The sequence below is a fragment of the Panulirus ornatus genome, chromosome 34 (assembly GCF_036320965.1).
Source record: "Panulirus ornatus isolate Po-2019 chromosome 34, ASM3632096v1, whole genome shotgun sequence".
Lineage (NCBI taxonomy): Eukaryota > Metazoa > Arthropoda > Malacostraca > Decapoda > Palinuridae > Panulirus > Panulirus ornatus.
In genome coordinates this window covers 15,202,711-15,337,912 of record NC_092257.1, presented here as the reverse complement: position 1 = coordinate 15,337,912, position 135,202 = coordinate 15,202,711, and the positions used below count along the sequence as shown (strand labels likewise).

The 135,202-nt window shown below is 40.9% G+C and overlaps 1 protein-coding gene across 10 annotated transcripts; it reads right to left on the bottom strand.

Annotated features, from left to right (window-relative positions):
* Positions 1 to 16,858: 16,858 nt before the first annotated feature.
* On the bottom strand, positions 16,859 to 95,386 carry sgg (glycogen synthase kinase 3 beta homolog shaggy). 10 transcript variants are annotated; one of them, XM_071682543.1, is made up of 10 exons: positions 94,805 to 95,152; positions 84,100 to 84,111; positions 46,036 to 46,226; positions 39,162 to 39,245; positions 38,537 to 38,647; positions 36,648 to 36,885; positions 34,683 to 34,876; positions 33,764 to 33,823; positions 27,021 to 27,207; positions 16,859 to 21,363 (listed from the first exon to the last, which is right to left on the bottom strand). In XM_071682543.1, exons 1-10 carry the CDS (start codon positions 94,887 to 94,889, stop codon positions 21,221 to 21,223), a joined length of 1,305 nt encoding a protein of 434 aa, XP_071538644.1. In that variant the 5' UTR covers positions 94,890 to 95,152; the 3' UTR covers positions 16,859 to 21,220. The 10 variants fall into 10 exon arrangements, with proteins under 10 accessions (XP_071538644.1, XP_071538645.1, XP_071538648.1 ...); XM_071682552.1 differs by having other exon boundaries at positions 21,237 to 21,363; positions 26,973 to 27,207; XM_071682544.1 differs by lacking the exon at positions 84,100 to 84,111 and having other exon boundaries at positions 94,805 to 95,175.
* Positions 95,387 to 135,202: the final 39,816 nt, after the last annotated feature.

The window sequence follows — 135,202 nt, the reverse complement described above, 5'->3', positions numbered from 1 at the left end:
TGTTGTCGCCATCACGTCCTCGTTCGAGGTAACGGCTTGTCGACCTGCGTACCATCTCTGTCGCGACAGACAGGCAGACAGACAGACAGAGCGGGTAACAGAACTACAGGTTATGTCATGCCGTTGCGTGCCTGCGAGTGTGGTATGAAATGCTGTAATGTAATGAAAGTTAAGGAGAGCTTGAGATACAGCAGTGTGGTGTAGTTACGTAATTGATGTAACCGTACTGTATGTCAATATGATAAGGTGATTGTTTAAATTAAATTGTTAAATTAATTGTTAAAGTGATTCTGTGTTACCCCACCGTGAGGGGCGCTGGATTCCTCTTGTGTAAGAAAGGGTAGGGTTTCGAAAGAGGGCGGTGGGATATATGGGGGTTCTCTCTGGGGGTCAGTGTTGGGGGTATAAAAAAAAGAGAAAGTCTCTGGGGTTGTTTTAGTAGAGCAAACCCCTCCTTCCCCCCTTTCCTCCCCCTTGTGTGACGGATGGCGTCACAATTGGGTCCGGGCGGGGGATTGTGGGTGCCTGTAAGAGCTGTGTATCAGGGCAACATAGTGGAGCAGCAGCAACATACTCTGTCCGCTCTGTGTGTTCATGTTGTATATGGTGACCTGGGTGTGTATTTATAGCCGAGCGGGGACAATGTGGGGAGGAGGAGGGTTGGGGAAGAGGGGGAGGAGAAGGAGAATATGATTTTAAACCCCCTCTCCCCCATGGAAATCATGCCTAGGTTAGGGGTGCCTACGTGTGGACACCTGCCTATGTTGAATCAGGTTTATATATATACACACGTGATTGAAAAATGAACAGATGTGAGAATCGACCTTGTCTTGTGACACTATGGACAGCTGAGAGGCCATCCCTTGCGCTCGTGGGTCGTTCTGTCGTGCTCAGGGGCCGTACCTTCGTGTTCAAGGCCTCGTACCTTCGTGTTCAAGGCCTCGTAACTTTCGTGTTCAAGGCCTCGTACCTTCGTGCTCAAGGCCTCGTACCTTCCGTGTTCAAGGCCTCGTACCTTCGTGCCCAAGGCCTCGTACCTTCGTGCCCAGAGGTGTGACGAGGGTGATGATGATCATCAAGACGTAACATTCGGTGAACGCTACTGCCACAACCATATGTGCAGCCGCCATCACGGCCCTGCGGGCCAACGACGCCGTGTGGCTGGCGAGGTGAATACTAATTAGGCAGCGAGGAAAGATGCGAGCACGGCCCCGTGTGGGTGGTGGTGGTGGGAGAGAGAGAGAGAGAGAGAGAGAGAGAGAGAGAGAGAGAGAGGAAGGAGGGCTTGAGGGCTTCTACAGCGTCAGGAAGTGGTTTGCATATTGATTATGTGAATGATTAATTCGTTGATTTGGTAAGAGATAGATAGATAGATGGAGAGAGAGAGAGAGAGAGAGAGAGAGAGAGAGAGAGAGAGAGAGAGAGAAAAGAGAGAGAGAGAGAGAGAGAGAGAGAGAGAGAGAGAGAGAGAGAGAGAGAGAGGGTACCTGCTGTCTACGATTGTCTGACTGGAGTGCCCTTGTCGAGGGATTTTTTGATACGAGGCAGATGTAGCGCGTAGCGCTCACCGCGGGAAAATAAGGGCTGTGAGCAAGACGGTGGAGTTGACCCGAAGTGTAGGATGGAAAGAACGTGTGTATTTGTGGACCGAGTGCCACAGCGGCTCACAGTTGCCCGGGGGCGTGGATGGGAGGGGAACTTGACAGCCACTGTTAGTCCCGCTTCGCCACTGACCCTCCCAATACCTAGGTTGGTAGTACAGGTAAATCTACCTCCCTGGTCGGTGGCTGTCTGCCACAGAATGAGTGAAGTGGTGAAATGGTCAGTAATATATAAATATTATTTCTTTTTCCGTGTTTTTATGGCATTTTGACCCACACGTTTCCCCACTCTAACACTTTGCCAGTGTTCAGTGTACCTTACTGTGGCCTGCTGGTGTGATAAATGCGGTTTTGAGAGAATATCATACATCCGACAGCGAGGTCATGGCAGCCTGAGAGTGTATGTCATACGGCTGGCAGCATAGTCATGGCAGCAAAGGGGGAGTGTATCTTACTGCTGGCAGCGAGGTCACGGTAGCCTTGGAATGTATCGTGCTACTGGCAGCAAATTCATTGTAGCCTAGGGGGGCAGTGTATCATACAGCTGGTAACAAGGTCATGGCAGCCTGGGGAGAGGGGTAGTGTATCATACAACTGGCAGCAAGGTCATGGCAGCCTTGGAGTGTATCGTCCTGCTGGCTGTAAGGTCATTATACCCTGGGAGAGTTTTTATCATACAGCTGGCAGCGAGGTTACAGCAGCCTTGAGAGTGTATCGTACTGCTGACAGCGAGGTCACGGCAGCGATAAACAAACACAGAACAACCCGAATGTATGACCATGACCTTTAGTTAGCCGCTTCACAGTATTGTATTCAGTGAGGAACGCTATTGGTGGTACCGATCAATACATACGTTGGTTTGAGATTATCCGGACAAGAGATGTTATCCGAACACGACGGTACACGACCCCGGAGCACGACGTTACACGACCCTTGAGTATGATGGCCTAGCCTTTGACCTGATCAGCTTCAGCAGCGATCAGTTGTAAGAACGATCAACTTGAGCAGCGATCAGTCATAGCAACGATCAACTTCAGCAACGATCATTTATAACAACGGCCAACTTCAGCAGCGATCAACTTCAGCAACGATCATTTATAGCAACGATCAACTTCAGCAGCGATCCACAGTCGCCAGGTTTACCCAGCGTATCTTTAGCTAATTGCTGCCGAAGTTTGCTCATGGGGAGTCAATACTGGGAAAAGAAATCTGGATTCCTTGAGCACGACGGGGAAACGACCCTTGGCAGGACGACCCCTGAGAGCGACGGGAAACGACCCTTGGCAAAACGACCCTTGAGCACGATGTTCGACCCTTGAGCACGATGCTTGACCCTTTGAGCGCAACAGTTCGACTCTTCAGCACGGGGTTACGACCCTTGAGCACGCGCGACGGTGCGACTGTTGGGGGCATGATGCTCTCTGACCTTTGACCTGACCGTTTAGGGAGGGCTGAGGGGCTGTGGCCAAGGGCAGAGGCCGTATCACCCAAAAAAAAAAAAAAGGTACGATCGTGCTGAGAGAGAGAGAGAGAGAGAGAGAGTCTCTCAAACCCCGGAAGTTGAGATTTCAGATATTTTTGATGAGGTTTCATATATCTTGACCAATACATTTAATCTCGGATGTATTTCTATGATGGAGACGATTATCCTCAGTTCAGAAGGTTGGCTTTAAGGTTAGGTTAGGTGTCTGGCTTCGAAGCGAGAGTCTTTGATAAAAAGTTTATGGTACACTGTGTCAGGAGATGGCAAACCACAAGGCTATATGAAGCGGTTGAGGAGAAACTATATGGAAAACAAGGTCTGTGGTGAATTCCTGGAGAGCTGGATTGATTATAAGCGAACCTTTTGAAAGAAATGTGCCAATACGTAATGAAAAGGTCAGACTGCATCACTCACAGAGAGAATTGTGTCCTTTAAAAAGGTGAGAGAGAAAGAGACACCTAAGTCCTCGAATAGGAATAACAGCGTTTAGATAAATGGTAAGACACCAGCGTTTAAATTCTCAGTAGGACACCAGCGTTTAAATTCTCAGTAGGTCACCAGCGTTTAAACTGTCAGAAGGACACCAGCGTTTAAATCCTGAATCCGATACCAGCTGCCGTTTAAATGCTCACTAAGACACGTACGTTTAAATTATCTATTAAGACACCGGCGTTTGGATTCTTAATGAGACACCGGCGCCTAAACACTCAATACGACACCAGCATTTAAATGCCTCAGTAGACACGAGCATTTAAACGCTTAATAAGACACTAGCGTTTAAATGCTTGATAAGACACGATCGAGTTAGCGTTCAGTTGAATCATCAAGGGAAGACAGACGACACACATGAATCATGATGGCCTGTGTTTCTCCTCGGGTAGATATAACACGACTGGCTGTGGCCCAGGGGGGCGGCCGTGGCCACACACACACACGGGAGCTCAGTATGAGGGGTGGGGGAGCAACACGGGAGATAACATTAATTCAGGTGGTTATCTTGAAACAATGGTGTGCTGCCACTGATGTTCACGACCGAAATAACGAGAGGATCTGTGTGTGTGTGTGTGTGTGTGTGTGTGTGTGTGTGCCTCATTGTTGGCGTGTGGGGGTGTGTGTGTGTCGGGAGGCGGGGGAGAGAGAGAGAGAGAGTTTTACACTTGTGTTGCCCCGTCTAACTGAATCTCGTTGTATATGTTTCATTTACCATGTCTTTACTCCTGTGGTATGTGGACACACACACACACACACACACACACACGAACCTAAGCCAGGTACCCATTTATCGACCAGCCACCACCCCACCCCCTTGAGGGAAGGAGGAATAATACCTGGGTTGGGTGTGGGCCGACTGCCAGGATTCGAACCCATGCCGGCCCGACTCGCCGGGTGGGTCTCTTGCGGCGGGTAAGGTCAACCCGCCCTTAAAGATCACTTCCTCATCATTCATGTGTGGGTCGGGGGTCCTTATTGATAGTGGAGTGTAACTTAGCTAGCTCTGTCTTTTCCCCATCCTTTTGGTGTTGTTTCCCCCTCTGGGAAGGGTTCGAGATTCTAGTAATGACGCATGTTTGCCAAGGGGGCGTCCTACCTTCGCCTCTTCGATGTATATCAACTGACTTGTGTTTCTCTCTTGTGTCGCCCCTGATGATGTGATTATTACACGAAAGTGCACTTGGGAACTAATCGTGTTTCATTTTCCCCGTGGACTCATAGGAGTATATATATGTATATATATATATATATATATATATATATATATATATATATATATATATGACCCCGCGGTGGAAATCGGTGCGAGGTTAGGAAGGCATCTTTATTTATTTTATTTACTGGTTGACGATAATAAACCATGGCTTCCGGAGACAAGAGAGCCATTAAAAACTTTTTGACTCTAAGATATGAGATGGGATTTAGAAAAAAAAAAAATACAAAAAGAAAGATAAAAAGATATTCGTATATGATTCCCGGGTTCCGGATGACTCCCCTGAAGATGTGATTATGAACACGAAAGTGCACTTGGGAACGGGTGAGGCTTGGAAGGTATATAGCTTGTGTCGCAAGACCAGACACCTTCCCCCACCCTTCCCAAGGGGGGTCATCGTCGAGTTAGGGGGAGGGAGGAGTGCGGGGAAGCCGCTAATTATTATCCATTACGAGTAACCGGATGAGGGGAAGAAGGTACACGGCACGTCCGAGTGCACTGCCGTGTTCCATTTCCTCCTCGTGGTCGTCGGCAGGAGGTTCTGGATGACGTGTGTCACCGTGTCCTACTGCGACAGCACCCCAGGATTCGAACCCAGGACCTTTTGCGTGGTAGACGGGAACCCTATGTCTGTATTCTTTCAGTTGACTCATATGACACTTGCCAGGGTTCCAGTTAGTGGCCCTGGGACCACAACTAGTAGAACTAAGGTCCAGCTAGTGGCCCTAGGATCATAACTAGTAGCCCTGAGATCCGGCTAGCAGCACTAGGGTCCAATTAGTGACTCTGAGACCCATCGGGTGGCCCTAGGACATGGGCAACGTGGCACTCCACCATAGACATTGGCCAAGAAATAATGTACATTATTGACATGTTTTGATGGCATGGCACCATGTTTTACCTCCCCACTGACCCACCTACCCCCAAAACAATGTTTACCTCCTGTCTTTCGTTATCTAATTTTTTTCCCCCCTATGTTACCAGTTGAGCCAGAGGGAGAGGTGGGTTAGGGAGGTGCCTACCACTCCAATATCCTCATTCCACCACGAGTTTCAGTTGGCCTTGGAACGTACTCTCCCTCGTAAGGCCGTTCGTGTGGCACCGTCAGAGAAAAAAAAAAGAGAGAAAAGAAACCGAAAATATTGAGGGGGAAAAAAAAATTTTTTTGACCCACACAACGCACGATGGGTTCGGCGACTGCCGCTCAGATAGCGCCATATCTCTCATATTATCCGGCCGTTGGTGAATGTTGTTCGCTCATCCGGACGCGAGCCACGACCGGCCGCCAACCGACTGCGACCCCACGGAATCTGATAACTTTGTTATATATCCGAACGGAATATTTCTACCGTGGAATATATATATATATATATATATATATATATATATATATATATATATAGAGAGAGAGAGAGAGAGAGAGAGAGAGAGAGAGAGAGAGAGAGCATTGTCTTCCCCCCCAGTTGTCAAGCGATATGCATTCAGAGGTCAGGCCCACAGTGAGTGAGTCAGGAGGTCATGACCTCCTCCCCCCCCCCCCCCCCCCCCCCTCCATCAGGAAATGAAGGAGATGAACGTAAATATATAGCAGGGTCAATACACAGTTAGGATGGATTGTACCATGGGGTCAATACATTGTTAGGATGGATTGTACCATGGGGTCAATACGTTTTTAAGATGGATTGTATCATCGGGTCAGTACATGAGGTCAGGACTTCCTATACTCTTGGCTTTACCTTAGGTCAATACACTGCTGAGACTGGTATTGTAATAGACCTTTATGGTCAACATTATTGATGCTGTTATCTTGTTATTTGATAACTACCACTTGGGAGGACTTTAACAGAGGGGATGCTGGTGACTGATATTGATAAATGATTACATCATGATATACAGTGATAAATGTTACATATGCATTTTAATAACTGGTGTTGTAACGTATCGACAACACTAAATCGGTCACAGGGCAAAATTGGTGACGGTAATTATCAGAAGAGGGACTCAGATCCATTCTCACACGTCTCTCACTCACCTCTCCCAAAATCAAGTCTTTATCTGAGGTTTCGAACCCACGAGGCGGAGGACGTGGTCCTTTCGAACCCTCCTTCTTCGCCAGTAGTCCATAGACCTACGACCGCTGGCTGAGAGTGAATTAATATTTACGTCTCGAGTCGATTATCTGTGTATGTGTGTGTGTGTGTGTGTGTGTGTGTGTGTGTGTGTGTGTGTGTGTGTGTGTTTTCCTCATTGAAGACAATTGTTGGCTATCGTCGTTGTCATGCCCCTCCTCCTCCTCCTCCCGTTCTCCTCTCTCTCTCTCTCTCTCTCTCTCTCTCTCTCTCTCTCTCTCTCTCTCTCTCTCTCTCTCTCTCTCACATCCCACCAACTTTACGACACCCAGAGCTCAGGGATGAGTCTCTGGGTCTTATTTTATCGCGCCTGATTCATCGCGAGGGCATAACTCGGGCAGGAAGCACCCCCGGGGCCCACCATAACTTTACAGAGAGCTACTCCAACACATAAACATACATATGTATATATATTTCCCCCATCCCCCCATCCTTCCTGCCCCCCCCTCTCTCTCTCTCTCTCTCATACTTGATCGCCATTTCCCAGCGTTAGCGAGTTAGCGTCGTGAACAGACGAAGGAAGGCCGCATCCGCTCCCATCCATTCTCTAGCTGTCATGTGTGTAAATGCACCGAGACCACAGCTCCCCTGTCCACAACCAGGCTCCACAGACCTTTAAAATCATGGTTGACCAACCCTCCCCCTCCCTCCCCAGCCGAACGCTTCACATGCCCTAGTTCAGTCCATTGACAGCAACGTCGACCCCAGTATACCAATAGTCCCAATTTACTCTATCCCTTGCCACTACCTCTCATTTCAGTGCTTCTAAAATATCGCACATAGCTCTCTCTCTCTCTCTCTCTCTCTCTCTCTCTCTCTCTCTCTCTCTCTCTCTCTCTCTCTCTCTCTCGGTGTTTGTGTCGTCCTCTCCGCTCCCTCTCCTCCGTCCCCCTCTCTGTCACCTGCGATGTCCCACCCCGCCCCACCCCTCTGTCCCCCGCGGGAGACGGGGCTTCACGAGCGTGACACTCGACCCAGTCATCACGGATCCGTGTGGTCAGAGGTGGTCTGCACGATGGAGATCAAGTAGTGAAAATCAGGACTCAGACGAGTTGATGATAGGTAGACAGTAGTGATGATAGGTAGACAGAGTAGTGATGATAGGTAGACAGAGCAGTGATGATAGGTAGACAGAGCAGTGATGATAGGTAGACAGGATGATGATAGGTAGACAGAGTAGTGATGATAGGTAGACAGAGTAGTGATGATAGGTAGACAGAGTAGTGATGATAGGTAGACAGAGTAGTGATGATAGGTAGACAAGAGTAGTGATGACGGCCATTCAGAAGACAGTTCTTGTGAGGGAGGGAGGAGAGAGAGAGAACCCCAGACCTCACTCAGAAGCCAATGGTTTTTGGTCGGGTGTTCCGAGCTGTGCATTACGGTATGTCCTTGGTGAAGTCCAGGATGGGGCGGTGTATCTCTGGCCTCACCCACCCTGGGAAAACCCGTGTGCGTAGATGTAATATCATCTCCCTCCTTCCACCCTCCGGCGGGCGCCATTATCTTCGGCTGCCGTAGTCATCCTCTTCGCGTCGTTGTGTTGTTGTAAGGCTATTCGCGAGCGTTCTGAATGATGGCCTGTGTGGGTTAGGGTGGGGAGGGGGCGCGGCCTGGTTGCTTCGTGTGGCGCAGCGGTTCGACGGTGGCGTCAAGCAAAGAGTTCTCGAAGCGATTTGACAGCGTCGATCAGTCGTTTCCGTGGGCAGTGCGTGAGTCAGAAGACACACACACACACACACACACACACAGAAGACTGAAAGCGCCTATCGTACAACTTCTAGAATTTCTGTACGGTGGTGAGTGCATTCGCCATGACAGATTCTGTTCTGTTCTCACACCTCTCTCATACCTCAGAAGTACGTCTTTACATTTTTTTCTTTCAACATTTCTTGCTTGATTTCGCGTTGTGTCCTCTAGTTTGCTCTACCCCACAATCTCTTCCCTGCTCTTGATTGGAGCACAACAGGAAACCGAGTGAAAGTGGCCCCCGAGGTAGTATGACAATAACGATAACACGTATCTACGTAATTCTGTCCTCCACCCTCTCCCTCACCGCCTACACCACTCTATCTTCAGGTTACTTTAGTATCAAGATTAGTAACGAATTTATTCCACGGTCGGAGTCAGAAAGACGAACTCAACACTCTTGATATAATAGATTTATGTGAATCACCAGATATTACTTCTGTTCATCGTATTGTTGACTGATACGTGAAAATAATCATATGAAAAACTCACCTACAGAGCGTCAGTCGTCTTCCATACCCGTCATACCCTTTACCTTTTTTTTCACTCCTTATTTACATCGGCCCTTGTACACCTTCTCTTTGGTCTAACATTCCTCGAAGTGTTCATATCGGCCCTTGTACACCTCCTCTTTGGTCTGCCAATCGTTGACCCGTTTTTTTATTATGCTGCTGAGCTCACTTTCCGACGTCTCTTCACCCTACTTTGTGTCGCTTCTAGCGAATGGGATGGACGTCTCTTTCTGTCCCTGACGCATCTCGCCCTCGAGTCCCCTTCATCGGTCACTGGCCTATTTTCAGCGACCGCCTTACTTTATCTAGTCTTGTTGCGCTTATTTCTAACACTCCTGACGGAGGAGGTTGGTGAAGTCGACGTGTACCTACAACACTCAGTGGAGGAGCAAGGGTACAGGACGACGTAAGGTTCCGGTGACGGTAATGGTGGGCGAGTCTTCTCTTGATACCTCTAACCCAACCAGTCAGTCATGAGACTGATCCCCGAGGAGAGAGTTGGCCGCCTGTCCGGATCCTCCCTCCTGGATCGTGAGATCCACGTCGAGAGCCAAGGAACTTTTTTCTTCTCATCGCCGACCATCTCCTTCACCATTCTGCCCAAAGACCAGACGTCGTTTGCCGGGGAGCAGCGGAGCTTGCCCTCTGATGGCGGATATTCATGATATTCCACGTCTGTCCACCACTCTATGTCCAGGAACGTTTTCGGCTTCCTAAACTTCACTTTCTTCCCGATCAAGTTCGCCTCAGAAAAGTTGATGATATGCATTGTCAGCCTTCGTTTGTCCAGGCAGATGTGAAAGGGGTTCAGCTGGTTATGAACCAAGCCAAGGGAGTGAACTTTTTCGACCACCTCAAAGACCTTCAGTAATAGCACTATTTTTGAACGAAGGGAAAGTTCTGCCGTGGGGAATGAATCCAGGCTTATGCCTTCGTAATATGTTATCATCTGAAGTCGATCCAAGCACACAGCGAAGAGGTGCTATGTGCCGCTAATTTTCTACACCTAACTCAGCATGAGGGATTCCCTCTTCAACCTCTTGATTTCCCTCTTTCTGCGGGCATATGTCTTCACCACAAGGTCTGCTGAATCCTTAAACCTGTACAGGTAACACTTCCCTCGCAGTTTCTTAATCTCTACAGGATCTCCAAGGACCAAATCGACTACATCAGGTTCAAGATTGAGAACCTGGTTTTTAACTCTTTCGTTAGATTGTATTTCTTTGGTAGCATAATTGGTTGTTTATATCAGAACGGTATGAATACTATACCTGAACACTAAGGTTTACTTGAACTTTATATTAGTTGGATTATACAGTAAAGTGGGCAATTCATGAGATATCTGGTAAGTAGGTGATAGGCATGATAATTGTAAGTTCATAAGGTTGATGATAAAAGTATTACTATTATTATTATTATCATTATTGTTATTATTATTATTATTATTATTATTATTATTATTATTATTATTATTATTATACTTTGTCGCTGTCTCCTGCGTTAGCGAGGTAGCTCAAGGAAACAGACGAAAGAATGGCCCAACCCACCCACATACACATACATACATACACATCCACACACGCACATATACATACCTATACATTTCAACGTATACATATATATATATACATACACAGACATATACATATATACACTCCACCACACATGAAATGACAACCCCCTACCCCCACATGTGCGCAAGGTAATGCTAGGAAAAACAACAAAGGCCACATTCGCTCACACTCATTCTCTAGCTGTCATGTATAAAGCACCAAAACCACAGCTCCCTTTCCACATGCAGGCCCAAAAAAATTTTCCATGGTTTACCCCAGACGCTTCACATGCCCTGTTTCAATCCATTGACAGCACGTCGACCCCGGTATACCACATCGTTCCAATTCACTCTATTCCTTGCACGCCTTTCACCCTCCTGTATGTTCAGGCCCCGATTGCTCAAAATCTTTTTCGCACCATCCTTCCACGTCTAATTTGGTCTCCCACTTCTCGTTCCCTCCACCTTTGACAATATCCTCTTTGTCAGTCTTTCCTCGCTCATTTGCCCCATGCGACCAAACCATTTTAAAACACCCTCTTCTGCTCTCCCAACCACACTCTGTTACCACACATCTCTCTTACCCTTTCATTATTCAGTCAAACCACCTTGCACCACATATTGTCCTCAAACACTCATTTCCAACACATCCACCCTCCTCTACACAACCCTATCTATAGCCCACACTTTGAAACCATATAATATTGTTGGAACCACTATTCCTTCAAACATACCCATTTTTGCTTTCCGAGATAATGTTCTCGCCTTCCACACATTTTTCAACGCTCCCAGAACTTTTGCTCTCTCCCCCACCCTGTGACTCACTTCCACTTCCATGGTTCCATCCGCTGCTAAATCCACTCCCAGATATCTAAAACACTTCACTTCCTCCAGTTTTTCTCCATTCAAACTTACCTCCCAGTTGACGTCCCTCAACCCTACTGTACCTACTAATCTTGCTCTTATTCACATTTACTCCCAGCTTTCTTCTTTCACACACTTTACCAAACTCAGTCACCAGCTTCTGCAGTTTCTCACCCAAATCAGCCAGCAGCGCTGTATCATCAGCGAGTAACAACTGACTCACTTCCCAAGCCCTCTCATCCACAACAGACTGCATACTTGCCCCTCTCTCCAAAACTCTTGCATTCACCTCCCTAACAACCCCATCCATAAATAAATTAAACAACCTTGGAGACATCACGCACCCCTGCCGCAAACCGACATTCACTGAGAACCAATCACTTTCCTTTCTTCCTACACATACACATGCCTTACTTCCTCGAAAAAACTTTTCACTGCTTTTAGCAACTTGCCTCCCACACCATACATTCTTAATACCTTCCACAGAGCATCTCTATCATCTTTATCATATGCTTTCTCCAGATCCATAAATGCTACATACAGATCCATTTGTTTTTCTATTTCTCACATACATTCTTCAAAGCAAACACCTGATCCACACACCCTTTACCACTTCTGAAACCACACTGCTCTTCCCTAATCTGATGCTCTGTACATGCCTTCACCCTCTTAATCAATACCCTCCCATATAATTTCTCATGAATACTCAACAAACTTATAACTCTGTAATTTGAGCACTCACCTTTATCCCCTTTGCCTTTTTACAGTGGCACCAAGCATGCATTCCGGCAATCCTCAGGCACTTCACCATGAGCCATACATACATTAAATATCCTCACCAACCAGTCAACAACACAGGCACCCCCTTTTTTAATAAATTCCACTGCAGTACCATCCAAACCCGCCACCTTGCCAGCTTTCATCTTCCGCAAAGCTTTTACTGCCTCTGTTTACTATATCATTCTCCCTGACCCTCTCACTTCGCCCATCACATCGACCAAAACACCCTATATCTGCCACTCTTATCATCTAACGCATTCAAAATACCTTCAAAATACTCAAAATACTTCAAAATAAAGTGTGGTGTAAAATTATCATAGTTGCATGATAGGGGTAAGTTGGTAAGGTTGGTGATAAAAGAGTGGTGCAAAATTATCATAGTTATATCGATGAGACTTACAGTAGTTGGGATGGAGCTCTTCTTAAAGCTGCTTTAAGTTTTTAGATAAATTTTCAAGGAACTCAAAATATTCTTTGTAAATAGTTTTAAGTATTTAGATATCTTTCCATGTTAGAGAGCAGCTACATAACCATTAGGATCTTGGGCTTAACAAATTCTACAAAATTAATCAAATCTGGGAAGTCATAGATAATGCATCTTCTTATGCTTTAGGGTCAGGTCAGAGGCCAGTGGTGTTGAGGTTGTAGTGATACGGATGTAGTGAAGATGGCCTTTAAACTGACCCCTTGAGGTATAGTGAAGAGTATAATGACAATATGGGTGCAGGAAAGATTGCCACTGACTTGACCCATGAGTGTAGTGAAGATAAGGGTGTAGTGGGAAGACAAATGCACTGGATGAGTGTAGTGGGAATGGGGGTAAAGTAAAGTTAGCCATTGACTTCACGTGTTAAGGGTGCAGTGATGGTGGCCTTTGAAACTGAATCCAGGTTTATCAAAAACTGTAACTAGATGTGTTTGGTTGTGTTTCCCTCTTTACTGATACAAGAAGATAAAAGTTTGGAAAAGATATTAGAAGTGGTGAAATGCAGCTGAAAGAATTCATGAAGTCATTAATGCCATGGCAACTTCAGACAAGGACAGAAAATATCCAAGCTAACAAAACTTGCACGATTGCAAGTATTGTGATTATAAAAATGCTTCTCATGAGAAAAGGTGTCCTGCCTTAAACAAGAGAGAAAGAAATTTTTACAAACCAATTTAGCGAAAATGATTTAAGCATCAAAAAAAGAAAAAGGGCAGTTTCATGGATTATATGAATAAGAAAATGAAAAAAGAATCTTAAATTCCTCAGAAATAAATTAGCAGTTAAAGAACAGCTAATCAGGCTAAGGGATTCAGAAGAGTTGCTAAGGAAGATGGAATGGTATATCAGATGATTTATATTTTCAAAAGTTTCTTTACAGTGAAAAGACATCATGATATAGCCATTAGCAACGTCAGTGGCGTGGATAGGGAAGAGGTCTAGAAAAGACACATACACAAATAAAATTTCTTGATCCATATAAATCCCGTAGGCCTGATTAGCTAAGCACCTTAGGACTGTGTCATGGGAAAATAGAAACAGAGCAGATACAGTCATTTTTTCCTGGAAGTCTGTACAAATATGAAACTGTCCAGAGATCCACGACAACAATTCAAAGATGACAGTTTTACAGTCCAAAATGTGGGATTTCTGTTTAATTTGTGCTCCATGAATCCCGAAAATCATGTTTCAGTTAACAACATGAAGCCTATAACAGGAAACAATTACATCAAATTGTTGCAGTGTGTGGAATCATTGAAATCTCTAGTTCCATGGTTCTTTTGACATCACTAAAATTATGATTATTGGATCCTTGTTCATTTTGCAAGAATTTGAGCAGCAAGGCCATGCTCTCGTTGCCAGTACTACCAACTGATTCTCAGTCCGACCTGTCAATCAGCTTTTCTTAATCTATATAAATGACTTGCCAAATGGACTGGCCTTGTATCTGAATATGCTTCTAGGTAATGGGAATGAAAGATAACAGGAGACCTAATGGTTCTTGATAAGTTTATCTGCTGGAGGATTGGATTAGATTCAAGGGGTCGTAATTTTATTTATGTTAGAAACTGGGTAGGAAAGCAGAGGGCAGCTCCCCACCCACCAAGAATCAAGGGGTCATAATTTTATTTATGTTAGAAACTGGGTAGGAAAGCAGAGGTCAGCTCCCCATCCACCACTCCCTCTGGCACTACTGGCTACTTTCACTTAAGGCCTTTTACATTACTATCATTCCTTTTATTCTCTCCCCAAAATCATGTGCCTCATATTAGTTTTTACAAATCTAATCAGCTGCACATTCTGGTTTTCTCCAAAAAATATTCTTTATCTCTTCTTAGTCATTACAGAAGACAATCATTTCCATAACTGTTACTATTCTTTACAAGTATCACACCTCAGTTTTGTGGCTCATATGCTTGAACTCAAGTCAAACGATTCATCTTTCATAAAAAGTTCCACGACTTCCCTCCTCTAAAACCTGTCTTTATTTCATTAAAATCCTAAACTTCTTGCATAAACTTACTGTATCATATGAGTTGCCTTTCATAAAAGCATGAACAGCTTTCATTCTAAACAAACTTCCAGGTCTTGTTCAAAGAGGTGACACCTTGCTTTGGATATATTGTATCTTGAGAATATTTATTTTATACACAGATGCACTCTAGCTGTTATGTAAAATTTTCTTAAACCTCTTGAATCTACACACCTATTTATTCATCTATATATCAATATGTGGTGCAAGGTAGTTTGATTATGTAATGAAAGAGTAAGAGAGATGTTTGATAATAAAAAAGAGTGTGGTTGAGAAAGCAGAAGAGGGTGTATTGATATGGTTTGGTCACATGGAGAGAGAGAATGAGTGAGGAAAAATTGACAGTGAGGATATATCTGTCAGAGGTGGAGGGAACAAGAAGTGGGAGACCAAATTATAGGTGGAAGGATGGAGTGAAAAAGATTTTGAGCAATCGGGGCCTGAACATACAGGAGGGTGATAGGTGTGCAAGGAATAGAGTGAATTTGAACGATGTGGTATACCAGGGTCAACGTATTGTCAGTGGATTGAAACAGGGTATGTGAATCGTCTGGGGTAAACCATGGAAAGTTTTGTGGGGCAAGGATGTGAAAAGGGAGCTGTGGTTTTAGTGCTTCCAGAACCTTTGCCACCTCCTCCCCCCTGTGACTCACATCCGCTTCCATGGTTCCATCCACTGCTAAGTTCACTCCCAGATATTTAAAACACTTCACTTTCACCAATTTTTCTCCATTCAAACTTACATCCCAATTAACTTGTCCCTCAACCCTATTGAACCTAATAACCTTGCTCTTATTTGCATTTACTCTCAACTCTCTCCTTTTACACAATTTTCCAAACTTGGTCATCAACTTCTGCTGTTTCTTAAATGAATTAGCCGCTAGAGCTGCATCAGCAAACAACTGACTCACTTCCCAGGCCCTCTCATCCCTGCATACTCGATCCTATCTTCAAAACTCTTGCATTTACCTCCCTAATCACCCCGTCTATAAACAAATTAAACAACCATGGGGACATCACACTCCCCTGCTGCAAACCGACATGCACTGGGAACCAATCACTCTCCTCTCTTCCTACTTGTGCACATGCCCTACATCCTTGGTAAAAACTTTTCAATACTTCTAGCAACTTACTTCCCACAACATATAGTTAAAGCCTTCCACGAAGCATCTCTATCAACCCTATCATATGCCTTCTCCAGATCCAAAAATGCTACATACAAATCCATGTTTTTCTAAGTATTTTTCATGTTGTTCAAAGCAGACACCTGATCCACACATCCCAGATGCCTGTTCTCTTTGGGAACTCCTTCAAGTGGGGGTGGCCACAGTAAAAGAGTCTCTGTAACTGTTGACCTTCAGTGCTACTTCTTAGCCTTTACTGCCTCATTCTTAACAGGCCACTGACAAAGGGCAAACTCTCTCACAGTGTTAACAAAAGCTCCTTCCTAATGATCCTACTGGCTACTTATACCTAATGTGTCTACCTAATATTACCACCTACTACTGCCTAATGTTTCTACCCAAAGCAACTGTCTGGCCATCCTGAGTACTATTTCTATCTATTGCTCCTACCATTTGGCTAAAAGGCAGGGCCAGCACCTTGTGCTCACCACAGGAAAATCTGCAAGTTGTGAAGTACAAGTTGCGTGAATTAAGTATTAAGTGTTTTATTGTGACATGGAGAGATTGTATGTTTGTGGACAGAATACTAGCAGAGTGTAGGTGAGGCAGAAAAAAGATAGCTACAGCTACCTGGGTCAAAAGGAATACAATTTGACAACCAACCAAGTGCTGGCTCACCATACAGCCATTACTAACACTCCCAAAACCCAGGCGGTAGTACCAATAATATATCTCCCTAGACCATGGGTATCTACCAACTACTACCTAGATCTCTTAACTGAGTAGGCGTCCTTTTGGTTAGTGGGATAACCTTTGAAGGGTACTAAAAAATCATCCAGATGACAGTAATACAACTGCTCTTTATTAAAACAATTATACTATAAACTTAGTACATGTACTACATGTTGTCATTTAAAAGTACATCCATTAAGAAAAACATAAGAACAAGAACAGTTGCATCTACATTAATTTAAAAGCACACTTTAAGCATTAGAGTACATTTTTACATTAGGGTAATTACAAATATTATTGGCTAAGGTGTTGTGAACTCAGGATAGGATTCCCTCATCAAGAGTGGGCCGCGACACTGCTCAGCGAAGGGGCTCATGCTTATCCACATATTTCTTGATTTGGGTGAAAGCTAGAAGATGCATATGATTCCCACATGTGTGGACATTAACCTTTGATGATGCCCCATCCCCACCCCCCTCTACTTCCACTGTATAAGAGGATCCAGGTCAATTTTGCATCTGACCCTGGTCATCCCATTTAAGAGAAATTTCTTATTCCTTGCTACATTAAAACTGGCTGAGAGCTATGTTTTCTCTAACCTGGAATTACTTGATTAAAAGCTTAATATTATCTATTGGTACTAACATTCTCCAAGGATACAATTATGAGCTATCAAAACCAAAGTAAAACAGATGTTTATCCCAACCTCCTATCCTTTCCATAACAGAACAATAAATACAAGAACAATAGAAACTTGAGCAATGTTAATTCATACCATAAAGGATATCTTCAAGGCCCCCCCCAACTACAGAAGATAGTTTTACATATAATTTCCACCGTATTCCATTTTGCTCTGTGTTCCTTAGAGAAGTGTCGCGGCCATTTGTCACACCATTGACAGACAGTTGAGCACTCCACCTCAAATCTCAGGTCAATTGCTACGCCTATCACGTAAACAATAATAATTAACCATTAAGCCCTCTATTGTGGCAAAACTCATCTGTCAACTGGTAACAGCTCCTTATTGTAGTGCCTGGGTTGTCAGATCTGTTCTGCATTAAAAACAATAGCTCTTAATACACCAATTATCATGATCAAAATCCATCTTACTGCTCTTTGCTTTTTCTGTACATGAGGTATTATATGCTAAACTTACCCTGGTATCCTCATATTTTACAAAAGGGGAACTTGGGGTTATTAACAATTTCGTACTTTTATACATCCTTAGCACAACAAATTTAGACACCCAATAGAGTAAAACTTCAGTTTCATTCAGTAATCATGCCTTTTACGACAACCCACTGCACAGATACGCACACACACCTGATCTTTACATGTCCCCTCCCGGCAAAAGTTTCTATCTCTATCACTACATGTTGCAGTCTATATATATATATATTACTTCTGCACAAATTGTGTTTCATTCTATTGAGTGAACAAGCCACAAATCAAGGATGACAGAGATTTTCTTGCAGCAATACCCACAAACGCCCAGCACTGCATTTTTGTATACCGACTTATTCAGCAAAATGTCCTTCTGATGTGGGAACTTCAATAATGGCTCATTATTTTGCACTGTGAAATGGAATATGAAACCTAATTGAAAGTCCCATCTAAAACTCGCCAACACTGAACTTGTCCATTTTACTACAATATTTGAAAAGGAAATTATTTCGTGCCCTGGATGAGTAGCAGAATATACTTGGTGATGAGACATTCACCAACACCCCAATTACCGAGAACTTGTTTACCCAGATCATAGGATTTTTGTCATTATGTACAATTTATGCTTATTTTCATGAAATGAGAGTAAACAATATATAAATCTCAAAATCCTATGTTCTGCATGAACAAGAATGTAAAGAAGAATATTGGCATATGAATATTTATATTAGCCCATCCTGCTTCACTTCACTTGCCCTAGGCCCTAAATGATCTGTGTGAGTCTGGTGCACAACACCAATGCCTCAAGTGTTCACAAGCCTCAATTAATCTATTTTTCAACAATATGTGATTTTGATGTGAATCCTTTTTCTGTGAAATGTACAGATACCAAACATGAACACACAGTTCAAAACCCATATCATGATAAAAAATATGATTAAGCAGACCCAGGACAATCGAGGAACTGGTGGGCTTGATGCCCTTAAAACATGGATGTGAAGAGGTTTTCACAGAGTTATATGACTTAAAACAATTGAATCTATGATGAAGTAAACCTGATTGGGAGATGGACAGTCTCACTGGAGGAAGAGTAAAGCTTATAATCAAGCTTTAACTTTTGATTTGATTAAAATAAGGCTTTACTTCCTACTCTGCAATGTATAGAAATGATCCTCATTAAATATTTAAAGCTCAAACTGCTGATGCAGTCCATGTATTCAGTATGTCTTTTAAGACAAGAAGGATAATACCATTTTTAGGACTTGTCACAGCAGTACCAATCAATGAATTATAGTTATAAAACTATGATATCATCCATGCTATGAAAAAAATAGCAACCAGGCTGTTTACTTATTTTGTCTCCCACTACATCATATTAAAGGATAAACATGACATGAGCAAATGCTTTAAAAGAGTAATTACAAGCCTTGGACAGTAGTTCAATGAGGTTCAAGTAGTTCTTCCTAGGAGTGGATATCAAAAATGAACCTTATTGTAGTACGACCTTCTAAAGCTCCTAATCACTGATGGTATTGCTAGGCTTCTATGCAAGTGTCACTGGTTGGATGGTGTCGGACAAAACCATCAGGGGATGGGGGGGAGGTGGAGGGGGATGTTTACTGCAGTTCCATCACTTACACAACAGGGTTAATGAGAAAGAAAGAAAAAAGGACAATCATTATGATACACCTGACACCTCTCCACCAGCAATCGAACAATACAGAGGATCACACAAGAGTCACTGAACAGAAACATCCATTCAAATGCTCTGTGATGAACTACAAGGTGGCCAAGGGCCCTGGTCATCTGTAGAGACTACCTGAAGGACTGTCTATGTATAAATTGTACTTGTGATGGCAAAGTGAAAATGAACACTATATACAGAAGAGGAATTCCAACATTAAAATGCTGGACAAGCAGATGACTGCTTGTCCTTCCCACAAGTTCATGAGCCTATCAGCCTATTCAGAGGGACTGTACCATAATCCTCAATGTGGTGATTTCCATGCAAGCAACACAAGCATGTTGTCCAATCCTATTGCTCATCCTGCCATGACCTGTATGACCTAAACCACAATAATATTGGATCATGAGGAAGGATCCATACTATGATGGCTACAATCACAAAATCCATGCAAGCAATACAAGCATGTTGTCCAATCCTTTGCTTATCTTGCCATGACCTGTATGACCTAAACCATAATAATGCTGGATCATGAGGAAGGATCCACATCATGAAGGTTACAATCACATAATCCACGCAAGCAACACGAGCATGTTGTCCAATCCATATCCTGCCATGACCTGTATGACCTAAACCATAATAATGCTGGATCATGAGGAAGGATCCACACTATGATGGTTACAATCACAAAATATGGTGACGAGCACTAACTCGTCCTCTACTGGTGATGGGATAATGTGATGGTGTATGTGCTGTCTAGGGACCAGTGAAGCCCAGGCTGGCCTCCTAATATCAAATTTTTTTCTTGCAATTCCAGGGACACTGATGCTAAATGGGAAGCTGGTGTCCCCAGCAGAAGAGCAGGAACAAAGTGAGCCCAGGGCGGGCAAACAGATGTGATACTACAAGTAACATTGGCACTAACTCAGTGTGACACACCAACAACTCACAACTCATCACTAGCACTGGCTTGGGGTGAACTAGCTGCTGCAGGTGAGAAGGTAAGGGGACAGCAGGGGAGGTGGGAGGCAGCAGAATACCAAGAGGGAGCACATTGCTGTTGGTCAAACTATACACCTCGTCAGAGCATACAGACTCCCATGCAACAGTGGCCTACAAAACTTGGTGCAGACATGGACCTAACTATGATAGTCCAAGACAAATACAATGCATCCGAGGCTGGTTCCACTGCTGGGCGAGAGGTTGAGTGCTTGCACGACCCCGTGAGCGGTAGCTACCACGCATGCAGTGGGCTGGGCACCCAAGGGCTAGCCGTCAGCACCAAGCTGCTGCCTCAAGGTCGAGAACACCTGGGCCTGGCCACACTGGCACAACAGTGTATGCAATAACAAGCAAACGGTGTGGCTGCTGGGTGCCTCAAGCCTGGGGAGTCATTCACTAGTAATGTTCAATATATTTACACTTTACACATCATGAGGGCTGCATAATAAACAGCCAGGCTGCAGCTTGAGGTACAGCTATCCGCCCAAGAAGTCAGGCCTCCACAGCCCCTTCAGCCAGACCTCCTTCTGCACTGGAGCAGTCAACATCAAGGCACAAAGGGGCTGGGAGGCACATGGGGAGGCTGCAGGGGTGGCTGGAAGAGCAGACCACCTCCAAACTCAGTTATCATTGATGGCAGCAGCTGCAGCACCCTCTGAAGAGTCTACAGCAGATGAACCACCACCAGCACTGCTGTTGGCCACTTCACCACGGTAATGTGGAGGAATCAATTTGCTGTTCAACTCCGGCTGGATCTTGATTTCTGAAATATTCATATTTCCATTAATACAAAAGAAAAAAATAATTTAACAATGATTATGAATATTTCTGTAACAGATTTATCTTTGCAATCAACAAAGAAGTTAATTGAAACCCTCAATCTTTTCACAAATTTCTTCATAAAATGCAAGCTGTTTGTACAGTATGCTTCATAATGTCTTAAATCACATCATCAGAAATATATCAAACCTTTCAGCCACTGTTACTCATTCATTAACACATGCTAATACAAAACATATGAAGACAAATATGTGCTACTTTGCTTTGGTTCATTATAATCAGTTTTGAACTAAACTGTCAACACGAAACACTGTCACAAATGGAGAAAACTAAAACACAATGCAATCCATGAAATATGTAATTGGTGTTTCTTGCTACATAGCAAGATCACTTCTTACATATCAGCAGTTTGTTATACACTAAACATATAAAAAACATCCTAAATCAACAGTTTGTTGTACACTAAACAGGAAAAAGAAATCCTTTAAAAGAAAAAATTCTGTAAAACAGTACTTTCCCGAGCACCTTGAAAGAACCCTTTAAAAGAAGAATAAGTGGCAAGTATGCATGTCCCAAGTGAAAATGTCAATGATGAAAAGATGCATGAAGTATAAGAATCAGCAGGTAAAACAGCTTCTAAAGCAGGGAGGAAAAGGCAAGTGGTAAATATAAATACTATCAGCAGGCATCTACATATACACAATTGATATACAGAAGATCTGGAGGAAGAGGAGTACCTGGGAGTGTACAATGGATGCAGATGGAACCCTGGGGGTTGGGGAGAGAGTTGTGGGGTGGGTCAGGGGGCTGTGGGTCTTAGATGCATTGAAGGTTGCATGGAAGGAAGGCCCTCAGTGCTTTAGAACAGATGAAGGTACGTGTTGAAAAAAGAATGACTGAGGGCAGACAATATGGGTAGTGAAGCATGTCAATCATGTAAGGAATGACATGTAAGAAAGATTTACGGTAAGAAGTGCATTCTGACTGAGAGACCTGACGAGGGCATGCTAAACAGATTCAGACAGTAGAATTGTGCAAAGAAAGACTGAGTAGAACATGTCAGAAATGAAGGGAGGTAGGGGAAACCAAGACAAAGATGGAGGGCTGGAATAAAAACAACTGGGATATTGGAGCCCAAATATTCACAGAGCAAGAGGTGTGCTAGGGACAAATTTCTGAAGTGATGAGGTATATCGAGGATGACATGCTGTAAATGGGATGAATAAGAGAATACATAATGGTCAAGGTAACTCAGGGGGTATTATTTAAGTTTATGAAGGGGATTTATCAAATGATAGTAATATGAAAGTATAAAGAAGAATAACTAGCTATTTTGGAGAAGTTAAATAGGTGCAGAAGATAGGTTTTTGAGAAAGTTTAAAAGGCTGTTTGCAGCAACAAATGAAGCTTGTAAGTGGTGAAGAATACCTTCAAGAAATTATGGTATGAGATATAAGCAATGATGCTACAGTACCTTATGTCAGGAGAGTGCAGAACAGGTATACAGGAGAGGAAGACATTAAAATGGAGGCTGTGAGATGAACAGAAATGCAAAATAATACATAGAAAAGCAGAGAAAATATATTAAATGGTGAGCACGAAGAGAGGCAAAGCTGCTGCTGATTGAATCTGGAAAGTGTGTTCAACAGTCTTTGGCTGCATACCTGACCACTGGATGAAGATTGAGTTTGTTCCACAGATTACAACTAAAGGGAGTAAATATCATTTTAAGAATTAAACGGGAATGTCCTGTTGGTATAAGTGACAGTTCTTGGAAGGATTGATTAAGCTAAAAGGAAATGTTAGCCCTTTGCACATAAAAAAGATGAAGATTCAGAAAGGAAAATATGAGTGCAGACATGATTTTCAAACTAAGCATGTAGTAGAGAACATTCTAAAAAGAGATGAAAGTTTATGAAGCATATACATCTAAATTAGCATATGGTAAAATCAGAAAGAAAGGCCTATGGGCAGTTCTGACTCTACTAACCTTTAAGAATTACATATTTCTTTTAATTCTTAGTAACAGATGTTCTTTTGCAAGGGTTCTTATAGGTAATCTTGGGAGACAGAGAATATATACTTCCATTTTGCACTGGAAACATGTTAAGAATATGTATATCTGATAGAAGTGAGAAGATACAAGCACTTGAGCCACATCATGTAAACAGAAGTACTGAAACCTTTCAATTTATGCATCTTTAATTTACACCATTTTTGGAACAATGCACAAAGTCCATTTACACCGTTTTCTTTCATTTACGTGGGCTTCAGTTTGGAATAACGCAATCACTCTCTATATTTCCTGAGGATGACCCAAACACAGAACAGAGTTCAAAGATGACTCAAAACATCCTAGCCGACATGAGGTACTATTAAAGAAATCTACCAAGAAAAGACAATGAAGGCCAAACAGACAACTCCAGATTCTGCTGAAGGAAAAGGAAACATGTAAAGAAGACCAGCCTTTAACATGGTAAGACATTTCAATGAAGAAAAAATCTCCAAGGAAAGTTAGAAGTGTAATTACAGAAATAGAAAATCATATCACGGATAACTTATACTTTTTCTGAATACCTATCATTTTACATTCTCTATTAAAGTGTAAATGACATTTTTATGTATGAAGGGGTAAGCATACCTGGTTGCCCAAGGTAAATGAGGAATGTACAGATAGCAGTCAGCCTATAATAAATATTCATAATAATCAATCTGTGATGCTGTATTTGTTCTTATATTATTTTTCATGCTGTTCTTATATGACTCCTCTGTAATTTTTCTATAAACCAAATATGAAATCTTGTTCCAACATCACCATTACAAACTGGTATGTACTACCACTAGAATGTAATTTTTGTTTCATATATGCTCACCATTTCCCACTTCACATTATTCCTTTTTACAATTTTCTTTATAGATTATTACAACACAAATAATCGCCTCATATTGTTTCTCTTCTACACTTCAATACTCTCATACACCACAGTATATCATATCATAAACCACTAATTAGTTACTGATGTTAATTATATATTTTTCATACATGCCCATCATTTCCAGCATGAGTGAGGTAGCATAAAAAACAGATGACACAGCCTTGGAGGGAAAACCTCAGTCTATCTAATTATTACCTATAATTCCTTTCTCATTAAAATGAGTTGAATCAAGTGCATCCAAGCACTATTTGTGTGAATCAGATTCCTAAACCGGAGCCTCTAAACCCTGCCTTGCAAGATGGCCAAGGGCCAGAATGCCAAAGTCCCTGAGTGTAACTTGCTACCCTGAGACCTTCCTCCTTCTTGATACAAAGTTTGACACCTGTGCCACATATTATATTAAGTTTATGAATGTGGTTTCCCTCCTCCTGGCTGAAGCCCAGCAGTTGAACCAATCTTGTCTGTTTTGTGAATGTGCATCCCTTATTCATTACTGGAATCTACCAAGCTTAAAAGAATTTCATAAATTTAAGAATGTATCTACTCTGATTTAGCCTGCTCTGTTTATTTCACATTTTCAATTTTATATGTTTGCCATTTCCCACATAGTAAGGTAGAAAAAGCAACAGATGAAGAATGGCCTCACGTGCTCCATTGTTGTCAAGTACAATGCAGTGAAAACATGATCTCCTACCTACAGCCAAGCCCTACCGACCTTTCCAAGGTTTCCCCAGACTGCTTCACATTTTTTTTTTTTTTTTTTTTTTTGTCACTGTCTCCCACGTTTGCGAGGTAGCGCAAGGAAACAGACGAAAGACATGGCCCAACCCACCCCTATACACATGTATATACATACGTCCACACACGCAAATATACATACCTACACAGCTTTCCATGGTGCACCCCAGACGCCTCACATGCCCCGATCCAATCCTCTGACAGCACGTCAACCCCGGTATACCACATCGATCCAATTCACTCTATTCCTTGCCCTCCTTTCACCCTCCTGCATGTTCAGGCCCCGATCACACAAAATCTTTTTCACTCCATCTTTCCACCTCCAATTAGGTCTCCCACTTCTCCTCGTTCCCTCAACCTCCGACACATATATCCTCTTGGTCAATCTTTCCTCACTCATTCTCTCCATGTGCCCAAACCATTTCAAAACATCCTCTTCTGCTCTCAACCATGCTCTTTTTATTTCCATACATCTCTCTTACCCTTACGTTACTTACTCGATCAAACCACCTCACATCACACATTGTCCTCAAACATCTCATTTCCAGCACATCCATCCTCCTACGCACAACTCTATCCACAGCCCACGCCTCGCAACCATACAACATTGTTGGAACCACTATTCCTTCAAACATACCCATTTTTGCTTTCCGAGATAATGTTCTCGACTTCCACACATTCTTCAAGGCTCCCAGGATTTTCGCCCCCTCCCCCACCCTATGATCCACTTCCGCTTCCATGGTTCCATCTGCTGCCAGATCCACTCCCAGATATCTAAAACACTTTACTTCCTCCAGTTTTGCTCCATTCAAACTTACCTCCCAATTGACTTGACCCTCAACCCTACTGTACCTAATAACCTTGCTCTTATTCACATTTACTCTTAACTTTCTTCTTTCATACACTTTACCAAACTCAGTCACCAGCTTCTGCAGTTTCTCACATGAATCAGCCACCAGCGCTGTATCATCAGCGAACAACAACTGACTCACTTCCCAAGCTCTCTCATCTTCAACAGACTTCATACTTGCCCCTCTTTCCAAAACTCTTGCATTTACCTCCCTAACAACCCCATCCATAAACAAATTAAACAACCATGGAGACATCACACACCCCTGCCGCAAACCTAAATTCACTGCTTCACATAGCCTAGCTTAACCCAGTAACAGATGAAAGTGTATAATTTCGAAAGTAATTTTCTCAAACCACTCAGGATGTATGCTCTTAATATACCCCATGTAAATGCGACTGGATTTTGAGATATGAGCAACAGAAATAATAATTTCAGAAGTATGCATCTTTCAGTCCTTAATAGAGCCCTTATTTATAAAACCCACAGTACATCATACTATTGATAATAATTAATTACTCTAATCTGCCTGCTGTCAGCAGCAGCAAAATCAAATTAGTCTTCACACACCGCTTTATCCACATATCTACTTATATATCCATACACAATGATTGTATATGTCAATGCAATTTTTTACAATAGATCTGTTTATTCCTGAGCAGGAATCTTCTCTCATCCACCAAGTACTTCACACTATGCCTTACTGTCTTCTGACAATGATGGGACTTGAGTTACTGCATGGAAATTAGAATAATGGACAGATGGATTAACTGCAAAATAGGTAAGTACAAAATGTTATCCATAATACAATTGCAATGGCATAATAAACTACTAAATTCAATATATTATATTCTACTGTTAATAACAGAGTAGAATTAAACGTACTTACTACAAAAAGTCAGTCAATCTAACCATTACCATTACAATAAATACCTTTTATACCCATCACCAAATGCTGAAATGCACTTACTATCACCCACTTCATCTGCAGGGCAGTCTATTTTACATAAACAGACACCTTCTGTATCGCCACAAAATCATGCTACAATCACAAAATAAACTTAGTACCATATATGGGAGGTAGCATAAGCAGTTAAGTGGGTTTGTGTTGGTTACCCTGTTCAGTGAAGTTGTAGAGGGGTGGCAGTTCCCGATTGTTTGGTAGTCTGGTGTTGGGGTCCCTGAGTTCGTCAAAGAACTTGTGTGCACAGGCTTGAAGTGGCGTGATACGTGCTGAGGGTGTGTACTCTAAGAGCCGGGACACAAGGTTAATAGCATCCTCAGGCGTGCGCTGACGGAACACCTTAAAAAAGAAAAAGGAATGTTATAAATCTGCACAAAACAACAATGCAATCGATAAACAAAAACAAAAGAATGACTGCATATATAATGCCCTAAATATGAGATATGATAGAAAAGACAACCAAATATTTGATTTAAAAATTATATAATCAATCAAAAACTTAAATAATAAAATGTAATATCTTGGAGGGACAAGTGGAAGTGGGTAAGCTGGAGGAAACTAGATATATATAAGGGTAAAAGTATGCAAAGAAATGGAGAAAGAAGAGGGAATCTAGGATGACAAAAACAGTAAATGAATAAGAATGGGTAAAAATGGATAATTATTTATTAATAGTACAAGGAAGCAAGTCTACTAGGGAACTAAGTGCCCTAAAAACTTGCTAATCTGAAAAATTAAGGTAGAATACCCAGTTATGCAAAATTAATTCCCACACTAGGTGCATGGCTGCATGGCATTAATCCATCCCACTGAAATACAACTGGAGTTAAAGATAATAGACTGCTTGGAATAATGACTGTCGGAAGATACATACGAGAAGGGACATGATGCATACATCACAGGTAAAAGACTTTAAGAAAGAAAGGATGGGAGACAGGAAAACATGTGAAAGCAAGGAAAAAAATACACTACATGAAGCAGATAAGAGTACCTCCCTACAAACAAATATCTACTACAAGATTTTGTCATGACTGAAGGCAAGCACGTAGCACTCACAAAATAGAGAGGGAGAGAAAGAGAATCTGCCTTCTGCAAGTATCTATAACATTATTTTGACCCGTGCAAAATGCTTGCCATCTAACTTGCTCAGGTCAAAATACTAATGGTTTCTGTAGAGATCCACATCATGTAGTTGTTACTCCTACATTCATTTAGAACTTTAATTTGGCATGTCTTATTTTCTTTCAAAGGTTACAGTGCTCTACTTATATCTCTATTCTTATTGGCAGAAAGTTAAAGTCTCTCCACCTTGGCAAGCTCACAAATATTTTTGTGCACTGCCTTCCTGGTATGTTCCCTGAAGTACTATCAGAAGTGATTTAATCAGCCTGTTTCTTCCAGAAAGTGTTGTTTTTTAACTCCAGTATATTTATTTCCTTTGAACTCCATGCATGGTGTGTTTTTTAAGTCCAGTACGTTTTCCTTGAACTCCAAGCATAAATTATGTATCAATCTCTTCTCTCAGGAATCCAATTCTTCCTATCTTCGTGATAATTTACATGGTATTTTCCCTTAATTTTACAAGTAAAGCACTTCTAAATGCTATTCAGCCTATCTGTCATCCATAAACAGGCATGTTACTAAACATGTACCTCACCACCACACTCCATTACTGCATCCCATTTCCTTAGTTTTGCTTTTGCTTATTAGCATGCAACATACAGCTTCTTAACTGTAGATATTCTTCCTTAGTCGTTTTCACCAAAAAATTCTGATCTACACACCCTGTACCTTTCCTAAACTCCTTGTTCCTTACTTATTTTGCATACTGTCACTTTCATCACTCTAATAGTCAACCCTTGCATACACTTTTCCTGGTATACTTAACTATTACCCTGAAATTGTTATACATATCCTTAGAGCCTTTTCCTTTGAATGAAATTAAAATAATACCTTTCACCCATGTTCAGTCTTCCACATCTATTCACCATCCTCCCACACCAATATACACACCAATATAAAGAAAAGTATACTAAATTTTGGGACACTTCCACTGATACAGAATAACATACACATATTTTGTAAGGAAAAAGGATTTCATTTTCAAAAACAGAGATCAACCTGGTAGGGACTGCAACTGTTTATGATTAACAGTCTTTACAAAAAGTGAAATGGCTAAATTTACACTGGAGGTAGTAATACTGGGGGACACGTGTACTGTATACAAATCGTGGCATCCTTCTCGTTTCCAAGCTGACTACCAGCAGGTAAAATATGAAGTGAAACATATTTTGCCAGTTGGTATGACACAAACCAAATAGAATTTTGACATCATTATAAATGCATGAGTACAAAATTACCTTAAAACATCCTAACATACTCTATCATTAACAGAAAAGATTTAGATTAAAGGTATAAAACAAATGAATATCCTCTTCTCCCATCTGTCACTATTACGAGTCCTTATTTGATCCAGTACCTTACTTCTCAACTGCTGCAAGCACCATAAGCTGCAAATCAAATCACCATAAAGTGGGACAATTGTAAGAGCACAGGAGATTTGATCAAACATTTAACATGAAAATGATGAATGACAAAAAGTTTGAAAAAGTGTGTAGGCTTAATGGACCTAGAAAATAGGAATATTATCAAAATGGACTGTAAAAGGCATTAAAAGCAGGATTAGGAATGATTGTATGACCTAAACAGTGATTATGAGTGTAAGCTTATTATGACTGCAGTTACAGAATACCATGTAGCAGATTTAGTATGATTACTTTTATAGAGTACTAAATTACTGTATGATTACCCTTCACCGAAAAAGACAACCCGTATTCCTGCATAATGTCATTTCTACTTTTTACAATTTAGACAAGACTTAAAACAAAAGATGGAAAATTTAGCACAGCACCAAATGCTCATAAGTTTCTGAAAGGTATAGTATCCTCTATTTGGTTGAAGCAACTCAAAATCAAAAGTCCAAAACAGCAAATACAACCTATGCTCATAGGCAGGTACTCAAAAGCCAGGGTGACTAACATAGGCAGCTATGAATGCTGCTTCTTCCAAAAGTGAAAGGGATCACATGCAAAGTAAATGTTTACATTTTCTGTTCCTTATAAAAAATAAGCATTCTTACTATGGTTCAATAAAAAAATCAATTCTCCTCAAAGGTTTTTGAATAGGTAGCAATTTCAAAATCAATCCGAGATAAATCATTAAATAGTTATGATTTCCTCCATACCCTCAAAATAATTGCTTAAAATAAAATTCAATGTCAGGACAGAAGGATGGAGGGGAAAAATGCTTTGGGTGACTGGGTCCTGAACATGCAGCAGAGTTCAAGGCATGCATGAGACAAGAGCAAATTGGAGTGATATGGTATACAGGGGGTAATTTGCTGCCAATGTGCTCAACCAAGGCATGTGAAGCAATCCCAGGGAATCATGAAAAGGTCTGTGAGGGCTATATGTGGATGGGGACTCTGATTTTGGTGCATAATGTATATGACAACTAAAGAGTGAATATCAGCAAATGAGGCAGTTCTTCATCTGCTGGTACTGCCTAATTACAGCAAGAAATGGCAAACAAGTATAAAAAAAGAAGAAACTTAAATATATGAATGCTGATAATGTCCTACAATACCAAAATGAAATCAATTATAGATGACTACAACTTCCCCAACTCTGGTTGAAAATATATAGATATATAAAAAGATGATGTGAGAAGGGAAGTATTCCTAATGAAAAGTTACCTAACAGAGGAGCCAGTGAATGGTTAGAGGGTTAACATGAAGCAAGACCTGGGTTTGCTGTATCCCTATGACTTTAATATTTGCTGGCATTCTGTCCACAAACACACAATCTCTCCTCATCATACATAACACTTGACAACACTGAAGTTACAAAACTCATTCTTTGTAAATCCAGATTTTCCTGCAGTGAGCGCTATGTGCTAGCCCTGCCTTTTAGCAAAATGGTTGGAGCAACTGATAGAAGCAGTAGGTAGGAACATTAGACAGCATGAGGTAGAAACATGTTGAGTCAGTGGGTAGGAACAGTAGGTGGAAGAAATAAGCTGAAGAAATAGGTTTGAACATCAGGCAGCAACATTATGAAGGCACATCTGGTAAAAGTAGTCAGAAGGAACATAAGGTACAAGCCTCTGAAAACAATGCCCTAGAGGTGTTGACTGCCAGTAGCCTATTAAGGATGAACTAAAGGCCAAGAAACAGGAGTGGAGTATACCAGTTACTGAGACACTTTAATCATGGCCATCCCCTTGAAGGAGTTCCCAAAGGGAACAAGCATTAGAGATAAAAAAAACAATGAGAAAGATATCCATTAGTACGTTGCATGAATAGTGATATACGTTTCACTTGAACGACTGACTTAACTGTAAAAAAAAGTAAGATGCACTTTATTTAAGTACATTCTTCACTTTAACACACTGGGCAAAGGTTGATGGCATGTGTATGTTATATCTGTCTCTAATCTTAACTCCATTCCATTAAAGAGACAGATTACCTATGAAACCCTACAACTAGATTTTACTTCAAGCAGGGCTAACACACTGCAGTCACTACATATCTTTTTTTTTTCGTTGAACTGACACTTTTAGTCTTTTGTCAATTCTTTTTCTGAATAATATTGATTTTTTGGGTTTACATGGTACTCTTTGTAACTGGTGTGAATATTCTTTGGAACATTTTGGTGCTAACACTAGATGTGTGTTGAATTCACCAAGTAGAAGGGTGAAGGTTCCCTCCAACTTTCTCGCTAGGTATTAATATATTTTCTTTTAGCATCATTTCAACATACTTCTACATATAGTTTTGGATTTAATTACTCTATATCTTCCAATATGTGAGACATTTACATTATTGTATTTCAATTCTGTTCTATCTGATGCCCTGCATACCATATCATCCTCTTCTTTTGAGGTTGTTTAGTTGTAGTTCTTTAAACATTTCATTATAGTTCAAGCTGTTCAACAGTTAAGAGCAATGCAACATTAAAAAGTAAAATGGCAAAAGAACTGCTGGATATTATTCAAATATAAGGAATAGTAAGAAGAGAAAATTCATAGGGAATGATATAATCAAAATTGTAATAACTGAGAAGAGAAAGTCAAAGTAAGACATGATCATATAGTGAGAGGATGATGGTTTATGACAAATCATCTGGTTTGTTTTTAAAAATGTTGAAGTATTGCTGCTAACATACTAAAGATAATACTGAAAAGTGTGCAATGTGGCTGGAGTTCTGACAAGTTACAAATGGTAAAATTGCAAGTCTATTTATGGCAAAGCTTGTCAGGGGTAATAGTTCAGCCTAATCATGAATAGTTGTAAAAGGTGGATATCACATGACATAATGACTGGAAAAGAGTAAGCACTGAGGATTATGATGATACAAGAGGAACAATAATTTTTAAAAAAATGTAATATGGTAGAAACATAAGGAAAAGATGAACACAAAAACTAAGAAAAAGTATATGAATACAATAGAAGGTTATGGAAGCACTGAGAGACCAAGAAAAAGGATAGAAAAAGAGAGTGATGAAATATGTGACTGAGAATGTTTGGAGTTATGAAAAAATACAATGCATGGGACAATCTTCCAGATGGGGGAAATGGCATTCTAGTGTCTGTTTATACACATAAATAAACAAACGACAATAAACTAAACAACCTTCAAAGCACAGTGCATGATTAGAGCACAACTGATGAGGATCACCTGGTTCCACCAAATTACAACACAGACTAAGCAGAAACTTGCATCTCCCCCCAAAAATTACATAAAGATCAAGAAGTGGAGAATTTCGGAGTAATTACTGTGCAACAGAACATGGACACTATATCTCTAACACCAGGAGCTGGTTGTTTGGGTGATCTCCTTGTGCACACACACTGTGCATTTCTGGATATGTGCAGTAAATCCACTTCCAATGCAAGTAAGTGCCAAGCAAGTCTGCGTTTAGATATACAGGCAACAGTCAATGTTTAACCAGTGATTGTGTCAATAAAATATAAATGTGTAATGAAAAGAACTATTTGAGATCATCGTATTACTTTACAAGAATAAAAATTATCCATGCTAAATAGATATCAAGAGTCAAACTAAAGAGGAAAATCTGTGTTCATCGAATAACACTTTAATCCAACCATGAATGAATTTTGTGGTCCTCCACAGGAGTTTACTGTCAAAGAACTACATTACATAAACAGTTTTATTTATTATAATGTAAGTAACTGTGAAGCAAAATGTGAGCAAAATTAACTACGATTGAAAGTAAAGTAACCCCATCAACAGCAAGAAAGAACTAATTTAAAATTTAACCAAGAGAAACATGGACACAAAACTAATATTCCATGACAGTGTCCTCTTTGACCTTGGGCTGTTGAGATAGTCAGCAGGTGTTAATGAGGATGAACCTCTTATCATAACTTTTGAGGTTAAACATTGAGAAAGTTTTGCATCAATTTCACACAAAAATTAATGCTGGAATTACTGAAATTAATTACAAGTCAAATCTTTCATATCGCAAAATTATATTAACAGCTTGTATATAGTTTGTATAACATGAGAAGTGTGATAAATACATCAAACAACTTCATGTCATTGGTAAAGCAACTACAAGTGTTTCCTATGTTAAAACACTAAGTGTTATATCCTTAATGTTAAGATAATCTATCATTTGTTATACTGAGACTTAAGGAATTACAATAAACTTGAACAAAACTGACAGGACATAACTGACAGCCTACATTCAAAAACGCGATTGCCATCACAATGTACTCGCCCACATGAACTAAGGATTTTAGGTGGTAAATGAGGAGTGAAGGGTCTAATGCATCCAGCATACCAAGCCACCACGCCCAGCACTTACTTACTCTAAGCTTCTGATGCTTTTTATCATTGTTAGAAGAATCAGCCATGCGAGTCAGCAATGCCTGTAAAATAACATCACCGCCTCCAGTTAGCACTTGGCCTCATCCACTGGTTCCAAGACAGAAATTACCACTGGGTCAGCTGTTCCTTTCTTTGTAATATGGGACAGCCAACCATGTTTCGCTTTTAACATAAACAATATTATCTATCCTAAACAATTAAGCACTTGACAGAAATTTATCCAACTAATGATATAGCCAATATGCTTTCTAAGTGAAAACATCTTAAGAGGCAATTATATAATTAAATCATAAACACAGAACAAATCAAAGTGCTGGTTCTAAATATTCAGGATATAAACAAGCGCTGGTGACACTTCTAAGGTATAGTGCTTTAGAATGCTGGATGCAAAACTATTTTCCTTTTGAAACACAAGAACATGCTTCACCTTCCTTAAGCAAAGATGTTCAAAAATCAGTCATTATGGCCAAATACTCTTCTTAACAAAATAATCTGTAATTTCAGATGCATGGTTATACTATAGTAATTCCAACAGCTATAGTCTAAATTATGTAGGGATTCCTGGCACAGCTTAAAAGACAACTGGTAACACATGTAATTAATAATTTCACCTTAACAGATAACGACTGGATGCATTCAGAGCTGCTAAATAACTATATTCTACCTAACAGCCAATCAAATAATCCTTCAAGCAAACATCTAACAGTCTCACACATTCTCTACAAGCATAAACAAGAAAATACCATCTAAAACCAACTAATTTAGACAGTAAATGCTGTATGTCTTGCAAAACTGCACATATTATCATAAAAAATATACACAAACTATTACCTCATACAGGTCATACAACATACTGATAAAAGGAAGGAAGTGTAGGCTTTACACTCCTCCCCATCCTACCTTTTGCCAAGGATGAGACTTGATTTGAGGAAACTTAAATTCAGTATAGTTTGGGTTCATCTCCCTGATCTGCTCGCGAGTGGGTGTGCCAAGAACCTTAATGATTTCCACTAACTGGTCAACACCTGAGTCACCTGGGAAGATGGGCTGTCCTAATAGCAGCTCCGCTAATACACATCCCGCACTCCATACATCTGTAGGTAAATATTGCATTTTAAAAAAGCCTGGCATTGTTAGGGTAATATCTAAAGCATGAGAAATCTTACACCAACTTATATATATATATACATGTATATATATATATTTTTTTCATACTATTCGCCATTTCCCGCATTAGCGAGGTAGCGTAAGAACTGAGGACTGAGCCTCTGAGGGAATATCCTCACTTGGCCCCCTCCTCTGTTCCTTCTTTAGGAAAACTAAAAATGAGGGGGAGGATTTCCAGTCCCGCTCCCTCCTCTTTTGGTCACCTTCTACGACAAGCAGGGAATATGTGGGAAGTATTCTTTCTCCCCTATCCCCAGGGATATATATATATATATATATATATATATATATATATATATTCTTTTCTTTCAAACTATTCGCCATTTCCTGCATTAGCAAGGTAGTGTTCAGAACAAAGGACTGAGCCTTTGAGGGAATATTCTCACTTGGTCCCCTTCTCTGCTCCCCTTTTGGAAAATTAAAAAAAAACAAGAGGGAAGGATTTCCAGCCCACCGCTCCCTTCCCTTTTAGTCGCTTTCTACAACACGCAGGGAAAACGTGGCAAGTATTCTTTCTCCCCTATCCCCAGGGATATATATATATATATATATATATATATATATATATATATATATATATATATATATATATATATATATATATATATATGTGTCTGTGTGTGTATATATATGTGTACATTGAAATGTATAGGTATGTATACTTGCATGTGTGGACGTGTATGTATATACATGTGTAAGGGGGTGGGTTGGGCCATTTCTTTCGTCTGTTTCCTTGTGCTACCTCACAAACGCGGGAGACAGCGACAAAGCAAAATAAAAAAATAAAATATGTATTATACTTGACTGATGTTTCCTGCATTAGCGAGGTAGCACCAGGAAACAGATTAAGAATGACCCATCCACTCATGTACAGATATATGCATACATGCACAAACATATACATACATACACATGTACATATTCATACATGTCACCTTTATCCATTCCTGGCGCCGCCCCACCCCACAAGAAATAGCATCACTACCACGTGCCAGTGAGGTAGCACCTGGAAACAGACAGAAAAGGCAACATTCTTTCGCACTCATTCCCAATCTATCATGTGTAATGCATCGAAACTAAAGCTCCCTATTCACAGCCAGGCCCTACTGACCTTTCCAGAGTTTACCCCAGACATTTCATATGCCCTGGTTCAGTCCACTGACAACACATCAACCCCAGTATACCACATCATTCCAATTCACTCTATTCCATGCACGCCTTTCACCATCCTGCATGTTCAGGTCACAATCGCTCAAAACCTTTTTCACTCCATCCTTCCACCTCCAATTTAATTTCTCGCTTCTCTGTGCTCCCTCCACCTCTGACACATATATCCCGTCAACCTTTCCTTACTCATCCTCTCCATATGTCCAAACCATTTCAACACACCCTCTTCTGCTCTCTCACCCACTCTTTTTATTTCCAGACATCTCTCCTACCCTTTCATTACTTACTCGATCAAACCACCTCACACCACATACTGTCCTTAAACATTTCATTTCCAACACATCCACCCTCCTCCGTATAACCCTATCTATAGTACATGCCTCGCAACCATACAATATTGTTGGAACTATAATTCCTTCAAACATACCCAATTTTGCTCTCTGAGATAATGTTCTCTCCTTCCACACATTCTTCATCACTCCCAGCTTATTTTCATAGAAAAATGTTGAGCCATCCCATTAAAGTACTTACCAATATTGGTAGTGTAGTCAGTTGCCCCAAATATGAGTTCTGGAGCCCGGTAGTAACGGGAGCATATGTAAGAGACATTGGGCTCCCCGCGTACCAAATGTTTGGCACTCCCAAAGTCGCAAAGCTTAAGAACCCCCGTCTCAGGGTCCAAAAGAAGGTTTTGGGGCTTGATGTCACGATGACACACACCCAAAGAATGAATGTAGGCAAGGCTTCGGAACAATTGGTACATGTACAACTGTAAACACACATTTCTAAATTAGAAACCTGAAATTCAAAAGCAGTGGGCATACACAATACCCAACTGATGTAGCAATTACTAATGAAAATAGTGAAAAGATATTTTGGCAAATATTGAAGCTTGCTATGTCTTTACTCAATTGCTGTAAATCCAATAAATATTCTTCTAAAAACTTTTCACATTCAAAACAAGGACTGAATCACTTTTCCATTTAGTAGGATCTAAAAACTCATAGAAATAACTAGTAAACTCCAGCTAATAATATGGTGTGCAACCTTAAATGTTCCTCAATGTATGCCAAAACTGAACCTATACCAATTGCCTTCACTTTCCAATATGGTCATTTGTAGCACTGAAAAGCAATCCAAGGTCCACCTGTGCATGCTTTTTATCACAAATTTAGAAATTCTTTACTCAATATTAATTCTTCTGTAACTATGTTTCACTAATCTAACTAAAAATTTCAAAAAACTATGGATATGACACATCTTATATATTTTCTATTGATAATCCTACGACCAATTTACTATGCAAGTCTAGCTATTAACCAGGACCTTGCTACAGGTTCCTGCAGCCAATGTTGTGCTACTCCTAGCAGAGAAACTTAGACTAATTTGGAGTGAAAAGTTCTTTGACAAGAATGTACTAGTTCACCCAATGATACAGTCTCAAACAAAAGTAAAATATATTACTATCATTATCATTATTTTCATCACATTATCATTTTTATTATTATCATTATTATTAGTATTACTATTATAGAACCCCTTCTAATAAGGCTCCTGCAACTTTTAAGGCAGAAACAGGGTAGGATAGGCTACTTTGGGAGAGAAAGTCCTTCATGAGACTGTTCTTTCCATTAACGGATAATGATACAACCTCACCAAAGGTCAATTCTTGCTCAGTGTAACCAATTTCAGGTGGAGTCTAACAATACTTGAATAGTGTTAGAATTACAGAGGTGTAAGTTTGCAGGATGAGCATTCTTTAAGATCTTACTGGTCTTTTTGATGACATTATGTTGGTAACTGAGGGGTATTAATACATAAAACTTCAGTAAGATATCACTGACTGCCAGCTACTGGTGTAAACACTATATGGTCACAGTGTGAGGGCAAGCCAAAACAACAGAGGCAGCAAGACTCAAATTATATTTTTCATTTCTTTAAATATTAATGAAAATGGAGAGAGAAAATGACAGAAAACTTTTCCTGGAGAGGTAAATTTCTGGATTTACATTAAAAACCTAACCTGGATTCCTAGAAAAGAAAATAGTGATGCTGACTGACCAAGAATTATTCTGGTTTTCATGAAATTTATGGATTTTTCAGTAATAAATATTTTCAATGAATAAACATCCAATTTTCAGGTGAATCCAGTTTTCAGGGATCTGGTTTTCTGAGTTATTTGTACCATAATTATTGAAATATTATCATTATTATTATTATTATTATCAATATTAACCTAACATAAACCTATATTACTGGACAAAACTTTTATTCTAATGTTAAATTAAAAAGAATCTGGTTACTCAAAATCTTCTACTAGAATTTATGTTACACTGCTGAACAAAATGTCAAAGTTAAACAACTGAATAGTAATGTAGTAAGAAAACAAATGAAATACATCAGTGACTAGTATCACTTACCTTAATATAACTGATTGGTATAGTCTGTTTTTGTTTGCTGTGATGCCTTGCTACTTTATAAACTGTCTCTGGGATAAATTCTAACACTAGGTTCAAGAATACTTCTTCTTTCTGAAACAAAATAAAAATCATTAGCTTTTTTTTTCTTTTTGTAAAGACAGAGTTAATCACAAAGGCTTCACCTCCAAAATCCTCAAGCCTTACAAATGAGTCCCAAAGGAAGCAGTACTTTTCCAAGCCTCTTAATTCTCTTCCTGGACAACCTCCAGTTCACCCCATCCCCTGCAAACATTCAACCCCAGCAAAACAAATCAAAAATGCTATCAATAAAATTGTGAAGCACTTTTTTTATCTCTTCCTATAATATTCTATATATATTCGGAAACACATCTGATCTGATATACTCAACACAAGGTATTTGGGTTAATGAGTTTATGCAACATTTCTTTCAAGCATCATGGTATCCAGCAGCACCTATACAAATAATGGAAAACTTTACTTGTAGCTGAATTATCAGTGATATCCTATGTAAGCAAAGTACAACATAGTGTTTCCCCTAAGTTTCCTTTGTCTACTTTGTATCTTACAGCTTGCAAATGATTCAATTATTCAGAATGATACTCACCTTGTCTCCACTAGAGTAGAAGAAATACATCAGTTTGACTATATTACAGTGTTCTAGTCTTCTCATTATCTGAAGTTCTCGGTTCTGCAAATAAAAGTAAACCTTAGCAAATATTTAACTATCATAGTAAAAACTTCATCAATATATGAAATTATCTTTCCAAAATGTAAAAACTAAACTGAGGCATATCTCAGTAAAGAACTCCATCACATATGGCTCTGAATATAAATCAAAATTAGCTCAGCATTTGATCACATGATATTCTTCAATGGTGCCCAAGTATCCATATCAATAAATCTATGCCTTAGCTCTATTGAACAGTTAAAACATAACTTCTACTCATAATGGTGTGTATGTCCAGGATACTTGAGGATTTCAGCAGATTTTGAGAAGCAGACTTTTTGAAGAAAATTGGGAGCACCAAGTATGAAGCACACAGCACATATAAACAGTGTGGAAAGGGGTCTTCTAAAATCAATTTGCTCTGAGGTTCAACCAGAGCACTCTGCACAAATTAATTTGGTCAAAAAGATAAACTCTCCTTTGTAATGACACATAAAGCCCATACAGCTGCAGCCAACTTGAAAAAGTCTCATTATTAATATACTGCATAAATTATTCTTTTCTGTTAATAACAAAATACCTTGAGATATTTTAAGGTGTTTTTAGTCATCACACTATGGTAACATTATAATGCCATAGCAAAATAATTTTAGAATTATGTCCCACCTCCCAGCAAAATATGTTTTGATTCAATCACACCCTACAGCAGTCAGCTTATAAATGACACATTGCAGCAAGTGGTAGCCAACATCTTGGCTTCTTATGGTTTGTCATATCTCCAAAGTAATGAGAGCCATTTTGGTATGTCTGTAAAAGTGTTAAAGGTACAGTAATTTGGGGAGGACCTAGCATAAGGCTATGACTCTGCTGGATGTGTAATTTGAGGTGCTTTGAAGAGTCGAAGGTATTTAGGAACACTTGGCTATTGTTAAGTCCATGGGTCTTATTCCTTCTGCTGTGAATGCTATATATGGAAAAGATAAAATAAAATCTACTTCTTTGTCTACCAAGAGCTAAACAAGTGAGCATAGAAAGGAGCTATGTGACAGAGATAAAAGAAAATTTAAAGGGTTATTTGGCTGAATCCAGGCTATGGAAATGAGATATGTGAGAGCAGCATGTAATACGACTAGATGGGATGAAGAAAGAAATGAAAGGGAGTAAGAGATGAGGTATGAAAGGGAATGCAAAGGGAATGAATTGTGGAGTGATAGAATGGATGAAACATAACATTCTGAGGTGGTTTGGGCATGTGGTAAGAATAGAAGATGGGAATTTACAAGGAGAGTGTATGAGAGTATAATTAAAAGGGTTATGTGAGAGGAATACCAACTATGACACAGGGAATCAGAGTGGAAAAGTACTGGAGGGAGAGAAATGGTGGAAGAATGGAATGGTGTATGTGAGAGAGGCACGTTAGGACAGGGATAAGCTGAGGCTCTTTTGCTGTGGACATCCCCTTGATGGGTGTTCCCAAAGGGAATGGGTATCAAAGAGATAGAGACATATAAAGCTGTACTGAAGATATGAATCAAAGGAACATGCCCAAGACAGCACTAATTACTAGGGGAAAGACCATGTTATTATATATCGACCTTAATAATAATATGGGCGAGACAAATAAAGGGTGTTTTAAGTGGGCTGAAAAAGCATCATGGTTTCCATAAGATCCACATGACTTGGGAAGCTGTCACTGCTGATACTGGGCACAAAAGTTACCCAAGTTCTGAGTATTTATAGGAAATCATCACAGATGTAGGTTACACAACTCAAAGCGAGTTTAATATGGTTATTCTAGAAAAGCATGCCAGCCAATACATTCATATCCAAGCATGAAAGGCATGCTCCTGGGTACAGGGCAGCCAAAGATTGCTTGAAACTTCTGATACGATGGAATTCTAAAGAGATTCAGGGTTGAAGCCCTTACTAGTATTTTATTCAGAAAATCCAAAAGCAATTAAAGAACATGTAAACACACCATCACCTATGACTTTGCATTCTACCCATAAGTAATTCTGAAGAGTAGATTATTGGCTCTTTCTGTCCAGACATAGAACAGAGCAATGCCATAAAAAGAGAACTAATAAAACACTGCTTATTTATTCCTGGCAACGCATCTAGAAATCCTGAACACCTTAGAGAGAGAAATTCAAATGTAAGGAGAGGGTAACTCCCTAAAAACAAAATTCCTTGCCATCCTGAAGGTGCACTACCTGAAGAGAGTATTCTGCCATCTCCTCAATGGTAAATATAGGAAAGATAAGCCCTTGTTCAGTGAGTGGTGGAAACATGAAAAAAAAGGAATGCAGTGGAAACTATACTATGCTATGGGAGGAAGTCAAACCCACAACAATGAACAGTGTTTGGGGTACACTGTGGCCTCAGTGTGTGCATGGCTTCTCATGTTTCAGGCAAGAAGAAACAATGCCCAAGATCCATTAACAGTTCATCAATAACAAGTGTGTGCTTGGAAAACATGTGAATCTCTGACACCACTTCGGCATGGACAACAATAGGTGAATCTCCACCAACATTCCTGCATAGACAAAACTTTTGACTAACACCAAAAATTGGAAGCATACTTTCTGTTTTGCCAGGCCACTGTTCATGCTGATATTTTGCCATAAGATCCTGTATAATTTGCATAAGTTCACAGAGCTGTTCAGGACTGCCAGAAAACACTACACTATAAAAGCTGGAATGTCATGCAGAAATAAGGGGAGATTACTTCTACAGACAGATTATCTTCTTTGAAGAAAACAGAAGACGTATGTCAGGGCAGCCTTCTCGAAAGGGGCTGAAGGCTACTATTGAAGTGCCGCAGGAATTTGTCCTGGGACCATCGCTCTCCTTCATGTAAGTGAATAACTTGAAATGACTTGCCAGAAAGATTGAACTCCTACTTGAGTATGTTTGTGGCTGATGCCAAGGTCATGAAGAGAATAAGAGGTGAGAGGGATTGCATCAACTTACAAGGGGACCTAGAGAACCCCCAAAGCTGGTATTATACATGATTGAAATTCACCATGAATAAATGCAAAGTAAAGTTGATGAGACACAGTAAAAGGAGAATTCAATATGATATGAAATAAGCTTCAGGAATATGTATAAGAGAGAAGCTTGGGAGGTGACATCATTCCCATGCTGTCCACAAAGTCCCACATTAGAGGAATGGTAAGGGAGATAAACTGTCAATGACTTTTATATTTATGGGCAGTAAATTCTGCAACCCTGCCTAAACAGCTATTGCCTTTCTTAAAACTCTAAAACTACTAAGTACTACATATATCATCTGATGGTTTTGGATCATTTGCAATATACATCATAAGAAAGATTTCTATGCCACTGTTTTAAATAGAAAACCAAGCTTTGCACTTATGAATAGCATCCTATGTCCCAGCAGGTCTCCTCACACCATCTACAAATCACTTTGTCCCCCAGAAGCATTTCTGTCAGTATGACCTAACTGTGACATACATCATATGATAATAGTACATGATCATCTGTAACAAAAATCACCTGAGACAAAACTTCCATCCACTGATTTGCAAACTGTGTGCAAACTTCAATACTCCTCTCACTCCTTGTTCATTCCTTATCCCATGCAATGAATGGCTACCTCCTCTATTCTTGCTTTACCCTCATCCCCTACAATGTACTAAGGCACCAGCTGGGTGGCTCATATACAGACTTCCTTACTCCACCATACAAAAGCAAAATAGGTAGATTTTTTTATATATATATTTCTGCATGCAGATATTCAATTATATAAGAATCATTTTTCTCAATACTTGCTCGTCATTTCCCATATTAGCAAGTTAGCATCTGGAACAAAAGAAGAAAAGGCCTCATTTGCTCACATCTATTCTCTAGCTTTCAAGTGTAATTCAGTTGTGCAGAATAAGCAATGCTTTTAAGATTTTTTCATACATATTTTCAGCATAATGGGTTACCAGGTTTTTTATGTACCCATGGTTCAAAGGATTAAGCAAGTCCAGGGATTTTTTGAAGTGCTGAAATTTACATTTTGCCCAGTATTATACACCAGTCTTGCCAAAATGCAAATTCCCTTTGCATAGTACCTACAGACTCATGACATCAAATAACTTACTTTTATTTTTACTGTGACAGTGATGAGACATGTATAGATATGCTCCATTGTCCTATTCCAATTAATTCACTATAATGCCATAGGCAATATGCTACAGTCAAAACCCATGAGAGTTGGATACAGGAGGTGCTAAATCTAACAACTATTTATCACAGATTCATATTGGTTAATTCAGGCAATATCTAATGAAGGACAGTCTACTGGAGAAAATTTCAGCTACGCCATGCATACCTTCAACTTAATTTTCCATTGTGTCTTTCTCCTGGCCCAGACTTACTCTTCCAGGTGTCCATGACTTGGTGAGGGAGTGTTCCATGCTCTTGTACAATATTTATTAAAGCACAAGTATAATATTTTCTAGTGTTCTTATGAAATCCTAATATCTTCTAAAGTACCCAACACTTCCCGACAAGGAATGCATCTCCCCATCTCCCCCTTAACCTATTTTCCTTTCAAACCCTCAAAATCATGTTTTTCAGGCTATCTAAATTCTATTCAACTTTACAATTTCAAGAACATTCTTTTACAATATAAAAAAAATACTTTTGAAGCAATTTCATGCAATACTTACATTACAGTAACATGTAGAAGTTTGGGAGACATTTCTGCGCAAAACACTAAAAAGTGCAAGAGTAAGGACTGAGTGTCAAGTACGTTGTTGATGAACAAGTGTTATCATTTATTTTACTTACACCAAAAAACTGTGTATACTTTATCATTAACTTTTAGCCTCACAGATAAAACTTTTCCTACAGCCACTACAAATATTCACCACCACCTCCAACCATGTAATGATAGATATCCTACCAGCTGCCCCTCTCATCACATTCACACCCATGAGTCCCTCTATTGTACAACAATTGATTAGTATGTAATCCAATAATGCCTGCTTTCCATCTTTCCTACTGAGTCACCCAAGAATACATATTTTTTTTTTTTTTTTTTTTTTTTGCTTTGTCGCTGTCTCCCGCGTTTGCGAGGTAGCGCATGGAAACAAACGAAAGAAATGGCCCAACCTACCCCCATACACATGTATATAACGTCCACACACGCAAATATACATACCTACACAGCTTTCCATGGTTTACCCCAGACGCTTCACATGCCCTGATTCAATCCACTGACAGCACGTCAACCCCGGTATACCACTTCAATCCAATTCACTCTATTCCTTGCCCTCCTTTCACCCTCCTGCATGTTCAGGCCCAAATCACACAAAATCTTTTTCACTCCATCTTTCCACCTCCAATTTGCTCTCCCACTTCTCCTCGTTCCCTCCACCTCTGACACATATATCCTCTTGGTCAATCTTTCCTCACTCATTCTCTCCATGTGCCCAAACCATTTCAAAACACCCTCTTCTGCTCTCTCAACCACGCTCTTTTTATTTCCACACATCTCTCTTACCCTTACGTTACTTACTCGATCAAACCACCTCACACCACACATTGTCCTCAAACATCTCATTTCCAGCACATCCATCCTCCTGCGCACAACTCTATCCATAGCCCACGCCTCGCAACCATACAACATTTTTGGAACCACTATTCCTTCAAACATACCCATTTTTGCTTTCCGAGATAATGTTCTCGACTTCCACACATTCTTCAAGGCTCCCAGGATTTTCGCCCCCTTCCCCACCCTATGATCCACTTCCGCTTCCATGGTTCCATCCGCTGCCAGATCCACTCCCAGATATCTAAAACACTTTACTTCCTCCAGTTTTTCTCCATTCAAACTTACCTCCCAATTGACTTGACCCTCAACCCTACTGTACCTAATAACCTTGCTCTTATTCACATTTACTCTTAACTTTCTTCTTTCACACACTTTACCAAACTCAGTCACCAGCTTCTGCAGTTTCTCACATGAATCAGCCACCAGCGCTGTATCATCAGCGAACAACAACTGACTCACTTCCCAAGCTCTCACATCCACAACAGACTTCATACTTGCCCCTCTTTCCAAAACTCTTGCATTCACCTCCCTAACAACCCCATCCATAAACAAATTAAACAACCATGGAGACGTCACACACCCCTGCCGCAAACCTACATTATATATATATATATATATTTTTTTTTTCATACTATTCGCCATTTCCCGCGTTAGCAAGGTAGCGTTGGTATTTTCATTCACCAATCTTTTTTCAGCATACAACTTCAAAAGCTGTTTACCATTTCCACTCACATCACTGAATACCCCATGCCCCCAATTATACATTACTTGCCACATTACCTACTATCACATTCAAATTAACAATTACTAAGAAACTATCTCTCACATTAAAACTTTTGACACCCTTATTCAGTTTCTCCCAAAACACTCATCTCTCTTACTCTGTCTTCTCGTGGCCAGGTACACTGCACTTGTACTCACCCACCTCTCGTAATCTACTTTCATTTTTACCAACATCAGTCTTGGGCTCAAATTTCCACAACTCCTTCAGCAAAAGAGCTACCCCTTCCTTAGGTCTTACCATCACACTAACCTCTGACTTGACCTCTACGAAATTCCCAAACCATTTAACTACTGTATTTCTATTTACTTGGGGTGGATCATGTGCAAGGGAGTTTACATTTTTTGTGGAAACATTATCTGCAGAAATGGGGTCGCCTACCAAAACCCTTCAGGCTTGCAAAGGCCAAGTGAACAAAATTCCAAAGAAAGACTAAACTGTTTATTTCAAGATCAACTGACCTTAAAGCGTTTGTCTTGCAGCACCTTCTTAATGGCGACGAGTTCCCCAGTCTCACATAGTTTGGCTTGGAACACCACGCCAAAACTGCCATTGCCAATGACTTTTGTGTCCATGTACGATACCTCCTGCGGTCTATCTGAGCCCTGACCCGGGGTGGCAATGACTGTTGTGATCTTGTTGCCATCTTTACCTGAAATAAATAAATAACAGTATAGACGGCATATGAACTCAAAACTCAAACTACTACATTGAAATGTAAAATGTGTTTACAAAGATATCTGCATAAGCATACCTACTTTAACTCTGATATAATTTTCTAAACAAGCAGAGAAGGAGAAATCCACATCAAAAGACCACTTCTGCTAACTTTAAAAAATATAAAAAATAAAAAATACTTAAATTACTTTTAAGGGGCAAATTATAAAAAATGCAAGTTCCCAAAAATACTGTCATAATCCGACACAATTTTTTTTAATGTTGGCTGAGATGGCATGGGCAGCTGAGGTCCTAATCAAGGATATGTACCCTAGCACAGTAGCACTTAAAACATTTTCATAATGCATTAATCAACGCATTGTATATGTTCAACAGCATCTAACTCAACCACAATGCTTACATCACATACCCAGCCTCCAGACAGTTACAACTGTACTCTTAAAAAAAATTCTAGCTGCTGAGACAGCCTTTCAAATGGTTTTATATGCTTAAAAATGAGAAGGGGGCCTTCAATTATTATAGCCTTCAATTACTAAAACACACTTTATACAGTGATGATTACCAATACAAAATTCTACCATTCCTTGAATTTCAAAGTAAACACAAGCCACAGTTTCACATCATCCTTTGTAGATGATAAAAGAATAAGTATGAAACTCACAATCCTTTGTAGATGATAAAATAAATATGAAAATCACAACAGTAGAAGATGCTGAATGGCTAAAAAGTACACAAAGTCTTTAACTGGGCAACAGAAAACACCATGCTTTTCAATGGAGATAAATATCAACTACAGTGTGGAGACGATGAAGATATCAAAAATAATGCAGAATATCAGACAGACACAGACGCAATCACAAACCAGATGAATAATGTGAAAGACCATGGAGTAATAATGTCTGATGACCTTACCCTTCAAGGAACTTTACCAAACCAATGGTTGCCTCATGCTGAAGGCAGGCAGGCTGGATCCTATGGACCTTCAAGACAAGGGAAAAAACACCAATGGTATTATTCACGGCACTAATTCCTTCATGTATAGAGCATTGCTGCATTATAATATCACCCTACAAGGTAGGAAAAACTGCAGATTTAGAAGTGTCGAGAGACCTTTCCCAGCTCTTATTAATGATTTAGTTCCTGTATCACTACAGGAACTAAATCATTGGGAATTACTAAAAATACAGAGCTTATACTCCCTGGAACACAGACAGAAAATCCTAGAAGGTATGGTTCCCAACCTACATTCAGAAATAACATCATACTGGCATGACAGGCAAGGAAGATTTTGTGAAATACGACCTCTGCAATCTAAAGGTACCATATGCACGAAAAGAAAGAACACTTTAAAATCCAGTGCCCAAGACTCTTCAACATCTTGTCATCTACCATAAGAAACAGCAGTGTACCAGACAAGTACCTACAAAGTGTACAGGGTGTGGGGGTTAAGTCGACCTGAGGGCAGAGGCCTCCAACAGCTTGGCTGACCAATGACCCAATCCAGAGGCCTAGGCCCAACCCAGGCTGTGCACGTGAAGACCACCAAGGACTCAATGAAGTAACCACAAGGTATCTACTGTGCCAGCTGTAGTAACTTTCTGCGAGGTTCTACCAGTTTCAGTAAAATGTTATGGCAGCACACTAATAGTCCCTGATTCTCATGTAAAGACTCACCAATGACCTGACTGCTATGACAATATTGTACAATATTGCAATGCCCAACTAAACCCTAACACTCATCATGGGCCTAACTTGAAAAAGCACTTCACATCCCTGAATGCTGTTGAAAAGTTGGTTCTTTAGGTCTTGTATTCTATAACAAGCTCTACAAGGTGCTAAGGGATGCCAGAGCTCTCCAAGAGACAGTAAGTGCTTCTTCAACAAGATACAAGATCATGATGTCCTGATTATTACAGCAATGCTATGCATGGTTCTGATTCCTTAACTAACAACTTACAAAGCACTCATCATTAAGAGTAAAGCTCCTTTAATTTCTAGCTGCCAGACTAATCATCTACAAGGATATAACTGTTACATCAAAAACCGACATCTTGAATGCTACAAACCTTTACAAAATTCTGACTAAGACAACTACACTTCCCACAAAGTGCTCAACAAACATTCCACAAGATCCTGAAGAATACAGGATCAAAAGAAATGAAAACTGCATGGTAAGTTGAGAAAAGCATGAAGATTTTGAAAAGGGTATGATGAACAAAGCAAAAACAATCTAAAACTTTTCCATAAAATCACTTAAGTGGTTATCAAGATGCACTCCTCAGATCCAAGAAGCTGTCTATTCTTTCTGCCCCACTAACATGTGGACTTCTGGCATTCTGTCCACAAATATACAAGCTCTACTTATCATACGTAACATATGACAGCACTTAACACATGCAGCTCATTCTTCATAACTAGATTTTCAAGTAGTGAGCACTATATGCTAGCCTTGTCTTTTTGCAAAATGGTAAGCGCATTAAATAGTAGTAGTAGGTAGGAACATTTAGGCAGGAACATGAAGTATATACATTAGGTAGATGTAGTAGGTAGGAGCATTAGATAGTAGTCATTTGGAACATTAGGTAGGAGCTTCTGCAAACACTGCGCTAAACTTGGCCTCTGCCAATGGCCTCTTAAGGGCGAGGCACAAAAGGCTAAGAAGCAGCAGTGAAGTTCTTTAATCATGGAGACTCTGCTGCTGTGGCCACCCCTTTGATGGAGTTCCATCTGTAAAAGGTGTCAGATATAGATAGATAGATAGAGCTTATCAGAAGAAAACCGTTGGTTAAAGAGCAGCTCATCAGGCTGAGGGACTCGGTGGAAAGACTTCTTGAGAATGATGAGGAAATACATGAGGAGCTGCATGATAAATGAGAAGAAAATGAAATGGTATGGGAGACAATAATGCACTGCACCAGAATTAACATGATGGGAAGGGAGTGAAGTTGTAAAAGGTAAAGAAACTGATAGAAATAATAAAATTGGGCTATTAAAACAAATCAACACAAAAAAAGGCCCATGGTCCTGGTGAAGTCTCCCTATATGTGCTCAAAGCAAGTGAGGACACTTCCTGGATCACTCAAAAAGATGAAGAAGAGAGCAAATGTTGAGTCAAACTATAAAATGATTGGAAAATCAAGTTGAAATACCAGCAAGCCTCCCTGGTAAGTATGGTTTATGAAACATTTATAATCAGAAAGCAAATGAATGACTACCTGCAAAATAGAAACTTTCTAATTGGGAGGCTACAGTTTCAAGTAAAGGAGACCAGGCATAACTTATCATCTAGATTTGTATGAAAAGATGAGCTCCATATTAGATCAAAGTGAGGAATGGGAAAACAGTGTGTTCCTAGAGTGCTAGAAAGATTTGACACTGTATCCCATTAAGGCTGATAAAGAAGTTAGAGCAACAGGTAGGAATAGGGGGCAGACTCTTTCACTGGACAGAAGAATATCTGAGTAGCAAGGAGGACCTCTTATACAGGATAGATTAGCTTAGAGGAAAAGAGCAAAGGGAACAGGTATGAGGCACTATGTCAAGGATAGCTGGGGTCACAATCACAAGTGTCATGCCCCTCTGCTATGTTTGTTGTATGTAAATGACTTGCTTGACAACTTATACCTAAAACATTTGATGACAATGCTAAGGTCATGATTGAAACAGAAATGACAATGGTTGTATCAGCTTACAGGGGGGACCTGAACAAACTCCAAAATTAGATGAATGGATGATGAAATTAAAAGTAAGGGAAAGGTGATGAGGACGGGAGAGTCAAAGATGGCCTGGTGCAAATATTACAAAGCAAGGAATAAATTACAGGAATTAGTTTGGGAATATAGGAATTAGCAAGGGGATGTAAAGAATCAAAGTTTTGGGAATCATACATTTACCATGTTTTCTCCTACAATATTCACAACATCTTTTGACTTTAGAGGTAAGATTTTACAAAGATTTCCATGCCTGTCATGCCAACAGGAAAATATCTTCAGGTGCAGATTAATAAGCAAACTTTCTACAATTTCCCAATCATAAATCACAATGTTTCTCCTATTTCTTTAGTTTAAATTTTCAACAGGATCAATTATGGCTATGAGATATCTTTACACATTTTCAAACTGCAATTTTGCTGGTTTTCAAAACGTTTTTTTCAGGAAACAGCATTCTAGCGAGTTAGTATAAGTGCCTTGAAGAGCATCAGCATCAGAATCACCTCTTTTACCATAGTTCTTAATAGATAAAAGTATTCTAAACAGTACCTACTATCTCCTTTCCCATAAAGGAGTAACTGAAACTTATCTCCATTGAACAGGAGCCTTGACTTATTTCCATCTGTAGCTTTTCAAAGTCTGCAGCGGATGAGACTTCCATACTTTCTCTGGAATCTTCTGCAAAGCATGATGTGATAAAGGAATTTGTGTCTGCATCAGCATCAGATTAGAAAATGAGACACAGCAGAATTGCAAATATAGTAACCTGGAGACCAAATTACCATAAGTAATATGGGAGCCCTGAATCAATACAGCTCTACCACATTACTGCATACATCAGTACAAGCCATACCTGAACTCCATTTTATGACACTTTGGCCACTTGATATTATGTGAGTCGAGGGTAAGGTCTGTTCCACAACAAATGTTACTACTGTGCCCCACATGTTGGAATCTTCCATATTAGTTTACAGCCATGAAAATATTTCCATGAAGATCAACAGCATAAGGCAAGATGACAATGACAAGCCACAGGTTCCCACTTGGGTTAAGACACTGATAAAGTAAAGGCAGACAGCCTAAAACAGTGTGAAAAAAAATAGATGGTAAACTCCATGTAGCTCTCAAACAACAAAAACACAACAAATCACTGTACAAGCTAAATCTCTAAGTTTACAAAGTACTAAGTGAACATGCACTGTGTATAACATTTTCTTGACTGATAATGTTGTGCCAAAGGCAAAAGAAGCGATTCCTATAGAAAGTGTGCATAGGATGCCAGACTTGGGATCCACTACTATGGGTTTTGAGCAGGTGTAGATATATTGAAGCAGAAAGGTTTTACATGATAAGCAGATATAACATGAGTCATTTTGTTCTGTATTTTGTATTCAATCTTGTATTCAAAACCACATTACCAGTTTTTTTTTTTTTTTTTTTTTTGCCGCTGTCTCCTGCGTTTGCGAGGTAGCGCAAGGAAACAGACGAAAGAAATGGCCCAACCCACCCCCATACACATGTATATACATACGTCCACACACGCAAATATACATACCTACACAGCTTTCCATGGTTTACCCCAGACACTTCACATGCCCTGATTCAATCCACTGACAGCACGTCAACCCCGGTATACCACATCGATCCAATTCACTCTATTCCTTGCCCCCCTTTCACCCTCCTGCATGTTCAGGCCCCGATCACACAAAATCTTTTTCACTCCATCCTTCCACCTCCAATTTGGTCTCCCACCTCTCCTCGTTCCCTCCACCCACCACATTACAAGTATGTCCCAATTTTCTTTGAAGTGCTTGAATTGTAAGTGCTTCACTTCAACTTCTTAAAGTAGCCCTTGTTAGCCAACAATCTCTTCTACAGATATCCATATGCATTTTTGCTTATCATTGTTCATATGACATCACAATCATTCAATGATGAACAACTGTGATAAGGAAATCTTCGTATCTCTATTCTTCATTTGGGTAATAGCTCAAAAATGCCAACTAGTACTGTATTAGCTGTCACAAGCTTTACTCAAAACTTTTAAAAAAGGCACGGCTCATCTAAAGTCGAATTTAATCTAGTCCCTTCAAACATCAGATTCTTGCATGCAATATAACAAAAGTTGCCAACAACTTGATGAATCCAACCACCACCACATTTCTGACAATGAATATAAATAAATATAACAAATTATCCCTGCGGATAAGGGAGAAAGAGTACTCCCTACGTGTTCCCTGCATGTCGTAGAAGGCGACTAAAAGGGGAACTCCTCCTCCACTCTCATTTTTGATTTTCCAAAAGAAGGAACAGAGAAGGGGGCCAAGTGACGATATTCCCTCTAAGGCTCAGTTCTCTGTTCTTAACGCTACCTAAATAACGCGGGAAATGCGAATATGTATGAAGGGCGTAAATGGGGAGGTGATAACAAGTAGCGGTGATGTGAGAAGGAGATGGAATGAGTATTTTGAAGGTTTGTTGAATGTGTCTGATGACAGAGTGGCAGATATAGGGTGTTTTGGTCGAGGTGGTGTGCAAAGTGAGAGGGTTAGGGAAAATGATTTGGTAAACAGAGAAGAGGTAGTAAAAGCTTTGCGGAAGATGAAAGCCGGCAAGGCAGCAGGTTTGGATGGTATTGCAGTGGAATTTATTAAGAAAGGGGGTGACTGTATTGTTGACTGGTTGGTAAGGTTATTTAATGTATGTATGACTCATGGTGAGGTGCCTGAGGATTGGCGGAATGCGTGCATAGTGCCATTGTACAAAGGCAAAGGGGATAAGAGTGAGTGCTCAAATTACAGAGGTATAAGTTTGTTGAGTATTCCTGGTAAATTATATGGGAGGGTATTGATTGAGAGGGTGAAGGCATGTACAGAGCATCAGATTGGGGAAGAGCAGTGTGGTTTCAGAAGTGGTAGAGGATGTGTGGATCAGGTGTTTGCTTTGAAGAATGTATGTGAGAAATACTTAGAAAAGCAAATGGATTTGTATGTAGCATTTATGGATCTGGAGAAGGCATATGATAGAGTTGATAGAGATGCTCTGTGGAAGGTATTAAGAATATATGGTGTGGGAGGCAAGTTGTTAGAAGCAGTGAAAAGTTTTTATCGAGGATGTAAGGCATGTGTACGTGTAGGAAGAGAGGAAAGTGATTGGTTCTCAGTGAATGTAGGTTTGCGGCAGGGGTGTGTGATGTCTCCATGGTTGTTTAATTTGTTTATGGATGGGGTTGTAAGGGAGGTAAATGCAAGAGTCCTGGAAAGAGGGGCAAGTATGAAGTCTGTTGGGGATGAGAGAGCTTGGGAAGTGAGTCAGTTGTTGTTCGCTGATGATACAGCGCTAGTGGCTGATTCATGTGAGAAACTGCAGAAGCTGGTGACTGAGTTTGGTAAAGTGTGTGGAAGAAGAAAGTTGAGAGTAAATGTGAATAAGAGCAAGGTTATTAGGTACAGTAGGGGTGAGGGTCAAGTCAATTGGGAGGTGAGTTTGAATGGAGAAAAACTGGAGGAAGTGAAGTGTTTTAGATATCTGGGAGTGGATCTGTCAGCGGATGGAACCATGGAAGCGGAAGTGGATCATAGGGTGGGGGAGGGGGCGAAAATTTTGGGAGCCTTGAAAAATGTGTGGAAGTCGAGAACATTATCTCGGAAAGCAAAAATGGGTATGTTTGAGGGAATAGCGGTTCCAACAATGTTGTATGGTTGCGAGGCGTGGGCTATGGATAGAGATGTGCGCAGGAGGATGGATGTGCTGGAAATGAGATGTTTGAGGACAATGTGTGGTGTGAGGTGGTTTGATCGAGTAAGTAACGTAAGGGTAAGAGAGATGTGTGGAAATAAAAAGAGCGTGGTTGAGAGAGCAGAAGAGGGTGTTTTGAAATGGTTTGGGCACATGGAGAGAATGAGTGAGGAGAGATTGACCAAGAGGATATATGTGTCGGAGGTGGAGGGAACGAGGAGAAGAGGGAGACCAAATTAGAGGTGGAAAGATGGAGTGAAAAAGATTTTGTGTGATCGGGGCCTGAACATGCAGGAGGGTGAAAGGAGGGCAAGAAATAGAGTGAATTGGAGTCATGTGGTATACAGGGGTTGACGTGCTGTCAGTGGATTGAATCAGGGCATGTGAAGCGTCTGGGGTAAATCATGGAAAGCTGTGTAGGTATGTATATTTGCGTGTGTGGACGTGTGTATGTACATGTGTATGGGGGGGGGGGTGGGGCCATTTCTTTTGTCTGTTTCCTTGCGCTACCTCGCAAACGCGGGAGACAGCGACAAAGTATAAAAAAAAAAAAAAAAAAAAATATATATATATATATATATATATATATATATATATATTATACAATATTCTGGAACGTAATATATATATATATATATATATATATATATATATATATATATATATATATATATATATATAGGTTATTAGGTATAGTAGGGTTGAGGGTCAAGTCAATTGGGAGGTAAGTTTGAATGGAGAAAAACTGGAGGAAGTAAAGTGTTTTAGATATCTGGGATTGGATCTGGCAGCGGATGGAACCATGGAAGCAGAAGTGAATCATAGGGTGGGGAGGGGACGAAAATCCTGGGAGCCTTGAAGAATGTGTGTAAAGTCGAGAACATTATCTCGGAAAGCAAAAATGGGTATGTTTGAAGGAATAGTGGTTCCAACAATGCTGTATGGTTGCGAGGCGTGGGCTATGGATAGAGTTGTGCGCAGGAGGGTGGATGTGCTGGAAATGAGATGTTTGAGGACAATGTGTGGTGTGAGGTGGTTTGATCGAGTAAGTAATGTAAGGGTAAGAGAGATGTGTGGAAATAAAAAGAGCGTGGTTGAGAGAGCAGAAGAGGGTGTTTTGAAATGGTTTGGGCACATGGAGAGAATGAGTGAGGATAGATTGACCAAGAGGATATATGTGTCGGAGGTGGAGGGAACGAGGAGAAGTGGGAGACCAAATTGGAGGGGGAAAGATGGAGTGAAAAAGATTTTGTGTGATCGGGGCCTGAACGTGCAAGAGGGTGAAAGGAGGGCAAGGAATAGAGTAAATTGGATCGATGTGGTATACCGGGGTTGACGTGCTGTCAGTGGATTGAATCAGGGCACGTGAAGCGTGGAAAGTTGTGTGGAGCCTGGATGTGGAAAGGGAGCTGTGGTTTCGGGCATTATTGCATGACAGCTAGAGACTGAGTGTGAACGAATGGGGCCTTTGTTGTCTTTTCCTAGTGCTACCTCGCACACATGAGGGGGGAGGGGGATGGTATTCCATGTGTGGCAAGGTGGCGATGGGAATAAATAAAGGCAGAAAGTATGAATTATGTACATGTGTATATATGTATATGTCTGTGTGTGTATATATATGCGTACATTGAGATGTATAGGTACGTATATTTGCGTGTGTGGACGTGTATGTATATACATGTGTATGTGGGTGGGTTGGGCCATTCTTTCGTCTGTTTCCTTGCGCTACCTCGCTAATGCGGGAGACAGCAACAAAGCAAAATAAAAAATATAGAATAAAAAAAAATATATATTTTTATTTTATTTATTTTGCTTTGTCGCTGTCTCCCGCGTTTGCGAGGTAGTGCAAGGAAACAGACGAAAGAAATGGCCCAAACATATTTTTTTCATACATATTTGCCATTTCCCACATAAGTGAAGTAGCATTAACAACAGAGGACTGAGCCTGAGAGAAAATCCTCACTTGCCCCCCTTCTCTGTTCCTTCTTAGAACTTTCCTGTATAAACACTTATTTAGACTTACTCAGCCTCACTTAGCTATAGAGAACCTTATGTTATTCTGGTATTTCACAGTGAAATACCTATGCATATGTCCATCCTAAATGCTTAATCAGCCAATAAATAATGATCTACAGAAAAAGCATACAGGTTTTTTTAAGACACTAACAATGTTTTTCATGCATAAAGTACTGTATGAAAAAAATCTATCCAAAAATGATATGATGGATGAGTTTCTAGCTAACTGGAAAAGCAGAGACCTGATCAGTAGTAGATGAGGATATCTCAATGTTCACTGCCTGCTCAAGACTTCCAAGCTTGTGTTTAAATTTAAATCTTACTTTGGCAACAACACTTTCCTACTAAGCATGAAAAGTGGGAGTTTGGCCAAAGCTATACTGTGACTGCATGTCCATATCATACCATAAAGAAAAATAATAAAAAAATGAATGCATTCCCTTACAAATCTTTAAAGAATTCTCCTTTTTATTTGAGCAAATAGCAAGGCTCAACTTGACATAAAAACTATTTTGTCTCCTTTACAAAAAAAAAATGAAATGAGCTCAAATCATAAGATCAGACATACCTGTTTTTAATTTTCCAAAAAAGGGAACAGAGAAAGGTGCTAAGTGAGGATATTCCCTCTACGGCTCCTACCTCGCTAACATAAGAAATTGCGAATGTATGAAAAAAAAATACAAATCACTTATAAGCTTCCTCCCAATACAGTAGAAACAGGTAACTATACAGACAATTTGTTTGATTTACAATAACTAAAATGCACAGTGATGCTAGCCTTTCTCTTCAATTATTATACTAAAACTCTAAAACTGGTGTACAACAATTTCACAAGATTTTCATAATATTCTGCAGTACTGTATTTCAATTAATACTATGTACACCACATGCTTTTCCATATGTCATAAAATAATAGCTTAAAAATCAGATACTTCCAGTGGTAAACATACATTTAAAAGACCATTGATCCAGTTCCTTTATTACAAAATAACATTTATCAGGATGTGGTCATCACATTTTTCTTATACAGTGATTACCAATGACAATCCTGATCGTAAGTAACTGTCTAAGGACATGCTTCAGTCAAAAAAAGACAAGTCCCAATCTACTTTGTTTATAAACTTTCAAATTACCTGCTTATGAAGAGCACCAACAAAACTACATACATTTCCAACTAGATGGCAACTAAAGCATTACATCAAGAAATAAGACACAAACTATTTCACTTAAGTATACATACACCTAAAGACAAACACCCTGTCCCACATGCACAAAACCACTCCAGTTTGAAAATCCAAAAGGATGATTTTCTAAAAACTGTTTTTTAGTGTCAAGATTTAAATACTCTTAACTCAGACAGAAATTACTTTTCAGATCCATATTCTCACATGGAACACACACTACCTGTGCACACAAAAACCAATAGCTTTTATGGCTAATCTCCACAATGTTACTTAAAGACACATTGAGAATAGAATACTGACACTATATCCCCAGTATGCCAGCACTCTTTTCATTTCTGTTTAAGTCAAAAAACAAAATGTAACTAACTTATAATTCTAAAATAAAATATGAAAGGCACACAAAAAAATAAAGTTCATCATTTTCCATTTTTTTATATTTGCTGAGATGGTTTGGGTAATCCCCTAATCAAGGCTATTTCATTAATGCTATATCTTATATATATATATATATATATCATGTATCATACTTTGTCGCTGTCTCCCGCATCAGCGAGGTAGCGCAAGGAAACAGACGAAAGAATGGCCCAACCCACCCACATACACATGTATATACATACACGTCCACACACCCACATATACATACCTATACATTTCAACGTTTACATATATATATATATATATATACATACACAAACATATACATATATACGCATGTACATATTCATACTTGCTGCCTTTATTCATTCCTGTCGCCAACCCGCCACACATGAAATGACAACCCTCTCCCCCCACATGTGCACAAGACAACAAAGGCCACATTCATTCACACTCAGTCTTTAGCTGTCATGTATAATGCACCGAAACCACAGCTCCCTTTCCACATCCAGGCCCCACAAAACTTTCCAAGGTTTACCCCAGATGCTTCACATGCCCTGGTTCAATCCAATGACAGCACATCAACCCCGGTATACCACATCGTTCCAATTCACTCTATTCCTTGCAAACCTTTCACCCTCCTGCATGTTCAGGTCCCAATCGCTCAAAATCTTTTTCACTCCATCTTTCCACCTCCAATTTGGTCTCCCACTTCCCCTCCTTCCCTCACCTCTGACACACATATATATATATATATCCTCTCTGTCAATCTTTCCTCACTCATTTTCTCCATGTGACCAAACCATTTCAAGATACCCTCTTCTGCTCTCTCAACCACACTTTTTATTACCACACAGCGACAAAGTATAAAAAAAAAAAAAAATATATATATATATATATATATATATATATATATTTTTTTTTTTGCTTTGTCGCTGTCTCCCGCGTTTGCGAGGCAGCGCAAGGAAACAGACGAAAGAAATGGCCCAACCCACCCCCATACACATGTATATACATACACGTCCACACACGCAAATATACATACCTACACAGCTTTCCATGGTTTACCCCAGACGCTTCACATGTCCTGATTCAATCCACTGACAGCACGTCAACCCCGGTATACCACATCGATCCAATTCACTCTATTCCTTGCCCTCCTTTCACCATCCTGCATGTTCAGGCCCCGATCACACAAAATCTTTTTCACTCCATCTTTCCACCTCCAATTTGCTCTCCCACTTCTCCTCGTTCCCTCCACCTCCGACACATATATCCTCTTGGTCAATCTTTCCTCACTCATTCTCTCATTATGCCCAAACCATTTCAAAACACCCTCTTCTGCTCTCTCAACCACGCTCTTTTTATTTCCACACATCTCTCTTACCCTTACGTTACATACTCGATCAAACCACCTCACACCACACATTGTCCTCAAACATCTCATTTCCAGCACATCCACCCTCCTGCGCACAACTCTATCCATAGCCCACGCCTCGCAACCATACAACATTGTTAGAACCACTATTCCTTCAAACATACCCATTATTGCTTTCCGAGATAATGTTCTCGACTTCCACGCATTCTTCAAGGCTCCCAGGATTTTCGCCCCCTCCCCCACCCTATGATCCACTTCCGCTTCCATGGTTCCATCCGCTGCCAGATCCACCCCCAGATATCTAAAACACTTTACTTCCTCCAGTTTTTCTCCATTCAAACTTACCTCCCAATTGACTTGACCCTCAACCCTACTGTACCTAATAACCTTGCTCTTATTCACATTTACTCTTAACTTTCTTCTTTCACACACTTTACCAAACTCAGTCACCAGCTTCTGCAGTTTCTCACATGAATCAGCCACCAGTGCTGTATCATCAGCAAACAACAACTGACTCACTTCCCAAGCTCTCTCATCCACAACAGACTTCATACTTGCCCCTCTTTCCAAAACTCTTGCATTCACCTCCCTAACAACCCCATCCATAAACAAATTAAACAACCATGGAGACATCACACACCCCTGCCGCAAACCTACATTCACTGAGAACCAATCACTTTCCTCTCTTCCTACACGTACACATGCCTTACATCCTCGATAAAAACTTTTCACTGCTTCTAACAACTTGCCTCCCACACCATATATTCTTAATACCTTCCACAGAGCATCTCTATCAACTCTATCATATGCCTTCTCCAGATCCATAAATGCTACATACAAATCCATTTGCTTTTCTAAGTATTTCTCACATACATTCTTCAAAGCAAACACCTGATCCACACATCCTCTACCACTTCTGAAACCACACTGCTCTTCCCCAATCTGATGCTCTGTACATGCCTTCACCCTCTCAATCAATACCCTCCCATATAATTTACCAGGAATACTCAACAAACTTATACCTCTGAAATTTGAGCACTCACTCTTATCCCCTTTGCCTTTGTACAATGGCACTATGCACGCATTCCACCAATCCTCAGGCACCTCACCATGAGTCATACATACATTAAATAACCTTACCAACCAGTCAATAATACAGTCACCCCCTTTTTTAATAAATTCCACTGCAATACCATCCAAACCTGCTGCCTTGCTGGCTTTCATCTTCCGCAAAGCTTTTACTACCTCTTCTCTGTTTACCAAATCATTTTCCCTAACCCTCTCACTTTGCACACCACCTCGACCAAAACACCCTATATCTGCCACTCTATCATCAAACACATTCAACAAACCTTCAAAATACTCACTCCATCTCCTTCTCACATCACCACTACTTGTTATCACCTCCCCATTTGCGCCCTTCACTGAAGTTCCAATTTGCTCCCTTGTCCTAAGCACTTTATTTACCTCCTTCCACAACATCTGTTTATTCTCCCTATATATATATATATATATATATATATATATATATATATATATATATATATATATATAAATGGGTATGTTTGAAGGAATAGTGGTTCCAACAATGTTGTATGGTTGCGAGGCGTGGGCTATGGATAGAGTTGTGCGCAGGAGGATGGATGTGCTGGAAATGAGATGTTTGAGGACAATGTGTGGTGTGAGGTGGTTTGATCGAGTGAGTAACGTAAGGGTAAGAGAGATGTGTGGAAATAAAAAGAGCGTGGTTGAGAGAGCAGAAGAGGGTGTTTTGAAGTGGTTTGGGCACATGGAGAGGATGAGTGAGGAAAGATTGACCAAGAGGATATATGTGTCGGAGGTGGAGGGACGAGGAGAAGAGGGAGACCAAATTGGAGGTGGAAAGATGGAGTGAAAAAGATTTTGTGTGATCGGGGCCTGAACATGCAGGAGGGTGAAAGGAGGGCAAGGAATAGAGTGAATTGGAGCGATGTGGTATACAGGGGTTGACGTGCTGTCAGTGGATTGAATCAAGGCATGTGAAGCGTCTGGGGTAAACCATGGAAAGCTGTGTAGGTATGTATATTTGCGTGTGTGGACGTATGTATATACATGTGTATGGGGGGGGGGTTGGGCCATTTCTTTCGTCTGTTTCCTTGCGCTACCTCGCAAACGCGGGAGACAGCGACAAAGTATAAAAAAAAAAAAAAAAAAAAAAAATATATATACATACATATATAAAACCCTAACCTAAGCAAGATACCCACTTTATTGACCAACCCTTAAAGAAGGATGAACAACAGGGTTGACTGTGAACTGACTGCCACAACCAGGATTAGAACCTATGTGCTCAACCCTAGGTGGCCCGTGAATGCGTCAAAGTCAGTAGTGCTAACCACTACACCACAAAGGTCCATGTTACATTCACATTTCACAACCAATGAATTATCATGTTGTGATAATCTAAGAAAAAGATTCTCATACTTAAGACCATGAATCTACAAATACCAAAATTAGACTTATAAGCCAAAAATAAAACTATTTGAATCAATGGTTAAGTCCTTTCTTAAGATACATGTGCATTATTGCTTTAAGCATTTATGCAACCCGTCAGTAAATATTCTTTTAAACAGCAAAGTCAAGTGTGTATATAATTTCCAGCTTACATTCAACATGAATTACAATATATATAACTTACACTTTAAATTCAAGATTAAAAGTGATGTTGGTGTCCCATGACAAAATACCTCAGTGTATAAAGTGAAAAGAAACACATTGAGTATGGGTCAAATATGTGTAAGAGTGAAACTAGAGGCAGCATGTACCTGATTTACCCCAGTGATGTTGAGAGTATATCAACAATGGCAGACACACTGTAATTCCACCAAACAATAAAACAACCTAGCAATAACATCACATCAATATATCCTTTCCTCTATCCATAATGAAAATTACAAAATCAGCTCTCTAAAAGCTCGGGTGTTGCATGATTACCATTACTATTTTTCTTCAGAGCATTTATTCCATATCTAGAGGAATCTTAATCAATCCAGAATGGAGTACCACTCACATGTTTCGGGTGGCTCTTCCTCCACCTCCCTCTTAGCTAGGGGAAGAATCAAAAGCCTCCTGTTTTATTAACTCTACTACTACCACCGTCTTCCGCCATCCTTTTCCGTATGTCGTGATGCTCCCACACCAACCATCTGTTCAATGGGTAACATTCTCGCTACTGCTCCTGTGGACTGTCCAGGCATGCACCAGCCACTAAGGCTCACTTCGGGTAGATCAGTTAAAACTGACTACATAACCAAAGACTTACTTCTTGCTTATTTCTTAAATACTGTAATCAAGTTGTTGTAGAGGAGGTCACATATAATCAGTAACTTTTAAGGGCAAAGTCTAATCACCAGTGAACACATGAAATGAAACTACATGACAGTGACAAAACATGCTCTTATTTCATGCTAGAAACTTAAATATGTACTTCAGTACAAAATCAAAACAGTTGTCTACATACATTAAATGTTGGACTGACTATATTCTCTTGTTGCATGCTAGAAATCTAAATCCGTATTTCTGCATAAAATCAAAACGACTGTTCTACACACATGCACTAGTGGCATTCTGTTTGACAGTTTACCAACTAGCAAGATTAAACTCAATGTCATGCAAACAATTCTGAAGATTAATTAGTACAACAGACTTTCTGAAAAGATGCTTTTACTTCCACATTAACAAAGCCAATGGTAAAACTATTTCAAATATTAATCCCACAAAATCAAAGGTGAGTGCCATGCATGTCTGAATTTTACTTTCTGAAACCTAATATCATGTGAAGTACCAGGGACTGTGCTATGCACACATCAGAATTTTTTAGGGTTTACACAAACACACACACAAAAAAAGGATATATGATAAAGGAACGACACACAACCAAAACTTTTACAAGGATGATGACTTCTACATTAATAACATTTGGTTTGCAAATTACTCTATGCCAATGCCACATTCCTAAAATAAACACTTATGGTTCAGAGTATAACATAAGCAACATTCCTTTCTTGATACTCTTCACAGGTCATGTCACACTGGCCCAGGTGCTCACATAACATCTCAGTAGTGGAGTGCTTATGAAAGTCACAATGTCTTAGCTCTTTCAGAATCAAGCTAAATGTAGATTCTCCGGCACAAAGCACGCACATGCTAGATATCTCTTATCACCTAATCAAAAACACGTATCAAGAAAAAAGAAGATGTACCATTTCCATTCTAGGTGACATAGATTTACTAGTCCTTTGAAGGAACAACCCATCACCCATAAATAGATTTGCTATTTCTCATATAAATAACATGTAGTATTATGTATCATCTAAAGTCTAAATGGACAAAACATATCAAATGTCCTTTGTCCACATACAAAAATGTAATGATTTACAAGAACTGCATTGCTGTGATAAACTGGACAATGACAGCATGACCTTTTTCAACAAAGTGATACAATAGCCCCTGTATTTACAGGCATAGCTCCCTCTTTTGACCTATCAGAAGGTTGCCCACCCATAAAGGTCCCTAGCAGTACCTGTGCATTTTAGGGTATGGAGACTCTCCCTGTACTTGCATGGTTCCTCCTCCTTTGTCCTCTCCTTCCCTTCTTCCTATCATGTACCCATCTGGACAGAACATGTGAGATCTCCTCTCTTCAGTAGGTCAGCTTTGTTTCCATAACAACATCAGATGCACTTTCCCTTACATGATTCTTAAATTCCAGCACTTAAGCATTCACTAAAAGGTAACATGTCTACTTTGTACAAGACAATGCTTAAGAATTATAGAAAACAAAAAAAAAGGCAATAAATGTAGAGGTAACATGTCTACTTTGTACAAGACAATGCTTGAGAATTCTTGGTATCAAAAAAAGGCAATAAATGTAGTTAAAACACTGGTGTGATAGGCAGGTGCAAAGAAAAGCTGATGAGCATTTATGCAATTCAGAACTTCACTTTCTTATCAATAAAGCTAGAAAAATACAATGTTTAGAATACTCACGCTCCTGGGAAATACTTCTTCTAAACTTCATAAGGAGTTGTTTCATGGTTCAATGACACATACTAATGCGAAACACAGAGACAAACTGGCCGCTACACTGAGCACAAACTAAACAGTATGTGAAATTCAACGATACACTGTAATAAATTTATCCACACACTGATAAAGCAGTGGGTACTTCCACTGTAAACTTGAAGCACTTTACTATGCACACGATCACCAGCAGTATTGCTCAAGACAGTATTAGTGCACTAATCTCCAGTGATTATTCAAAACAATTACACAAGTATTGTAACTACTGGCACTTTAGGTCATAATACAAACTAAAGTAAGTGTGTTTCCTTGCAGAGATTAGTTCCTTTACAATGCCATCCTTATTCTGCCAGGCATCTAATTCACCTAACTAAATCATTCTTGAGATGCAAACTAGAAAGGTACCTCGATAAGATGAACGTTTGCATCCAATCAGGTCCCCACTTTCCCGAGTGGCTACTGCACTGAGCTGAGTCGCAAGCATTACTATCAACCACACAGGTAATGATTCCCCAGTCTCCCCAGTCCAGAAATAGCCTCATGGGATGTGGAGCCAACTGCCAGCATATGTGCAGAGTGCAGTTAAAGTAACCCGTTCACAGGCAAGACTTGGCGCTAGCACTGACCCTCCTCCTCAGTACAGTGCCAAAACTGTGCTTCAACTTGGCACCATCTTGGCCACCCCCACCACTACCCAATCTGTACCTGATGCCAAGCCTTCCTCTGGTTTAAAGGTCTAGACCCATGACCCAAATATACAGGAATTAAAAATGAGCTTCAAATCTAGTAAATATGGAAAAGCTTAATCTATGATAATGCTGTATGTCATCAATCATGATAGGCAAAATCTCTGTAGCAACTGGGTTTGTACAAGTCATCTCGTGCAGCTGCTGATGTAACTCAGTGCTAAACTTAGACTAATGTTGTTGGTTTACCCACTACCCTCAAATACTTCTTCCCTCAGGGCCACAAAAACCAAGTTAGTAGTATCCAGGGATTATGTCAAAAAATTTCAAAGATTAAATCTGAGAGATAAACAACAGTTAACATCAGTGTATCAAATAATCTCCAATGTCACACATCAGTCATAATTGCCAACTAATTCTGTGTAGCACCTAAAAAGTCTGAAAATATCCGACAATGCTCTTTGTGACCTCATTCAAAAACTGGGCAAAAAGACATGTCAGTCGAATTACTTTTAGGATGTTGGCCAACCCAGAAGATGGATTTGGGTCAAACATTCCAAGCACTCTCCATCTGGGTGGCTTCTCAGTCATACAATGGTCTAGCTTAGCCATTCTGGTGCTTTAAAGACCACAAGTGAACTTGCTTTATGGCAAGTAAAAGCTTGTAATATATGTCAATCATGAGATATTTCAGAATAATCAAGGACTGTCATGGAACAAAACAGTCACAGATATACACTGGTATGACACAATTTCTTGAAAATGTACTCAAAACTGAAAGATAGCTAATATCATATAACTGTCTTAGGTTAAAGTCTAATCATTTGACTATGGTTTGGTGGGTCTGCATTAAGGGTACATCATGTCACCATGGCTGTTTAATCCATTCATGGATGGAGTGGTGTACAACATCCTGTAGAGAGAGGAGCAGGTCTACAGGTTGCTAGGGGTGTAGTCCCTACAGTGTTGTATGGGTGCGAGTCTTAAACCCTAAATGCAAAAGAATGGAAGATGGTGATAAAAATGAAATGTCTATGGACAATATGTGGTGTGCAGTGGATTGATCATGTAAGGAATGACAGTATTAGATAGAGAGATGTGGTAGTAAGTAAAGTATGACTGAGGGTGAGCTGAAAGGGCATGAATACATGGAGAATATGAGAGACTGACCAAGAGGATATACAGTAGAGTACTGGCAAAGTATACCAGACCAGTCAGGCTGTGGTGACTGCATAAGCCTGGGGGCTGCAGCTTCCAAGAGCTTGGTAGACCAATGACCAAACTCAGCAGCCAGGGAACAGACCAGCTGAGGTAAAAGACCACCAAAGATTACACAAGGCATAACCCGGTATGTGTCCTATGTGGAGGGGGCAAGGAGGAGAAAACCGATGAGATGGAATGACAGAGCGAAAGAGGCTTTGAATTATAGGGCCTTTACATTCAGGAGAGTGAGAAGTATGTATGGGCGAGAGAGAATTGGAATGCCGTGGTATACAGAGGTTGATATGCTATTAACAGGCTCAACCAGGGAGCAGAGAGTGGCCAGGAGAAACATGTAACAGTCTGTAGTTTGGTTGTGGATGGCAGCCCTGATCTCTATGCATTACATGTGCCAGCTAGAGAGAGGATACAAAAAACGTGACATTTTTGCAAAACACAACCCCATTAATACAAGAAACTGTTATGAGTGAAAAAAAAATGTACCATTATACACAAAATAAACAGAAAATCTTGAAACTGTGGCCACATTCAGACTTACATACATATACAAACGAGACTTCAAAAATGAGATATTTCAATGTACACAGATTCAAAAAATGTCTAAGATTTCAAATAATAGTGACTGGAGTCAAGGAAGATATGAAATAGGTAAATTCAGAAATGTGCATGGCAAACATGAGAATCATGAGCCATGTTCTACAGGCTACTCCACTATCTCCTTTTTCTAATTCATACCAGGTTTGTATTACATTTACCTAATTATTTTTTGTCATCTCACCTTAAGTTGGCCTTAAGCTGTGTTGTACAACCTACTTGGTCAAATATACCCAGTAGGATGCTACCTAGTTGTTCTTTAAAGAAGTCTAAGAGTCTTTCCATTGTGTTTTCATACTTTTCAGCTGATGGCTGAACAGATGTAGGCTCCTAATATTTATGCTATTTTCCATTTTCTGCAGCATCTCTGCTCTCCAGACTTCATTGCACACTCATACCATGCAATCATTCTAGCAAGGAGTTGACCTCGAATGAAAGTTTAGGGGAGGACCACCACTTTCCATGTGTGTAATATGATTTCTCCCTCATGCCTACATTCCAACAAGTAAAATTTCTGAACTCATTCATCCAATCATCAGGGATTTTTAAGGTAAAATGTATTTCAATTTTTCTATATGATTCTCTAAAGTATGTTCTTACCTAATGCATGAATACATAATTATTTAAATATTCCCTATGAATATCAGAGAAAATTCTGCATACTAAAGACATTCAACTTACAATCAATGTTACGGTAAATTGTATTTTTCATAAATCTTTTCTATACAGTTCTCTTTAATAGGTTCTTACACATACATAAAGAGTGGAACATATATCATTGTAAAGTGTATAATTATACCATAATTTCTTGGTGTAATAATTATATAGAGAGCAAGATAAGGAGGGATATATTAACAACTAGCAGTCATTGTCAGAGCAATTAAGCTATCTAAAAAGCACACCATACATGTAAGTAAGGACAAGCTTAAGTTACATATATTTTTTTGTTCCAACATTAATATCTTATAATTGGTAAATGCCACATAAGCATATGAAAAGAAAAAGTGAATACACCTGTGTGTCTGGGTATACCATATACAAAGAGTACTTAAAATGTGTAAAACATGGCATCAGAAGTCAATAAATATACATGTAAATATATTCAATAAAACTTCTGTTATTGGAAATGCTTGGGGGAATCAGCAGTTTCAGATCACAAAATACTGTTTTTTTGAGTTTCATTTCTAATATATCACTTAATTCATAAATTGCCCATCCCTCGCTTAATGCTGGGATTATGTTCAACAAAAACCTTGTACAAGGAGAAAGCGCATATAGCACTAGAAGAATCTCCTATTACCTTTACATGATGTAGCTTCTAACATCGAATAAACTTATCTAGTCATCCTTTTCTTGCTTGAAACTGATATGGCTCAGCTGCACTCCTTCTTTACATAAACACTAATAAACCCTCATTGCTTTAAACTGAGCTGAAGTTTACTAAGGCTGCTTTTCTTCATCTCATGCTCTATGTATAATGAGAGCATTTTCTCCCTCTTCCCCAGAAACTGATTTTTAACCCTTGTTGTTACCTTTGCAGACAGAGAAGTAGTGGACCCCAAACATTTGAATTTTCTCTGTATTCTCCAAGTTGCAGATTGTAAATTCACTCACGCTATAAGCAGCCTACCCACTGACACTCCCTCACCACCATCAGTTCATTGTACGATTTCTAGCTTCATTTCTAAGGTCAGAGAGGTTCTGGAGTAGGATAATATGTTGTTGGACATCTGGATGCCATATCAACAAACACAAGCACAGTGGGTTGCAGAAAATCATATCAACAGGTATACCTGAATAGCACAAGTAGCAAAGGTCTGCACACAACAGTGGTAATTTTAAGGCTGACCTGCTAGCAAAAACATGGTGCTCCACCCAGGACCCACACTTGCTTCTCCCACCAACCCTCTCTGAAATTTTGGGGCACTTAATACTATTATGGCACTCCCTCACCATTATCAGTGCATCATAAAATTTCTAGCTTCATTTCTAAGGTCAGAGAAGTTCTCTGCCATTAAAATACCGATTCTGAGGTAGGAGATGTTGCCAAAAGTTTGGATGCCATATTTATAAACACAAACACAGTGAGTTGTAGGAAAATCACATTAGCAGGTATACCTAAATCGCACAAGATGCACAGATCCACATATAACAGTGGTAACTGCAACGCAGACCTGCTTATGAGAACATGCTTACTTCACCCAACAACCCTCACAAAAATTTTGGCACACTTTTGACCCCAAACAAATCTAAAATAAATTACCCATTTGTGAATATTTTACACAAAAGATATACTAACATATGTAAATAAATAAACTTTACAAAATGCCTTGATTTTCTTCTGCTGCTTGGTAACATCATAAACAGTCGACATGCTGACAATAAAGTTCTTAAAACACATGGTAGGACAAAACAAATTACATACAGCATGTGCAAAGTTTGTGATATTTCACTAAGTACAACAATATTTTTAGATGTACCATATACTGCACAAGAACACTACTGAAAATACATGCCAAATAGCGTAAATACATAAATCTATGTAATGCTTTCTAATAGCAGGTAGGAACCTATGTTCATTACCTCTGTATCCCTAAAGATGTGAATACTCATGACAATACTTGGATCAATGTTTCATTTTTCACATGGTTGTCAGTATATTCCTGGCACTACCTTGCTAAAGCAGGGGATAGTGATGCTGTTTGCCTGTGGGGCGGGGTAGTGACAGGAATGGATGAAGGAAAGCAAGTATGATATGTACATGTGTATGTATGTAATGTCTCCATATGTGGATGTACATGTATGTATATGTTATGTATATGTATTTATATGTGCATATGTGAATAAATAGATAAATATATATAGGGGAGAAAGAATACTTCCCACGTATTCCCTGCATGTCGTAGAAGGCGACTAAAAGGGAAGGGAGCGGGGGGCTGGAAATCCTCCCCTCTCATTTTTTTTTAAATTTTCCAAAAGAAGGAACAGAGAAGGGGGCCATATGAGGATATTCCCTCAAAGGCCCAGTCCTCTGTTCTTAACGCTACCTCGCTAATGCGGGAAATGGCGAATAGTATGAAAAAAAAAAAAATATATATATATATATATATATATATATATATATATATATATATATATATATATATATATATGTGTGTATGTACATGTGTATGGGGGGGGGGTTGGGCCATTTCTTTCGTCTGTTTCCTTGCGCTACCTCGCAAATGCGGGAGACAGCGACAAAGTATAAAAAAAAAAAAAAAAAAAATATATATATATATATATTTTTTGCTTTGTCGCTGTCTCCCGCGTTTGCGAGGTAGCGCAAGGAAACAGACGAAAGAAATGGCCCAACCCACCCCCATACACATGTATATACATACGTCCACACACGCAAATATACATACCTACACAGCTTTCCATGTTGCACCCCAGACGCTTCACATGCCCTGATTCAATCCACTGACAGCACGTCAACCCCAGTATACCACATCGATCCAATTCACTCTATTCCTTGCCCTCCTTTCACCCTCCTGCATGTTCAGGCCCCGATCACACAAAATCTTTTTCACTCCATCTTTCCACCTCCAATTTGCTCTCCCACTTCTCCTCGTTCCCTCCACCTCCGACACATATATCCTCTTGGTCAATCTTTCCTCACTCATTCTCTCCATGTGCCCAAACCATTTCAAAACACCCTCTTCTGCTCTCTCAACCACGCTCTTTTCATTTCCACACATCTCTCTTACCCTTACGTTACTTACTTGATCAAACCGCCTCACACCACACATTGTCCTCAAACATCTCATTTCCAGCACATCCATCCTCCTGCGCACAACTCTATCCATAGCCCACGCCTCGCAACCATACAACATTGTTGGAACCACTATTCCTTCAAACATACCCATTTTTGCTTTCCGAGATAATGTTCTCGACTTCCACACATTCTTCAAGGCTCCCAGGATTTTCGCCCCCTCCCCCACCCTATGATCTACTTCGGCTTCCATGGTTCCATCCGCTGCCAGATGCCACTCCCAGATATCTAAAACACTTTACTTCCTCCAGTTTTTCTCCATTCAAACTTACCTCCCAATTGACTTGACCCTCAACCCTACTGTACCTAATTACCTTGCTCTTATTCACATTTACTCTTAACTTTCTTCTTTCACACACTTTACCAAACTCAGTCACCAACTTCTGCATATGTGTATGTGTGTATAAGAGTGGGTAGGTCATTCTTCATCTGTTTCCTGGCGCTACCTCGCTGATACGGGAAACAGCGATTATGTATAATAATAATAATAATAATAATAATAATAATAATAATAATAATAATAATAATAATAACAACAACAACAACATATATATACTTGATCGCTGTTTCCCACATCAGGGAGGTAGCATCAGGAAACAGACAAAGAATGGCCCATCCACTCATATGCATACACACACACACATAAATGCCCATACACACACATATACATATATACACATGTAACTATTCATACTTGCTTGCCTTCATACATTCCTGGTGCCACCCTGCCCAACAGGAAACAGCACTGCTACCCCCCACTTCATCTAGGTAGTGCAAGGAAAAGAAACTAAAAAGGCCACATTCATTTAAGCTCAGTCTCTAGCTGTCATGTGTAGTGCACCAAAACCAAAGCTCCCTATTCACATCCAGGCCCCAAAGACATTTCCATGGCTTTATATATATTCATTTATTTTGCTTTGTCGCTGTCTCCCACGTTAGCGAGGTAGCGCAAGGGAACAGACGAAAGAATGGCCCAACCCACCCACATACACATGAATATACATACACGTCCACACACGCAAATATACATACCTATACATCTCAACGTATACATATATATACAGACATATAAATATATACACATGTACGTAACCACTCATGTGTGCGAGGTAGCGCTAGGAATAGACAACAAAGGCCCCATTCATTCACACTCAGTCTCTAGCTGTCATGTAATATATATATATATATATATATATATATATATTTTTTTTTTTTTTTTTTTTTTTTTTTCATACTATTCGCCATTTCCCGCGATAGCGAGGTAGCGTTAAGAACAGAGGACTGGGCCTTTGAGGGAATATCCTCACCTGGCCCCCTTCTCTGTTCCTTCTTTTGGAAAATTAAAAAAAAAAAAAAAACGAGAGGGGAGGATTTCCAGCCCCCCGCTCCCTTCCCTTTTAGTCGCCTTCTACGACACGCAGGGAATACGTGGGAAGTATTCTTTCTCCCCTATCCCCAGGGATATATATATATATATATATATATATATATATATATATATATATATATATATATATATATATAATTTTTTTTTTCGCTGTCTCCCGCGTTTGCGAGGTAGCGCAAGGAAACAGACAAAAGAAATGGCCCAACCCACCCCCATACACATGCCTTGATTCAATCCACTGACAGCACGTCAACCCCGGTATACCACATCGCTCCAATTCACTCTATTCTTTGCCCTCCTTTCACCCTCCTGCATGTTCAGGCCCCGATCACACAAAATCTTTTTCACTCCATCTTTCCACCTCCAATTTGGTCTCCCTCTTCTCCTCGTTCCCTCCACCTCCGACACATATATCCTCTTGGTCAATCTTTCCTCACTCATTCTCTCCATGTGACTAAACCATTTCAAAACACCCTCTTCTGCTCTCTCAACCACGCTCTTTTTATTTCCACACATCTCTCTTACCCTTACGTTACTTACTCGATCAAACCACCTCACACCACACATTGTCCTCAAACATCTCATTTCCAGCACATCCATCCTCCTGCGCACAACTCTATCCATAGTCCACGCCTCGCAACCATACAACATTGTTGGAACCACTATTCCTTCAAACATACCCATTTTTGCTTTCCGAGATAATGTTCTCGACTTCCACACATTATTCAAGGCTCCCAGAATTTTCGCCCCCTCCCCCACCCTATGATCCACTTCCGCTTCCATGGTTCCATCCGCTGCCAGATCCACTCCCAGATATCTAAAACACTTCACTTCCTCCAGTTTTTCTCCATTCAAACTCACCTCCCAATTGACTTGACCCTCAACCCTACTGTACCTAATAACCTTGCTCTTATTCACATTTACTCTTAACTTTCTTCTTTCACACTTTCACACTTTCTTCTTTCATATATATATATATATATATATATATATATATATATATATATATATTTTTTTTTTTTTTTTTTTTTTTTATCCCTGGGGATAGGGGAGAAAGAATACTTCCCACGTATTCCCTGCGTGTCGTAGAAGGCGACTAAAAGGGAAGGGAGCGGGGGGCTGGAAATCCTCCCCTCTCAATTTTTTTTTCTTTTTTATTTTCCAAAAGAAGGAACAGAGAAGGGGGCCTGGTGAGGATATTCCCTAAAAGGCCCAGTCCTCTGTTCTTAACGCTACCTCGCTAATGCGGGAAATGGCGAATAGTATGAAAGAAAAAGAAAGATATATATTTTTGCTTTGTCGCTGTCTCCCGCGTTTGCGAGGTAGCGCAAGGAAACAGACGAAAGAAATGGCCCAACCCACCCCCATACACATGTATATACATACGTCCACACACGCAAATATACATACCTACACAGCCCTCCATGGTTTACCCCAGACGCTTCACATGCCTTGATTCAATCCACTGACAGCACGTCAACCCCGGTATACCACATCGATCCAATTCACTCTATTCCTTGCCCTCCTTTCACCCTCCTGCATGTTCAGGCCCCGATCACACAAAATCTTTTTCACTCCATCTTTCCACCTCCAATTTGGTCTCCCTCTTCTCCTCGTTCCCTCCACCTCTGACACATATATCCTCTTGGTCAATCTTTCCTCACTCATTCTCTCCATGTGACCAAACCATTTCAAAACACCCTCTTCTGCTCTCTCAACCACGCTCTTTTTATTTCCACACATCTCTCTTACCCTTACGTTACTTACTCGATCAAACCACCTCACACCACACATTGTCCTCAAACATCTCATTTCCAGCACATCCATCCTCCTGCGCACAACTCTATCCATAGTCCACGCCTCGCAACCATACAACATTGTTGGAACCACTATTCCTTCAAACATACCCATTTTTGCTTTCCGAGATAATGTTCTCGACTTCCACACATTCTTCAAGGCTCCCAGAATTTTCGCCCCCTCCCCCACCCTATGATCCACTTCCGCATCCATGGTTCCATCCGCTGCCAGATCCACTCCCAGATATCTAAAACACTTCACTTCCTCCAGTTTTTCTCCATTCAAACTCACCTCCCAATTGACTTGACCCTCAACCCTACTGTACCTAATAACCTTGCTCTTATTCACATTTACTCTTAACTTTCTTCTTTCACACACTTTACCAAACTCAGTCACCAGCTTCTGCAGTTTCTCACATGAATCAGCCACCAGCGCTGTATCATCAGCAAACAACAACTGACTCACTTCCCAAGCTCTCTCATCCCCAACAGACTTCATACTTGCGCCTCTTTCCAGAACTCTTGCATTCACCTCCCTAACAACCCCATCCATAAACAAATTAAACAACCATGGAGACATCACACACCCCTGCCGCAAACCTATATTCACTGAGAACCAATCACTTTCCTCTCTTCCTACACGTACACATGCCTTACATCCTCGATAAAAACTTTTCACTGCTTCTAACAACTTGCCTTCCACACCATATATTCTTAATACCTTCCACAGAGCATCTCTATCAACTCTATCATATGCCTTCTCCAGATCCATAAATGCTACATACAAATCCATTTGCTTTTCTAAGTATTTCTCACATACATTCTTCAAAGCAAACACCTGATCCACACATCCTCTACCACTTCTGAAACCACACTGCTCTTCCCCAATCTGATGCTCTGTACATGCCTTCACCCTCTCAATCAATACCCTCCCATATAATTTGCCAGGAATACTCAACAAACTTATACCTCTGTAATTTGAGCACTCACTCTTATCCCCTTTGCCTTTGTACAATGGCACTATGCAAGCATTCCGCCAATCCTCAGGCACCTCACCATGAGTCATACATACATTAAATAACCTTACCTTTTCTTTTTCTTTCAAACTATTTGCCATTTCCCGCATTAGCGAGGTAGCGTTAAGAACAGAGAACTGGGCCTTTGAGGGAATAATCCTCACCTGGCCCTCTTCTCTGTTCCTTCTTTTGGAATAAAAAAAAAAAAAAAAAAAAAATGGGAAGAAAGAATTCTATCTCTGTATTTTCTGTGTCTCATAGAAGGCAACTAAAGGGGGCAGGAGCAGGGGCTGGAAACCCTCCCCTTCTTGTATTTCAATTTTTAAGGCTCAAGCTGGAGTGTTGACATGTGTGGATGTAATTAAGACAAGTTGAGAGGAAAGATAGGTAGTATGTTTCAGGAAAATAACCTGGGTGTTATGGCTCTGAGTGACACAAAGCTCAAGGGTAATGGGGGAATCATGTTTGGAAATATCTTCGGAGTAAAGTCAGCAATAGGTGAAAGGACAAGACCTAAGGAAGGGGAAGCACTACTCCTGAAACGGGAGTTGTGGGAGTTTGTGAAAGAGTGCAAGGAAGTGAATTTCTAGAATGATGTGGATAAAAATGAAAGTGGATGGCAAGAAAAGGGTGATTATTAGTCCTTATGCACCTGGCCAATGAGAAGAAAAATCATGAGTGGCAAGTGTTGGGAGCAGCTGAGTGAATGTGTCAGCAGCTTTGAAGCAAGAGACCAGGTAACAGTGATGGGAGATTTAAATGCAAAGGTGAATGATATGTCAGTTGAGGGTATAAATGAGGGGCATGGGTTATTCAGTATTATGAACAGAAATGGCAAACAGCTTATGGAACTGTGTGCTGAAAAAGGATTGGTGATTGAGAATATCTAGTTTAAAAAGAGATATACACAAGGATATGTATATGAGAAGGAGAGATGGACAGTGGGCATCACTGGATTACATATTAATTGATAAGCAAATAAAAGATTAACATTTGGATGTAAATGTGCTGAGAGGGGCAGCTGATGGTATGTCTGATCACTATCTTATGGAGGCAATAATGAAGATTTGTAGAGGTTTCTGGAAAAGAGGAAACAATATCGGTGAGAATAGTCACGAAAGAAGTGATCTGGGAAAAGAGACGTGTGAAGAATACGAGGAGAGAAACTGAGAGTAGAGCAACAAAAGGTGAGAGTTAATGAAGCAATGGGGAAGGGGAGGTACTTAGGGAAGCAGTGCCAACATGCAAGATATGCATGTGGCAAGTGAAAGGTGGTAGATGGGCAGATAAGAAAGGGTAGTGAGTGGAGGTATGGCAAAGTAAAGTTGCTAGTGAAAGAGAAAAGGGAGGCATTTGAGCAGTATTTACAGGGTAGGAGTGAAAACGATTGGAGCAGGGAATGTACAAGAGAATGGGGCAAGAGGTCAGTAGGAAGGTACAGGGAGTGAAAAAGGCAAATGAGAGTTAGGGTGAGCAAATATTAGTAAACTTTATGGAGAAAAAGACATTATGGAAGGTTAATAATAAGTAGAAAACAAGAGAACAAATAGGAACACCAGAAGGGGCAAAAGGAGAAGTGGTAACAGGTCACTCGTGATGAAGTGAGGAGGAGATGGAGTGAATATTTTGAAAGACTACTGCATGTTTTTGACGATAGGGTGGCAGATGTAGGACGTTTAGGTCGGGGTGGTATGCGAAGTGTTAGAGCCATGGAAAGTGGTTTGGTGAATAGGGAAGAAGTGGTGAAAACCTTATGCAAGATGAAATGTGACAGAGAAACTGGTGTGGACAGTACTGCCATTGTATCTATTAAGAAAGGGGGTGATTGGTTTGCTTGGATTTCAATTAAGTATACAGAACATGATGAGGTGCCTGAGGATTACTGGAATGCATGTATGGTGCCATCATAGAAAGGAAAGGGGGATATGGTGAGTGTTCAGACTACAGAGGTATAAGTTTGTTGATTGTATCCAGTAAGTTGTATGGGAGAGTGGTGATTGAGAGAGTGAAGGCGTGTGCAAAGCATTAGATTGGGGAGGAGCAGTGTGATTTTAAAAATGATAAGAGGATGTGTGGATCAGGTGTTTGCTTAGAAGAATGTATGTGAGAAATACTTCAAAAACATATCTTATATGTGGCATTAATGGATCTGAAGAAAGCATATGACAGGGTTGCTAGAGATGCCTTGTAGGTCTTAAAAATTTACAATATGGGAGGAAAGTTGCTAGAAGCAGCAAGAAATTTTTTACCAAAGGTGTTAAATATGTGCACAAGTAGGAAGAGAGAAGACTGAATGGTTCCAATAGTTCCAAGTGAAAGTTGATCTGCAGCTGGGGTGGATGATGTCACCATGGCATTCATTTGTTTAATTTGTTTATGGATGGGGTGTTGGGGGAGGTAAATGTGAGAGTCTCAGAAAGAGGGGCAAGTATGGAGTCTGTAGGGGATAAGAGGGTCTGGCAAGTTGAGTCAGTTGTTGTTTGCTGATGATATAGCTCTAATGACAGATCTGAGTATGAAACTGCAAAAGTTGGTGACTAAGTTTGAAAGGGTGAGGAAAAGAGGAAAATTGAGGGTAAATGTGAATAACAGCAAGGTTATAAGATTTAGCAAAGTTGAGGGACAGGTTAATTGGGGTGTGAATTTGAATGGAGAGAAATAGGATGAAGTGAAGTTTTAAATGCCTGGGAGTGGACATGCCAGCAAATAGAACCATGGAAGTGTTAAGTGACTCACAGGGTAGGTGTAGGGGAGAAAGGTTAAGAGGACTAAAAATGTGTGGAAAAAGAGATTGTTATCTAGGAGGGCAAAAATGGGTATGTCTGAAGGCGTAGTAGTACTAACATTATTAAATGAACATGAGGCTTGGGCTATGGATAGGAAAGTGTGTAGGAAGGAGGGTGTGTTTGAAAAGAAATAAATTTTTGAGGCCAACATGAGGTGTGTGGCTTAATCAAGTAAATAATGAAAGGGTAAGAGAGAGGTCTGGTAATAAAAAAAAAAAAGAGTGTAACAAAGAAAACTGAAGGGGGTGTGCTGAAATGGTTTGGACATATGGAGAGAATGAGCAAAGAATGATTGATGAAGATAATATATGTGTCAGAAGTGGAGGGAACAAGGAGGGTGGGGAGACCAATTGGAGATGGAAGGAGGGAGCAAAGAAGATCTTGAGCAATCAGGGCCCAAACTTGCAAGAGGATGAAAGCCATGCTCAGGATAAAGTGAATCGGAATGATGTGGTGTACAGAGGTCAACTTGCTGTCAATGGACTGAACCAGGGGATGTGAAGCATCAGGGGTAAACCACGAAAAGGGCTGTGGGGTATTCTTATGGATAAGGAGCTGTGATTTTGATGCATTACACATGGCAGCAAGAAAATGGATGTGAATGGATGCAGCCTTCTTTGTCTGTTCCTGACACTATCTTGTTAATGTGGGAAACAGCAATCAAGTAAAAAAAAGAAAAAAAAAATTTCTTTTCAAACTCGATTGCTGTTTCCCGCATTAGCACCAGGAACAGATGAAGAAAGACCACATTCACACATCCATTCTCTGGCTGTCATGTGCAATGCTCAGTACTGAATCCAAAGCCCCCTATCTACAATCAGGCCCCAGAGACTTTCCATGGTTTCCCCTGGCCACTTCACATGCCCTAGTTCGGTCCACTGGCAGCATGTATACCACTCTGTTCCAATTCACTACCAAGCGTGCCTTTTAACTGCCTGCCTATTCAGTCCCCAATCGCTTAAAAATCTTTTTCACTTCATCCTTCTATCTCCAATTTGGTCTCTCCCTTCTCCTTGTCCCCTCCACTCATACCACATATATCCTATATGTCAACATCTCCACGTGTCCAAATAATTTCAACAGACTCTTAAGGTCTCTCACTCACACTTTTTTTATTACCACACCTTTCTCTAACTTAATCACATGATCTTACACTATGTATTGCCCTCCTCCACACATCCTCATCCATAACCCATGCCTCACATCCATACAACATTGCCAGGTCTACAATACCTACAAACATACCCATTTTTGCCCTCCCAGATATTGACCTCACTTTCCACCCATTCTTAAATGCTCCCACAATCCATGAATCACTTCTGCTTCCATGGTTCCACTTCCTGCCATGTCCACTCACAGGCACCTACAACAAATCACTTAAACCAAATTTTCTTCTTTCAAACTCACAACCCAACTAACCTATCCATCGACCCTCCTAAACCTAATAACCTTCCTTTTAATCACGTTTGCTATCAAAGTCCTCTTTCGAAAAGTCTTCTAAACTCAGTCACAAACATCTGCAGTTTCTCTCTCAAATATGCCATCCATGCTGTGACATCAGCAAACATCTGACTCAATTCACAGGCTCCCCTCATCCCCTACAGATTGTACACTCCCTCACAACCACATCCATAAACAAGTTAAAAAGTCATGATGACAAACTAACCTTCACTCAGGACTCTTACTATCCTCTCTTCCTACTCCTACACATGCCTCACACCTTTGATAATAAAGTTCCCACAACTTCTTGGAGCTTTCCCCCCCCTCACCATATATTCTTAAGACTTTCCACAAGATATCTATTAACCCTATCATATGCTTTCTCCAAATTCATAAATGCCTCATGCAAATCCTTCTGTTTCTCCTAAGTATTTCTCACAAATATTCATTTCCACTTCTGAAACTCAATTGTTTCTTTCCAGTCTGATGCTCTTTACATGCCTTCACCCTTTCAATCACTACTCCCCCACATAACTTACCAGGCACACTCAAAACACTTATATCTCTGTAGTTTAAACATAAACCTTTGTCCCCCAAGCCTTTATACAATGGCATTATACATGCATTATGCCCTCCATGACCCTCTCACTATGCATACCAAACCTATCCAAACACACTAAACATGCTACCTTACCATCAAACTCATTCAAGTCCTTAAAAATATTCACTCTATCTCCCAACTCACTTCATCACTACCTGTTAACACTACCCTATTTGCCCCATTCACCAATGTTTCCATTGTTCTCTTGTTTTTCACATATAATCAACCTCCTTCCAAAACATCATATTCTCTCTGAAATTTACTGATACGTGCTCAATCTAAGTCTCATCTGTCCTATTTTTCAACCCCTACACCTCTGCCTTGACCTCTTGCCACTTTTTCTTACATATCTCCCAAGCATTTGCACTCCTTCCCAGTAAGTATTGCCAGTATACCTCTCTTTATTCTTTCACCAGCAGCTTTATCATCCCACCATTATATGTGCATACTTCCTACCCCAGAAGTCCCTTCTATCTTTATGAAGCCCTTGTAGCACTCAGGAAGCTGCCCATGTCCACCAGGTCAGGACCACAGGTCATAATGATGTGTGTGTGTGCAAAGAGTGCCCAATGTCTTCAATATGGTACATGCATTGTGGGCATAATGGGTCTTCAGATATACTGAAACTATGTTCATAGAGTTGTAGAGATGAGTGATAGCCAGAGCATAATTGGGAGAGTGAGACTCGTGTTTATCTAGAGAGTGTATTTTTTGAAGAGTGTATGTCTGGGAGGTTAGAGTTTGAGTTGGGAGGGCAGGTACTTAGTGCCTGCCAGGTTATTCCAATGTGTATGAGTTTTATCACTTACACTGTTGGAGGTGGGAGATCTGTGAGTAAAGGTTACCTGCTCCTTTCCCCAAGACGCATCCATTCAACACCCTCAAAATCCCATCCATTAACAAAGTAAACAACTATGGTTACATCACTCACCCTTGCTGCTGACCCATAAAATCCCATCCATTAACAAAGTGAACAACTATGGTTACATCACTCACCCTTGCTGCTGACCCATTTTCACCTGGAACCACTCACCTTCCTCTGTAGCTACTCACACACAGGCTTTACACTCGATAAAAATTTCTCACTGCTTCTATGGGCTTTCCTTCCATAACATATACTAATGACAACTTCCACAAAATATCTCTCTCAACTCCATGATAAGCTTTCTCCAGATCCATAAATGCCAAATTCAAATCCTGTTTCTCTATGTATCTGTCACACACATTCAAGCAAACATTTTATCCACACATCCTCTACCACAATGTTCATTGTGACATCACCCTTTCTATCATCACTCTTCCATACAACTTACTTAGTACACTAAACAAACTTACACCTCTATTATTTGAAAACTCTCCTTGGTCCCCCTTAATTTTATAAAATGAAGCTAAACAGGCATTCTGCCAATCCTCAAATACCTCACCATGACCTGTACAAACTTTGAAAATCCTATCTAACCAATCAACAAACTAACTAAACTACAGAAATTCAACTGCAATACCATCCACTCTAGCCATCTTGCCACATTTCATCTTTTGCAAGGCCTTTACTACCTCTTTTCTTTTCACCAACTTTTACCTGTTACCACTTCCCAATTTACCTCTTTTACCAATGTTCCTATTTGTTCTCTTGTGTTCTTATCACCATTAACCTCCTTTTATATCATTTTCTAATTCACCCTTAAGTTTGTTGATACTTGCTCAACCCAACTCTCAGTTGCCATCTTTTTCAACTCCTGCACTTTTCTCTTAATTGACTGCCACTCTGATGTGCATCTCACACTCATTTCCAGTAAGTAATACCCATACATCTCTCTTCCCTTTCACTGGCAACTTAACTTCATTATCCCATTACTCGCTATCCTTTCTCACCTGCCCACCTCTCTCCTTCCACATACCAAACCTTTTTTGCACATGCCAGCCCTGCTTCCTTAAACACCTCACATCCCTCATCCACTTCCCTAGCCTCCTGTACTCTCCCCTTTTGCCATCCAACACTCAGTCTCTCTTGACACAAGCTGCATTTCCAAGACCACTTTACTTTCACTGCCTACTTTTCACCCACATTCTTTCCTCTTCCAAAAGCCCTTAAAATATCTTAACCCTCAACTCTGCCACGTAATGATCAGACATCCCACCAGCACCACCTTCAGCACATTCACATCCAAATCTCTCTTTTGCATTACTATCAAATAGCAAGTAATCCAGTGAAGTCTGCTTACCATCTTTCCTGCTCCACATATACTTATGTATATACCTCTTTTTAAACCAGGTATCCCCATTCACCATTCCTTTTTCTGCATATAATACCACAAGCTGTTTACCATTTCAAACCACATTACTGAATACACCATGAGCCCTAATCATACCCTCAAATGCCACATAACTCACTTTTACATTAAATTCATCCATCACTAACACTCAGTTTCTCGCTTCAAAACTACAGACACATTCACTCAGGTTCTCCAACAACATTCCTAATGAATACTGGGTGAAGTCTTCAAGGGTCTTCGACCCCACAGCCCTGGCTGGGCCCAGGCTGCTGGAATGGGTCAGAGGCCAACCAAGCTCTTGGAAGCCACAGCTGCAGCCTCTTTTACCCAAGGACCAATTTTTATGAAAATGTCCTAGCCTTAACCAGGACCTTAATGGTTTTGTCTCAATAAAAAAAAGTAAAAATGGAAAATTAACACTTTCCTATTTTACAGGAGAATTCATACTCCTCAGAAATACAGCTAGAAACAAATTCCACAGCAAACAGATTAAAGTTAGAGATCTGATAATATTGGGGTGAAGCAGCCTTGACAGATGGGTTTCAAGGAGAAGATTAAGGGAGGAAATATGAAAGATGGTGTACTACAGAAGGAAAGATGGATCTGGATAAGCAGTTTTTTTATACATACACTAGTAACCCAATTAACTCTCAGGATACGTTCCAGGAAAATGGAACGTTAAGCAAAACAGCTCTCTACAGATCATTACACCTTTGTATACATGGAGATGCATTCCTGATGACATTATTTTGTACCTATGAGATATATACAGTATTGTATACAAGGGTCACAGGTATCAACTGATTATAGTAACACATCTCTACTAATTAATAAATTACAAATATAAAAATTTACAATATTGTATCAAGAATGACAGCTGTTGATGAATAGTGACAACTGTAGTTGAACAAGTGAGAGAGGCATCATGTCGAAGGGAGGTGGTTGGTAGTTATCATATGGCTCTGCTTCAGCTGAAGCTAATCCATGTCTGCATGACTGAAATTATGATTCAGATGGGAATAACATGAGGTAGTGGTGATGATGGAGGTGGTGGTGGTGGTAGTGAGGGAGATTGTGGTTGGTGGTGAAGTGATGCATCTGTCTGTTTCTTTGGTAACACTGGCCACAACCCTACCAGATGCTATTGAACAGCCAACGTCTACCCACAAAATTGTGTAAGTATAAATGAGCTACAGTGTATCCCTTCAACATTGTTTCATAACATTTTAAAATATGGAGTGAGAGAGCAGAAAGGTGGTGATTAGATAGATGAAGCGGAAAGATGTGGTAACATCCAATGGGTGTGCCACCAAACACTCCTCACTGAGCCAAACTTAACTTAGTCTACCTTCCATTTTCTCAAACAAACTGCTCCTTGATTATGTCCCCTTCTTTACTGTTAATTTCATGTTCATCACAGAAGAAACTTTTACCTTGCCTGCTTTCTTAATAATGGTTCTAACTGTTGATGTAACAACTTTAAAAATATCACCAACATCTAACTGATGCTCACCAACTTCCAACTACCTCAACACTTGCAATTTTACATCAAAGAGGAGGCTTTTCTTAGGTACTTTAGATGCATCAGCAGCACTAGAATTTGCAGGATTTTTTCCAAAAATGAAGGGTAAAAACTGTCATAGTAACATCAAAAAATCAGTTATGTCAGCATGAATGAGTACACAGAGTAAGCACAGCAAAGTCTGTACTGTACTACAGAGGAAAGCACATCCCACCGATTGGATGTAAGCATGTGTGTGTACGGCCCTCTGATTGGCTAAACGAGCATGAACAGAGGGAGCTGCTCTTTAAGTATTGTGAGTGTTCGAATTCATGCCTTTTGACTTCTTTTATGAATTTTCGTAGGTTTTCTCCAAGTAAAAAAAAACAGAGCTCCAAGATACAAGCAAGAGCACTATAATGAAATAGCACTCTAATGGGTAGTGCTAACCGGGTTATTAGTGTTTAATGACCAACGTGGCATAAGCAAAGAACATGCTCCAATCAAAGCCATCTCAAGTGAAAGAAAAAGTTGAATTACTTAGGGCTCTGTAGGTGTTTGTAGACCGGACTCTTGAAGGAAAGGTTATATGGAGAAGGAAAGACAAAAGAAGGACAAGAATTCCACAGCTTAGCTGTTCAAGAAAAGGAGGCAGCCAATTCTGAAGAGAGAAAGCAGGTCAAAGAGCTGTGTCTGAAAAAGTAAAGTAGATCCCAGTTGCTATATGGTCAAGGGGGCCCTGGAAAGCATCCAACCCCTCAACCAATGGCACAATTAAACTTACACTCATACCTTCCTGTCATGCCCATTTGCTTAACCTCACTGCCTTACTTTTGTTCACATAAACTCTTAGCTTCCTCCTTTCACACACTCTCTACTGTGATACCAGTTTCTGAGGTATCTAACTGAAGACTGCTATCAGATATATTCTAAATGCATCACATCTTCCTTTTATAAGTCCTGAATTGACAAATTTGCAATCTACTTTAAAGCCTTGAGAAAAATAATGAATTACATTCACTTACTATGTCCTTGCATAAGAAATCAAGAGAACATAATTAAAGGTACTGGTAATATGTAAGCTACATGTCGAAAACTCAAATCATGTACAGCTTTATAAGGAATCATCTTCACAGCCTGCACACCAGTTAAAGTTTTTGGCAAAGGAAAATGTCTAAGGCAATCACACAACCCAAAACTGACACACTAATTTTGATTCACTAATCATGCAAGTACATTACCTTATATAAATCAGTATCAGATCACCTACCAAACAAAGTATCTGCCAAAGAGAAAAATCTATGGTAATTACATGCCTAAAATAAAACCCAGAGGCTGTGGTGCACTAAATATTTGTTCACTTGACTAAAACAGGTGCTCACTAACAGAAACATGTTACTTTTAAATGCTATATGAGCCAATAAAAAGATTTTTAGTTAACACATAAAGAGTATTATACATTACTAATAAAACATATATCCATGCAAGATTATTAACTTATTCAAATCAATATCAAAATACAACAAAAAACAATCCTTTTCACAGGGAAATTCAATCATAATCACACACCTAATACAAAACTATGATGTAAGCACAGCACATCAGCAGTTACTGAACTAACCATGAGCTGTATTACATATACAGGTAGATGATCTCCAAGTCAAAACATCCATAGTCTGAAAACATCCAAAATCCAAATGCATATATATATATATATATATATATATATATATATATATATATATATATATATATATATATATATATTCGCATACTATTCGCCACTACCCACGTTAGCAAGGTAACGTTAAGAACAGAGGACTGAGCCTTTGAGGGAAATCCTCACTTGGCCCCCTTCTCTGTTCCTTCTTCTGGAAAATTAAAAACGAGAGTGGAGGATTTCCAGCTCCCGCTCCCTCCCCTTTTAGTCACTTTCTACGACAGCCAGAGAATACGTGGGAAGCATTCTTTCTCCCCTATCCCCAGGGTATATATATATATATATATATATATATATATATATATATATATATATATATGGAAGGTATTAAGAATATATGGTGTGGGAGGCAAGTTGTTAGAAGCAGTGAAAAGTTTTTATCGAGGATGTAAGGCATGTGTACGTGTAGGAAGAGAGGAAAGTGATTGCTTCTCAGTGGATGTAGGTTTGCAGCAGGGGTGGGTGATGTCTCCATGGTTGTTTAATTTGCTTATGGATGGGGTTGTTAGGGAGGTGAATGCAAGAGTTTTGGAAAGAGGGGCAAGTATGAAGTCTGTTGGGGATGAGAGAGCTTGGGAAGTGAGTCAGTTGTTGTTCGCTGATGATACAGCGCTGGTGGCTGATTCATGCGAGAAACTGCAGAAGCTGGTGACTGAGTTTGGTAAAGTGTGTGAAAGAAGAAAGTTAAGAGTAAATGTGAATAAGAGCAAGGTTATTAGGTACAGTAGGGTTGAGGGTCAAGTCAATTGGGAGGTAAGTTTGAATGGAGAAAAACTGGAGGAAGTAAAGTGTTTTAGATATCTGGGAGTGGATCTAGCAGCGGATGGAACCATGGAAGCGGATCATAGGGTGGGGGAGGGGGCGAAAATCCTGGGAGCCTTGAAGAATGTGAGGAAGTCGAGAACATTATCTCGGAAAGCAAAAATGGGTATGTTTGAAGGAATAGTGGTTCCAACAATGTTGTATGGTTGCGAGGCGTGGGCTATGGATAGAGTTGTGCGCAGGAGGATGGATGTGCTGGAAATGAGATGTTTGAGGACAATGTGTGGTGTGAGGTGGTTTGATCGAGTAAGTAACGTAAGGGTAAGAGAGATGTGTGGAAATAAAAAGAGCGTGGTTGAGAGAGCAGAAGAGGGTGTTTTGAAATGGTTTGGGCACATGGAGAGAATGAGTGAGGAAAGATTGACCAAGAGGATATATGTGTCGGAGGTGGAGGGAACGAGGAGAAGTGGGAGACCAAATTGGAGGTGGAAAGATGGAGTGAAAAAGATTTTGTGTGATCGGGGCCTGAACATGCAGGAGGGTGAAAGGAGGGCAAGGAATAGAGTGAATTGGATCGATGTGGTATACTGGGGTTGACGTTCTGTCAGTGGATTGAATCAGGGCATGTGAAGCGTCTGGGGTAAACCATGGAAAGCTGTGTAGGTATGTATATTTGCGTGTGTGGACGTATGTATATACATGTGTATGGGGGTGGGTTGGGCCATTTCTTTCGTCTGTTTCCTTGCGCTACCTCGCAAACACGGGAGACAGAAAAAAAAAAAAAATCTATATTTCATTATACCTAATTACTGTTTCCCGTGTTATCAAGGTAGTGCCAGAAAACAGATGAAGAAAGGCCCATCCACCCAAATATATATACACGCCAATATACATATCAACATACACATACATAGCCATATACATATACATACATGTACATATTCTTACTCACTTGCCCTCATACATTTCTGGTGCCACTTTGCCCCAAAGGAAACAGCATTTTTATTCAATTTCCAATCTTGTATTTGTTACTCTCATGATTTTAATAACTGTAAAATTTTCAAATTCATGTTACAAGATGGGCACGCACACAAACTGATAATTAATACCAGTCAGGACTCCCTTTTATTTCACTTATTTTCTTCTATATCTTGCTGAATATATAAATGATTATTAATTCATGCACTCTGCAAGAACACTGAAGAAAACTGCATACAAAAATAAATGAAATATACAATTTACCATATCATTTCTACCGACAGTATGTTGATTATTTCGAACCGAAGATCACTAATGCCTGGTACAATTTCCATTTATATCACCTATTTTCTCCTAATCTTTTTAGATACATAGATAATTATCAATTCATACATAAGATGCATCTCATGAGAGCCATATAGAAAAAATGTGAAAAATAAAATTTTTTGTATCATTTCATCAATTACTGGATGAAATTTTCGAAGGTGGAAAAGAGCTTAGTATGGGTTCCATTTCCTCTGCTAGTTACCCTAGAATTTTTCTAAATATGCAGATGATCATTAATGCATTAGTTAGGAACCTCCTAAAAAGAGTAGACTCAAAGAAACAAAAGAAAAATACAATTTACCACATCACTAACTTTATGCAAAATGTTTTCACAGAAGGTGGGTGGGAGCTGGGTAAAGATTCACCTCCTTTAGACATTTTCTCTTGTATGATTCTATACATGTTAAAGATTCAGACAATTTTACCACTGCACAATGAGACTCTAACCCAAGTTACGAAGAATAGCAGGCAGACAGTGTACCACAGGACCACCAATTTGACAAAATAAAAAATCTTTCTGGAACTACTATCTACAGCTCCTGGGCCCCATCCGTTCACTGTAGGCCTGTAGGGTGAGATATTCTGCCAACATTTTGGTCCCAAGGACACTGCAAACGAAATCAAATGCATCTCAGTAATGTCTGTATATCACAACATGTAAAGTTCACATGTTAATCAAGAGAGGTGAGTATTCAGTCTACAGAGGATGAGGGGGGCCTGGTAAGTTACTGATTCCTCAAGACACAGCACTGGTTGCAGATTCATGTTTGAATCTGCTCAAGTTGGTGTCTGTTTGGGGAAAGCATGTGAAAGAAGGAATTTGAAAATAAACAAGGTCAGAAGGGCAAGTTAACTGGGTTGCGAGTCTGAATGGAGAAAATCTGGAAGAAGTTGAGTGTTTCAAATACCTGGGAGAGGACATGGCAGTGAATGGAACCATGGATGCAGAAGTGAGTCATAAGATGTTTAAGGGGGAAAAGGTCCTAAAAGGAATGTGAGGAAAAAGAAGTCATTACCTAGATGGGCAAATATGGGTATGTTTAAAGGTATATTAGTCCCAATGGTGCATAATGATTGTGAGGCATGGGATATAGATATAGATGTAATGAAAATGAAATGTTTGAGGACAATATGCAGCATGAGATGGTATCGAGTAAGTGGAGAGAGATGTAGTAATAAGAGGAGTGGTTGATATTATCATTAAACTTAATTGCCACTTCCCACATCAGCAAGGTAGCGCCAGGAAAGATTGACAAAGAGGATATATGTGTCAGAGGTGGAGGGAACGAGAAGTGGGAGACCAAATTGGTGGAAGGATAGAGTGAAAAAGATTTTGAGTGATCAGGGCCTGAACATACAGGAGGGTGAAAGGCATGCAAGGAATAGAGTGAACTGGAACGATGTGGTGTACCAGGATCGACGTGCTGTCAATGGATTGAACCAGGACAAGTTTAGCATCTGGGGTAAACCATGGAAAGTTTTGTGGGGCTCTCTCAACCATACTCTCTATATACCACACATCTCTCTTACCCTTTCATTACTTACTCGATCAAACCACCAAACAACCACCTATTTTCCTCAAACATCTCATTTCCAACACGCACACACATTATATATACATATTATTTTCATTTCTTTTCTATTATACTTAATCGCCATCTCCCACGTTAGTGAGGTAGCACAAGGAAAAAGACGAAAGAATGGCCCAACCCACCCACGTACACATGTATATACATAAACACCTACACACACACACACATATACATACCTATAAATTTCCATGTATGCATAGATATACATACACAAACATATACATATGTACACATGTACATATTCATACTTGCTGCCTTCATCCATTCCTGTTGCCACCCTGCCACACATGAAATAGCATCCCCCCCCTAATTTGCTCATATCCATTCCCTACCTGTCATGTGTAATGCAAAGACACCATAAACCCCTGTTCACAACCAGGCCCCACGGACTTTTCCATGGTTTCCCCAAGCTGCATCACATGACTTGGTTCAGTCCATTGATAGCATATCACCCCCTGTATACCACATCATTCTAATTCACTTGATTAAGTGCACACCTTTCACCCTCCTGCATGTTCAAGCCTCAATCACTAGAAGTATTTTCAATCCATCTTTCCATCTCTAGCTTTGTCTACATCTTCACCCTTTCCTCTCCACATCTGAAACATATATCCTCTTCGTCAGCCTCTCCTCACTCATACTCTCCAAATGTGCAAACCATTTCAGCTCTCAAAACTACACTCTTTTCATCACACCCCTCTCTTACCCTGTTATTACTTAATCAATCACACTACCTCACACCATATTCTGTCCTCAAGCATTTCATTTCCAACGCTTCCACCTTCCCCCACACATCATTATCTATAGCACACAATTTGCATCCATAAATTACAACTTAGCCTAGTATCCTTATCTATCTCTAATGGATTATGCTATGGTGTACATATTCCTAAGGGCACTAAGCTATGGCATACATTATATAATACATCACTCAGACTATTTTAGCAGTCCCGGAAAATTACTTCACACATTCCTTAAATGCTCTAAAAACCTTTACACCCTCATCCACCGTATGACTCACTTCTGCCTCCTTGGCTCCATTAGCTGCTATGTCCAATATCACGTGTCTCAAACAATTCACTTCCTCCAAATTTTCTCAATTCAAACTCACAGCCTAAATAACATGTACTTTTACTCACATTTACTCTTAACTTCCTCCTCTTGTCACATACTCTTCCATACTCTATCAAAATTCTGCAGTGTTTCACTTGAATCTGCCACCAGTGTTATGTCATCAGCAAACAACTGACTCACTTCCCAGGCCCCGCCTCATCCACTACATACTAAGTATTCACCCCTATTCCAAAACCCCTTGCATCTGCTTCCTTCTCACCCCATCCAAAAACAAAATTAAAAAGCATATACACCTGGAACCCAATCACTCTACTGTGTGACCTTATTAAACACAATCGACAACTCTTCAAAATACTCACTCCATCTCCTCATCTCACCACTACCTATTACCACTTTCCCATTTGCCCGTTTCACTGAAATTCCCATTTATTCTCGTTTTCCTCACACTATCAACCTACTCGCAAATCATCATCTTTTCGCCCTGAAGTTTACTGATAATGATTCACGCCAACACTGATCTGCCCTCTTTTTCAACCCTGCACCTTCCTCTTGGCCTCCTGCCACTTTCTCTTCTACAGCTCCCAATTGCACTCCTTCCTTGTAAATACTCCTCATATACCTTTCTTTTCTCAATCAACAGCAACTGCAATATGAAGTCCTTGGAAAATGTGGAGCAAAAAAATGCATGATTCAATGAAACACATATAGCAATCACAAAATCTATAAAAACCTAACTTCTCTTAGTAGCCTAAATTTACATTTGACATCATCTCTTTATCAAATTATAACAAGATCATCATCATCTGGTATGAGAAGCCAAAAGGTCAAATTCATATCCATCAAGGTAATCTGTCTGTATACAGATATAAATACAAAGTTATGTGGATAAACTACTTAGTTTTTTCTGCAATTAATTCAAAGTCAACAACTTACAAAAACCTTACCTACTGGTGACTTTCCAAGCAATCCAAATAAATAAATCTTTAAATTTCAATGTTAGTTAAAATACACTTTGATTCTAGAGTATTTCATACAGCCACATTTGTGTGTGCACACATGGCATGTTCATTGATGGAATCCATTTTTGAATTTGTATGAATGTAAACGTCAAGCAACTATGATGAACACATATAACACCACGGCATTTACATAATATTCAAACAAATTCCAAAATATGGCAGACATCAGCTGCTTGGGGAGGTAAGATGAGGTTTCCATAGGTACTGATAATTCCTTGATATGTTTCATTGCATTTAACTTTTTGTTAACCCTATATTTTCCAAGAACTTTAAAGCAAAGCCTTCCCCTCTACCAACTTAAGTAGGTAACATCAGTTTAGCTTCACATCAAAACTAGCTTTGGATACTGTGTGACTTTGTAGGAGAATCTAGAGTTGAGCAGTATGACCTGGTGCATTAAATTTTAAGGCTTTCATTAAAGTGTTAGGTTTGGGGACTATGAATATCAGGTAACTATAAAACAATTATAAAATATGTCAAAAATGATTTTCATCAACCCTACATTCTCCTTGAACTTTACAATAAAGCCTTCCCCACTATCGACATATGTCAGTTACATCAGTTCAACTTCACATCAAAATTAGCTTTCGATACTTTGTGATTTTGCTGTAGCAATTTGAGTAGTATGACCTTGTGTACTGCATTTTACTCTAAGACTCTGACCGAAATGTTAGTTTTGAGGATTATGAATATAGGGCAACTGTAAAACAATTGTAAAATATATCAAAAAGAAGTTACACATACCTTACCTAACTTCTCTTACAGCCAAACTCTGATGCAAAAAATATACTAATATTTGTGCAGTCGTCTACTGCTTGGGACTGCATGGATGACTGCTTATGGGGGTGATCGGCAATGGGGAGAACAGCTGCAGGGTCTGTCGTCTCTGTTTGTTGAGGTTTATTGACAGCACAATTCTCAAACACAGGTGTCAGGGATACTCTGACTAGAATATTGAAAAGTACAATAAATCACAGATGCTAGGGAGGTTAGGTAAGTTCCAATGATATTTTTACAAGTATTTCAACTACAGTTCCAATGTTTAGTCCCAAAATCTCTAATAATCATAACCCTTCCCATTAATGTCTTATTAGATGCTACTGAGTGAAATACAATTATCCAGACCACACTCCTAAATTCTATTGTCTTCCCCAAACACATCAGCAGAACATAACAAGATCTCTAATATCTAAACCTCACGTTGCGGAAATAGCTGAACTGTTGAATTACCCTTACCTATCCAAACAAAATAAAAAAATATTGCCTTAAACAATACTTTGACACTCAATGTACTCTCAGCACAATACAGTGCAATACAATACCATAGGAAATCATCAATCATCCTACAAAGGTAGACTAATTTTGAGTATGATTTGTAAAGCATTTGAACCTAACAGTTATCTAGTGTTTTTATCCATGAAGATATCTAAAAACTTAAAACCTTTTATGCAGTTACACATTATGGTTTCTTTTCAAAATACCATCACTGAAAATATTTACATTAACATTATTGTCTAATGTTTCACCTAGTAGCCAAAATGCAAATCAGAAATACACCTACATCAAATTGGTATATCATTAATTTGCTGGACTTTGACAGCATTTGTGCAACGCTCAATATTGGCTGACGGGTATATCTCAACCAGAATACTGAACGTAAAATAAATCTTGACTGCTAGGGAGTTAATGAGAGGTTTTTTAAATGTTCTGTTTATCATTTTCCAGTGCAGACTTGCAGTACTTGTTCATTAATTAACCCTACATTTTTGATTATATATATATATATATATATATATATATATATATATATATATATATATATATATATATATATATATATTTCTTTCAAACTATTCGCCATTTCCCGCATTAGCGAGGTAGCGTTAAGAACAGAGGACTGGGCCTTTGAGGGAATACCCTCACCTGGCCCAATTCTCTGTTCCTTCTTTTGGAAAATTAAAAAAAAACGAGAGGGTAGGATTTCCAGCCCCCCACTCCCTCCCCTTTTAGTCGCCTTCTACGACACGCAGGGAATACGTGGGAAGTATTCTTTCTCCCCTATCCCCAGGGAATATATATATATATATATATATATATATATATATATATATATATATATATATATATATATATACATACGTATATAAAACCCTCACGACTATTAGCTTATCAAATAACATTTAATAAAACATGAAGCTCAAAACTATATTCTTCCACTGTTAGTGTATTCTTTACATGGTACAATGTCATTACAAAACAAACTCGCTAAATAACCAAAACTAATAATGATGTAGAGCTTCCTAAGAAAGGTAAAAGTTTGGTTTAACTCTGCATTGCAATTAACTTTGGATACTAAGCGATTCTGTTCAGTAATGTTACTGTAGCATTTAGTGGACACAGTAACAGAATCAAATCATGATTTTCAGTAAAAAGGTTTACTGAATGTTACTAAATAAGGCATCAGAAGTGACGTTAGTTAGATCAAGGAAAATGTGGGCTTAATGTAAAACCAGGTAAAACATCTGAAAAAAAATAAACAGTGCCTATAACAACCTCAACTAGCTAGTAGTCAAAAGTAGAAAAGATATATACCCACATTAAGCTGGTCTGCTGATGGGAACTGCAAAGCCGCCTGGCCTGTGATCTGTTTGACGAGATTCGGCAGCATCTGCACGATGCTCAGTCATAGGTGTGACTGGCAATTTGCCCCCAAAATAAGGAACATCAGGATAAATTTCAACTGCTAGAGAGGTCTGGTAGTCTGCAAAGGTTATTTCTTTTATAAACGAACTAAATACCTTTACAACAGGTAACGCTACATCCATGATTTACATTACCCTCACTTCTATCGTTTAATATCATTCAATACAACATAAAGCTCAAAAGTATGCTCTGCAACTATCGTCTCTGAATGTTACACAAGCACTACAAGCTAGCAGCAATGTGGAGCCAAAGTGGACTTTTACTCGGGTAATTAGGGAGAATATCCCAAAACCCAGTGTGTGCAATCTTAGAATCCCTAACCTACTAATCCTCACATACAAATAAATTCACCACGAAATCCACTGCAAAACATAATCTAAAGTGAAGAGCTTCTAAATTAAGCTCAAAAGACTTCATTTTTTCACCTAAAACCTATGGAATTACAGGATCTTTGCACAAAAATCAGGCAAAATTCGGTAAAACTACCGCACAATCTTAATTCCATATATTCCATAAATTTTGCCTCTTGATAAAGGCTTAAATCAGGTAGGTGGCTTATATAACCAGATTTTCCCACAAAACCCACAGTTAACTATCTCATACCAAAAATTTGCAATACTAGACACATTCAACTAAATAACTTTATAAAGTCTATCTCAATATATTAGTTATATACAAAACCATTTAGGTAAATCTCAAAGTCTTCAAATACATCTTCAACACCAGCTCAACACCAACACACATTATGACCACAGTCACCTTAGCACATTATAGCATGGCAAAATATCCTGTATCAGAAAATCAGCTCAGTTATCTATTCCTTCAAGACAAAGTACAAAGATAAATCCATGGATGGGAGGAAAGAAGTCAAAGGTAAAATTACTCCTCTATAAATAAAGGTTTTATATCACATTCAATCAAGAAATCGTGATTACCTATTTACATTATCTGTTAATATTGGTAAAAACATTAACAGATTATGTAATTATAATAGATATATAATCATTTGTCTTTGCCACCCACACACCTAAAAGTAGGGCATGAATTCTTACAATGCTTAAAGAAAACTGTGCCAAAAGCTTTCCTTGATATTTAAGAGAAACATCCTTCTAACAAAATGAAAACCAATTGTGACTGTGACTTTGGAGGGAGATAAGTTGTTCCTTGAAACAGTCATTTTTTAAGTCAACTCTAGCACTACCACGCTCGAGGCACAAAGTCAATAAATGATCATATCCACTTGACTAGAATTTACAAGGGGACGTATCCCAAGCTCTGGTAAATGGTAGCAGTTGACTAATATGATGAATGTGTCAGAGCAGACTAGGGTCTGGACTGGGGGGGGGGGGACTCCCCTACAAAACAGCCTCCCCAAACTGACTTGTCAACGGAGACACCTCGAAACGACTGGTATTTCAACACTAGCGGTGAGCCAAGTGGGATTCTTCCATCGTAGTGTTCACGGTCGACCTTCTGAGTCCACTTGGTATATGATAGACGAGGGGTTGGGTTGGAGTGTATGGGTGGGCAGGGAGGGGGTACTAGCCGCCCTACCTCCATCAGCTGTTTCCTCCCGTCCACCCACCTCGCACCCATCTCCCGATTGCCACGCCCTGTAATACCCAACACACAACCCTCTCCCCGGTACTACCTGCCCCAGGACACGCGTGGGAGTCAAATGTACCAAATGCATCGCAGGGTATATGACTACAGAGAGTAATACATGCAGAGAAGTGCTCTACGTTGAGGAGGGCCAAGTCCCAGGAAGGACCGCCATCACTGAATGTTCGGAGTACTTACTGCTTATTTTCATGCCAGGGAAGGAAACTGAAGGTGGCCCTTTGTTCCCTTCAGCGAAGCTTGTAGTCCTGGGTCGTCCACTCATCGTCGAAAAGGTTCAAATAAGGAGGAAACTTACGAAAATCCCGTTTCATTTCACGCGCACGAAAGAATCACGAGCCCAGCTCTGCTAGGCAGGTCCATGTTTCCTGCTATACCACTTTACTTTTCATCTCACTAGACTTATCACTATAATGTACACACTATAAGGGAGCCATAACCCCCAAAATACGCCACAAAGGGCCAATACATTAGTGAAATTTCGGGATTTCTCCTCTGCTATGCACTCTTGATATTCACAGCCTTACTGAGATGCGTTCCATTATTGATCCTAACATCTGAACAGACGGAAATCTACCCAGCAGACGGCTTGGACTACTTTCGTTTTCTGGCCCTGGCGGGGGACCCGAATGAGAAAATCTTATTTTTCGTACAGTTCCGAAGTACGACAAATATTACTAGGTGCCCTGCGACGACCCAAATACCAAAGGTAGCAAGATTATATTTTTCACCCTCGGCCCAAGAGTTTCCTTTTAAAAGTCCGGCGCGATATACACATCATTATTGGAACCGAGGCCTGCCATTGACCGAGAGGGTGGCGCGCTCAGCCAATCACGTGTCAGAACCCATCGCGACTGGCAACGAGATCCGTTTGTTGCCACATTCACGTTTAATATATAAGAATTCTTCAACTTTTTGGCCTGTTAAGTACATTTTACTCTGAATATTTCACAGAATACGCCTCTATATTTATAAAGATAAATGAGTTTTATTTTAAGAGCTGAATATTCATGCAAAAACCTTAATTTCTTAATTTTTCCTTACGGTCGCAGAGGGGCGATCTCACGGTATGACGTCATTAACAACTGAGGATCGATGGGCGCACACATTTAATGAATGAACGTACTCTTCTAGTAGCAATCCACCTGGTATCCTTGGAATTTCTATGGTATTCTTGAAATATACTCTAACTGAACTTGAGCATACCTTTAACCAAGAAAAAATCAATATATAAAATCAGCTGATGTCTAGATTTTACGAACTTGTATTCCGAATTTGAAAGCACACTGGCTCTTTAAACTTCTTCCTTATTTTTCCTGATGTATCTGATGACCTTATGATGTAAAGATCAAAAAGTCTTGACTTGCTATATTTACGGAATGTAAAAAGCAGTTTTCCTAAATTTCACTACCAGACGGAAATGAGTTGTAAATCAATGCAACTTCATATCTAATCAGATTTGTCTGATTTCAAATAAAGCACCAAATATCAGTCTGAACTAAGAATGTTGAGACAAGCAATGGCCCATGACGCATCACATGACGATAAGATCATGTACGAAACATACTGTTGTGATATACCCAATGAATGCCTTACAAATTACTTTGAGCTCATTAAAACACTCGTTTGAAGATTATATCAAAAAGCGATTCTCATCTCTACTAGCATGAGGCATGTCGCGTTCCTTTTCGTCTATACTAACCTTGAAATTCTTCATCGATTCTTATCTCAGGAAATGAGCAATTGGTCAAGCAGTAAGTAGGCGTGTTTAACAAGGGTCAAGATACAGTTACCTCGTACTGATAAACTGGTAACTGTTCCTTCCAACGAGAAATACCGACTGTGTCATATAACTTGCAGAGTCGACTGTCAATTGTTATTGGTGCCAAGGCACTTTTCTCGTGACATTTAACATTACCAAGCTCTTCGCACCTTACCAAAACCATATTCATACCTATCATAAAAAAAAAATGAATGTTTAACCGCGCACAGAATATTCAAGTGATACTCCATTGGGCTAAGTTGTGTCATTACGAGTCCAAAACGAACTGCGTGTCTATATGCACATGATGACATGGATTACTGTCACAATAACAAGACTTTGACGCTAATTTCAAAGCTTTTACCTACATTCTTCAATGATAATTTCTCATCCCTTAAATTAGCCAAGTAAATCACCAAATAATAATTAAAAAACAAACATAACTGGCTTTCCATAGAGGTTTTGAGTAAAAATATGCAGCACTAGTCACAATGCAATTTCAGTTTCTTGTAAACATGACAAACGATTAATATGAGCATGTAAATGTATGGCACTGACATCGTCGACTGCAGTGAAATATGAATACCATTGAGTATACTGTTGAATAACGTCGAATACACATATTTACGATTACTATCGAGTACTTCCCGAAGAAAAAAACAAGTGAGGCCTGATTATGCAGTATGCAAAACAGTCTACACGATACTGGAATTTAATACCGACAGAACAGCTTTGATATCTGGAAAAGGAAATATCTTTCGTGAAAACTATCTTCATGAATTTAGATTAACAGAGAGGACTCCCAGAAAAAAGAAAAAAATATTTATATATACATTCCAACAGTTTCGGACTTTAGAACAGTGCTGTTGTCAGAACCATACCATTCTCGCTTATTTTTCCCTCTAGGATTTCTAAATTTAATCAGATTTAGGTTCCGGTACACTACGCCTACTTCCTAAATGGCCATGTGACCAGCTCTGTTCATACTATTCTGACCAACACCTTTCTCATTACTGCTTTGGTCAGCCTATAATCGAACGTGGGTCCTGGAACCCATTACACAACCTTCTTGCCAAAACACAGTAAGGCACCCATGGGAAATAATAACGTTTCCAAATTTTCTCCTTAATTACTGTGTCTCATTTGGAACTACATCTGTAATTAACTATAATCACACACTTGTTTTCACCTTCCCTGGAAAGCGTAATACACCTGGTATGTTTAATTCTTGTAATGTGCAACGAAATGGTATAATTTACTGATTAATGACTTATGTGACTACGTTCTTGGATGACGTAATGATAATTGAGCGTTACACGCACGCAGCGCGCACGAGCCTGTCAGGGTTCGAATCCTAGACGCGGCAGTCGGCTCACAGCCAACTCAGCTGTTCATCCTTCCGTTGGGACCGGTAGATACATGGACACCTGGATTAAGATGGGGTAATATATATATATATATATATATATATATATATATATATATATATATATATATATATATATATATATATATGTATATCCAAAATTCAATGTTCGTGTGGGTGAAGGGGGGGGGGGGGGTTGCTTGATAATAATTTAAACCTGACCTTTAATGAAAACTCAAAGTTCAAGGGCGTCGATCACTTCTTAAGAGTGTGTGAATTAACACAAATGTGGACAGTTTCTTAGCAAACAGTCCAAGGATCAGAACAAGAATAAAAATGAGAAATATTATATATATATATATATATATATATATATATATATATATATATATATATATATATATATATATATATATATATATATATACATGTGTATCTTGAAAGCATGGCGCTCATAAATTACATATTTAAACAAAGATCAAATGGAACGATTAGCTTCCCTTAGTAAACACTGCGACGCAACCGGGATTTACTACTATGATTTGTGAGTCTCTGAGTCTTTGTTAAGTTTATCGAGAGAGGGAAAACACAGGTTGGGTAACGTACAACAAAGGATATATATATATATATATATATATATATATATATATATATATATATATATATATATATATATATATATATATATATATATATCACTGAACCAACGGGCAGAGATTTAAGACAACATTTTATAGCAAAAAAATATATCATGTTGATGGCGAGTGTTTCGTCCAGGTTTGTGGCCGTAGTAAACAAGAAAAATGGGAACAATAATGATAATCATAAAATCATAATAATGATAATAATCATAGTTTCATGAATTTTCAGAAAACAATGATTTTTACCCTCTCTAAATGCATCTTTAATATTACCGGACCAGGCGCACGAAAGCAGACGACCATAGCATAAAAATTTCCAAAATACGTGACACTGCAAATGACAAAAATATAAGTAAATAGAAAAATTCAGAAGTTTTTATAATTTTCTTTGTTCCACGTTCCTCTGGCCCAAATTTAGTGTATGGTCTTAGAGACATATTAAACAAATACCGACAGGATTGATTTAACATTACTCGATTAGTTAACAAACACCATTATCACCATGGAAGTGACTTCGAAGTTGAATTCACATCAAATATATCATTAGATCGCGCAAGGCAGGGAAATTAGACCATTTAGCGTTAAATACCGTACTTAAATAATCAGATGAATCTATGGCACTGTGATGGGAGATACATAGAGCAGCAAAATCATACAGGGGTACAGAAAAGCATGAAACACTCCCCAAAAAAATCATTGGTTATCTGACCTTGCGTGTTCATAGGCTATCAGGCCTCCGTATAAAAAAAGATGACCAAGTAATTTAAATTTACATTTAATACGTTGCTCATAAAACCCGATTACCGTTTATAGAATTTTTTATCCTATCTCGTATATATATATATATATTTTTTTTTTTTTTTTTTTTATACTTTGTCGCTGTCTCCCGCGTTTGCGAGGTAGCGCAAGGAAACAGACGAAAGAAATGGCCCAACCCCCCCCCCCCCCATACACATGTACATACACACGTCCAGACACGCAAATATACATACCTACACAGCTTTCCATGGTTTACCCCAGACGCTTCACATGCCTTGCTTCAATCCACTGACAGCACGTCAACCCCTGTATACCACATGACTCCAATTCACTCTATTTCTTGCCCTCCTTTCACCCTCCTGCATGTTCAGGCCCCGATCACACAAAATCTTTTTCACTCCATCTTTCCACCTCCAATTTGGTCTCCCTCTTCTCCTCGTTCCCTCCACCTCCGACACATATATCCTCTTGGTCAATCTCTCCTCACTCATTCTCTCCATGTGCCCAAACCATTTCAAAACACCCTCTTCTGCTCTCTCGACCACGCTCTTTTTATTTCCACACATCTCTCTTACCCTTACGTTACTTACTCGATCAAACCACCTCACACCACACATTGTCCTCAAACATCTCATTTCCAGCACATCCATCTTCCTGCGCACATCTCTATCCATAGCCCACGCCTCGCAACCATACAGCATTGTTGGAACCACTATTCCCTCAAACATACCCATTTTTGCTTTCCGAGATAATGTTCTCGACTTCCACACATTTTTCAAGGCTCCCAAAATTTTCGCCCCCTCCCCCACCCTATGATCCACTTCCGCTTCCATGGTTCCATCCGCTGACAGATCCACTCCCAGATATCTAAAACACTTCACTTCCTCCAGTTTTTCTCCATTCAAACTCACCTCCCAATTGACTTGACCCTCACCCCTACTGTACCTAATAACCTTGCTCTTATTCACATTTACTCTCAACTTTCTTCTTCCACACACTTTACCAAACTCAGTCACCAGCTTCTGCAGTTTCTCACATGAATCAGCCACCAGCGCTGTATCATCAGCGAACAACAATTGACTCACTTCCCAAGCTCTCTCATCCCCAACAGACTTCATACTTGCCCCTCTTTCCAGGACTCTTGCATTTACCTCCTTTACAACCCCATCCATAAACAAATTAAACAACCATGGAGACATCACACACCCCTGCCGCAAACCTACATATATATATATATATTATTCATATTTTTATTTATTTTGCTTTGTCGCTGTCTAACGCGTTTGCGAGGTAGCGCAAGGAAACAGACGAAAGAAATGGCCCAACCCACCCCCATACACATGTATATACATACACGTCCACACACGCAAATATACATACCTATACATCTCAAAGTACACATATATATACACACACAGACACATACACATATACCCACAGTCAACCCAGCTGTTCATCCACCCCCTAGGGGTTGGTCAAGAAAATGGGTACCTGGCTCAGACTAGAGTATCTATCTATCTATCTATCTATCTATCTATATATATATATATATATATATATATATATATATATATATATATATATATATATATGTGTGTGTGTGTGTGTGTGTGTGTGTGTGTGTAGCATTAATGGGATGGCCTTGATTTAGGGCCTCATCTGCCTGTGCTGTTTCAGCTCACATGAAAAGAAAAAAAACTCACTCAGCCCATGCCCTGGGTAAGTTAGTATTCTCAGCAACCTCAGCCCTTGCCCAGGGCAAGGTAGGATGATCTATAACCTCAGCCCTTCCCCCTGGGTTAGGTAGCGCATTCAGTATAACCTCAGCTCCTGCCCTGGGCAAGGTAAAGGCATCCACTCAACAATAACAATACGAAAGGTTGGCAACTCTGACCACCCATTATATTCTCTCTCTCTCTCTCTCTCTCTCTCTCTCTCTCTCTCTCTCTCTCTCTCTCTCTCTATCTATCTATCTTTCCTCGTGAGACAAAAACATCCGTAATGGAAGCTAGTGAACTAACCCCTTTCCTCACCATGCACCAATCCCTCGAAAATATATTCAAGAGAAATATAAACATCTTCGCTATCAATAGCGGAAAAAAAAAAAAATATATAGGAACGGATTGCGCGACCGACCGTCCAATCTGCCATGGAAACGACATGGAGGGCTTATTGGCATTCACGCTAGGCTACGCTATTCTCGAGCTCGCGCGTTTGGTACTCTTTACGTCATCCATATTGGCAAGGAACCGTAAGTCGTCACATTAGCAGCTGTTCAAGACGGGGGAGGGGGGGAGGAAAGGAATGGCAGTGACGTAAGATGGTATAAAGCCATCAAATCTATTGACTACGTAGTTGAGGTGATTGATGATAGTGTGATAATGTTCGTGGCTATATATATATATATATATATATATATATATATATATATATATATATATATATATATATATATATATATATGAAAATGAAACACGATAAGTTCCCAAGTGCACTTTCGTGTAATAATCACATCATCAGGGGAGACAAAACAGAGAAATATAGGTCAGTTGGTATACATCGAAGAGACGAAGCTACGACTCTACCATATGAGAATTTCACTCAAATTGTGAAAGGAAAATAGGTAATGTAGTACACTAGGAAAATTGAATTGATGGTGAACCATTATGAAAAGAATTCACTATCATCGAGATGGTATGAACTAGTTCATAGCTCGCAGGGGAAGGAAGCCTGAGACGATATAGACGAGCAACCACAGGCGCACTCTACCAGGAATTGGAATAATACCATTTAACCCGTGTGTCTCACTTGTTTCTAGAGAGTGACATTTCATTTTGCATCTTGCGACAAGAGAACACAGGGAGAGTCATCAAGTGAGTTGGGGGTAAGGCTATAAAATGCTTATCAACGACTAAAAAGCAGAAGGGGATAAAACGAGCCAGCCAAGAAGAAGTGATGGTTCATCAGAAACAGAGACAGACGCCCATGTTATCAGGACCGGCGAAAAACGAGAAGGGATATGGTAGATTTGTGGACTGTTAGAGATATTCCTGGCTGAGGACCAGAGAGAGAGAGAGAGAGAGAGAGAGAGAGAGAGAGAGAGAGAGAGAGAGAGAGAGAGAGAGGAGTGTTTTCACGCTAGACATGCCCGTGTTCTAGCCGGGATCGGAACGGGAGAGATCAGACTCTAGATCTAGAAATCGGATGAGTGAGGGATGTGACCACGCTACTGTACATATGTGCACGACGAGGAGGTCCGTGTGGAAGACCTCTCCAGTGCCAGTGTGGGCCAGAACCAGGCACTGGGCAGGAGAGACTGGGCAAGGGTGTGGCACTGGTGCAGCTAGTTGGTGCCCAAGGGCCAATAGCTGGGTCCCAGGACAATTAGTTAGACTCTATGGTCACTAGTTATCCCCCAGGGTCATTAGTGAGGTCCCTAGTTTAGTCCCAAGGCCACTGATGAGCCCCATATGCCACTAGATTCGTCCCAGGGGCGACCACTGGGCCCCAGGGGCCACTACTGGGCCCCAGGGGGCCACGAGTTGAGCCGCAAAGCTTGAGTTAATTCGTCAAGGAAATAAACAACACTAGACCCCAGGCAGCGAATCACCATAATTCACGTAACTCGTGGCAGACAGTTACTATCTTAAACTATCCTTCCCATCGTTAAGTTCAAACAATGTCATAATGGTACTGAGCACGAGTGCCAAAAGGTCATTCGCATCATTGACCTGACCTCGGTAACAAGGTATGAAGACCTTACTGGTCTTCCGTCTAAGGTTGAGTATTGATTGGTCTTGGTCCGGTTGGCTGTGTGGGTCAGACGAGGTCAACATCAGGGAAGTAGGTGAGGTGTTCGCTGATACCATGCGGTCACGTGCGGGGTCATTACCAAACCAGTGTGAAGATGAGGACATACAGGAAGTGATTCGACAAGTTCGTGGGAGTCGTTTAAGGCAAACAAGGAGGGAGAACAGCTATAAAATCAGGATTTTAAAAGACGTTAACTATCTTTAAGGAACCTGTCATGACATTTTGATTATATATATATATATATATATATATATATATATATATATATATATATATATATATATATATATATATATATATATATATATGAAGATCTATAAATCATTTATTTAATCTATTGTACGACAAGGGATTCGCGTAGTGCCATTTTGTGCTTTACATACCTCCATCCCTTAGAGTTTTGGGCCGCCGGGCCACTCAGCGAGCGTGCGGTACCTCAGCCACACGTACCACACTTACGTGTCGTCACAAACCGGGTCAGGATGAGCGGCCTTTCTTCCTCTGTCGAATGTTAATGGAGCGAGTCGATCTCTGTTCGAGGGACAATAATACATCCATGGTTATTACGCCAGGATATTGTGACGGCTCATTTCTTCCCCCCTCCCCTCCCCCCCAACACACACACACACACACACACACACACACACACACACAGCTTCCTTTGTAGCCTTGTAGTGATTCGATCCCAGGACAACAGTTGCCAACTCGGCACTCTTAAGACAATCGTATTTAACAAACTATTCCAAAAAAAAAAAAATAAAAAAAATTCAGAATTTTCTTTTTTGATTAAACACAAAATACAATTCCTCAAGGAGAAATTTCTATTGATTTATCAACTGATAAATAACCATTCCTCTCGAAAGCCGATGATGGCAATGCTGCAGCTACAACCTTTCCCCCCATCCCCTAAAGCTGGCAATACTGCAGGAGGAACTCTCAAGTGAAATTTCTTCTTTTTTTTCGATGTTGTTAAATACAGATCCGTCTTGCAATAGGAAAAGCTTCAGACGATCCAAATATGTAACTCTCCCCCACCACACACACACACACACATAAGCAAGACACGAAGAAATCTAAGTGAAAAATCATCTTTGTTTCGTTCACCGTCGACTGAATCAGTTATCTGAAAGCTTTTACATTTTTCAAGTAAATTTGTAGACTCGTTTTCACCTCATGGCGGAATACTTTGGTAGAAAACGGCTTGCGGGAAAGAATCCTCTTGAAAATTGACTATCACAAAATTGAATATTCTTTTCTCCTATATGGTGGCAAAGAATATCTATGTTCTCAGAAATCTTCATTGGATTTAACATGTGAATATCAATGTCCTTAGAAATCTTTTTTGGATTTAACATGTTAAAGATATAACTTTAACTTCTCATCAATGCACTAGTACTAGATTAAACATAAAGTAAGTAAGTAAGTAAGTAAGTAAGTAAGTTCGAGGGTGGTACGACCCTTTTACTTGATCACGACGGTGGTACGACCCTCTTGGCATGACGTGGTGACCTTCGACCTGAGCCTTCGGGGTCGGGTCAAAAATTCTCGATGTCACAATCAAAAATGCACGTCGTACCTCGAACTCAAAAGTGTCGTACCCTCCCTCCTGTTAGGGAGGAGGAGGTGGTCGTGCACTCCCGCCCGTGCTGGAGGGTCGTGCCGCCGTGCTGTTCATGTGGTTAAGACTCCCTTACTGGTCCCACTGAGCCACACGGAGGCTACGAGTCATGTGGCCATGAAGGTGAGAGGCTTCCCGGGTCGCGAGCCAAGTCCGCACCTTGTGTCGAGACGCAACCCCGGGGTATGTGTCTCCCTCCCTCCCTCCCTCAACCGCTCCGCCCGCCTGCCGTCATGCACGTGGCGCCCGATCGCCCTGGTCATGCACCAGCAGCAGGCAGGCGCACCTCGCGAACCCTGGTTCGATCCCAGGGTATGGGTTAGGGAGCGGCGGAAGGCGAGCGAGCGACTCGGACGTACACCCACAACCGTTAGAGTTCAACACAATATATATATATATATATATATATATATATATATATATATATATATATATATATATAATCTCATACGGGAATATCTTAAATACTATCTTAATCTTCTCTTGAACGAATATCTTAATTCAAACCTTGGCGTGGTGTTGTTGTGCTTGCTACACCACGACCAGTGACGCAGTGACATTATCCACAGTTTCCCAGTCTGTTTGTACATGCATCGCCTGGCCTGCCTCTCCTAAACCCCTCATACAAATTCCCTTTTTTCTCCCCCTGTAGACTTGGACATAGCTTTTTTTTTTTCTATCATTTTATTGTCTTTCGATATAAACGAGTCTATCTACATCTAACTGTCCCCAGTTCTTTGACGCATTTATCTAAAAAAAAAAATACGATTGATAGGAAAAGTTTGATGTCATTAGATCCTATAACACTTCATAAACCCGTTTTTTACTAAACCATTTTAGATTATGAAGATAACTGTATACCTAGTTTTTCCTAAAAAAGAAAAGAAATATTCTCGTAAACCACAAGAGGAAAACTCAGACCATTGAAGCAGACATTACAGGCTACATTATTATGTCTTCCCAAGCACAGGGGGAAGTCATACTGTGTGTTCGTTTCTTTTTTTTTTTTACAATTAGAACCGCGCCATTTCTTCTAGTCTTTACGGCTGAGTCGCGGCCTCAGTGAATTTTATGTGCTGTATTAGGCTCTGAAGCTAGATGAGATATACTTTAAGATGCAGCTTGATTTTATTATATACTTGTTCAGGATTAGGCAAAGAATGTGGTGACACTTTGCAGATGTGGTCTCGGTAACTGTTTGGTCCGACTACAATAGTCGTAGTAGAACTTGCCAGCGGCCAACATGTCGTACAGGAGGAGGGTTTGACTCGTCTGTCTGGCGTATAACAAGAAAAATGGCACATGATATGTTAAGATTTTAGAAACTAATTTCTATCATTATTGATACAGGGCCTCGTTCAACAGAGTTGAAAACCAGTGCTTCTTTTTTCAGTTTCTAAAATAAAACTACACAGGAATCATCACTTTACTGACGACAATAGGAAATGTTACAACACTACTGACTCCTTTAGTCTAACTTTAGAAACCTGTGGCTTTGGATGACAATTAAAAGTCCTTTACGTATATAAATTGTTTCCAATAAATGTAATGAACGATTTTTATTTGTTTTACCTTTTAGTATTTATTCTTGAGGATAGGAGAATAGAATACTGCCCACGTATTCCCTGCGTGTCGTACAAGACGACTAAGAGCAGCGTGAGTGGATGGCTGGAAATCCTCCCTTCCTGTATTACTTTCCAAAAGAAGGAACAGAGGCAAGGAGCCAAAGAGGAGTTTTTCCCTCTCAGGCTCTGTCATCTGTTCTGGACGCTACCTTGCTTCTGCGAGAAATGGCGAATATATATATATATATATATATATATATATATATATATATATATATATATATATATATATATATATATATATAATTTTCTCGCTCTAACATCATTACGAGATGTTACATTTAACATCAGGACTTTGCTCATGGGTCGATGACGATTGTTTGCGAAACTCTGGCAACTATTCGTTGAAACGTTGAAATGACCTTTTGCTGAAAACGTTGACGTCTCGGCTCTGAAACGTTGAACGTCTCGTTTCTGAAACGTTGACGACCTCTCCCACTCGAGCGCTGCCGACCGTTCGTAGAAACGTTTGATGATCCGCAGTGAAACACTGGCAACCGAACGTTGATACGTTTTAGGAACGCGCGTGCGCGTCGGGGCGACGTGACTTGCTTTACATATTTCCTCGGAAGACCGGACGCCGCGACACCAACAACGGACATTGAGGCACTTGCGTCAGGGTTCGTTTCCCGGGGGTTGAGGAGCGACCTTTCAAACTGACTGACATGTCTCCAAGTACACCAACTCGAACCCGACGAGCGGGAGTCGAACGTGGGTCGTTGCTGAGCGTTATTGTGGGATGTTTTGACCCCTGGGGCCTTGGATGTAATTACAGCGTTGATGGGGATCTCATTAAGTAAGGGGCTAGGTATTTCAGGTTAATGTATCTTACACAAAGTCTTGTATGGGTTGTGTTAATTCTTTAACAACTTGACGTAATCACCTCCCATTCTTTATTTCCTTTGGCAATGGTGAGAGATGACTTCTAATTGAGCTGTTACAGCGATCCTGGGACTAATAAAGTAACATAGAAAATTACAGAGATTACATGGCGATTACAGACATCACGAAACCAAGAAATATATAAGAATCTACGGTGGGAATCCATAAGAATATTTTCAAAAGGTTGGGGGCAAAACTAACATGTAGAGGATATGTATGTATTAATGTAAGGGACAGCCCATTACGGTGTGAGTTAACAGCCTATACGAATGTAATACGTGCTTGAACACAAACACAAATTTACGATCTTAAAGTTACTGAAGATATCAATTCTAATTGTATTTACGTAACTATGACCTTGAATATATATCGCACACGGAACATCCTCGCCCATTTGAGATCATCAAACCCTTGAATACAACGGTAAAAGCCTTGAGCACGCCTGATATGCTTTGTTTATATTTCTTAAATTCTACATCTACGCTCCCTGTTATGGCTGCCAATGTAAACATCGACATCTCGATCTTTTAAATTTTACATCTACGCTCCCTGTCATGGCCGCCCATGTAAACACCTTCGACATCTCGATCTTCCGTAAGCGGCTGTGGGAACATCTCGCGCGCGAGAGAAGATTGCCCCGCTGGCCTGGATTATCACCAGCGGTCGGCCCCGCGTAGCACCCGTGACTCACGTCCAAGCTCACACTTGGCGCTCGAACCTCTCCGCTCATATCCGGGTCAGTACTTCCGGTGGTACCGACGACGGGCTGTGGTAAGGCTGGGGTGGGGAGGCGGGGGAGGGGGGGTGGCTGCTGCTACAAGGGGGGGGGGGTAAAAAAGGGTTGGGAACGATGACGTCAAGCCTGGTGAGGGACTGAAGATGGTGACGTCACGCGTTCCCTGGTGCGGATTGAAAACGTGTGACGTCGCGCGTTCGCTGGTGCGGAATGAAGATGGGGAGATCACACGCTCGGTAAACACGCTAACACACAGGGTTAGTGAGATCGTTACCTCACGCTTCTCAAAGTGGCCCGTTAGTCCTTCCCGTTACGTGAATCTCGAAACCTGTTTGTGGTTGGGAGCTCAGCCGGCAGAATAGCGTTCACCTCGGATAATTCGCCGCTTCTCAGCTGGTCGTTTGTCTCCTGCCGACGAAACGTTCCCTGGACAGGATGCGGCCAAACGTTTGGGTGCGTGACGTTATACATGTCATGAGATTCGTAAAAAAAAATTACGTACGACAAAGCAGAAAGTTAAATCCATACTGCATTATCGTTTTTTAATATCGTCCTACGATTTACCGATTTTGCCAATAATCTTATGATTTTGTAAAAAAGAAAAAAAGATCACATGCTACGTCAAGCACTCGCTCGTAAAATTTCACATCGCAAACTTTATTTTCGTAGGCACGAACTGACTCTAATACTGACGCATACGACATTTTGTTAAATGTCACTTTAAGAGATATGGTCGACGGAAACGACAAATAAACAGTTCTTACAAGACTAAAATAAGACACAACTAGCGCGTAGCGCTCATCGCAAGAAAAAAAAAAATCGAGTTACGAAGAACGAGTCATGGGAATTACGTGTTGTCAAGTGTTGTGTGTGCGAGATGGTGAGAGTGTATGCTTGTGGGCTGAATGTGCCAGCAGCCCACATGCGGGTGAGTTAGAAAGCAAAGACAGCTAGCCACCAGGAGTGACACTTGACAGCCGCTGAAGCGCTGGCTCGCCGAGTAAGCCATCACTAACCCCTCCCGATACCCAGCGGGTAGTAAGGGTCGATGGCCGCCTAGCTCTCTTACAAAGATAAATCGAATTTTCACAACGTTTACAGAACTGGAATTGCAATTCGCACACTGTGGATGCCACAGGTATCAAATAAATTCAGACCTCTTCATCCACTTCATATTTCATCATGTATCGGCTTTTTCGTGAAGGATATGAGGGTCGAATTATATTCCCACAAACGGGGTATCACTGAAACAAAGTAGATTGACTGAGAACACGAAAGTACGGCTCTTGAGCACGATAGATACGAGTCTTGAGAACGATAGTGTGACCTTAGGGGTATGATGCTGTGACCTTTGACCTTGCTCCATGAATAAAGTCGAGTATCTTGCCAAAGGTCGTACCGCTGTGCTCAAAAGAGTGTAAACATCTTCCCTACCCGGACATCCCTGTTTGGTCTGGGAGGGATCTATCCTAATGCGGTTTACGTACATCACTTCAGTCGGTTTAGGTCTGAAGTTAACCGGAAACTGGTCAAGGTCCGATCAAGTTCGTCCGGATCACAGGTAGTGCAATGAATGGTATTTGGCTCAAGCACAAATACGTAAACTAAGGTGGGGAAGGAGGGGGAATTTGTAAGCAAGACGGAACACTCCAACGCTAGGAGGTTTATTGTGTACACCTGTAGTTCAGGCGTTCTCTCACAGATGGCACTCATGTTCAAAGCTGATTGGTATAAAGAGAAGTTGCCTTTACGATAAGACTAGACTGTAAAAGATGATCTAATAAGAAGACAGTTTTAAAGATAACGATTGTCGTTGAAAAGTGACGTACAGAGGAATTATCTTAGCTCAGGGAGTGAGCCGGGATAAACTGTCTTACCTAAGCTATGACAGTTTTTAGTAATAAGAAAGTAAACTTTGATAAATTATTTCTATAAAGCTAGTGAACTGTGACACACTGCTTGACTAAGGAACTGGGCTATGATATACAACTATAACACAAGAAAAGCTGTGCTAAGACATTGTGGTGGGATAGCCTAGCCCAGCCAATAAGCTGAGCAAACTGAAAGTATTTACGGCCAATGGGTTTTGCACAGCTTTTCTGCAGGACGAAATTCTATTTGCATAATATGATGTGCACCTCTGACTCTCTAAGATGAGAAGACATCACCATAATAAACAGGAGTCAGATGTATAAAATGTTACTGTACCGGAATATCAAACATTGCCACAGCGTCGTATCGCTCAGGGAAGGGACGCAATCTTCCCCAGGCCCAGGCATTTCCTGCCACGGTCTGCTGCTCAAAATAAATTGGATCTGGAGCTTTTTCTCTTAGGATATATATATATTTCTTTTTCTTCTCACACATCCTAAACTTCCAGCAAACTATGTTTAAATACGGCATGCATAATTGAAGTAGATTTACCAAATCACCCAAACTTACTGTGACTACATTAGTGTGAACGAGTCGATTTACACTTATATAACTTAACTACGCTTCTTCACTGTGGGATGAACGTACATCAATCGAACAAATGCTAAGCTTGTTAAGTATAATGACCCTAAGAAATGTAGGCTAGACGACTATTTTCCACATACAGCATGCACCCTAAGTCATCCTCGGAAAACTACAATCATACATTTAAAGAAATCTAAGCGAACAAGAAGTCGCATCTAACAAATCATTGCAGATGTGACTAATCTTCTAAGATCTAGCAGTTTTACAAATTGATGGGGGGAGAAAAGATTGACTTCGAAGTGGTATTGATTCAAAGTTCACATGATGGAACTCAGACACCACCAAATCTTTTTTTTTTTTTTTATGTCCCAGCTTAGTCCAGCGGTGCTTGTGGGATGTGTGTGTGGTGGAGAAAACCTGTTTTGGTGTACAACTGAAGTTGTATCCTAAATAGTGATATGCAACATATTCCTGTTATCATATAAAACTATACTGTTTCTTGGTACACACGAGATTTTCTTTCTACTACCAGCATTCTTCGCTAATGTATCAATGATGTTATATGCTTCGAATAGGCTGTTACATTGAGAAATACGGAGATAAGAGTATCGTATATGTACTCGTATATGTACGTGCTTGTAACTTTAACATGCATAGTGATAGTGCATGTGATCGCAGACTTTTCCTTAATCACCTGAAAAATGTGTGAAAAGATTTTTCGGTCGGAGGATGTATGTACGTCGATGTTGATGGCCATAATTAAGACCCTTGCGAACCAACTAGCTAATCAACCTTTACCACACAAATGATAGTTTAATCTACCTTGCGTGGTTCAAAATTCTGCCAGTCTCTGTAATACCCTCCTTCCATGTAAACATTCATAAAGATTCTCAATTCGTGTTTTCAAAGTGGAGGCATAAGTTTCTTGCTCCCTCACTCTAGAAGCCAAGTCGATTCATTAAACCAAAAACTCATTCCAAACCTCGACCTTTGCATACATAACTGTTGTTTTGTAACTAATAAAAAATCATGTCTCTAATATACGTCAAACTTTTCTCCGTAATCATTCCTCTCTGTTTACATCCAAAACAAAAGGCAGCCATTTTTAAAGAGGTAGATATAAACATGTTTAAAGTCGATACTCTTTAAAAATGTCTACCTGTTACTTGGCGGATTCTATCGCTGAAATTGTATTGTACAGCAAGAATGCAGGGCTACATTATGCGTGCCTTCAAGTGAATTCCACTTGGGAGAATGTCATGTCAATATTAGATGAAAATTGAACGGTACAGTAGACTTTTACAATTTCAATTATCTAAATTACACCGACATGCCGAAGGGGCATCTATGATATAATCATTGTTATTCACTACAAGATTTTATGGTAGAGGCTAATACTAAGTTCCCAGAATTTACACACGTTGCTTGTTCTCATCTTTGACCTTACATTTTTCTTTTTCATTTTATGAAATTATTTCAACTTTCTTCCCCCGTTAATCCTGAAGTGTGATTCTTGAAGTTTAAAGGTATGTACTTCATAATATTCCTTCCAATCTTACAACGATGGTCTGGTTTGAGCTAGTCATCCAAAATTCTCAAAGGCAAGATAAGAGCAGCAGACAGAGGGCTGATAATCTCTCCCTCTTGTATTATCATGTGAAAAAAAAAAAAATGAAATAAGAGGAACTAAGCGAGCAATCTATTTGCTCAGTGTTCAGGTTAGGGTGTCTGAATTTGCGCAAGACGTGACGAAGGCGGAAAAAAAAGAGGGGGAAGATTATAGGTGCTGTGTTTGACGAGAGCAACCTGGATGTTTCACAATGCCTGGTCTTGCCTGATGTGGCATGATGGCATTTGGATTATTATTGTCCCCTGACGTACTATAATCCTATGATATTTGTATACAATTACATTGCTTCGTATGACTTTTTTTTTGCTGTAGTCTATATTTCTCTTACTGAAATGCTAAGGTTGTGGAAGACGGCGTGAACATCTAGGGGGGGCCTGTCACAGATCACTTTCAAAACAACACTTGGGGGGGTATTTAAAGGAACGAATGATGGATAAATACATTCAGAAATAACTGAGATCTCCACAACTTTGACTGCTTGTGCGCTGGGTCACAATGCGTGATTGTGACATGACATTTAAATTGTTAGGGTACAGACAATCTCCTGTGGGTTTAACGCAGGAGCAGACCTTTGATCAACAAACTCTCATCACAGCCCCCCAGATGCAACAGCAGAACAGCTTACACTGCCAAGAACATTCACTATGAATGCAAGAACACAACGAGGGAAGGGCTAAACCACGGGAATGTTGGGAGAATTGAAATTCAGAGGTGAAACTGAGCTGGTTGGTTCATTGGGCTAAGGCCTATCGACTACCAGGGCGTCACAGTAAAGAGCCACTATCCATAAAATCTTTAACACCTCCTTTAGGTGTTCAAGATAATCCTGACCATACACGCTCTCGTTGAATATATATCCTTGGGAGGGGAGCATCGAAGTGATTATCCTTTAAATGCATCTAGATTTCACGTTACAAAAGATGGTGCAGTTTGCTGGCAGTTAGCTCGCCTAGCAACAACGGAGTCACGGCGTAACCCTCAATACCCCGCGGGCGGCCGTACGATCAACGATGCGCTTCGTAACAGAATTGTTTCTTCGTGATGTTATGATTATTATCGGTGTCTAGTGCTTTCAATTAACTGTTATTGTCGAATAATCTCAATCGTTTCTCATAATTAATGAATTAATACCGTTAAATGATGTTTTACTATGCTGCCCTGTACATTACTAGTGACATCATAGTAGTAAACCACTTGACGCTGTTCTGGCAGATGGGACACTGATAGGCGACCCCTATCATGCCCTTTCAACACCAGGTGACAGAGATGATGATGCACATCTTACGTACAGATGACTCGAACATTTTCCCTATTGCTCAACCCGATCTCCCATCCCACCGCTTTGACTAAACTTTTAACTCATCCTAGACTATGGAAAGGCACCCTTTAAGAACACAGATTTAAGAGAAATCTTAAGGAATGGGCAAGATTATCCTAGGAAAGATAAATTGCCCCCGTCTAGTTAAGCCGTTGCGTGCCGATAGAACCAAGACGTGAGGGCCCTGAAGGAGGTACGGAATTCAAGTCTATCGATTCGGTAGCAGGTGTGCCATAGGCTTGTATTTTCGCCCAACACACAGAAACAGACTGTTCTCGCGCTTTTATTTTGTGGCATAATTCTATCGCAGCATTACTTTCCCTCCAGTTTTCTCACACCAATCAATGTATTTATTCATTTATTTATTTTTTGTCTTTTCTTGCCACTGTCGGATTTTGTGTCAACAACTCGTACTCGCTCAAACATTCCAACTTCTTCAGCTACGAATCACACACACACACACACACAATCCAATCTTCTAATTCTAGTCTTTATCTTATCCTTAATTATTAAGTGTCGCTAACCACCTGCTTGTAGATCTATTGTACCAATACCACCGTCAATCTTCTACAATTCTCTCTACGATTACTTGCTGTTCCTCCACTTAAGCCATCTACCTCACTATTTGATCGCCTGACCACATCATCTCCCGATCATTCTCTTTAACTTCCCCTCCTGCTACTGTTTATGTCTTTCTTACCTTCGTCATTCTTTCACTTTCCTAAATAATTCTACATGAAGACATTCGAGCGACTCCTGCCTCTCTTTACTATATCTACGAATGTAATTTCAATTTTCTAGTTTGATTCTCCAGCCTTGGTTTAATCTGCCTGGCTTGTTTCGCTGGTGCCAAAGCCGGGAGGTAAGACAGTGTAGATTTTAAGCATGTTAACGTATAAGAACAGAACGAAAGAGTATAATTGTAATGATACAGTGCAAAGTATTTTCGTGGCAAGACGGTATAAAATTACACACACACACACACACACACACACACACACAGACAACCATATATATATATATATATATATATATATATATATATATATATATATATATATATATGAGTGTGTGTGTGTGTAAAAAAAAATGGCATGGAAAATATAAATGGGGATCCAGTGAACAATCTTTTTGCTATAATGAAATTCTACGAAGTAATTACCCTGATGAGATAGTGCAAAGCTTTTTTTACATTGTGCTGAACCACAACAAACTGAACTAAAACCTTTTTACAAAAAAATGATACACACACAAAAAAAGTTTTTGGTGCAGTGGAGCGGAACAAAAACTTTTGTTGCGAAACTAGAAAAAAAAAAAGTGGAGAGAAATGATACAGAATTTTTCCATTGTAGTGAAACAGTACAATGCCTCGCACTATATGGTCCTTCCCCAACCTCACCCCAACGCGATTTTCACCATCTGCTCCACAATTCAGTCATGTTTGCCCCTACGTCTCACAACCGTAATCTAGATGGGACAATTAGCTCGGGCCTATGGATCGTAAAGGGTCTGTTGGATGCAGATGTTGCCAGATACGAGCAAAAGGAGCAAGCAGACAGGCGAGGCAGCCAGGGAAACAAGCCGTGTTGCCAGAAATACCCAGCTTCCATGCTCCCTGGTGTGGGGGGGATATGCCGACGTCAGACGGACGCTGACAATTTCGAGCGTCTCTCAGGTCGTCCGCCCACTGTTGTGTGTGTTGACGCTATCGACGGCTGGGCGCCCGTTCGCTGGCTCAGTGTGTGATTACTGTTTGTGTGTTGCATTTGTGTGTTACGGGAGACTTTTACACTCTTCTTACCCTTATGTGTGTGTGTGTGTGTGTGTGTGTGTGTGTGTGTGTGTGTAATAACCAACTGTGTGTCATCAGTAGAGTTTTGCTCCCCTTTCTTAAACCTTATATATTTACATTTCTTTACTCTCATGGATATATGTATTTATATACACACATCCTCACCCTAGCCTAAGCCAAGTACCCATTCATCGACCAGCCTCGAAGGGAGGATGAAGACCTGGTTTGGATGTGGGCCGTATCTCGCTCCCAGGACTCGATCCTGGTCAGGTCAATGTGTGAATCATGGTCAGCGAAACTGAGCACTACATCACTGTAGCCTGTGTAATTAATAATATAATAGCAATCAACTATTTGTACTGTACGAGAGGGAGTTTTAAATTCGTGGGGGTCCCATCTCATATTCAACTTTTTTAGTATTCTATGTTACTATATTTGTTTATGTTGTTTGCATTCACAATTTCATTACTCAGTTTATTTCAGTCATCCGCTTCTCTTTTCCCAATTATAAAGATACATCTTTACGTATTTACTTACAAATTTCTCGCCCAATAACATGTTCTGTCCTCTGTTTGTTCTGTTCCTTACATCTTTCGAAGAACTGTTTACTGTTACCTTCACCAAAAGGGTTTAAAGTCTTGAGGGGTTGTGATCAAGTCGCCCTTTACTCTTCTTTCTTCCGTCGTGGGCATATATATATATATATATATATATATATATATATATATATATATATATATATATATATATATATATACACACACACACACATAAGACCTCTAGTCTCTCCTAGTGACTCGGCTTTCAAAATTCAAGCAGCACGGGTCTTGTTGATCTCCTATGCATCTTCTCTATCAACTCTTTGTTCTTAGTGTGTGTGTGTGTGTGTGTGTGTGTGTGTGTGTGTGTGTGTGTGTGTGTGTGTGTGTGTGTGTGCCATAATCCTCAGCCATAAGGGTAACCATACCCACCCACCTCGTCACATCACACTAGGGTAGATAAGGCAAGAAGCAACAAGCTTAACGTTTTTATCTCTTGATTCTAATTCTCCCTTCCTTCCTTAAGTCCCCTCTCTCTCTCCCTTTCTCTCTCTCTCTCTCTCCCTTCGTTACTCCCTCTTCTCCCTCGTCCTTCCTTCTAATATCTTTTCACCCTTGCCATCTCCCTCCCTTCGCACTAGCCGGATTCCGCAAATCTCCTGGGGTTCGAGGCTGGATTAAAGTAATTCATATATAATCAGCTGGGTTACCTCGTATGCACATAATACCTGGCCTTTGGCTAACGTACATACGTACATGCGCGGTCAATTAAGATGCGACACACGACGCAGTCCGATAATCATGCACTGGCATGAGGACACTGAAGGAAGTCAGAGGTGTGGACAAAGAGACTCCCTACTACTACCCCCTACGTCAATCACCTCCTTGCTGCTACCCCCTACGTCAATCATCCCTCTGCTACTACCCCTGCGTCAATCACCTCCCTCCTACTACCCCTACGTCAATCAACTCCCCAAGTAAAGACTCCTCTGCTCATCTTCTTTACGATCACTTGGCCATCACCATCTGCCTGATGGCGCTTGCCCCCTACTCTGACACCACCTGCCTCCCCACCAGCTGACCTTCCACCCAGTCAATCTCAGCTGGCATCTTGTTTTAAAGAGTCGGTTCAAAGGTCATCTCCAGCACATCCTCATCATCACTACAATCTCATAATCATTAGCTTCTTACCTTCACCATCATCATCTTCGCCACACCTTCAGACTTGCCTGTTTTCCTTTTATTCTGGCTTATGTAAATTCGCTCACAATAGCTTATGTAAATTCGCTCACAGACACACACACACAGACACCAAGGATCTCCGTGGTGTAGTGGTCACGGCATAACTAACCTTCACGCACACACGGGCCGCCTGGGATCCAACCCGTGTAGGTTCGAATCCTGATCTTGGCACTTGGTCCACAGTTCACCCAGCTGTTCATCCTCTCATAAAGGCTGGTCTGTCCAACAGGCATCTGGCATAGTAATAATAGCAATCAGACATAGTAGTAATCACCATTAGTCATATACACAGATATAGATCATTAATTCCTTAGTATTGTCATTACTGATAGTATTGTAATAACTGATAATATAATTTATCTTCCGTTATCATCATCAAGTGAAAGAGCCACACCATGATCTTGCCTCAACTTCGCCCGTAATGGACTTGAGAGAGAAGATTATTGAACTTTTGTCCAAGGGGGGGGGGGGGGGGGGGGGGGGGAAAAAAAGGCGAAGTAATTTGCATGAATTTCCTTAATTATAATTTGTTAGGCTTAAGATCTTAATTCCAAAGGAAGGCGAGAGAGAGAGAGAGAGAGAGAGAGAGAGAGAGAGAGAGAGAGAGAGAGAGAGAGAGAGAGAGAGAAAGAGAGAGAGAGAGAGAGAGAGAGAGAGAGAGAGAGAGAGAGAGAGAGAGAGAGAGAGAGAGAGAGAGAGAATATGCATGACCAATGTCATGAGGCAGTGTTTGTGTGAGGTAGTATATATATATATATATATATATATATATATATATATATATATATATATATATATATATATATATATATATATATATATATATATATATATATATAAGCAGGAGGACACATCAGGCAAACGTAATGACTCCGGCGCTAAGGACATGACGTTGTCGGGGGAGAGAGAGAGAGAGAGAGAGAGAGAGAGAGAGAGAGAGAGAGAGAGAGAGAGAGAGAGAGAGAGAGAGAGAGAGGCGGGGGGGGAGGGGGTGGGCAAAACCGTGGAGAATTATAGCGGACGAATTAAGTAGTTGTGGGGACGAATCTGGCCGTCGAAAAGCACTAATTAAAACCCCCCCTCCCCCCTTTTACGAACCAGACCACCAGCCTAAGGGGAGACTAATTTCAGCCAGCCGTCTACAGGACTAATATTAAGCCCTTAAGAGGCTCGTTAATCATCCTAAGGGGACTAATCTAACCGTCTAGAGGATTGATTTGAGCGTTTATAGGATGAACGTAGCCATCTAGAGGGTCTAATGACCCGTTCAGGGAACTCATCTAGAGCCGTGTGGCCAGTGACGACTCCAGACACAGGGAGAAGGAGGAGGAGGAGAGGAGAGGATTGGGAGGAGACGGGAGGATGTGGAGGAGGAGGAGGAGGAGGAGGAGGAGGAGGAGAGGAGGAGGGGTGATCATCATCATCAATGGGCAACGCATTTCAGGGGGTCGAAAACAAGCGTTCGGCTGTGACCTGAGACTTCCGATCCAACAAGGTGATCGTCTTTTTTCTTTTTTCGAATATACCGGTGGCGGAGTGGAGGGTCGGCTTTATGTTTGTGTTTGTGGGTTTTGCAAGTGCTGCTCTCTAACTATCGATACGTTCATCCCGTGTCACAGTCACTTCTCATAACTCTCTCTCTCTCTCTCTCTCTCTCTCTCTCTCTCTCTCTCTCTCTCTCTCTCTCTCTCTCTCTCTCTCTCTGCTCATTCTGTCATTCCTCCTGCTTCGTTCTCTGTCTTTACTTGTTTATCTTGCAGGTTCTGCGAGTAGGAAGAGAGGAGGTTGAATGGTTCCAGGTGAAGGTTAGGGTCCAAAGTAAAGGTGTGAGTGATGCTGATGCCATCTCTCTCTCTCTCTCTCTCTCTCTCTCTCTCTCTCTCTCTCTCTCTCTCTCTCTCTCTCCTCGTCCCTCCCACTATACAGCCCAGTGAGCCGGCCTCTCTTGATTATTGATCTCTTCGTCACTAAATGATCCACTCTGGCTTTAATGCAACAGGACATGGTTCCCGCCGCTCTGGACTACCTTGCTAGGCTGCCTAGCTGGGGCTACCTAGCTGGGGCTACCTAGCTGGGGCTACCTAGCTGGGGCTACCTCCCTGGGCTACCTCCTTGGGCTACTAGATTCGTTTACCTCCCTTGGAGGCGATTACACACACACACACACACACACACACATATATATATATATATATATATATATATATATATATATATATATATATATATATATATATATATATATATACATACAGAAATGTCATAATCAAGAGAGACAGGTGAACGCGATATGTGCCAGGTGACCCAAATCCTCGTATGTTTCCTCTCGTTCCACTAATTTTCCGTGACCATAGATCAAATTCCGATCGCATAATTCTTCCATAATTTTTCAAGGTTTGTGCTTGATTACTTTGTGGTTATTACATCCTTAACTACTTCTGTTTTGGCTCTGACATTCTCTGCTTCTGGGAAATAGACGTCAAAAAAAAACAAGGCTTTTAGTGTGTTTTTTGGGGGGAATCCTGTGCGTGCGCATGTGCCTTTTTTACTTACGTTCTCTTTGCTTCCATATTCTTCGTTTTACAGTGAACATACAGTAGAGTGCACATGGCGTCCTTCTTATTCACGTAGCGTTCATCATTCCCCGCGCGAGGGGTTGATGCTGGCCGTATTTTATGGCGCGTCACTAACTTGTGTGAGACAAAATCACATCGATTTCGTCCCCGATAAACGGTCACGTGCTGTGCCACACACACACACACACTCCCTCCCTCCATACAAGCGACTGACGGGGAGGAGGGAAAATGAATATATCGTATCCTGTCATTTCACTTGTAGACAGAAATATCACCGAAGAGACCATTATCGAACGCAGCTTTTATAACACTGTCTTCATCATCTACATCATCATCATCATCATCAGCCCAGGTATGTATGAATTAGATTCTCCCATAATAGTTAACTGTTAATATACACAAGATGATGAGCTGGTCCTTTGCCTTTGGTGACCCAACCCTTGCCTTTGGCGGTCACATTTTTCTTCGTTGACCTTCGCGCCTGGGCCCTCATCTACCGAGGTCGTGAGCCTTTCATGTCTCGCACACACACACACACCGGCCTCAGCCAGGAGTGTGTCTCCGTGCATGTGTGTGTGTATATAAGACAAAGTTGTCAACAAAAAGGTTGCTGTTGCTTAGAGAGAGAGAGAGAGAGAGAGAGAGAGAGAGAGAGAGAGAGAGAGAGAGAGAGGAAAATATCTGACCCCCACTACGAACTCGTTTACAGTTTTCATCGCTCGCTAATGTTTCGCGACTTGGTCGTCATATTTGTTATAAACAGGCCAACAAGGTAATGTCTCTGACGAAGATGAGGTAAAATTCAAACACCTAGTATCCCTAAATCACCATTATATCGTGAGGTAATTCCTCCATCACTGAAACATCTGTTGACACCAAAGTACCGGAGCACTTTCCAGCGAACGTCCTGGCGGGCGACTAAAATCGCCAGCACGCATTCCTGTAAATCCCCAGGTCGCTTACTCAGTCATGATGACCTCCTCCCCCACAACACCCCCTGGTCCTTCCTTACACACTCCGGACGGAATTTCGCAGTCGTTTGTTTTGTGAATGGCCGGACGTGTCTGGAACGGGGGGAAGATTAAAGGTACAGAAAGAGTTGTTCATGTCGCATCAAACATGGAGGGTGGGGAGTGTACACGACGGAATGCTTGAGGGAGGCCAGCCTGCCTGACCTGCGCTGCGCCTGCTACACTTTTCTGGTGTACATTGGTCGCTTGTACCTCTTGTGAAGGAATCTATCTATCTACCTAATCTATCTAGCTATATATTCATCTATCTGTCTAATCTATCTTTTTGTCTATCTATCTATCTATCAATCTATATATATATATATATATATATATATATATATATATATATATATATATATATATATATATATATATATATATATATACTGACGGGCAATATTTTTCTTTCATTTTTTCGAAAGACTTTCAAACATGAAATCACTCTCGTTAATTGAATTTTCAAACAGTGTCGAAAAGAACACGAGGGGGGGGTGATTTTCCAGCTTTATTCACAAGAAATCTAATATCTTCGTATCCTGCTGTGTGTGTGTGTGTGTGTGTGTGTGTGTGTGTGTGTGTGTGTGTGGATCTGGAAACATTCCAACTTCCATTAACTGATGTTATATTAGGTCAATCAAGGCGGAGCTCTCTCTCTCTCTCTCTCTCTCTCTCTCTCTCTCTCTCTCTCTCTCTCTCTCTCTCTCTCTCTCTGTAATCATCTATTTGTTCATTCACCTTCTGACTACCTATCTGTCTATCTATCAATCGACTTGCCTGACCAGCTATTTATCTATCCACCTATCTATCAAATTCTCTCACTGTCTATCTGATCTTTCTATCTATCTACTTATCTATCACTCCATGAAGCCCATGAATGAAAATTTCGGTCTCAAGTGACAAATGAAAGCATGAAAAAATACAAGAAATAATTATCAAATCAAAATCATATGTTTGAAGAAAAGAAAATGACATGTAAATGACGTCCTCTATACAGGTCATTTCAGGTCACGGCAATACCAGGGGTCAACAGACCTCACGTTGATGCACAAACATGATCATCAAAACGTCAACATAGGTCAGGTCATGTTTACATAATTGCCCAAGGGTCGTACATGGTGCTCGAGGGTCATACGGTCGTGTTCGAAGGTTGTACTGTCGTGTTCAAGGGTCGTACTGTCGTGTTCAAGGGTCGTACTGCCGTGTTCAAGGGTCGTAATACCGTGTTCAAGGGTCGTATAGTCGTGTTCAAGGGTCGTACTGTCGTGTTCAAAGGTCGTACTGTCGTGTTTAAGGGTCGTACTGCCGTGTTCAAGGATCGTACTGTCGTGTTCAAGAGTCGTACTGTCGTGCTTCAGGGTCGTCGTATTGTCGTGTGCTTTGCGATCGTGCCGTCGTGCTCAAGGGTCGTTCACTCATGCTCAAGGGTCGTACTTTCCTGCCCAAAGGATTACAGTGCACTGAGATATGAGGGGTCGTTGCCCTGGGAACTTAAAGAGAGAGCAAACCAAGATATTCCTTATGCATAATTGACTTAGGTACGGAATCGCTAATCAAAGACCTTCTAAGGTTGTAAAAATGACCTTAATGGTCACTCTCGATTACTCCCGGCCGGACGAAGTCACAGAGGTCGCCATAACTAATAAAGGTCAACAAAGGTCAAGGTATTTTAATAAAAATGACCTTAGGTCAATATCTTAAACCACTTTGGGTCAACACTGGTCACCCTAGGTCAATGAGTGACAACTTGGGTTCATACAGGTAAATGTCCTGTATACAGGTGGTCCAGGGTGGGGGGGGAGAGGTCAGTAAAGGTCAAACGAGGTCAACCTTATGTCAAGAATGGCGAGTAAAAGAAAACAAGTTAGCATCGATCGGTGTCCCACTGGTGACGTAACCAACTTAGCGGGGTTAGGTTACCTCCCCAACCCTTTCTTCCTCCCCAGCCATCCTCTCCCAACCCTTTCTTCCTCCCTGCTGGTTTCTCTACCCACTCTCTTCCTATCTATCTATCTATCTATCTACCTATCTATCTATCTGTCTGTCTGTCTATCCATCTACCTGTCTATGTAACCACTGTCTCCCTGTCCATCTTCCTGGCAACTTACAGGTCTTTTATGGTGACTTCTCATAAACCCTTTCTCTCCACGTACTTACTAACCCTTTCACCCTACATCCTCATTGACATTCCCTGCCTAATTAAGAACCCTTTCACCCTACCTCCTCATTAGCATTATCTGCCTAATTAAGATCGCTTTCACCCTACCTCCTCATTAGCGTTACCTGCCTAATTAAGAACCCTTTCACCCTACCTCATTAGTATTATCTGCCTAATTAAAAAACCTTTTCACCCTACCTCCTCATTAATATTCTCTCCCTAAATAAAAACCCTGTCACCCTACCACCTCATTAACAGTCTCTGTCTAATTAAGACCCTTTATTCTCCTAATATTAGCGAATTCATTCTTGCTACTTTTCTAACATGTTTAAACCCTACAATTATTTACCATTCATTCCTCATACATGATACAATATTCTCATTTTTTTTTCACTTTTTTCCTCTATTAACCATTTTCATTTTCTCTGTTCATTTCGCATCCTTCCCGTTTTCTTCTCTTTGCGTTCTAAACTATCTCGTTAACTGGTTCCTTCTTCATGTTAAACGGTTCTTCCTTCACGTTAACCGATTCCTCCTTCACGTTAACCGGTTCCTCCTTCACGTTAACGGGTTCTTCCTTCATGTTAATATCCCTTAACTTCAGGTGAAATTCTTTATTCAAAGTAATTCTGCCACATTCTTAACCATCATTAGTCCTAGTTAAGCTCCTAATAAGCCCTAACGAGCTGACTACTATCCTTTAGGTCCTAATTACCCTCACTTAACTCCTGGTAATCATACTACCCTCCTCATTAACCATAAATAACTCCATATTACCATATCCTCCCTCATTAGCCGTAATTAAAGTCCCTAATTATCATATCCTCCCTCGTCAACCCTAATTAATCTTTGATTATCATACCCTCCTTCATTAACCCGAATTAAGTCCCATCATATCCTCCCTTCATTAACCGAAAGAAAGAAAGACAGACTGACAGAGACAGACAATGATAAGACAGATGAGCAGACCCCAGACAGAATGATGCAGAGAAACAAAATGACAGAGAAGCAGACAGACAGACGGACAGATAGACAAGACAGACAGACAGATAGACAAGATAGACAGACAAGAGCCTAAGACGAGGACAAAAGGAAATCATCAAGTACATACATCAACTACGGAAGACCACACATTGCTGGCACGACCAGCTCTCTTGATCAAGGGGGTTGCTGCAGGGGACACAGTGATGAACAGGGTTATCTTCCAGGTTCCAGAGGAGGAGGGGGAGGGGGGAGGAGGGATCCGCTGGGGGTGGTACGGGGGTTGGAAGTGGGTGGGGTCAGGCTCCAGGATACCACATACGGAACGACCCTCTTTGTCACCAGTTCGAACCCCGTTGTGCCTGTGGTGGGGGTACTACAGATAAGTCAAACCCCCCTCCCCTCACAATGACTTGTGTCGGGGGAGAGGGAGGTGGTGCCTTTCCTCCTCCCTCCTCAAGTCGATCCGTCCACAGTAATTAGCGAGGTGTTGTGAATGCTGCAAATTCTAATTAACGCTTGGGGGAGGGAGGGGGGAACAATCAAAAACCCAGTGTTGCCTTTGTCAGGCTCAAATTAAACTCGTTGCGAGGCGAAAACATCGGGCTATGGTGTTGATCCTAGCTCTCCAGTAACACTGTGTTGTAAGGACGAGGGAGGGAGGGAGGCGCAACACTCTTTGTGCCAAATGTGTTTCAGAGGTGTTGAAACATCCTTTGTCAGGAGCGATTGCAACTGGCGTTAACCTCGGGGTCGAGGAGCACGTTGCTGTGTCCTGACCTCGCGCGACAACTTGAGCTTGCTGTGTCCTCACGTCACGCCACTTGATGAGTTTGCTGTGTCGGTGTCTCTTACACACACACACACACACACACACACACACACCAGTGGAGGAGAGGGTAGGATCTGACGTCTTCATCGTCAGTACACGAGAGAAGGACCGTGTGTGTGTGTGTGTGTGTGTGTGTGTGTGTGTGTGTGTGTGTGTGTGTGTGTGTGTGTGTGTGTGTGGGCTGCAGTACCTGTTGAGTTCCGGGGGTGTGTTGCTGTGTGTCATTCAACATACCCTGCAACACAGGGCCTGTTGAGCTGTGGCTGGGGAAGGGGGTGACGTTGTAACGATCCCCTAAGACGACATCAGGGGTCGAACTGGCCTGGATGTGGGTCGAACTGGCCTGGATGTGAGTCGAACTGGCCTGGCTATGGGTCCAGCAGACCTGGCTGTGGGTCCAGCAGGCCTGGCTGCGTCTCGTAAGACTGAGCACACTCTGCAATGAGGCATGGTGCCGTCATGGGTGCAAGGAGTGAGAGAGAGAGAGAGAGAGAGAGAGAGAGAGAGAGAGAGAGAGAGAGAGAGAGAGAGAGAGAGAGAGAGAGAGAGCAGGGGGCGTAGAGAGGTAGAGAGAGAGAGACACACACACACACAGAGCACTGTACCATCTGTACCATAAGAGCCTACCGTTGTACCTCAGCCATGGCTCTTCGAGGATACATGTACCATTATATGGCGGATATATACGTATGTACCGTTATATGGCATCCTCCTGACGTACTGATGACACGGAAATAGGCAACGATGTCGCTGTTACGCCTACGAAAGCTATATATAAACACCTCCGGCTGTTGTCAGACTCACGCCACTGTGGCTATACGCCACATCACTGTATACCACCGAGGGGCAAAACCAGACGAGAATGACGTAGATTACACCATTTCCTCTCACGCCCTCTGTGCTGAGGACACAACCCCACCGGACATTATCTGTCGTCTTATCTATAAGGTGGATGGGTGGCAAATATTGCAATCTATAAATCTATACGATGGATGTGACTCGCCAGCGGCCCACGAGATGGCAGCATCACGCAGGGGTTGTTCTAGTGGGGTGATGAAGAACGACCATCGTCGTGTTGACGTCGCTAACGACCTGTTGACGGGGTGTGTGGGAAGACGACTTATAACTACCTCTCTGGCAAGAGGGACGAGCGTATTGCCTTGAACACGACGGGGTGCGACAACACAACGGGTCGTCCCTTGAGAGCACGACGGTACGACACAGGGAGCACGACCCTTTTACCGAGACGGTACGACCCTTCGAACACGCCACTAAGACCTGTATGAATACGTCGGTACGACCCGCAGTATAGGTCAGTATAGGAGGACCTGGTCGTTACACTGACCCATAAACACACACAGACACACACATCATACACACACAAACGATCTAGAAGTCCAGCCATTCACAGACAGTCAAGACACACTTAACAGACAGACAGGCTGGCTGGCTGGCTAAGCAATACGACCCACTGACCACCACCCACAGTTGATGCCTTCGAAAGAAAATGGGGAAATAAACGAGAGGATCCACCCGCCGCCAGGCAGGTCGGTCGGTGCTTTTGAAGCGCACTAGAGACCCTTTGCTTGTCCAGCCCCTCTGACGTCATCACGAAAAGTAAACAAAGGCCTTAGCTTAAGGTTGGGGGGGAGTTCAGCTAAAGTCAACAGGTTGGGTTTTGAAGTTTAGCTTTTCTCTTTTTTCTTGTTATGTATTTAGCATTTATGGTGATACACTTATTTCTTTTGTAACTGTTTGTTCATGGCATTATCGTATGTGGTTCGTGTGTGCTGTATCTTTCCAAAATACGACACACGTCGACATGAACAACGTAAAAGATAAGTTATCTAGGTTAATCCATCTTTCGCACAGCAGCTACAAGACATACCAGGTGTTGCTGTGGAAACACTCGTGATGTTCAGGGAGAACACAGTCGCATGAATTAGTCAACAACTTCCAAATTAAGTTTCTTCTTTCAAGGTGGTGTTAGTGGATGTCCACAGCAGACTGGTCCACCCAGGATACGGTTCCTGTGGTGCCCCCGTGAAACTAAGAGCCTTGGAACGACGCCGCGACCTGCTGGAACGACGCCACGACCTACTGGAACGACGCCACGACTCTTAGAACGACGCCACGACCTACTGGAACGACGCCACGACTCTTGAAACGACACCACGACCTACTGGAACGACGCCACAACTCTTAGAACGACGCCACGACCTACTGGAACGACGCCACGACTCTTGAAACGACACCACGACCTACTGGAACGACGCCACGACTCTTGGAACGAGGTCACCTGATGCTAACCTGACCTCCTGTAGGTCAGGGGTCACCTACTACTGACGCAACCTCCTCAAGGTCAGCTAAATCGACCTTAATTAGCGTTGCTTTTTTGAAGAATATGGTCAGACGTCTCGTAAATTACATCTAACCTCAATATCAAACATCGATTTTAAAATCATAATCTTAATTGGAATAGTCTGAGAGGACCGTGTGGTATGTAGGTTACATAACTGGGTCAGGCGAGGTCACGCATTCCCTACTGATGACACAGTTTAAAAATTTCGAGGGTTTTGCGTGACTAGGGAATGTTACCTGGTCCCATTGAGTCACAGGAGGAGCAACCTGACTGCAAGACGTGTCTGTGGAAGAAGAAAGAAGAAGAAGAAGAAGAAGAAGAAGAAGAAGAAGAAGAAGAAGAAGAGACATTTTCAATGCCACGAAAGTCTCTCTCTGTATGTTATGTCCAGATTTGGATCATAATGATTGCCTAATAAACACGACACAAAGGCTGGAGGGATGGGTTGCAGCAGGATGATTAATCATATCTCTACTGATAAACATTTTGGGAAGAACCAAACAAGGCGAGAACCACCTTGTCGCTGACGGTGCGACCCTCAAGTGTGACATCATGACCTTTGACACGATCTTTACGAGTCGGGTCAATGGTCACGTCGTCATATCTAAGGGTCAGACCTCTGTTATTCTAAGGGTCGTCGAACTTGAGCGCTGCAGGGTCGTACTGCCGTGTTCAAGGACGGCACCGTCGTGCTCAAGTGTCGTACCGTCGTGTTCAACGATCGTATCGTCGTCGTGCTCGTGTCGTACCGTCGTGTTCAACGACAGTACCGTCGTGCTGCGCCAATGAACTCCAATCAGGACTGGGGCAGATAAGGGTCCTGACCCTTCAAAACCTTCATATTCAAGGTACAGTAATTCATTCAGAGGTCTGGTTACATGTAAAATATTAACCTTAACGTTAATTAACTCGATGCCTCCAGTGAGTGGCGGTAAATCTGTCCGCGATACTGACAGCCTTTGTCCCCAATGACTTGACGATGATGACCTTGGCAATATGGCTCAAGAGGCATAGCTGTCCCCCCCATCACTGATTCACGAATTAACTCTGTACAGTGGGGAGAAGTGCGGCAGACAACAGGTGTGTGTGTGTGTGTGTGTGTGATCATATATCGAGGAGTGAAGTTCATGGATTGTGTTTACTAATAGGTGAGAGAGAGAGAGAGAGAGAGAGAGAGAGAGAGAGAGAGAGAGAGAGAGAGAGAGAGAGAGAGAGAGTGGGAGGGAGGGGAGGAAGTCTAGCCAAACCTTGCCTAGCATAGCCTATCCTAACCTAGCTCAGATAGGAGTCGTGTTTAACCTTGCCAATGTATAAAACCTAGTATGGTTTGGTCATTTACAGGGTAATTATCACGTACACACGTAGGAAAAATAATGTTATCTCACATGTATATACACCAACGAACGTTCTACGAAATCCTGATAGGAACTCTGTCAATCCAGTCTGGTAGAGAGGTATCACCTGACATCCGAAATCGCGAGACTGAATTCAACAAAAACATCACCTTCCATTGTGCTAGTAAATGCTTGAGTCGTATTTACCAAATGATCACACGTGCATCTGTCTTTTGTGGCCAAGAAATGTCAAGAATACCAACGCAAACCTCTTACATCTTGGGTGTTTGAGGCGTAAAGTCTTAATGATCGGGCAAGTCTTTACCGTACCTCTTCCGGACGCTTGATGTAAACATCAGAGACCTTCTCCGATTTATTAAAAGACGACTTCTACTTCCCCAACTGTTTTCTACAACCACAAATAAACAAATCAAACATATACCGTTTGATTTATGTTAATTCCTTCTATGCTACTGTCTTGTTCTCCCTGTGGTGGTGAAGTGTATAGGCGTCTATCATTCGAATTAACAAAAAAAATAGGTCGTTTGGCGTACCCGAACATTTCCTATCAACACAAGCGAGACAGATCGCCACCCGCTCTTGCCAAGTTAATAATAGACACTGTTGTCAAAATCAACATTAAAGTCCCACGCACCTTATATTTCCTTTATTCTGTCTCCCTCTAAATTTCCCTCTTTTTTTTCCTTCTTTTTTTACCGTCTGGCAGATCTAAGTCTCATTGAATACCTGGAAAATAAAAATATATGCAACACCTTTTTTTTTTTTTTCTTTTGACCTGATTTGGGTCAATCAGCATCGTTCGATCGTAGGTCAACACCACGACGCTGAGAGAGAGAATTGAGGGAAGGTGGGGACGGGTGATCTGCGTGTTTGCATTTTGAGATAACTTAAATGCCGGGTTCGAAAATCACCCAGGGGACTGGCGTGCGGTAATGAGGTCATCTCTCTCTCTCTCTCTCTCTCTCTCTCTCTCTCTCTCTCTCTCTCTCTCTGGATGCCTATCAAGGGACCAACATGTCACACCCGGGATCTGTCGAGGTTTATCTCCGTTTAACTTCTGGTGATGATGGCTAAAATCTCCTTCACCTTGACTCGTCTTCAAAACCTCAGCTTGGTTTGTTTTTCCTCCTTGAATAAAACACATACACAGTTCTGACACATCTGAGATGTCGCAGTTTTTCCTCCTTGAACAAAAAACATACACAGTTCTGACACATTTGAGATGACGTATTATATTGTCTCTACTGAACTTGGAGTCCTTTTTTCTTTTTTACATCACTGAGGTATCTCAAGTTTTGCTCTTTGCATTCATCATCACTCACCATTTCATCGCCCTTTAGCACATTTCCTTCTTTTTGTAACGTACTTATAGAATCCTCTTACGTTCCCCCACACCTCCCCTCCTCCCCTCTCACGTCCCCCACCTCCCTCCCTCCCTCCCCGCCTCTCACGTTCCCCCACACCTCCCTCCCTCCCCGCCTCTCACGTTCCCCCACACCTCCCTCCCTCCTCGCCTCTCACGTTCCCCCACACCTCCCTCCCTCCTCGCCTCTTTCTGCAAGCGTAGTGCGAAGAAATAAACATCGCAAATAGACCCCATGCTACTGAGACGATGAGGAGGGAGGGAGGGAGGGAAACGTGGAGCTGGGAGGTTAACGTGGATGGTACTTGGGTCAAACACCGAGGGGAACTGAATGAATTGAGGAGGAGGAGGAGGAGGTCGAACCCCACGTGTAGAGCCTTCCCTATAAAGGAGGGGCGGGGGGCGCTGGACGAGAGAGAGAGAGAGAGAGAGAGAGAGAGAGAGAGAGAGAGAGAGAGAGAGAGAGAGAGAGAGAGAGAGAGAGAGAGAGAGAGAGAAATGTATATAGCAACTCTCTGGAATATGCAAATAACCCCTTACAAAACACACACACTCAAAAAAATTTTTTTTTTTCACTCACGAATGTTAACAATTTGACCTTTACTTCAGTCCCCTGGTGTAGTGTGGCATAGCACTGTCTTGCCGTTATGTCAGGCGCCGGGTTATTACCATCTGATAGCTTCTTCCATCACCGTGTGGACGTTTACAATCCTTGTTCTTGCCTGCCCCACACCATGAGTACAGCAAGTGGCAGACATGTAGACTGTGTGTGTGTGTGTGTGTGTGTGTGTGTGTGTGTGTGTGTGTGTGTGTGTTGTGATGAGGAATAAAACTGGACAACCATTGTCATGATACGTTAGGTTGAGGCACACTGGTGTTCGAGTATACAGATGGTTTTGGACACGGGTGTTCGGGGGGGGGGGGGGGGGGAGGCGACGAGGGGACACACAGGTGTTGAGGGGGTGGGAGAGACAGGTGTTGAGGGGTGGAAGGGACTAGTGTTCAGTTGGAGAGTTGGGGAGACTGGTGTTAAGGGTGGGGAGACAGGTGTTTCGTTGGAGGGGCGGGGGAGGGGAGACAGATGTTGAGGGTTGGGAAATAGGTGTTTAGGCGGAGGATTCGGGGATACAGATGTTAAGACAGGTATTGAGGAGTGGGTGAGACAGGTGTTTAGTTAGAGGGGTGGGTGAGACAGGTGTCGAGGGAGGTAGGTGTTGAGAAGTTGTGGATACGACAGGTGTTCAGTGGTGGGCAGGACAGGTGTTACGGAGTTAAAGAGACAGATGTTGAGGAGTAGAGGAAACAGGTGTTGAGGGGGGGGGGGTCAGATAGGCGACACGTGTTGAGGAGTGGGCAGCACAGGTGTTAAGCTGGGGAGACAGATGTTGAGGTGGGTGGGTGGGGGTGGGGGAGAGTGTGAAGTGTGGGTGAGGGAGGGAAACAGTAGTGGAGCCAGCCAGCCAGCTAGCCAGGTGGGGTGGGGGAGAGGGACTGTCGACCTGCCCGTCAACTAGATAATTTATGGCGAGGTGGCTGGCCCCGTGAACTACTGTGTCAGCGGGGCGGGGCGGGGCGGGCGGGGCCAGGTAGACCACCATACGGGCCAAGAGGTACTACATTAATCCACACCTTCGTATCATCTACAAGCCGTCTCTTCCCCTACAGGGCCTTGACATTTCAAGGGACGCCCTTTCTGTCCTCCTGCTGAAGACTACGTGTGTGTGTGTGTGTGTGTGTGTGTGTGTGTGTGTGTGTGTGTGTGTGCACACCCTCACACACATCCGACCACACCTCCTCCTCAAGATGGCGTCCCCTCCCTCCCTCCCGCACACACACACACCATGGGTCATAAAGAAACATATCGAGATAAGTTCCTACTGCTACTGCTGCTGTGGTGGTGGTGGTGGTGGTGGTGGTGGTGGCTGTGTTGGAGGCGGCGTCTGTGGCTCTTCCCTCCCAGTCTCGCTGCGTCAGGCCCAGACGATGTCAGGCAATCTCCTCTGCCTCATCACCTTTAAGCAAAGACCGCGTACTCACTCTCTCAGACGAGGATCGACAGCTGAACCTCACTCACTCACTCACTCACTCACTCACACTCACACTCATAAACAGAAAAAAAATGTAGAGTGCATTCACGGTGGGAGGGGTGAGGTGAGGAGGGGTGGTCCTTGAATGTGTAGCTGTATGTTGGACGCAGTGTAAACCCTCGTCTTCAGTGTAGGATGAATGTTGTATCCTCACGTCTTGAACTGCATTATTACGTCCTGTGCATCATACAGCACCGCACTATCGTCGCTATACAGTGTACAGTATTGTATTACGTCCCGTTATACACAATTGCATTACGTCCCTATGCATTATACATCATTGTTTTGCGTCCCTTTGCGTAATGCAACATTGTATTACATTATGCAGCATTGTATTACATCCCTATACATCATACAGCATTGTATTGCATCTAATTATACAACACTACATTACTGTTCTCATAATATTGAAACATGTCCTAAAATTGTACTGAAATGTGTCCCAAATTCTACTGAACATTTATTGAAGTTCTGTCCTAAGTCTGCTGAAATGTATGTAAAGAAGAATTAACCTATTAAATTGGTAATTCAAACGTAATGGGAACAGTTTCTATTTCACGTTGATTTACCCAAATTACACAAATATCTGTTCCATTTACACACCTGTATTTCACACCTCTATACCCGTATGATTCGTCCACATATCTATATGTTTTAAAACCACACCTTTATGATCCACCTACTTACCTGTATAACACACACACACACACACACACACACACACACACACACACACACACACACACACACCTGTGTATTGCATCTCGTGTACACACCTGCATATCTCAAACGCACAGTTTCATTTTCCATCTGCACATTCACACACCTGCAGCTCACACGTATGAACATATCAGTGTCGTCCCCAAAACCAGTGTGAACTGCCTCCTCCTCCTCCTCCTCCTCCCTTTTCGAAAAGGTAGATTTACTCGCTTCCTCCCAAAACACTGACTATTTCTCATCTTAATTCTCCCGTTTTCTTTAACCCTCTTCCATATACATCATTTTAAAGGCCCAGTCTTGGGAATGGGCATATTCGCCCACGAGTGGAACCTCTGATAATGGGGGAAAAAAAAGAAACATAACACGTACACATCTGTCTAACCTACCCATTCCCCACCCACCACTCCTCTCCTCCCACACAACCACACCCACACATCTGCTCGTCTCTCCCACACACACACACACACACACACACACACACACACACACACATGTACACTTGTATCCCAGCGCCCTGACGTCATATGCGATCCCAGTTTTACAACAGGCAAAAGAAAGTTTTATTTCCTCTCCAAGCACTAGAACGACTTTGTAAGAGTCTACTTTCAAGATCAGTCTACTTATATAAGTCCACAATCATTACATATACGAACTAAAGATAATCAATTACCCGGGTTTTTTTTCCCCCATAATCAACTTTCACTTTACCCCTTCTATCTCAAAATTTCTTCTCTCAGGGTTGTAAGCCCCACAATGTTTAAATTAGCAGTAAGGGACACGGGCTTGACCTTTGACCTCGGCTTGTATTCCCAGCTCGTACAACAGACACAGGAGAAAGCCAGGGTTCTCACCTAGCTTTGTTTCCTTTATATAAACGCTCTTAAATATTTTTTTTTTTTATATGTTAACTTCATAATATAAGGTCACCAAGATACGTATATCACTGATAACGTAATCTATCTATCTATCTATCTATCTATCTATCTCTCTCTCTCTCTCTCTCTCTCTCTCTCTCTATATATATATATATATATATATATATATATATATATATATATATATATATATATATATATATATATATATATGGAACCAGGTTACATGAAGTACCACAATGGTAGGGCTTCAATTTCTGTACTTTACTGTACCGTAATGGTGTGTGTGTGTGTGTGTGTGTGTGTGTGTGTGTGTGTGTGAGGGGGCGTACCACTGCCTGAACCCTACCGTCCTGTGGTGATGCGGTGGTGTGAACCCACTGCATCACCTGGATGTACCGTGACCGTGGTTCGAACCCCTGTGATGATGAAGCCAGTCGATGATGCCACCGCCCCGTGGATCTAAGCGAAGCTTTCTGGAGGTCAGGATGATGAGAGGCGGATGATAAAGGTCAGGATGATAAAGAGGTAGCTTATAAAGGTCAGTATGATGAAGAGGTCATCAAGGCTATGGTATGATACACCGTAACGCGGGTGTGCACGGGGGTACGTCTCATAGCGTCGCATGATAGTCTAGTGCAGTGTCATGCAGTCTGCTGAGAGAGAGAGAGAGAGAGAGAGAGAGAGAGAGAGAGAGAGAGAGAGAGAGAGAGAGAGAGAGAGAGAGAAAGAGAGAGAGAGAGAGAGAGAGAGAGAGAGAGAGAGAGAGAGAGAGAGAGAGAGAGAGAGAGAGAGAGGGGGGAGGGGAGGGGAGAGGCGGTGATGAAACAATTTCACTAATGGACCATATCTCTAACCCTTATCTCAACGGGTCGAGAGATTCTCGCTGTCTCTCACGAGGCGCCCAGGCGATCAAAGTGAGGAGAGAGAGAGAGAGAGAGAGAGAGAGAGAGAGAGAGAGAGAGAGAGAGAGAGAGAGAGAGAGAGAGAGAGAGAGAGAGAGAGAGAGCAAGCGTGTGTTGTACCCCCCCTCCGCGTCATGAAAGATAAAATGAGACATCTCCCTTGAATTTTTGTCCTAACAATCATGGTCATTTGCTTGAGAACCTGGTCCTACTCTAACTCCCCCTGAATGGAAGTGCCTTATCTCTTATCTTATCTAAGTGTTGCTTGTATTGCAAAATTGGAGACTGTTATCGAGGGGCCGGCAGTATTGAACCTTATCATGAAGCGAGGCACAAGGAAATGGTGGAGCGAATGAAATGTAAAAAAAAAATTTTCTCTCTCTCTCTCTCTCTCTCTCTCTCTCTCTCTCTCTCTCTTTTCACACACACACACACACACACACACACACACACACACACACACACACATATATATATACATATAATGTATAGCTAGGCCTGTTACAGCTGTGTTGCTTTACCCTTACGTTGGCAAGTTGATTTATCCAATTTTTTGTATCGACCAGAGAAATGATGAACAGCTGGGTGGACTGTGCGCCGTCTACCCGCCCGCACCGGGGATCGAACCCTCAAACATGTGTAAAAGAAATTTAAAAGTAAAACATCCGTTTACATCACGTTTATATCCATTCATTTACCTTCTACTTACTCCGACTATTTACGACAAAATTAATCATTGAACCCCCCCAAAAAAAAAACAATAACAAAAAAATATTTAGCATCAAAATAAAAGGGAGAAAAACGGAGCGTGGATGAGGATGTTGCCTGACAGTGATCCTCTCCACCCAGATGCTCTGTCGCCTTATCGCACCAGTCATTACAAAACCATTTCATGCCACGATAAGGTTGATAGGATCTACTGTACCACTGGACGTGGAGGGGAGATGCGTGGATGGATGAGCCAGGGAAAGTGTGTGTGTGTGTGTGTGTGTGTGTGTGTGTGTGTGTGTGTGTGTGTGTGTGTGGGACAAATTATCTTTCCCAGATCAAGGGTTCGAAGAATGTGTGGGTCAGGTGGATTTTCCGCTTGGGTTCTTCGTGTCATATGGGGTGTCAAGTGTGGCCCCTCTGGTTGTGTGTCAAGTGTGACCCCTCTGGTTGTGTGTCAAGTGTG

Excerpts from the sequence above, each read along its gene's own strand:
- sgg (XM_071682543.1), bottom strand. The coding sequence starts at position 94,889 with ATGAGTGGACGACCCAGGACTACAAGCTTCGCTGAAGGGAACAAAGGG. Across the intron at positions 36,886-38,536 it reads TACCAATCAGTTATATTAAG|TTGTACATGTACCAATTGTT; the intron begins GTAAGTGATACT and ends GTGTGTTTACAG. Across the intron at positions 21,364-27,020 it reads CTACAACTTCACTGAACAGG|AAATCAAGATCCAGCCGGAG; the intron begins GTAACCAACACA and ends TGAATATTTCAG.